The sequence below is a fragment of the Mesoplodon bidens genome (genome assembly GCF_964165515.1).
Source record: "Mesoplodon bidens genome assembly, chromosome: 13".
NCBI classification, from domain to species: domain Eukaryota; kingdom Metazoa; phylum Chordata; class Mammalia; order Artiodactyla; family Ziphiidae; genus Mesoplodon; species Mesoplodon bidens.
The window spans coordinates 42,962,593-43,106,771 of record NC_138169.1 but is presented as its reverse complement, the minus strand read 5'-3'; the positions used below and the strand labels follow the sequence as shown (position 1 = coordinate 43,106,771).

Here is a 144,179-nt window from a genome sequence, read left to right as displayed (position 1 = left end):
AAAACCCTTACAGCTTGGTGATATGGTAGCCATGGAAATATTGTAAATGAACACTCCCAAGGTAACAATGGAATTCGGAGATTTTCTCCTCTTCATGTTTTTCTCTGAAAAGGACATGTTTCAGCCTCACAGGACCACAGGCATCTTCATTTACTTCATTGCAGGAGAACTAAACGTGTCCTGCCATGAAGAACTAAACAGTTTTGAAGAATTATTTAAATCATTTTTCCGGCCAAGGCAGCGGGTGCGAGGGGGGGACCCTGTTTCTAAGTTTTTGTAATAGAAGAGATTTTTTTAAAGGATGGGTTTTAAGAATGAAGATAATTCCACTCTTAATAGATAGAAACTGAGAGCTTAAATCCTTTGTTACTGGAGTAACAAAGTAACCAGTAGTCATGGTAACTGTGTAAGTGTGTGATTTTTAGGCTCTAATGTTAAAAATAATTCATTGTCCCAGGATCTTTATTTAATTGCTTTCGATAGATAGGATGTAAGGGTAACTAGAGAACTCGTACAGCTGATTCCTGGGAACAGAGAGCATGGAGTTTCTGTCTTCTACCCTCTCCTTCTGGGTACCTTTGGAACAGTTTGCTACTTATTACAATTTCTGTAGACAGGAGACCATGGTGAAGGCAAGGGGGCAATTCTAGCATGCTGGATGGAGTTTGGGGTGCATCTGGGCTCTGCAGTTAGGTGAACCTGGAGTTCAGTCCCAGTTCAGGGCCTCTCCTTTACCAGCTGGAAGGCCTTGAGCAATATGCTTTAGTTTTCACCTTCAAGTACATTTCTTTTTTTTTTTTTTTTTTGCGGTATGCGGGCCTCTCACTGTTGTGGCCTCTCCCGTTGCGGAGTACAGGCTCCGGATGCGCAGGCTCAGCGGCCATGGCTCACGGGCCCAGCCGCTCCGCGGCATATGGGATCCTCCCGGACCGGGGCACGAACCCGTATCCCCTGCATCGGCAGGCGGACTCTCAACCACTGCACCACCAGGGAGGCCCTCAGGTACATTTCTGAAAGAAGATAAAATAAGCCTTTAAAGACATGTAAAGGAGGTTGCAAGATAATTTAGTTTTTCGAAATATTTTGATATACTTTCATCAGAACCATTGACCTTTATATTCCCCTTAGTGTGGATATCAACAGTTAGCTTTCCTGGTCTGTCAAATAAACCAGCAATGACTTGGAGTTTACCATCAGGACTGTAGGACGTGGAAAAAACATTTTTTTAATCATTAATTAGATTGTTTTCTTTTAAAATTGGTCCCTGTAAAAGCGAAAATATGGGATCTGGCCAAAATCTATTGCATACATGACAAAATGGATATAATAGATCCAGATTTCTGGAGTGAGAACTACCAAAAATGCATAAAGGCAATTTTCACTTGTTAAGGAACATAAATAGTAACTAAATAACTGAATATCTGCAGCTGCATCATGTAACCTTTTAACATTGCTCTGCAAATATCTATTCATTTTTCAGCAGGTACAAGGGTATCAGATAAGCAGAAAAGAAAGCCTGGCTGAGTTTATACTTTCTAAGAGAAACCTTGGTAAAACAAAAGGAATGCATATTTTTAAGGTATTGCTTGATCAGCTACCTTTCTAAATAGATAGGGCAATATATTATAAGCAATCATGTCATTTAGGATGTTTTGGGCTACAAATAATGAAAGACTCAAAAATGATCTAATACATTTCTAAGTAAGAAGAATGTATTGTCACTTAAGAAGGGCAGAGGTTGGGTGGTTCCAGGGTTTGCTAATTCAGCAACTCAACAACAAAAGCTTTGCCTGCTTTCAGTTCTGCCTTCTCAGATCAGCTCCCCTCATGGTCACAAGAAGGCTGCCACAGATCCGGGTATCACATGTAGAATGACTACATGAAGTGGGAAAAGGGGCTGTTTCTTCCCATGTAACTCTTTATCAGCAGGAGCGCATAACATTCCCCCAGGAAACATCTTGTCATATCTCACTGTCCAGAATTGCCTTGTGTGCCTATATCTGAACTGTCAAGAGGATGGAATCACCCTTGGGTTTAAACCAGTCAAGATTGGTCCTTTAGGGTCAGGGAAGGGCCCAACCTCCCTTGATATCTGATGGCCACCAGATATCAGAATAAAATTGGGGTTCTGTTAGCAAGAAAGAAGGGGAATGGCCAAAAGGTAGCCCATTAATAGTAACTACTAGAATGACCAAGGTATTTTGAAAGCATTGTTGCCATGTCTTTGATAACTTTATTCAAGTTTATTTAAAGTCTGAAAGACTTTATATGACTTGTTTTCCTTGAAGATTTCAGAAACCTGGTGCTAATAATATATGAATATTGATTTTTTTTAAAGAATATAATTTAAAATACCAGGACAACACTTAAGTGGCTTTTCTAGGGCTTTCCTTAATCACTTATCTCTTCAGAATTTTTTTTAATCACAATCTTTTTTTTCAGCTTTATTGAGGTATAAATGACAAATAAAATTGTTATATATTTATAGTGTGATTTAATGTGACGATTTGATATTTTGTTACACATATACATTATGAAAGAATCCCCACCATCAAGCTAATTTACACATCTATCACCTCACATATTTACCTTTTGTTTGTTTGTTTGATGAGAACGTTTTTCTCTCTTAGCAAATTTCAATTATACAATAGTGTTATCAACTATATCATCATGTTCTATATTAGATGCTCAGACCTTACTCATCTTAGAGCTGAAAGTTTGTTCTCTTTTTTTTTTGTTTTGTTTTGCTTTGTTTTTTTTTGCGGTTCACGGGCCTCTCACTGTTGTGGCCTCTCCCGTTGCGGAGCACAGGCTCCGGACGCGCAGGCTCAGCGGCCATGGCTCACAGGCCCAGCCGCTCCGCGGCATGTGGGGTCTTCCCGGACCGGGGCACGAACCCGCGTCCCCTGCATCGGCAGGCAGACTCTCAACCACTGTGCCACCAGGGAAGCCCAAGTTTGTCCTCTTTTACCAACCTCTCCCTATTTTCCCAGCACCCTGGCACCTGGCAACCACTTTTCTACTCCTTGTTTCTATGAATTTGATTTTTTTTAAGATTCCACATATAAATGATACCCTGCAGTATTTGTCATACAGTCGTCTTCTGTTGTCTTGGCTATGGCCTAACTACATTTCCAAAGCTGTGTCTCCAGCTCAGACTCTATCCTGCTCTCAGTTTTCTGACTCAGGGCACCTCCAATTAGATGTCCTATAAACACTAAAGATTATATGTTGAAAACTAAGCTCCCTGAGGGCAGAGACCATGCTCACTGCTCTGTCTCCTGTGAGGTACTTAGTGGGCGCTTCACAGATATTTGTTGAATGGATGGTTGGAGGAATGGTAGAAACAGCAGGCTCATCACCATCCTTCCTAAACAAGGACAACTCAGTGCTTAAGAACAAGGGCTCTGGGATCCCATTACTGAGTTCAAAGCATGGCTCCTTTGCTCACACCTGTGTGCCTTTGATCCAGTTATTTAATTCCTTCAAGCTTCAGTTTCTGTAAAATGTAGATGGTAATAAAACCACATGGAGGTTTTGTGAGGGTTAAACATGATCATCCTTGAAAAGTGCTTAACAGGATGCCTGGCATATAGTAAAGGTCTCAGTGCTAACTGTTATTAATCCTTCACTCTTCACAATGTCCTCACATGGCCAATTGGCTGGCTCAGGGTGCAAGACTCAAACGCTGAGCCCCAGGTCTGAGCCCCATCTCTCTGTTGCCATCCTATCCTCTCCCAGCTCCAGTCCCGCAGCCAGGGGTCTAGTCGGAGGCTTTAATTGTGATGTAGCCTCCCATAGATGTGCCTCCCTTCCAAGCCTTCCTGTCCCTGTCTATCTCCCCCCGACACGGGCTCAGGGGAGGGGAGCCTTGGACCAGACACTCAAGAGTATTTACCGGTTCTGCTGATGGTTTGCAATTCTCAATTGTGTTGAGAATATAACACACCTCCTCACCCCACCCCTTACATGCTTCAGAGGAAGGCAATCCTAGCCCACATTTCAAGTTTAAGTCCTGATTAATTTAAAACAATCAGAGTAGGGTTGTTCCCTTTGTCAGTGATTGGCTTGGGGCTTGACATGTGACTCTCTTCTGGCTAATGAGATGAGAGGGCAGGTGGGCTGGGGTTAGAAGTTCTTTCTGTATTTTTTTAAATAAATTTATTTATTTACTTTTGGCTATGGTGGGTCTTCGTTGCCGCGCACGGGCTTTCTCTAGTTGCAGTGAGATGGCGCTGCTCTTCGTTGCAGGCTTCTCACTGCAGTGGCTTCTCTTGCTGCAGACCACAGGCTCTAGGCAAGTGGGCTTCAGTAGTTGTGGTGTGCGGGCTCAGTAGTTGTGGCGCACAGACTTAGTTGCTCCGCGGCATGTGGGATCTTCCCGGACAAGGGCTCGATCCCATGTCCTCTGCCTTGGCAGGCAGATTCTTAATCACTGCGCCACCAGGGAAGTCCTGGGTTGCATGTTCTGAGAAAGCTTTCATTCAGACTCCTAAAGGGGCATTGGAAAAGACAGAATCCCTGGATTTGATGTTTCTTGGATGTGATGCCTGGAATAAGTGCATCATCTTGTGACCTGAAATGACAAGGTGGAGGGACTGAAGAACCAGAGCCCATGATGACATGATTGAGCCACTGGATTCACTAGCCTCGAAGTTACCCTACCTCCCTCCAGACTTAGCAGGTTGGAAAGCAGCTTCCTATATTGTCCCAAGCATTTTGAGTCAGGGTGGTATTTCCAGATGAAGACATCAAAACCGACCTCATCATGTAGCTGAGAAGTGGCAAACCCAGATTTCATCCCAGGTCTGGCTCCGAAGCCTGTGTTCTTTCCACTTCATTCTACTATTTTTCAGAATGTGAAATTGCTTAAAACAAGGGCTAGAAACTTCTGAGTCCTGTGGGAAACGAAACAATGGCCATTGTTCTAAACCACTCAACTGTCTACTCTAGCACATTCTTCATACATTTGACAATAGATTTAGCCACTGCACAGGTAGATGTGCAGTAAGTACAACATATGCTTAAGTATATTTTGTATTTTCTTCTGTACTGTCCCTATCTTTCCATATGAATCATAAGTTCTCTGAGGGCAGCACCCATGTCTTGTTTTTCCATAAATCTATATGTGTCAGTTTCTTTTTATTGCAAGTGATAGAAACACATAGTGAATGAACTTGAAAGGTGAAAAGTGAAGCTCTGGCTCCTGTAACCAAACCACAAGAATGGTGAAGCTGACCTCATGCATGAATGGGCCCAGGACTGGCTTGTGACTCATACACACTCAGGCCTCTCTGCAACTCACAAGGCTTTCCATTGAACTTTATGCCTTCACGTTTCCCTGCTTGGCTGGGAACATGACTGCTGGCCACTTCCAAGTCACAAACGGACAGCTCTTAACAAGTGAGAAGTGATAAGGGTTTCTTCAGCTTCTACAGAAACCTCCTGGAGAAGCCTTCTGATTGGTTGGACTTGGGTCACATGCCCATCCCCAGACTAGTCACTGTGGCAGTGTACCATGATTGGCCCATCCTGGGCTCTGTGTCTGCTCCCTTGTTCACAGGGATGGATATGTTAAAGAAAAGTATTCTGGGCAGATAAAGAAAGGGGATCCCCTCCCCTCCCCCAGGGCTTCTTTTCAAACTACTAGCTGTGTGGTGGGTAAATAGTGGTCACTCTGCAAATACTGAGAGAGCTTATGAACACAAACTAGTCTCTCATTGGTCATTAATGAACACACACACACACACACACACTGCACCCTCACTAAGCTCTTTCCCAACTCCAGAACTCCACGCAGACACCATGGGAAGAGCCCTAGCTCTTCCCATATGGATGCTGGGGCTCTTTTTTTGGCCTTAAGTCCTCATGTGTATTTTACACTTACAGCACAACTCAATCTATGCTAGCCATATTTCAAAGCTAGTGGCTACTTTATTGGACAACGTAGGTAGATCCACTCCAAGAAATTTCTGTCCTAGGATATTTCCAGGATACTGATGGCCCATTACAGCTCTCCCTCCAATCCCAATATTGCTTCAGAATCCTGGTCTGGAAGACCAGGAATGATCTCAACCTTCTGGGCTGGCACCAGACCCATCTGGCGTCTGGAAAATACAGAGAGGCCACTGTATAGGACTTGCCCTTTGATCTTTGGACTCATATCAACTCGAGGATGTAAAAAATAATCTAAGCTCAAAACTGAGGAAAGCCTGATGTTCATTTGGAGGGAAACTGGGCAGTGTGCTGTCCTGTACGGTGAGAAAGTAGATACCATTATGGGGATTATCATAATCTTCCCCCAGGATCCTTATGCGCTGATTTTGTATTTTGTTAGACTGAGAAGTCCGACAACTTTTCTTAAATGGAAAGGATATTTCTAAATTTCCTAAAACAACTGTTAAGAAAATGTCAGGTAATCAAAATAATAGCTGACGTGACTGACTGGTGACCTCACTGTATCTTTGTTGTGCCAAAGATTGAGACATAACAGGATCAGATGAAAGAAATTTTATCCATTTTAATTCAATTTATCAATGGCCAAGTGCTTGTGAATGCCTATAAGGTAAAGCAGAATGCATTAGATAGTACCCACTTGCATAGAATAAAGTCACATGGAGCCAAATTACATATTTTAGATGATATGTAAATCATATTCAGAGTATATGAATATATTCTGAATATGATTTGCATGTTTATGATTTAGTACTTGAATAAATAGAAGCCCATGCTCACTTTTGCTGTCTTATATCTTCATTATGACTTTTTTTTAAAATTTAATTTTATTTATTTTTGGCTGCATTGGGTCTTCGTTGCTGCGCGGGCTTTCTCTAGACACGGCGAGCGGGGGCTACTCTTCGTTGCTGTGTGCAAACTTCTCACCGCGGTGGCTTCTCTTGTTGTGGAGCACAGGCTCTAGGCGCGCGGGCTTCAGTAGTTGTGGCACGTGGGCTCGGTAGTTGTGGCTCGCGGGCTCTAGAGCACAGGCTCAGTAGTTGTGGCACATGGGCTTAGTTGCTCTGCAGCATGTGGGATCTTCCTGGACGAGGCTCGAACCCATGTCCTCTGCATTGGCAGGTGGATTCTTAACCACTGAGCCACCAGGGAAGTCCCATGACTTATTTTTTAAATTACTATCCACTATTACTATCTATCCACTATTAAACATTATAGAAATATATAATTCAAAAGTGAAAGTTCCCTATAATGTTAATTGTATACATTCTTTCAGATTTTCCTATGTATATTTGCTATTTTTTAAAATTAAATTCATACAATTCATATTTCAATGTTAATTACATTTATTAAATATGATATAAAAGGATCAAAATGTATGAAGTAAAAGTGAAGCTTCTTTCCTCCCTGTTCCCCAGCCAAACAGTTCCCCTTTCCAAAGGCAATCACTGTTACCACTTCTGTATTTTTCTAAAGACAGTCTACGCAAGGAACTCCATATAAATCCTTTTCTTTTCTTTTTTTTTTAAACAACTGGTATCATTCTATACATGTTCTTTATATCTTTTCCCTTAATATAACTTAGAGATCCTTCCATAACTGTACATGAAAAGCTGCCTCATTCTTTTCTAGGGCTGCCTGGTATTTTTTAGCCTGAACATTCATTTATTTCTCCTATTGATGGGTTATTTCCAATATTTGGGGATTGCAAACAATGCTGCAGTTTAAAAAAAGGTGTAATTTCATCATTTCAAATGTGACTGTTTCTACAGGATGACTTTCTAGAATTAGAGTCAATAGGTCAAAGGGGGTATGCACTTTAAGTTTTGGTTAGATATGTCAAATTGAACTCCCTAGAAAGCTTTGCCAGTTTACAATTCCACTAGTACAATGTGTCTTAATTAGCTGAGAGATAAGATGGAAATTTTTAGTTAAATTTGTTTTTCTCTTAAAAGTATCTTGATCATCGATTTGCTGTTTCCTTTTCTGGGAATTGCCTGTTAGTATTCTTCATCAACTTTTCTATTGGGTTATTGATATTCTTATGGATTTGTAGGAGTTCAATAAGGAATAGACTCTTGGTGCTTTTTTTGAGGTTTACCAGTAGTCTGTTGACTGCTCACGGTGGTCTCACTATGCAAAAAGTATATTTCTTATTTTTTAAGTTTTTACGTAGCCAAAGTTATAAATCTTTTCTTTTGTAGCTCCCTAGATATTGCATTATATTTATTCATTTATTCATTCAACAAATATTTACTGGGAGTGTTCCATGAATCAGAAGGTTCTACGTACTGAGGATACAACAGTGAACAAAACAGACCAAGGACTACTGGAGAACCCAAATGTACTGCACTCAAATTGTTTCAGTCTGTTTTACTTAACATATCACAGACATCTTCCTGTGGCAATAGATAGAGATTTATCTCATTCCTTTTCATGGTTATAGTGTTCTCTTTTTTAGCATATACCATAAACGTTATAGTCAGTTCTTTGCTGAGTCCATACTCTTAAACAGAGGTCAGCAGACTTTCTTATAGGGCCAAATCACAAAGACTTTAGGCTTGGTGATACAGTCTCATCACAATGTTCAGTTCTACTGTTGTAGCATAAAAGCAGACATGGACAATACCTAAAAAATGAGCATGGCTGTTCCAATAAAACTTTATTTATGACTGCTGAAATTTGCATTTCACATCATTTGCACATCTCACACACACACACACACACACACACACACTATATATATATATATATATATATATATTTTTTTTTTTTTTTTTTTTTTTTTTTCCAGTACGTGGGCCTCTCACTGTTGTGGCCTCTACCATTGCAGGGCACATACTCCGGATGCACAGGCTCAGCGGCCATGGCTCACAGGCCCAGCCGCTCTGTGGCATGTGGGATCTTCCCAGACTGGGGCACAAACCCGTGTCCCCTGCATCGGCAGGCGGACTCTCAACCACTGCACCACCAGGGAAGCCCACAAAATATATTTTTAAAATTTGCCCAGGTATTTAAAAATATAAAAAAACAAAACAAAAAACTTAGCCCATGGCCATATAAAACAGACATAAAAAACAGACAGTGGGCTGGATTTGGCACGTGGGCTATAGTTAGCTGATCTCTGCTCTAAGCTAACAGTGGTAAGAACAATCGTTGTAGTAATAACCATAGTAATAAATCACATCCTCAACTGCAGAAAACAAAGGCCTGTTCCCAGCCACTGTTTGTCCTGCATTGTTGGTTATCATAGTATGCCTTGTCCTTACTAAAATGTAGATCTGATTAAATGATTAAGGTGCCAGATTCATTCCGGAATCACTGCTCATTGAGACCTGTGGCCACGGGGCACCCCAGGTTCCTTCCTTTCCAGAAGCAAGTCCCACCCACCCCTAGCTGTTTCCCCTCATCTCTATCCACCAACCTTGCTTTGTTTTTGCTTGTTGCACTGAATACAATTGACACCTGACAGTACATTATATATTCACGTGTTTCTTTTTCATCTCCCCCACCAGAAAGAGGGCAGAACTCTGCCTGCCCTACTCGCTGTTGATTCCCAGAACCTAGAACAGGCTTGGCATATGGTGGGTGCTCAGTACTAATTTGTTGACTGAATGAATCACCTCTCCTCGCAAGTCACCCACTTGGCATTGGCCAGGTGGAGCCGGAACTCTCATAAACACAGAAAGTCTTGCTACAAATGGAACTTATCTGCTTCAGAGAGAATCACTGAGGACCAAGTTACTGTTGGCAGGCATCTCCAGACAGCCAGATAGAGGAGGAGAGGGAAAAATGGGGGCAGCTCACATTTTCTTTATTGTCCTACACTTCCTCCGTGACTCAAAGGATAGACAACGCTCCTCACCTTGTCCAGAGACCTAAGCACCAATGATGAAATAGTTCAGAAATGGCCAAACTAGAGCCTGAGAACAATAGGTAGGCCACTAAGTGCTTTGTTTTGACTCTTAAGCTTGAAGGAGAAAACCAAAGCAATTTCTCTGGTTGGGCCCCTGCTTAGCTTTTCTCCTTTCAGCTTAATAGTGAAAAACAAAGCAGTTAGGTGCCTACCTATTGTTCTCAGGCTCTGGTTTGGCAATTTCTGGACTACTTCATCATTACTGAATGTTTTCGTATGATAATAAAGAACGGGAATATGAAGTTTCTTTTGTCTTGCTCACCTTTTTTTAAAATTGAAGTATAGTTGATTTACAATGTTGTGTTAGTTTCAGGTGTACAGCAAAGTGATTCAGTATATATATACACACACACACATTATATTGAGTATATAATATACATATTCATTTTTCAGATTCTTTTCTATTACAGGTTATTACAAGATATTAGAGTTCCCTGTGCTATACAGTAGATCTTTATTGATTATCTATTTAATATATAGTAGTGTGTATATGTTAATCCTAAACTCCTAATTTTTCCTTCTCCCCCCTAGTCTCCTTTGGTAACCATAAGTTTGTTTTCTATGTCCATGAGTCTGTTTCTGTTTTGTAAATAAGTTCATTTGTATCATTGGGAATATGAAATTTTGATGACAGGAAATAACTTCTGGTTTTTGCATGTAATTTATGGGAAAATCTCTTTTCCGAAATATTTCTATATAATATTTATATCTTAAGTAGAACACAACCAAATTTGAAGAAGAAAATTAAGCTTCCTAGAGGAAGCAGTACAGAAAACCCTAAGTAAACTTTATGTAAATCAGGTTGGACACTCCAGACAACAGTTATTGAAGACAAATGTACAGTTTGGTTTTCTCTATAGTCATTTGCAAAACAGTAGTCCAATTTAATTAGTCCCTAAGTTCACGCCAAACAATAAAACAATTACCTATCACCAAATAGCTTGTGATTGCCAAGTGTGTAAGACATTTTTGGAGACTAACTGGGAGTAAATATAGGTGAGGTCCAGGGCAGATACAAGAGTAATGTTTGATGATGTCTTTGCCTACAGGGTGACTATAGCCAAGTGGAGATTGTAGAGCATAAACCTAGCAAAGGGGCTTTTTGGCCTTGTAGTCACATTGTCGCACTGAGCCTTATCCATACCCACTGTGAAATTTGGTGGGGGAGGAGTAGATTGTTAATCATTAAAGTAATTTCCAACTCTAGGGACTTCCCTGGTGGCACAGTGGTTAAGAATCTGCCTGCCAATGCAGAGGACACAGGTTCGAGCCCTGGTCTGGGATCCCCACATGCCGTGGAGGAACTAAGCCCGTGCCCTACAGCTACTGAGCCTCTGCTCTAGAGCCTGCGATCCACAACTACCAAGCCCGCATGCCTGGAGCCTGCGCTCCGCAACAAAGAGAAGCCACCACAATGAGAAGCCTGCACATCGCAACAAAGAGTAGCCCCCACTTGCCGCAACTAGAGAAAGCCGGCGCACAGCAACGAAGGTGCAACGCAGCCAAAAAATAAGATAAATAAATAAATTCATATTAAAGAAAAGTAATTTCCAGCTCTAAAACTTTTTATAAATTTAAATGCCACCCTAGCATATTCAGGCCTTTGGATGCTTTTTTTTTTTTTTTTTTTTTTGTGATGGCATGAAAAATCTCACACTGTAAAAATATTAACTTCCTTTCTACTATATTTCTACCATAGGTATTTAAAAAATCCAGTAGTACATTTAGAGCACCTACAGTGTGCACAGCTCGGTGCTGGAGGTACAATGGAATAAGACAAATAAGGAGTTTGTGGTCTAGTATGTTTCTTATTTCCTATTTCTTTGTCTTCCATGTGTATTCAGTATTTGGTGGAGTAAAAAACAAACAAGTAAGAACAGATCCTGTGGGAGCTATAGGGGACACATAAAATAAGCCTGGCTTTGTTGAAAAGCATTCTTATTTCCTATGCAATTGGCATGTGGTAATTATATTTGCTTTCTAATTCCTAATGAGCACTTCTTGAGTAATTGGCACCCTGTTCATGCTCCCCAGAACTAAGAATTACACTGAATAACCTCCACGGAAGTGATGTGTGTGTAATTTGATGAACTGGAAGGGTAAGGCATCCACTGTAATTGAAATCAATTTCCCTGTTGCATTTAATATTGGCATACTAAGAAGGGGAAGAGAAGTCATGTATAATTATGATTAAAAGGGAATTTGCCAGTCATTTCAAGGGCTCCTTCATACAGTGACCTAAGGAAGAAAAAGGTGAAGTCTTGCTATTTACATGGCATAGAGGCCAGAAGTCTGCAGTGGAGAATCTACTGAATCAGTTCAATTAAGTTCAACAAACGTAGTCAAACACCAAATACATGGCATGCACTTTGCTAGGTTCAAATTTTAAAAAAAAGAAGAAAATTGGGAATTCCCTGGCAGTCCAGTGGTTAGGACTTTCACTGCTGGGGCCCAGGTTCGATCTCTGGCCAGGGAACTAAGATCCCGCAAGCTGCACGGTGCAGCCCCCTCCCCCAAATTAATAAGATGCAGCTTCTGAAGTTCTTCATAGGGGTGGGAGGAGGGATAAATTAGGAAGTTGGGATTAACATATACACACTACTATATATAAAATAGATAGCCAAAAAGGACCTACTGTATAGCACAGGGAACTATACTCAATATTTTGTAATAACTTATGAGGGAAAAGAATCTGAAAAGAAATACACACACACACACACACACACACATATGTATAACTGAATCACTGTGCTGTACACCTGAAACTAACACAATAGTAAATCAACTATACTTCAATAAAAAAATAAAATAAAAAATAAAAATAAAGCAACAACCAACAAAAAAAGTTCTTTGTGATTCTTCAAAGAGTTTAGTATCTACTTGGGAAGACAGGGCATAAGAAAAACTGGTGACAATAGTTTGTGATACAAACCATTCAGTTCCTTGGTAGAGTTTTTGTTTTGTTTTGGTTTTGTTTGTTTGTTTTGTTTTTTGTTTTTTGGCTGCACTATGCCAGATCTTAGTTCCCCAACCAGGGATCTAATCTGTGCCCCATGCAGTGGAAGCCTGGAGTCCTAACCACGGGACCACCAGGGAATTCTCAATAGAGTTTTAATTTTATTGTAACTATGCTTTCATTAAAGCCAGTTCAGGTCTTTTATAAACAACATGATGCTACCAAAGTTTGTCCAAGTGATTTATGGAAGAGGAAAAATGCATCATTATTTATAGAAGAACTTTGCTGTTATTGCTTATTAGGAAGCAAAGTAGACATAAATAGGAAAAGCTGTGGTGAGTACAGTGATGACATGGAAATAATAATCTTGACTGACATCTTTCCAAATCCTTAAATTCTTTCTAACACAATTCAAATCACATACACAATTGTACTTACGGGCAATTAGAGTTAAGAGATGCTAATGAATTTATCTGAAAGAAACAATTGCATTCAAAAGAAGCAAAAGAGCCCAGTTCAAGATGGCAGGCCAAGTATTTGTCTCTGCTACCTCCCCAAGCCCCATCAAATAATAAAAAAGATATCCTAAAAAGAATTGGTTTTTAACAACTCTAACAACAAGATAGGTGTTATTAACAGACAAAAAATCTCATTTAATATCTGGATGCCAAAAGCAGAGTACAGGAGAAATGGAAACCATTAAAGCCCAGATATAAACATCATAGACCTTGACAGCAATGGTGTAGGTGAGAGAAATTTGAAGGAGTGGAGGGGGAGGAAAGTACAGATGCTCTAATATCTGCCAAGCACCAGCAGAATACCAGTACTTGCTGTCTAAGGTTCAAGCAGCAAGACAGAATTTTAAGGAGTTTATATAAGGTAATCAATATAACCACTAAAATAACTAAACACAAGGACAGAAAGAAAATCAGGAGGTGGAAGGGGGAATGAGATGGAGTGAAAGCACTAAATTCCTCAACTTTCTTATCAAGGAGTTGATAGATACTATCTAACGTTGAGAAATCAAGAAGTAATTTGGAGTTGTTGGGATAACCACCAAAAGTAGTAAAACTAAGCACAATTACAAGTGCTTGCCTCTGAGGTATGGAATGGCCAAAAGGATAAAGACAGTTTTACTTTACATTTTATGCCTTCTGAACTGTTTGACTTTTCAAGCAAGTATACTGAACATTTTTATAATGAACAAATAAGAAGATACATACCTGAACAAAGAAATATTCTGAGTTTAAAAATAAACAAGAATGAGATATTTTATATATTAGGTAGAAAAAAGCAATACAGAGAACAATACCTGAAATATAACCCTGTTGTGTTTCTTAAAATATTTTTGTTGTTATATTAAATATATGTTTATAAATGCAAAGAAAAATCTTTAACAGTGGTTTTCACTGGAGGAATGGAGTGGGATCAGTGAGAAGAGATGAAAGGAGAAGCATTTTTTCCTCTTAATATACTTCTGAATTATTTGAAATGGTTACCGGGGGCCTCTGTAACTCTTGAAAGCTCAAAAACAATTTATTAAAATGAATACATTAATCAAGAAAATGGCAAAAATACATTAAAATCTTAATACAGGTCTACACACGTATGTATTCACTCGTCCACTTAACAAATCGTATACTGAATTCCTCCCGTGGGCTATGCATTGTACTAAACACAGGTGAAAGGGCAATAAACAATACAATGTCTTGCCTTCAAGGAATTCATAGTCAAATGGCTCAAAGGACAACAAACACACAATTACAATATGGCGATAAGTGCTTTGATGTAGGCAGAATGCTCAAGAAGGGTATAAAAGGGATATCTACCCTAAAGATAGATGGGGGGGAGAGGGGGAGGGGCAGTGTTAGTAAGGCTTCCTGAAAGTGAGGATGTCCAAAGGGAGGACAGGTGTATGAGAGTCAAGGCACACATGGAGGGTGCACTTCTGTAGGTATTTTATGTGTTAGTATTTTTATGAGGTAAAAGCAAGCAAGCCATGCCAACAGCAGGGTGATTCCATATATTGCCATGGCTGACATTAGAGCCTCAACACTTGGCTCTGTTTTAGGAGCTCCAATGACCCCAAAAGAGGTGTGTTCAGTGAGGCTTTGGGGAGAGTCTAAGGGAGAGAAGATAAACTCTCAAATTTCCAAGTGTTCCAAACTCCCTGAGAAATTTGGGGCCCACGATGAGGTATGACCAGCACAGCCTAAAAAACGAAGAACAAATGTTTTCTTAATGGTTGAGTCTTCCCTTTGAAGATCCTAAAGCACTTTTGCAAATAAAGACTCTCCTCTTACAGATGGTGAGCCTGAGGCTAAAAAATCCATTTCCCCAAGTCACAACAGACAGGCACTTGGAGAAACAAAACAGACCACACCATTTCTGGCTTCCCTCTGGTGTTGAGATCAGGCCCCTCCCTCCGCCACTGAAGACACAGAGAGGAAAGTTACAAGTGGTCCTGCTCAGGGGGGTGGTCACAGAATTTGGTGTTAACAAGTGTTTCCTGAGCCCTGATCGCACGCACACCTAGTTCTTCAGGACACGGCGCGTGTGGTTTCCGAGGAAGGCAGGCCTTGGCAAAGCACTTAGTGTTTCAAGTCTGCACGCACATCCAAGTCGCCACAATCGGCAAGCCTTTTCCGGCAGGTTAGTTATGCCCTGCAGTACTTTCAGTTGGCTTTTCTGATCTTTAAAGTCACCAAGAAAGTCATTGGGCCTGGAATTCAAAGTTCTGAAATATTTGACTCTGTTGCTGAGATTTCAGTGTTCAACCCTGTTTCTTTTTGCAACAGGAGTCTCAGCGTTTAAGACAAGATAAACATGATAAGACAATGGCAGAGGAAATTGTGGGTTTATGTCTCCAGGTGGGCTAATTTCCAAATTACACTAGGGAAAATTGCTCAGGATAATTTCACAGGTTTCCTCCATGGCTCGCGGTGGCAGGATTGTTGCACCTGCAAAATTTAATTACAGGTTTATTTATTTTTTTCCACAGCAAAGATATCACTATAATTGGGAGTTGCTTGCCTTAGCCAAACTTGTTTCTTGTACGGCCCAGGAGAAACAGTTTTATCCTGGGAATGAATAAGTGATGAGGTGAGGCTATCTGGCATAATTAATCTGCAGATTTCAGGTTAGTTCATTTTATCTGCAATGAAATCACTGGAAGAATACCTGCATGAAGAGTTTTGATCTTCATCACAACCGACTCATGTTTGTCTTCACTGATTGTAAGATGATGATGTACTTGAAAGTGAATCGTACATTAAAGTTCCATCTATCTGGAGGAATTGAAGCTAGGGTGTTTTGATTAATTTAATATTGGTAGTGACTATAAATACCTTACATGGGCAAATTCTAATCATTTTCATAAATATTTATTGAGTGCTTTCTGTGTTCAAGGCTACATGGGAGGCACTATGAGAAACAAGAAAATGGAGAAGGCCTGACTTCAGGGCATTTGCATTCTTGAGAATTATGATTTTTTTTTTAAGTGAAGAGACAACAGTAAAAGTTGGTGTTAATTCAGACCCATTTTGAATTTGAGTTAATCTTCCTTAAATGACTGGAGGTACTTCAGGTCACTGCACTTGCCCAAAGGCCAGTAGTGAGGAGTCCCTTGGCAACGTGCACCAAGAATTAATTTTTAGAACCAATATCTGATATTGGCTTGTTGGTCATCTTTTATAAAAGTAGAAAGGAGAGTGTTTATTTAAGATTCTCTATTATTTGGTTTTCAGCTAATTGGGCAATGCTCTTAAAAGCCATTTTATTACTTATGATCGATAAGAGAAAAGAGAATTATGAGCTCCAAGAAGGAGGAAATCATAGTAGAATGAGAAATCTTGAGACAACATCAGTGAGAGCGTGACTGGGTCTGGGGCACAAGGGATGGTTAGCATTTGTCAGTGGCTGTCCAGAAGAGGCATGATGAAATTTGGGGGGACTTTTGGTTGTCACAATGACTGTGGGGCACTACTGGTATTTGGTGAACAGGGGTCAGGGATGGGAGATGTCCTGCAGTTCTAGGAACAGACTCAAACCACAAAGACTTATCCTGTGTCCTTCACAACCCAATATGTAAGTGAAAAATCTGCTCATAATTATCCAAGGATCCGATTTGTTTTACATATAAACACAATGTATCTTTGCATGATTCTAAATATGCTGAATTTACCCAAAATGCAATTCCCACATACATCGAGAGAAAATTGTGCTTTGTTTTGTGAACTTCCTGAGAGTCCTTCACCACTTGGTAAATGCCATCCTCAGCGTCACTGCTCTGGAAACGCACATATCAGACCGAATCTGTACCACTCACATCATGATGATTCCATGGATAGCCAGCTTCTAACCAACTCCTTATGTCTTCTAACATAGTTGTGGCCAGGCATTAACTTTTTGTTATTTGTATAATTTCAAAAAGAATTACTTTCCCTTTATTTCTCTTGTACATTACAGGTAGGTCAACATAATGATTTTTTTTAAATTGTGGTAAAAGACATTTACCATCTTAGCTACGTTTAAGTATACAGTTCAGTGATATTAAATACACTCACATTATTGTGCAACCATCACCACCATCCATCCATGAAACTCCTTTCGTTTGCAAAACTGAAACTCTGTACCCATTAAATAACTCTCCTTCCCCTCCTTCCCCTACCCCTCTGGCAACTACCATTCTACTCTCTGACTCTATGAATTTGACTACTCTAGTACTCACAGTATAATTTTTCAGAGTCTGTGTGTAGATAGGTTATAGTATCTATGACTTGTGTTGCAGCAGGACAGTAAGGAGGAGGTACAAGATATTTGTTACGGAAAGGAGGCATTGAGTCTGATAGGGTTAGAACTACCAGTATCTATGCATCAGCTAACAGTACATTTGCATGATCCGTATCTTAGAAAATCAACCTTCAACTTAGTAACATGCTTAAGATAAAATAAAATTATTTCCTCCAAAGCTAAGCCATTTTGAGGAGAGCCTTTGTTTACTTGAGCTTTTCCAGTATTGTTTCAATTCCTACACTAGCCTGATATGATCTGAAATGACAACCATCTTGAAATTGAATTTAATCAACAAAAATGGGAGCTCCTTGCCTAGACTGTGGTCTACTTTATTTAGTACCTCGGGGTTTTCCAGCATACTGAACCATTCCTGAATAAACAATTGCAGTGTGGCTGACTGAAAGACATTTTAAAGAGAAGAAAACTGGAGTGTTTGGCAGCCCTAACCCAAAAGGCTCATCAGTATCAATCCGCATCCCACTTCGCAGTTCCCGCCTTCCTTGTGTTGTGACCCCGCACACTGATCAGTTTGTTTGTTGTTGTTTTTTTTTTTTTGGCCACGCCTTGCAGCATGTGGTTCCCAGACCAGGGATCGAACCGACACCCCTTGCAATGGGAGTGCTGAGTCTTAACCACTGGACCTCCAGGGAAGTCCCCTGATCAGTTTTAACAGCACCGTACTGCCACAGTCATCCTGATATGACATCCCGTAGGCCCTCTGATAACTCTGGCTCTAATAAATTACCACCCAGAACCAATAAAAAGAACTTGGTGTAATCTGACTCATGCACTGGTTTGTACCATGCCTGTGACTTCACTCTCTTTGAATTACCTGAGATAATTTTCTCACACAGAGAGAAATCTCATTTGTCATTCTTTAATGGCACCAGCTAAGAATAAAAAACCTTACCACTAGCATGAGGTTCGATTTTTTTAAATGGTTGCAGAATTAAGTACCATCTACTATTTTGCATTCAGTGTAAACTCACTCAGTGAGTTAATTTGTTCTTCTTGGCTACTACATCAAACATTTTATGCCCTTTATTTAAAAAAAAAAGACAATATGGAACATTATATATGTAGGTACGTTTTAGCTAAGCTTACATTTGCTATCCTGTGATTTTTTCTGGGATATATTATGACTGCCTGTTAATACGCATGATCACCATAAATGATTCCACAATACCAATATATATAACGTTAACTTTTTCATTCAGATGTGGGCATTTTTTAAAACAGCAACATGGAGTGTTCTTGATTGTGTCTCCTCTTTTTGTTAAGGCTATGCCAGTTTTCCCAAAGTTTGGAATATCGGATCTCTGTCACTCATTTATTTATTCCTCCCTTCAACAACATTCATTCCTGTTACTGCACAAATGAATGGGACTCCGTCCCTGCCCACCAACCAGTGAGAGAAAGAATTTTTTTTTTCATATTCAGTGGTTACTTGAAAATTTACTGTCGAGCCCCTACATTCTATAAAGGAAAGCCAGGGAATTTTAGATGCAATGGATATTCAACAGTAAAAATAGTTTATGATTAGTAGCAATAGAAGCAAAGAATTTGGAAATTTCATCTGGCAAAAATATCCTTTGAGCCATGGTAGTGCCTGGAGCCCACTCAGAGCGTAATGGACTTATACCCAGAGTATGACTGGACATCTTCGCAGGTAATGGAATTACTCAGAGGACGATTAAGACATCCTGACAGAGGAAGGAGCTACCAATGACTGGGCCATCCCCACAGAGTAATGGAACGATATGCTCAGAGCCTACAGGGTATCCTCAGAATGTAATTGAGAGTTATAATCTTAGTAAGACTAGAACATTCTTAGACAGAATGGAGTTATACAGTCCCCTTGGTGAGAAGCTTTTTTTCGAATTTCCTCATTTCAGTCAAGTGAAGCACCATTTTCCCTGTCTGCAAGGTGTGAATCACCAGAATCATAGAATTCTTTCTTGTTAGAGAAAGAAGGCAACTTAGTCATTTTCAGATGAAGTCCAGAAAGGCTTGATTATTTGCCCGAAGTCAGAGGTCACATCATAAATAGGGAGAAGCGCTCATGCTACAGCCCAGCTCCCCTGACGAAGATGTCCTCACTGGATTCCTTCTAATCTATCGTCTGTTCTAGAAGCTGCTCCTTGCAATGTTCCTCAGATTTTGCCCTTCCTCATCTCTGCTTCTCCTAAGCATCTTTCTCCTCCAAATTTCTCTGCACATTCCTACAAAATTAATACTCCCGGAACACAGCTTTCTTTGTGTCACTCCCTAGTATGAGATCTACAATGACCTTAGCAAACACTTCCTGGAAGAGTAACACAAAGCCCTCCCCGCCTCCATGAAGCCCTTCCGGGTTATTCAAAAGTGTATTTAGTTCACCCTATTTGGAACTGAGTTGCTTTACTACCTAGCATGTGAGTACAGCCTGATTGGTATTGTGGGTCAGTGATTTTACTAATATGTCTTTTCTCAGTATTGTTGTCAAGGATCTTTGGTTTCAGAGAAGTTAAATTCTCACTACACAGGGACTTGCCTGGTGGTCCAGTGGTTAAGACTCCGCCTTCCAATGCAGGGGGTGCGGGTTCAATCCCTGGTTGGGGAGCTAAGATCCCACATGCCTTGTGGCCAAAAACCAAAACATAAAACAGAAACAATATTGTAACAAATTCAATAAGGACTTTTAAAAAATGGTCCACATCGAAAAAAATCTTGAAAAAAAAAATTCTCACTGCACATGGATTGTCTGTTCTGACTCATGGGCCCTTGGCTTCTCCCATAATTTTAACTTGCACGTGACTTTGGTTGACCTTGGTGCCAAATCTCCATGATCTTTTCCTTAATTGACTGCTAATATCTAATGAATTTAGTTTCTCAGTCAATATATTACTCAGTTATTTGTGAGTGAATAACTTTATAAGCTATGTGTCTTTCTGTCCAAAACTAAGTTCCAATAGGTGATTTCAGGTCTGAGCCAGGAGAGGGTTGAGATCCAGTTAGAGGAATTATTTCATAACCGGAGGTGAGTCGGGAATTTTCTGTTCTTTGTGAATAATCTGTGTCCTTACTTCCCCCTCAACAATGAATGCAAGTTTAGTTGCCATTGCCATGGGAATCAAGGCAAAGTGCCCTCTCCTCCCTGATTGGAGTCCCAAATGCTTTGCAAGAAGAATCTGACAGCCTAAATTGAAGAGAAGAGTGCTGTCGGGGGCGGGAGAAAGGCGAGAGGGGTAGGAAGTGTTCCTTTTCCCTGACATTTGAGCTGTGAATTGTCAAGAAGAAAGAGATCTTGAGTGGGTTTTATCACTGAGTGAAGCTCTGCTCAAAGCACTAAGCTTATTTCTCAGAGCCCACGGGATGCTGAAATTTTTTTAGGTGGTAGCTGTAGTAGTGAAGGGATACAGGATTTGGGATCGAAGTACTGGGGCCACTGCATCTTAATACCTGGGTTAAATAATTTGGGGGCAAACTATTTAAATGCTCTCTGCCTCCGTTTTCTTCTATGTCAAGTGGGGAATAACAATAGCACTCCTTGGGATTTCCCTGGCGGTCCAGTGGTTGGAACTCTGTGCTTCCACTGCAGGGAGCACAGGTTTGATCCCTGGTCCGGAAACTAAGATCCCACATGCCCCGGGGCATGGCCCCCCAAAAAACCAAAAAACTAAAAAAAAAAAAAAAACACTCCATTCTTTTTTTTTTTTTTTTTTTTTTTTTTTGCGGTACGCGGGCCTCTCACTCTTGTGGCCTCTCCCATTGCGGAGCACAGGCTCCAGGCGCGCAGGCTCAGTGGCCATGGCTCACGGGCCCAGCCACTCCACGGCATGTGGGATCTTCCCGGACCGGGGCACGAACCCGTGTCCCCTGAAGCGGCAGGCGGACTCTCAACCACTGCGCCACCAGGGAAGCCCAAAAGCATTCCATTCTTTGTTGTGAAGTTGAGATGAGAAAAAACATATGAAAGTGCTTTGTAAACTCTAACATATCAGACAAAGATCAATGACACATTATTAAAGGTGCCTCAGCTCTGTCTAGTCGGTATGATAAAATGCTGTTTATGCAACGGAGGTGGGATCAATGAACAGGCTAATTGCCTTTTTTAAATGTTAAACAGTAATTCCTCTCCCTTCCCCCCAACCCAAAGCAAATTTTTATGTCGAAAAGAAAAATAACACTGGTATTTTCACAAAGAAGATACATTTGGAATGCAACTTTTGGTTTTTCAACAGTACTAACAAAGGCCCCTTTAGCACAAGAAGATAGCAGGGCCGTTTGCTGGGCTCCCAGGGTTCAGCGTCCATTCTATTGAGCTCAGTCTCAAAAGTATATCAGTAGCAGCAAATTAGTTACAAATTAATAGGGAGCAAACCCAGTGTTGGCCTTGGTTAAACTCTCAGTGGATCCTGTTAACTACTCTATTTTTTACTTGTATTATTCTATGGTGTAATGGTTTTAGATGGAATGATTATACAAATGGACTGCCTTTACACCCTACCTACCTACCTCTTTTTTTTTTTTTTACTTTGAAGGAAAAAAAATCATTTAAAAACGCATGAGCTGGTTCATTTATATTGTTAACTTCTCTACTCTTTCCCCCTTGATAATTCTACTTATATTACTTCTGCTGTATTTGGGGTTTCATTTAGCACCACCTTTTGGAATCTGTTAATCATGCCTTATTAAGTAGAGAGGAAACAGATACAGAATGAAATTTCAAGTGGTCAGAGAAGAAAACGATCTAAAATATTCTAACTTAAAATCCTACAAATGTTTAAGAAAGTAAGGCCTTGGTTATCTTGATTTTGATTTCATAAACAATATGTTTCTGAAAAGATATCACTTCATTGTTGGTTTTCTTCTCATGGGGCCGTAACACACACACACACACAGAGACAACTGCTCTTTTACATAGATTAGATGAAATCTTAATCATCATCTTCAACGTGTGTATTCAATTCCTATTTGCTATGGATTTTTTAAAAAATTATAATTGACACACAATATTATATTAGTTTCAGGTGTACAATATACTGATTTGGTATTTTCATACATTACAGAATGATCACCATAAGAAGTCTAGTTACCATCTGTCACCATACAAAGTTATGACAACATTATTGACTCTACTCTTTATGCTATACATTACATCCCCGTGACTTATTTATTTTATAACTGGAAGTTTGTACCCCTTCCGCTATGTTGCCCGATATGATGGGTATTTTAAACGGAGAAGTACTAGATCTGTGTCTCTAAAACAACAGCAGTTCCCTCTCATCACCCCTAAGACAAGTCTTTCTTTGGCCTTATAACAATGCCTCTACCCCCTTACTCTCAAGAAAGCACGCTGGAATTGCAAATAGATTCCAGGGTTGTAGTTCTGTAACTTGTATGTAAACAAATTTCCAATTTCCACGTTTTAGAATTAGTAACTCCTTTCTTGAAACAATGAGAAATGCCTGGACATTTCTTATCCTTACATAGAGATGAGCAGAAACCATCCAATTCTAGAGACACTGATGTTTGGATACATCTTTTGTAAAAACAGTTTGTGGACTACTAGGCAACTAGTGTCAAGGGAAACCTCAACAGCATTTGAACTCCACTGGGAGGCAGTGGGTTTGCAGGAGACCCTCTGAGTCATTCCCCTTCTTCCCTGGCTCCCAGAGGGCCTCCTGCAGCAGGGAAAATGTTTCCTTGATCTTTTGCCTCAGGAAGTGGCCCTTTGTGGCACCAACCTCTAAGCTGTTGCCTGACCAGCCCGAGGACACAGGGGCACAGATTCCTGGGTGGAAAGGAACAGATGGCTTGGTCACAGCCCTACCATCTCCCCTTCAAGATATTGCTTCCAAAACAGCACTTGGGGATTATTGTCTAAGATTCTGCAAGCCACCACGGGCAATGGCAGCTGTGTGGGCTGTGACTTTGGAAGCAGACCACAGAGCCTGTAGAGTCCAGGTGAACCCCCAGGTGCCAGCCTTGTGGATCTCGGCACAGAGGCTGCTCCAGCAAAATGTTCCTGCAGACGCTCCACGAACAAGCTCCCTCCCCCAAATGCAAATTCAGACCTCCCCAGCAGATTCCTCAAGTTGGAAATCTCTACAGATACCCACTGTCACCCTCTGTAGGCAGGAGCAATTTCAGAGCTGTCTTTCTCAGTGAATTGTTAACCAACTCAGAGTGCGGCAGTGCACCGGCAGTTCACCCGCAGTGGCAAGCTTTTGTTGGTTTGTTTTAGAACAGCCAGAAGGAGCTCGGTGGAACTGGTCTGGTGCCTCTGTAGTGCAGGTGTGGACCTGGGTGGGCGGGGAGGAGGATTGGAAGTGCAGCCAGGGAGAAAACTCAGGGCAGGAGACTGGGCAGATGCAGCTGTCCTAGTGGAATCTGGCTTCCTACTTCCCTACCCAGGCCATAGATATAGCGCTGGGATCCTTGGACAGTGTATGCAAGCTTGAAAATTGGAATTTCAGGAAGAAAGATGGTTTAAAATGCCAAACTTCTGAGTTGACTTAATGGAAGAGGAAACAATATTTAATTACAGCTATTTGATCACATTTCAAAATGGCAAGTCATTCAGATTCAATTCAGTTCAACCAGTGGTTGTAGGTCCCTACTATGTGCTTGGTTTTATGTTAGGCACTGGGTAGGAAATGAAGAAACAGACTGTATCCCATAGGGTTCATACACTACTAAGATAAAAAGCTATTTTGGGTACAAAATGCAAAGAATACTTGTGAAAGAAACTTATTTTTCCTAAATAGAACTTCAGATGTCAGAAATCGGGAGAGAAAATTATTCAGTAATAAAATACTCTTTAAATGGCAAATTCCCACAATAATAACAAAAACAGCAATGACATGTATACTCAGTGCAGATCTAATTTTGCCTTTCATCTAATGATTTCAAAGGGTTTAGCCACCACTGCTGAGTTAATCCTCAGTGCTAAACCTGACTCTTCCATTTTCTTTTGGAAAAAAAAAAAAAAATTGGCACTAACACTTAACATCCCACAGGGAAGAAGTTCTGGAAACAAAGAATGCTCACCCCCACAAAAGCATCAAGCAGCGAATTAAAGATAGTCTAATTTATTCAAAAAAGTAAGCTGGGACTCAGAAGAATCAAACCAATGCCCACAAAATGAAAGTCACTGGAAAAAGGAGTGCAACTTGTTCTTGCAGATGGAAATGACCAACTTTAATGTACTTTTAGACATTCTTGTTGGGCTTTCTGTATTTCTCAGGGACCTAAGGTCCTGAGTATATTCTGAGAAGCCTTGCTCCATATTCAGAGAGGGAACTGCTTCCTCCTGTTTTAAAAACAGAATGGAAGATAAAGATTTCATTTCCATAACATAATATATAGAGGCAACCTGATTCAGCTGATGATCTCCAAGCCCTTTGATGGGTCCCCTTAGAACCATGTTCATATGAAGGGAAAGGTTATGAATGAAAGAGTTCAATTGTCTGCAGAAATAAAGTGAGAGTCTGCCAGAGATGGAGTGATCTGGAACAGATCTGATGGCTAATTACATAGTAAACTGATACTTAGCACCCTCACCTGGCAGTCTTCATCTTCAAAGGATCGGACCAAGATTAATGAATTCTTCACCTCTTTTCCTCTTATCTACTCCCCAAATAGCTACTCTTTCACGAAAATTGGTCTCACTTTTTTAGCAGATCTGACTCTCATTAGCATATCATTCTAGGATACAGTTACAAGTATCTCTTTCTCCTTTTTTTTTTTTTTTTTTTGCGCTACACGGGCCTCTCACTGTTGTGGCCTCTCCCGTTGCAGAGCACAGGCTCCGGACGCACAGGCTCCAGACGCGCAGGCTCAGCGGCCATGGCTCATGGGCCCAGCCGCTCCACGGCATGTGGGATCTGCCCAGACCGGGGCACGAACCCGTGTCCCCTGCATCAGCAGGTGGACTCTCAACCATTGCGCCACCAGGGAAGCCCTCTTTTTCCTTTTTATGTTCTGTGATGTTGCCTTTTGGCTTGTTCTGAATCGATATTATATAGTCTATGACCGTGTTAAGACTGTTCTTAAAAAATACACACACATATAGGCACACTGGAGCCTCTCTGTGGTGATATTACTCTGACAATAAAATAATATGCAAGTATCAGCATAGAACAAAGATCAGAGATGGCTTCATAAAAGCCTCTAAGACCTGAGTTGGGTCAGATAAGTACAGATCAGTGGGAACGTGTCAAGTATGAGGGAAAGGCATCCTAGGCAGAGCAGAGTTGCACAAAGGCCCAGAGCTAGGCACCGTGCACTGAGCTAGAGCCCAGGCTGTGCATGTGGGTAACGTTAATTGGAATGAGACTGGAAAAGTGAGTTGTTCAAGGTTACACAGCTCGGAAGTGACGCAGCCATGATTTAAAGTGGGCTGTCTAGCTCTGAGTCCACACTCACTCTAACCTATGCCTCACCACCCCTTCTTATTCAAAGAGTAAAATGGGTGCAAGGAGCTCACAGACTAATGGGTGATGCAGGCAAGTAAATTCATATTATATTAAATTCATTATAATACATGCAACAGACATCTATTGAATATCTTCTATGTGCCATAACTATGCCAAGCAAAGTGAGTTAAAAATAAAAGAATCAAGCTCCTTTCTTTTAATGAAGGCAAGGAGTCTGATTAAGGAGAGAATAGCAATTATAATACATGCAACTGCTAAACCACAGGTCTGCCCAAGATACCAGGAAGCGTAGGGAGTCAGAGAAGGTGCCTGGGAGGACTTGAGTTGGGACGGGAAGGCTCGCCATTCAGTAGACGGGGCCATAGGTCCTGCGTAGGGTCACCATCAACACTCACATTTATTAAGCACTTACAGTGTACCAGCCACTGTTCTGAGCACTTTGCCCATATAAACTCATGTAATTGTCACAACAACCCTCCATTCTGCAAACAAAGACACAGGCATAGAACGGTGAAGAATTTTGCCCAAGATCACATAACAGGTAAGCAGCAGAGCCAGAATCTGATCTGAGTCGTTTGGCACCAGAGCCCAAGCACTTCACACCCACACTACACTCTCTTGATACAGAGAAAGAAAACCCAAGCCTGCTGAGTCAGAGCAGGCTTCCAAGAGGGGGCAACATGTGAAATCATTCCCAAAAGATCTCTGGGAGTTCAGCCACTGGTGGAGGGGATGAAAGAGACATGAGGCCAAGGGAGGAGGAGCTAAGGTATGCGGGAGGAGACACAAGCGTGTGTTCAAAAAATTACTTCCTGGGCTTCCCTGGTGGCGCAGTGGTTGAGAGTCTGCCTGCTGATGCAGGGGACGCGGGTTCGTGCCCCGGTCCGGGAGGATCCCACATGCCGCGGAGTGGCTGGGTCTGTGAGCCATGGCCGCTGAGCCTGTGCGTCCACAGCCTGTGCTCCGCAACGGGAGAGGCCACAACAGTGAGAGGCCCGTGTACCGCAAAAAAAAAAATTACTTCCTGGTAGGTGGAGCGTGGAGGCAGGTATTGGGGAATGGGGGACCACTCACATTTGTTGGTTTTCAAGGAAGAGAAGCTTACGCAAATAAGCCAAGTTAAAGGATATAAAGGTATCCCGTGGACATCTAAGGACAAGGCACTAACCCCAGCCTAGACTCCCGTGGAGGCTGCTCCCTCTTCCGTGGTTGGCACTGCCTCAGTCTTGGCTTCTACTCTGTTCCCTAAATCACAGAACTGTGGAGGAGATGCCTGGATCAGGGTGAAGGCATTGGAACTGCAGAGCAGGGCTGAATGAGACGGATAACACGAGGGAAGAGTGACGGTGATCGCTGGGTTCGTAGCTTGGGTGCACTGCAGAGACAAGAAATATAAGGAAGAGCAGGTTTGCAAGGTATTATGGACTGAATTGTGTGCCCCCCAAAGCCATATGTTGAAGCCCTAATTCCCAGTGTGGCTGTATTTGGAGATAGGGGCTTTAAGGAGGTAATTAAGTTACATGAGGTCATAAGGGTGGAGCCCTAATCCAATAGGACTGATGTCCCTGTAAGAAGAGGGAGAGAGACACCAGAGATTTCCATCTCTCTCTCTCTCCACACATGCACAGAGAAGCAGCCAGCTGAGGACGCAGCGAGAAGGCGGCAGTCTACAAGCCTGGAGGAGAGGTCTCACCAGAAACCAACCCTGATGGCACCTTGATCTTGGACTTCTAGCCTCCAGGACTGTGAGAAAATTAATTTCTGTTGTTTAATCCACACTTGGTCTGTGGTATTTTGTTATGGCAGCCTGAACTGACTGATATAGAGGGAAAGACAGTTAATCCACACTTGGATGAAGATGGATTTAAAGCAAATGGTGACTTAGAATTAGCAGGTCTTGGTGCTTCGCCGGAAGTGGAGAGTGAGAAAGAGCACAAAGGAGGAAGAGGGGGAAGGGATGTGGTCTAGGTTGCAATCTTGGATAGAGGATGAATTGTGGTGACTTTCTGAGTCTGAGGTTTGGGAGCTGGACCTGGGCAGAGGGTGAAGGTGTAGATAGGATTTCTTGGTTGTAAGCACGAGAAATTAAGTCAGGGGTGATGAACTGTATAGGGATGTAGTGTGCTTGTAATGGAAATGGAAGTTCATTGAAACCCAAGGTCAGGATTCCAGGAGGGTGACCCTCCTGGAGTCTGGAGACAGAGCAGTTCCGGGGCTCTCAGCAGATGCTCACTCCACGGGCAGGACTGGGCTGCCTCAATGGTCTGTCTTCTCCCTGCTGGCTGACTTACTCTCATCATAATTCCTAGAGAGATAGAGAGATAGTTTGGCTCAGGAGTTTCAATGCTGGCTTCTAGGTAGCTTAGGGGTTGGTTGTACAGGGACCTATCCTTGATCCAATCTGTTAAGGCTGTTGGTCACGTGACAGAATGAATACTTGGCTTGACAAATCTGTCCCTTCATCAGAGGCTGTGAGCAAAGCAGCATCCTTTAGAAAGGTCTGGGGTATGGCAAGCAGTGTCACTGAAACATCTAGTAAGAAGATCATTATTTTGGTTTTAGGCTTGTTAGGTACATTCGTAAAATGTGCATATAACATTTTAGTTCAGTTTTTGCAACAAATGAACTCATAATTTACATTAATGTTCTTGTTTAATAAAATGTCTTGGAGATCCTTCCACTCAGCACCTACAAATCTATGTTATTCATTATATCTACAGCTAGTATTCTGTTGAATAGATGAGACATAACTTTTTTTATTCACCATCCACCTCTAGAGTTAGATTGTATCTGATGAGTCTTTTTTACAAACAATGCTTCAAGAACATCCTTGTACATTTTTCTTTGTGTGCAGCCTAGATTCCTAGAAATGAATTGCTAGGTTGAAAGGGATGTGCATTTTGCATGCTGATAGCTACTGCCAAATTGTCCTCAAAAGACACTGTACCAGTTTATACTTCTAGCAACAGAGCATGCATGTGCTTATTTCTCCACATCCATATGAATGTTTCTTCAACTATTTTGAATCATAAACCCCTTTAGATTCTGCTGAAAGCTATGAATCCTTGTTGTAGGAAAATACACAGATGTACATATACAGAACATTTTGCATACAATTCATATGAGTTCACAGACCACCTGAAGACCACCCAGGATTCCCAAGACTTCATATTAAGGGCCTCCGAATGGACATGTATGCATGGGTCTCCCAGTCTAGGTCAGTGAGTCTCAATCTTAGCATTACAATTTACATTAATGTAAATCACTTGGAAAGCTGTGAAAATTCCCCATGCCCAGACCACTTCCCAGACCAAGTCAATCAGATTCTCTAGTAAAAGATCTAGGTATTAGTAAATTTTTTTGCCAGTTTTCTAGATGATTCTAACACACGCTCAATGGCAAGAACCACCTCAGTTTAGGAGAGGCCTAAAGAAGGGTAAAAAGAAGTCATTTGAAGACAGAAAACCAGAGTCTACAAGGGGCTCAAGGGACCTCAGACCTGACTGCAGGTGTTTTTATTTTCATGGGTCAGTGCGGTGGGCAGGAGGGACGAGGACCTGGCATTGATACATATGTTTTCACTGAGAAAATGTTCCACATACACAAGAGTAGAGAACCTGAACACCCACATGACCTAAATTGAACACTTATTAGAATTTTGCACATTTGCTCTGTTCTTGGGAGGGCGGTGGTGGGTGAGGGCTGACCCTTCTCCCTCAGATAATTCAGTGGTGTTATTACTTTTTAAAAGCTGCCCCTGGTGATTCTAAGGTGTAGCCAACATTGATAATCACTGTGCATTGTGAAGCCTGCCAAAGAGAAGAAACCCCAAGAAATCAGAGTAGAAGGAAGAAAAGCTAAATGCAACCCTGAGAACTTGCGAGTCAGAGCCAACAAGCAGAGCAATACCCCTGTGGGTGGCACTGACAAAAGGGCTCAGCCAGGAGGGTCAAAAGCAGGGACAGCTGGCCTCAAGCTGCAAGGGTGAAAGAAGGCTTCCTGAGGAAGGAGGATTTGGAGGTGGCCTTAAAGAATCCAGACAATTTAGATCAGCAGAGGGGATGAGAAGAGGAGTTTCCCAGTCGGAAAGGAAGCTGGTAATTAGGGCTGGTTCAAGCCTCCTAACTGTTTCTCCCATTATAGGCTCAATCATAGGAGTCATATGAGAGGTTCCCTCCCCCCGGATCCTGCCCAGTCAGCTCAGGGATGCTCACCACGTTCCACGCCTTCAACCTCTGACCCCATCTTTCGTCCCTTCCTGCGCTGATTCTTCCCTTTAGAAATGTTGATCTACCTTCTCCTAGGACGGTGGTTCTCAAAGTGGGGTCCGGGAACCAGCGCATCTGCGCACCTGGGAGCGTGCACATTCCTGGGTCCCAGCCTTGACGTGCTCCATCAGACACACAGGAAGGATGGGGGGCGGGGTCCGACATCTGTCTTAACGAGCCGCCCGGGGGATTCGGATGCACACTCAACTTTGAGGATCAATGTCTTGAGGACTCCCAGCCACATCTCCAGCTCTGTTCTCTCTGGAGTCCTCCCCAACAGAGGGCTGGACTCACCGTAGGGAGACGTGAGGAAGAACGTTGGGAAATTAGCCTGGGGCAAGACTATGGGGCATTTGGACTTGAAACTAACGTAAGAAAGGAGCCATGAATACTTTTGACCAGGGGAGGAAAAGTACTCAGATGGTGCTGGAGACCACGCAACAGCGTTTTCAGAATGCAGGTGGTCCCCAATGCCACCCCACCCCCGGAAATGGTAGGCAGAATTCAGTGTGAATGTGCATCTTCTGAAAAAGAGGTTTCATAACTTCCATTCAATTTTCAAATGAATTATGGCCCCCAAATGATTTAGTAATCATTGCTATAGAGAGGAAATTATGTTATTGCTTGCTAAATTATATTAGCTTTTGAGGCCGTGTTTCTCAAAGCATGGTCAGATTAGTATTAGAATTACCTGAGCTGTGTGTTAAAAATATACCTTCTTGGGCTGTATCCTGGACCTACTAAATCAGAATCTCTGCAGTTGGCACCAAGAATCTGCATTTTTTAAAAAGTTCCGTAGGTGATTCTGGCTGATTCTGATGCATTCTGAGGTTCATGAACTGCTTCAGGCTTTAAATTCAAAAGCCAAATAATTCTAGGAAAGCGAAATTAATAATGAGTTTGGAAAGCATGTGAGCCATTAAAGCATGGTGCTAAGGCACAAAAAGTCTTACAATGCCCACAATCCCACAGAACTGGGAACAGTAGCCAGAGCAAAGATTTTCCTGGGCTGTTCAGTGATCATTTAAAGCTAGGTTCTATTGGGAGTTTGGGAATGACATATACACACTACTATAATTAAAATAGATAACCAACAAGGACCTACTGTATAGCAAAGGGAACTAAGCTCAATATTCTGTAGTAACCTAAAGGAAAAAAGAATTTGAAAAAGAATAGATACATGTATATGTATAACTGAATCACTTTGCTGTACACCTGAAACTAACACAACATGGTTAATCAACTATACTCCAATATAAAATAAAAAGTTAAAAACAAATAAATTTGAAATAAAAAATACATAAAAATAAAATAAAATAAAGCTAGGTTCTATGTGTATTACTATATGGATGGCAAAAAAATATCTGAAGTGAGATTCATCCTCAAATTCTGAGTCCAACTCAGCTTCCCACTGTTGGATAAAGAATAAGTTAACATGTTTTAGGGAGTTCCCTGGTGGCACAGTGGTTAAGAATCCGCCTGCCAATGCAGGGGACACGGGTTACAGCCCTGGTCCGGGAAGATCCCACATGCCGCGGAGCAACTAAGCCCGTGCACCACAACTACTGAGCCTGCGCTCTAGAACCCACGAGCCACAACTACTGAAGCCCGCATGCCTAGAGCCTGTGCTCCGCAACAAGAGAAGCCACCGCAATGAGAAGCCCACACACCACAATGAAGAGCAGCCCCCACTCGCTGCAACTAGATAAAGTCCGCACGCAGCAACGAACGAGGGCCCAACGCAGCCAAAAATGAAAGGGAAGAAAGAAAGAAGAAGTTAACGTGTTTTTTCTGTGGCAGATAGAAATAAGGCAGAAGGAAAACTCTTGACCACCGGGACCTACTGAAGGTTCACCCCTCCCTGCAGTCAGGCCAGTCATTTTCCTAGAGAATCTTCTGCTTATCCTGCCTCGTAGCATGTACTTGGCAGTTTGCCAAAAATCCACTGATTACATATTTTGAATTACAGATTTTGAAATATGTAGTACTTAAACAGAAAACCACATAAGATCAAATTCATGGAAATATTCTCAACTAAAAAGAGTGTTTTTTTCTGGGCAATGGAAAACAGAACTGAAGGACCTGTTCTGGTGGATTAAGAAAGTGTGTGTGCTCAAGTCTGACCCCCATTAGCTGTGTGATGTTGGGCAAGTTATTGAAACTCTCTGGGTTTCTACTCATCTGGAAATTGGGAACAACGCTCACACATATTCATGAGAATGACTTGAGGGTTTTAATATAAAAAACCAGACCTGCAGCGAGCACTCTCTAAACCTTAGCAAGAACGAAATAGGGTGCATATACATTTTTCCAGATTTCTAGACTTTCTGAACATGAAGACCCACTGCTTTTACAATCATGAAAGAATGATAAACCACAGTTTTGCTGTGTTGTTGTTGTTTACTTGAAAGTAACAATGAGCCATAAAGAGAGAAAGGATAGTGAAACAAACAGATGCCATCACAGTCAGAGGAGTCTGTTTTTATTTGGAGTAGTGACAACATGTAACCCCTGGGGTATCCTAATCTAAGCACAGATTGTAGGGAGAGTAAACACCAAGAATGATGAGTTCTATCCTGGTATCTCCCATGCCCTGGCTCTACAAATTTAGATCCCAAAATAGAGGGGTAAAGTCACAATGTTTCCTGCTTCCTCACCCCTCTCCAAGGCAGTCTTCTTCCATCAGGTTCAAAGCCTGGATTTCCAGCATCAAATTAAAGAACTAGAACAAACCCATCCCAGGGCTTCTTTAAATATTCAGATAAACCCATGTGCCCCTATCGGTTAAATTAAGCTTTCCTAAGAAAAAGTAAGTCAATTAGTTCAAAATGTGGGTTAGTGCTTCTGGGTATTTAAAAGGGGATTTTTTTTTTTTCCTTTTTAGTTCATTTAGAAACAGCCACGGGGCAGGTACATACCTACTCCTCAGCACGTCCTGTGAATTGCCATGACATACCTAGATACTAATTTCTGATATCTAGAGCTTTAAAATCTGGTCCTTAAACTTTCTCCAAGTCATGAAGATATTGAAATATGAGCTTTAAAAATGTATCTTGCTTTGCCCTTTTAGTTCATATACTTTATCTTCACCTTCATTACTGTTATTTGTCAAAGGGTGCTTGGCATTGCTATAGAACATGAGAAAACAAGATTCTACCCTAATTGAACTTCTTCCTTCCTTCATTCAACAAATATTCTGTTGAATATTTGTTGTTCATTCAACAAATATTCTAAATGTCTATAAACAAAGGTCAGTGCCCAAGACACAATGAAATGTAGTTCTAGAGCACACTTTATGACGTATACTGCAAAACTCATTTGTCCGAGTGGTCCAGATGCAATAAACCAAACTTTACCAAAACACAATTACATATTTCTTAAGAAGATGAATATTCCAGAAGCAATTTCTGGGTCATAGAATATGAACATTTTTGTGGCTTTTGAGAGGTTGCCTACTTGCTTTCTTAAAAGGCTATCTTAACTGATATTGACAATAAATATATATAAGAATAACATTTTTATACCAACATTTGAGGATAGAGTGATGTTTGACATTTTTGTTGTTTGTTTTGTTTTGCTTCTACTAATTTAATAGGTTACTTTTTTGACATGTAGCTAATAGTTTCAGGAATATTTCATCTTCTGAGACAACTGTAAATAGCTCTTCCATTATGTAAAATATATGTATTAGTTACATGACATTAACACATATCTTTATCTCCTTTTCCACCTTAATTAGTATTGTAATGGTATTGAAATAAATGTTATTTAATACTAGGACTAACATCCACTTCAACCCTACATGCTCTTTAAATATATATGACTAAAAGATAAAGAAAAAAATGACTATCATTATTAATTTTATGTTTGACTTAACTTTGACAGCCTTTACGTTTGACTTCTTTATTAGCCAAGAGGAGTTTCATTGTCAGAATATTATAACAAAGAGAAATAACAACACACTTTTAAGCTCTACAAAAACACGATTCTCTTATGGAAAACTGCATTCCTCTCATACATTATTCGTTTTACAAACAGCGTAGGAGACTGGTAGGTGATTATTAGGTGGAAATATCAAGAATTATAGTTACCAGGTGGCAATTAGAAACTAAAAGTTCTACTCCTGCCAATCTGTGTGGTAAGTTCACTCTGACCTGTTTTCTGACAAAACATCAAAGATAAAAATAGGTAAAGCCCTCCTTACCCCCAGGAGATTTATGCAGGACAGCCCAGGGTGTTTCAACAGAAAACACCTACTTCTAGTCTGATTGAGTTTGTGGGCGTTCCTTTTGCCTCTAAAATCTTCACCATCATTTCTTCTAAGACACAAATGGGTCTCTACTTCCAATAGCCCAGAAAAATAATCCCAGTTTTTTAGGTGCCAAATGATAAGGGTGACAGCTTCTTAGGCTATTTCTGCTGTGCTCACAGTCCAAGGACTTGGCTTGGTACTGTTCTAGCTTTCCAAGATTCCCAAATCAAATGACACAGAGAAGTATTTTAATGGTAGGAAACTGTTCCCTTGAAGATTTTTAGTTTTAGTTTTTTCATCCTTTGGCTTCTAGAAACTGAATGTGGCCCGCTAAGCTTGGGCTACAGAGCCAAACTTCCCTGCCCTAAGGAGGCCTGGGAGACCTTGGGCAAGTGGCTTAACTTTTGTGAGCCTTTCTGGACTTGGTTTTCTTGTATATAATCCAGCCTGGAAGATACTAGAGTCTTAATAACTAAGAGCTAGCAATTGAATGTTTACGATGTTCCCGACACTGTATTATGTTTATTCATATTAACCCACTTAATTCCCGCAACAACCCTGTGAGTTAGGGGTCATTATTATTATCATCCAAGACAATAAAATAATGAGGGCAGCTGGAAAGGCCAAATTAGGATTCAAACTCAAAGATGCAATTTTTAAGCACTCTGCTCCGTGACCTTTTGTGGTGGTTAGCTCTCTCCCCATACATAAATATTTGTATGTTTATTGAGTGTCTACTATGTACCTGCCACTCTGCTAAAATATGTGAAGGAACTGTACTGGAAATGAACCAGAGTTGAAGTGATAAATAAGACATAGTTTCTGCTCATATGGAGTTTTCTTCCACCTCATAGAGTTAGATTACATGGGTTCTATTTTCATCTGAGTTCAAAAAAAAATTACTCAAGACGATCTTCGATTAAATTCAACAGAATTTAGTAGTAATACTCTGAAACAGACATGTCAAAACAGCCTCAATTTGAATTCATATTTAACCTCCAAAGTTCTTTATGAATCTTTTAGTAATCAAATCAAGAAAGCATGACTTAAAAGTGACGAACTAAAAACAGTGATGAACTAAAACATGACTTAGACGATGAACTAAATGCTTTTTCTGGCCTCTGCCCTCAAGAGCCCACAAGATTTCTTGAATTTATCCATCTAAATCCTCCCCAACTCACATCTCTTGATACATAGCTACCTCCCTTCCCTGGTCCCTTGCTCTTCCAATAACTTCCTATAATGTGGTCCTCTAGAGAGGGAACTAATGGCAGGAAAATATTAAAGCAAAGCAGGCATTACATTCATTTTAACTTGTAAACATTATTGCAAACAGTAATGTTGCCTTATAGTTACTTTTCATCCTACGAAATTTTTTTAATATAGAAGTTCAGATGCATGATATTTCTGATTTTTCCCCCACATGTTTCTTCCTTAAAATAGGGGTTAACTAAACACAGATCCTGTTCATGCATTCATTCATGAAAAACAACTGGAGTGTTCACCACGTCCTCGGCACCAGCCTAAACTACACAGGTATATCGGTTTAGGAGAGGAAACATCAAAAGCAACTACATCGATTATATAACAGATGAGGTCAGAAGGCTGCCATGAAAGAGGAGGAAGAGATGAATCTGCTTCTTTATGGCGTAACCTTTCATAAAGTGTGAATTGAATGGGAGTAAATAGGGGGGTTATAAAATGAGGAAAAAACATTTGGAGTTTTTCCTTCCAAAATAACCATGTCACTACTTTCAAGTAATCTTAGAAATGGAGAAGCACGGATGGTACTTTATAATGATAATGAAAGAGACAAAAACTGTGGAGCATATTGTTGAAGTTGTAAACCTCTTAGGGTCGCTTACAGTAAAGAGTTCTGACAGTTACACCACTGCAATCAGTGTGCCATACAGTACTGGGATCATTTTTATATAAAGAAGATATGTGTTTTATATGTGCAGAAGCTATTCTACACAAGAAATAACTGTCCTTGCAAAGGAGTGAGGGACAGCTGTCAGTTTCAAGTGGTGAGCTAAAGGGACTTCATGATAGGCAAAATCAAAGTGGAGAAATCGAGGCTGGGCTGATAGGCAGAAGATAACCAATATTGCCTGTCTACCAAAATAATTAGAAGAAAGCTCTTTTGATTCTGTCAGTTTGGAATTGAGTGTGTGGAACCACAGGATGTTTTTAAGGAACCATTTATTAAAGCTGGAAATGAACTCCTGTATGAACTCAACTGTAATTCTGTGTTATTGGGTTTTGAAAATTAAGCAACATTTGGGTGGGGAGCGTTGGTGTGTGTGTGTGTTTGGGGGGGGAGGTGAACAGGTTTATAACTGCTTGGTTTCCCTGGGTGTTCTTCCTGGTAAATATTGTAGGTACTAACTTCAAGAGGTCTTTTCCAATATTTGATGAAGTATTATTACGGGAAAAGAATTCTGGTAGCGCTTCAGGAGCTGGTGCCACGAAGCAGATTCACAGTCGCCCGATAATCAGTCAAGGCGTACTTCCAAGGTGCGTTTTTTCGTATCTAGTATTAGCGGGGGTCCTGCCCGTTGTTGGCAAAATATCCAGGCAGCATCTGAAGCTGCTGTTTTTCCAACTCCGTTAAAAAGTTATTTGTGCTTGGGGTTTTTTGGTTCTGCTTTTCCCCAACCCCGCCCCCTGGCTTTTGCCAGTAGAGACCTGCCCTGAGGGGGAAGGGGGGGAGGTTTGTCCTGGGAGCACAAAACCATTTTCTTTCCTGGAAATAAGTTGACGTCAACTGGGAGCTGTTTTTGGTTGCTTTGTTTCCCGGAGCGTCCAACCCAGCACACTGCCTTCGGCAAATTGCAAGCAATTCAAAGCAGCTCGCCCAACAGGGAGGGGAACCGGGGAGGAGGGAGCGGGGGACCCCCGCCGCCTGCAGAAGTGGGGGAGACCTGGGAAGCGGCTCCGCTCCTGGACTGGAATGTGGATCCGAGTCCCCAGGCCGAGCCGGGAGCGCAGCCCCGAGCCAACGCGGCCCCTAGGTTCACTGCGTTGGCGGTGAGGGCCGCCGGGGAGCAGCCCCTGGTAGGTAACTTCCCGGGCGCCCACCTGAATTCTCAGAACAGCTGAAATGCCCCGCCGGACAGTTCCGGCGGCCCAAAAACCTGGGAACATCCCGGGACAAAGAGGCTTCCGGAAGTAGCCGGTGCTACTGGTGTGTGCCAACTCGTGTGCGCGGGGCCGCGTGTGCGACTAACTTAGCTGCCTACTGCCTTGGGCTCATTTCCGGGGGACAATGTATTTTGAACAAAGCGGGCCGCACCTCCGGGAAGATTCCCGAGGAAGGCCACCTCCGGATTCCTCGCGTCCCGAGACGGTTCTCTGCGGAGAGGAGGACGGATGAGAGCGTGTGTGTGTGTGTGTGTGTGTGTGTGTGTGTGTGTGTGTGTGTGTTTCCCCGATGAGCGGGAGAGGGCCCGCGAGGCAGGGACTTGCTCTAACTTGTTCACACCTGGCGCGGTTTCCCCAAAGCTCGGCAACGTCCAGGGCCGAGGAGGAACACGGAGGGCGAGGACTCATCCCTGGGGAGATAGTCAACTCCCTCTTAGACGCCCATGCGGCCCAGAGACCTAGTCGTCTTCCCTCCCTCCCTCCCTTCTCCCTCCCTCCCTTCCTTCCTCCCTTCCTTCTTACAAATGGACAGATGGGTTACTTTTGATGCGCAAAATTATAAACTGCCCTGAAAGCAAGACAGAGGGCCCCGGGGAGAGGGGGTCCTCGGGGGACCGGCAATGACAAGACTCTCACAGCGGAACTGCTGAGAACTCGGACTCGGAAAGAAATCCGAGGACGCTCTCGAGGAGCTGGCGAGGCAGCCTCACAGGCTGGCCGGCTTGGGCCGCGCGCTGCTGGTACCTGACTCCGTAGGTTCCCCTAGCCCGTGGGACTCGGAGTTGACTAGCGCGCCGGGGGGGAGACCCTCAGGCTGCCCGAGGAGGAGAAAGTTAGAATACGGGGCGAACTCCGTAGGTGGCCGTGCCTGTACGTCCAGAGAAATCAGTCGAGGCCTCCGAAGGCTCTGGGGGCGCTGCCCCTGGGAGACCCGGAGGCGGTGACGAGGACGTGCCCGGAGCCTGGGCGCGCCGGGGGCGGGCCTTTGGCTGGAAGTGGGACAGTGTCTCCGATGGGAAAGCGGGACCCGGACGAGCTCTTTGGCCGCCTTTCCAGTTTCGGAGGTGCCCGCCCCCGCGCGCCGAAGGCAGCGCAGCCCTGAGGGCAAACGAACGGCAGTTGGCAAACTTGGAACTAGAGCACGCTCGGGATCCCAATTGCCGGAATTGTGGCGGCGGCGGGGGCGGCCGAGACCCAAGTTCACTTTTTCCGTCCTCCTACCAGACGGATCTTAGGGACCGGCATTGCTCGCTCCAACTAGGTGGAGCGCCTCGCCGGAGGGAGTTGTGTCAGTTTGCTCCGAGGCAGGAGGGCGGTGGCCTGGGCGGGTGGGGAGGGGTCCGTGGGGCCCCCAGCGCCTCTTCCCGCGTCTCCCCTCCCACCCGCCCCTCCCAGTCTTTCTTCCTCGCTCCTTCCCCAGGCTGGCTGGACCGGCGCGGACTTGCCCCAGACCTACGGGGAGCGCCCCCGGTCTTTAATGACAGCTTAAAAGTGGCTGTTGGAAAAGTCGAAAGGGATGAGGCTGACGTGGGGCGTGTTTCGCTTCTTTGCAAGAGTCAGAAAGGGAGCTGGGAGCCTTGCGGCTGGCCGCAGGGCCCCGCGCCTCGCCCCCAGCAAGTAGGTGGGGGAGTCGCCGCTGCCGGCAGCCCCATCCCGCTCCCAAGCCTCGCCCGCTGCGCCCTGGCCGCGGGCGCAGAGAGGGTGCGGGGCCCCGCCGTGCCTCCTCCACCCTACTCATTAACCTGCCTGCTCCGCTCCGCTCCGGGCGGCCCCAGACACAGGCTTCTCGAAGTAGCATCCGCGGCCCACCGGGTGCTGCCGCCTCCCGGAACCCCCGGCTCCGGGGGGCAATGAGGGGGCGGTGGAAGGGGCACTGCTCCTCGGGCATTACTTAGAGAAGCGAGACCGCCCCTCCCTCCCGCCGGCCCTCCCTCTCTCTCTCGCCCGGGCCCGCGCGCCACTCCGCCAGAGGGTAAGTTGGGAGTGTTTCACCCCCACCGACAGCTCTCCCTCCCTTTCCTTTTTTTTCCCTTCAAAGTTTTCTTCGGAGTCGGGAGAGAGGTGGGGGAGGAAGAGGGTCCAGCCAGCCTCGGTCTTTACGCTCTCCCTGTCTAATTTACCCCCGCCTCCCTACCCCTCCATCCCCTGCGCGCCGCTGCCCCTCCGGAGCAGCGCTCCGAACTGACAATTGGAGCGCGGCTCCTTTAAGAGCCCGGCTTTGCCTCCCGGTAGCTGAAGGTCATTAAACACAAAAGCTCTCAGCGCTGCGGTCCAATATAGCGCATGCGCCCTGCCCGAGGACTGGCAGAGAGACGGCAATATGGCGAGAATGCCTGGCAGCGGGGACTGTAACACCAGCGCGGGCGGCAGCGCCAGCGCCGCCGCCGCCGCCGCCGAGAACAATGGGGAGCGGGGCGAGGGCGAGCGCGGTGCGGGGGGCCGAGGCCGCCGCCACGGCCGCCCGCACTACTGCAGCGCGGGCGAGGAGGAGGAGGAAGAGGAGGAGGAGGACGAGATCCAGGAGGTGCAGATAACGGGGGACGAGGAGGAGGACGGAGGTGGGGGGCTGGAGGAGGAGGAGGAGGAGGAGGAGGAAGAGATGGGTCTGGACTGGGACGAGCCCCTGGAGCCCGAGGACTCGGCCGGGGAGGAGCTGGAGCCGGAGCCGGTCCATATGATCAATATGGACCAGAGCGCCGCGCTGGAGCCCGAGGCGCCGCCGCGGCTGCTGGCGCCCCGGGCCCGCGGCGGTCCGCCTGGGGACGGCGCCGAGCTGGACCCCGACGTGCTGCAGCGCCCCGAGCGGGCCCGGCTGAGCGAGAACACCCGGCTGGCCACCCGCTACGCCGTGCGCATCTTCCGGGAGTACCTGAGCGAGAAGGCGCAGAGCCCGGACTTCGAGACCATGGACAAGGGGGCGCTGTGCCGCGTGCTGCGCTCCTTCTACGCCGAGGCCCGCTCCAAGAGCGGCCAGCTCTACAGCAAGTCGTCGCTCATCAGCATCCGCAGCTCCCTCAACCGCTACCTCAACGAGCCCCCGTACTGCCGCACGCTCGACCTCACCAAGGACCCGGAGCTGCGCAGCGCTAACCTGACGCTGGCCGCGGTCATCCGCAAGCTCGAGGAGCAGGGCGCCGGGCCGGTGGTGCAGAAGCAAGCCATCACGCGCGCCGACCTGCGCAAGCTCTACACCTCCAGCGTCTTCAGCACCAACACGCCCTTCGGGCTGCTGAACAAGGTCTGGTTCGAGACGTGCATGTACTTCTGCACGCGCGGCCGCGAGAACCAGCGCGAGCTGGAGGAGGACTCCTTCGGGCTGGCCATGGACGAGGACGGCCGCAAGTTCGTCTACTTCAAGTCCCTCGGGCCCTACCACAAGTCGCGCTCGTCGTCGTGGAGCAAGAAGCGCGCCGAGAGCAGCGACGAGGAGAACTTGCCGCGCATGTACGAGACGGGCACCGAGTTCTGCCCCTACGCCAGCTTCGTCAAGTACCTGTCGAAGCGCAACCCCCTCTGCAAGGCGTTCTTCCAGCGGCCCCGGGACCACTGCAGCGAGGGCGATGTGACCTGGTACGAGAACAAAGCCATCGGCAAGAACTTGCTGGGCACCAGGATGCAGATGCTGTCCAAGGCGGCCAAGCTCTCCAAGACCTACACCAACCACTGCATCGGCGCCGTCTCCATCGCCACGCTCAACAGCATCGCGGGCATCGGCACCAAACTGGGCTCGCCCGCCCCGCAGGGCTGCTACGCCGAGGCTCTGAACGGGGCGGCTCGCCACCACTCCCCCCATCCCCCCACCCATCCCTCTCACCACCACCGCCCCCAGCCGCCCTCGCTGGGGAACACCTATATCCTCCCCAGAGACAGCCAGGTCGGGCCCGACGTGAAATCGGAGGCTGCGCCCAAGCGCGCCCTGTACGAGTCCGTGTTCGGGTCGGGGGAAATCTGCGGCCCCTCTTCCCCTAAAAGACTTTGTATCCGCCCCTCCTCGGAGCCTGTGGATGCGGTGGTGGTGGTTTCCGTGAAACACGACCCCCTGCCTCTTCTTCCAGAAGCCAATGGGCACAGAAGCACCAATTCTCCCACAGTAGTTTCACCTGCTATTGTTTCCCCCACCCAGGTAACCAAACCAAACTCTATGCATGAAATGTTTCTCTGGTACCACTTCGAGACTAACTCGTGCTAACTCAGGTCTGGGTTGGGGGGAAGTTTTTCAAAGTAGCAAATATGCTGAGTCGGATTTGATTTCACCCTTAGAAACTTAACTCTTGATGCTTTTCAGGACAGTTTACACCTAACCTTAAAGGCTGTGAGAGGGCAAGCTACCTAACAATCCCTGCTGCGCAGTAACGCTGAAAACGTCAAAGTTCGCAGAACAAAAGGGTCAGCTCAACCCTCGCAGCCTCTCTCCACTGAATGCCTGAGTTTATAAGGCAAAGAGTGCAGGAATACTGTGCATATAAATGAAGCAGTTACTTAAAATATCTTTGAATAAAGTAACCATTAAAATACTATATTACATATTCGCCCTAACTTATGAAGGTAGAAAAAGTTATAAATTATTAAAAAAGAAAACATGCCAATCCTACTTACTGTAAAGGGGCGGGTTTTGGAGAGACTGGTGGTTGAGTGCCAGTTTATACCGTAAGGTGTAATTGAATGTAAAGCAACGTTTGGGATGTAGTTTTCATAAACTAGAGTCACTTGTTAAAGTTATGGAAAGGTAGTATCTCCACTGCCAGCCAGGCTCCCAACTGGAGCATGCCCCATGGTGCCCAGCAGAGTGGGCACTGAAACATTGCTGTCTTTCCTAGCACCATGGAGCTCTCTGTCTAGGGGGCAGATAAGTGGTGGGAAGATAGACTACTGGGATAACAACACAGTAGTGTGGAAAGAACACCAAAGTAAGAGTGCTAGCCCAGAAGCTGAGCCACCTTGGGCAAGTCAGTTCACCTCTCTGGACTTCAATATCCTCAACAAAGATAAGGATACTGTTTTTACACAAAAATTATTTATTTCTAAGCACTTAGAATTCTGGGTAGAGATTGGGGTTTCAATTGGATGCTTGTCTTATTATTTTTCCTGGAGGAATATATTCATATTATTAAAACTATATTCATCTTTTGGGTACTGTGCTGTAGGAGCCAGAAAGCAGAGGTCCTTGGGAACTCTGCTCTATTCTCCAGGCAGGAGTAGCCACTGGGGGTTTTACAGCTTTGCCCTCCCTGCCATCCAGCAGAAGTAGGAATTTCAGCTCTAAGTTTGGAGGTGTAGTGCAGGCCTTTCAAGGAACAGATGTCAGGTACCTCTGTGCTTTTTCCAAAGTGGAAATTCCAGTTCTGGACACACTGACCCTTTCAAACGTTTGCTTGCTAATCAGCAAGCCTCAAGGCCAACCGAGAAAGGGGCTGTGAAAGGTACTATAAACACCGAAGTTCTCTAAAATACACGAGACCGGAGGCTACGTGTCTTTCTGCACTTGTAGTGTGCACGGTAGTTTCTGACAGACCAGGAGGTGGTTGTAGGGCGTTGTAAGGATGGACAGGAGAGCTCTTTCTCCTCTTGGGAGAATTTGGGTTTGCTTTTTCTTTGAAAGCAGAAATAAACGATCGCATTCTTCTGAGAAAGTAAAAACCCTTAAAATGCCCTGGTTTCAAGTAGCACCTGATTAATTAAGAGTTAAAAGCCTAAGAGAGTTTATTAAAGTATCTATCTGCTTGAATTTAACAATGAAGCAGTTTGTCCCCTGGCATTTGTCTACTGGTTTCTTGACACCAGTGTCACATAGAATAATGACATAAGATCCACGAAAGATTAGGGGGGTTTGTTTAGTTGGCTTGGTTTTGTTCTAAGAATTGCAGTCACCGTCACAGTCTTTCATTTTAACTGAGTGAGATCAATCATTTCTGTAAACCTGAACACTGATTCTTTTATTCTTGAGTGATTGTCAGGTAACTCCCTGGTTAAATGTAGATATGAGGGTCCATATGTTGGTTATGTTATCATTATGCCTCTCAAACAGTATCTTAGCTAAGTCTCTTGCAGTTAAAACACTACAAAAAGTTGCCCTCTTTGCTTTCACTAATGTTAGGGTGAACATTTTTTTTATCAGCATTAAGAAGTTTAAGGGAACTCTTTAGTAACTCCTGTAGGACTCACTTTATGAAGTCTGAGCATTCTAAGTATGAAACAGGTGTTTAACTTAAGTACAAAGCTGATATTAAACTTTTTCCTCCTGTATTTACTAAAATCACTGTTGAGGTTCAGGGCATTTCCTGGGGATTTATGACTGGCTGGGGTTACTGGCCGGAGGCTTTGCTTTAGGTCGCTTTAGGTCGGCAACTCCTTTGGCTGGTCATTAATCCCCAGGAAATGCCCTGTGTACCTCGAACTTCGGTCATTATCACTTAATTATAAACACAGGCTGTCTAACTTTAATACAGGCTAGACCCTCATCAAGGGGAGTGGCACTGAATTCCACTAAGGACCACTTGATGCCACAGTCCCACCCTGATGTTTGATTCTTTTGTAACATTGCAAGTTTCTCAAAAAAATGAAGAGCCTGTTACTATAAATGCATTTACTGTTTTTACTTGTTGAGGGTGTTCATAAGTGTATCACTTATGGGACTGGTTGAAAACTGAATGCACTCAAGGATTAATGAAGATTATGGAATTTGTGATTGTTTTACTCATGTGAAGTGCCTGGTTTTAGTTGGTTTTGGAGTGGGTGGAGGGCTTGGTGGTTGTGTTGGTTACCTTAACTGGTTCATTCATAAATTCTCTTGAAGGTCTGTATTCAAAGTAAGGGATGGTTTTAGTTCCCGCCCCTCCCCACCCAAGGCTGTTGTGATTTAAGATGATCCAGTTACTAGTACAACATCTAGCTCCCAGGTGGAGATAACGTGGTTCTATTTAAAGGCTTAGCACGTCCCATATCCTACCTCTTCATAGCTGTTCTCTTTGCATGAAAATGCAGCGTTTTTCCTGCCTCAGTCAACGGTACTTCAGCCTAGATGGGATGATAGAGATCTGTAACTTTAGTCTTTATCATTTACAGAAAAAAGAATACTAGTAGGAGTTTAGATTCTAAATAGTATAGTTTTGTTGCTAAAGTTTTTATGGACTGTACCTTTCTCGGTACCAAACAAAAGTGTGAAAATTATCTCCCTAAAATATACTTGGCAGCATTCGTAAGCTTGTGACAAAGGTGCCTTCAGTTGGAGCTACTTGACCCTAACCCAGATCACTTCCAGAAATACTTTTAAGGAATTCTGTAAGTAGGAAATCTATTAGTGGAGAGATTCTGGGGTTGGTGGTGCACGTCCAGTGTTTCTGTTTCATCGACTTCACTAGGGGCCAGAGTCTATCCTTAGAGTCTCCAAGCTGAAAATTAGAGCAGCTTCCCTGTGAGGCACGCCCAGTGGTTCATGACCTTACCTTTGAAGAAGCCGGATACTTATAGCACTTGGGAAACCAGTCTTCATTCAGGTGCTGTCATGTGGGAAGGGAGAAGGAATATTCATTCTATCTACTTACTAGAAAAAACATGCATTTTATGTATTATTGAAATTATCACCAAAATCTTATTTTGAATTTGGAGACTAGGCGGGAGGGATACACTTTTTTTTTTTTCTTAAAGATGGAATCAAACTTCTGTAAACGTGACAGAAGAGTGTGTTTAACAGCTATGGCAATTATAGGTTATCTGGAGCAATTAGGATTAACCACCTTGTTTAAAGTGGGTATTTTCCTGATTTTTAATAATATTTTGTGGCTGTATTATTTTTTCTGATGCAGGAATGTTTGCTCTCCTTTACAGAAAGTTCAAATTGGTGAAGAAACTAAATGGCATTAACATAAGTGTGGAACTTTTTTCATTCATTCAGGAAACAATTACTGAGCACCTACTATTTTGGCTTTGGTACCAGGAATCTTTATAAACTAATCATTTTCCACTTGGCAAGTAGTCTCATTGGCAAGATTTTGGCCTCATTAAATATTAAAATGAGATTAAAATAAGGTTAAAAGGTGACGAAAGAAATCTGTAGTTTTACTCTTGCATATTCATATTGCAGTGAGTACTCAGGTGTATTATTTTAAATTGATATGAACCTACATATATGTCAGCTCACTATCTATCATATCTGATCCAGGAAATAGAAAAAGAAGTATTTGCCACCAAAGGAGAAAGTGGATGCCATTCATCTCGAACGTAAACCCTGATTTAAAATCTGGTTCCCCTAACAAATGTCACCTAAAAGGCCATCCTCTCATCATTGTAGATGGATTTCAAGCAAGAAGACCCCCTTCTTCAAATAGGACTGTGAGTTGTGTGTGAGACCTCTTAGGTTTTCACCTTGATTTAGGCCAAAGCTCCACTTCAGTGATTTAAAAAAAAGTTCACTTTCAAGTTATCTTTTGGTATCTCCACTGCCATTTCTAAAGCAGAATCGATATAGGAGTTGCTTTGTGGTTACGTATGTTGAAAATCTTAGGACCGAACATAAACTAGTAATCTAGAACTTTTATTTCTAGAACCTATTTTACTTCTCTTGATTGATCATTCACTGCATTGTACCAATTGGTCAGGATGCTATTTGAAAGACTTCTTTGGAGAATTTAGATAGGGGATAGGTAGTGGGAATTAATTGGTCCAAAAAGGGAGATTGATTGACTTCGATAAATGAAAATGAAAGAAAATGGAGCTTTAGAATTTGAAACCTTGTGCTGATAAACATTTTTATTTAACACTAGTAATATTCTAAAGAAGCTGAATTCAACTCAACCATTGTTTTTTGTTGTTGTTTTCCTTGGCCCCACTGCAGGGCATGCAGGATCTTAGTTCCCTGACCAGGGATCGAACCGTGCCCCCTGCAGTGGGAGCAAGGAGTCTTAACCACTGGACTGCCAGGGAAGTCCCTCAGCTCAACCATTGTTACCTGAACCTCTTGCTACCTGCTAAGTACTGCCAAGAGGAGCAGGATTCAGTTTTTGCCCTCGGTCAGGGTTTACAGAGGACGGGCTTCCAAGCTGAAGTGATTCTCTGCTTGATGCATGAACATCACAAGGGAAACAGATGAACTTGTAAAGTTTTAGGCTCTTTGGGTTTCCAGATTTGTGAAAGTTTCTCTTTGCCTTCTCTTTCAAGAGAGGATGGTCTCTGAATGGTATCGAGTCTTTATAACAGAGATTGAGCTTCTATATGGTCTAGAAATAAATGGACATTTAAGCCATTCAGGATATCTCACTAATAGCCGCTATGGGCTGAGATTGAACCTGCATGTGAGGGGATATTACCTAGCGCCCATGGCTGTGACCTAGACACTGGACCCCAGCGCATCCTGTCAGATTACAGGAGGCCCAACCTAATTAGACGTGTTTTAGGTTTTCAGTAATTCTGTTCAACACTTTTTTTTTTTTTACTGTCAGCCTTTCTTCCTTTCAGCTTGTGCTATAACAATCTGACAGAGCCTTTTTTTCCTTAAAAAAAGATCCATTTATGTCTGACAGCAAACTTTCCTTTGTGACTGATTTTTTTTTTATTCATATCCTATCCTAAATTTGTCCGCATCTTGGGTCACAGAATCTTCAAAACAAATGGAAGTGGGAACCATCTTCCAGTATTGGAAGGCCAGAGTGTCTGAGCTTTAATTGTAGTTTTTGTCACAGCAGTTTGCTCTTGGGCAGCTTTGCAAACCCCAGTGGGAACTTCCTTTTTCTGGGAACCCACTACTTTCTGAGATTTGTGATTTGTGTTTAGCAGTTGGAAACAGTTCAGCTCTTGTGGGCCCTCCAGGTAGTTAGTTCGGTTGTTTTTAATATGGGGGGGAGGGGAGCGAAGGGGGAAGGGAGCGGGGGTGGGGGGTGGGGAGAGCGTGCGGGGGAAGTATAGGGAAGTCCCTCAGGCGTGAAGGAGCGGGGATGGGGGGCGGTAAGGGTCTCCTACGTCTGGAACCCCGGGAAACTGCGGGAACCTGGGGAGGCCTTGGAGGGAAGCCCCGGGCACCATCCAGGGCCGCTCAGTTCTTCCCCCATCACCAGCCCCATCTCCACCTGAGTACAGACATTTGAAACTCATCTTTGTAATGCAAGCCTTTCCTGGGAGTGTCTAGACTCCCTTCACACCCTGAATTACTGCTTTCCCCTGATCACCTGGCAGTGAACCCTGGCAGATGGGCGGTTTGATCCGGTCAGTAAGGAAGGAGGCAAAAATGTGCTACCTACAAAGGGCTGACAGATTTAAGAGAGGTTAGGCTGTAGGCTTCTGGGAAGAAAGAGGAATTTGGAGAGGAATGCTGGAGAATGACAGAGATAAGTGTTGCTTCCTTTGTGATAATTGGGTTACCGAATGTCAAGACTAGTTTGGAAGCTTGTAATTATCAATTTCTAGTTTTAACTACATGTCCCCAGTCCAGGGTAACTCACCCGGTTCAGTCCACGGTCTCACCACTCAGTCCCCATCCTTCCTCTCTTAACACAAGACAAAGGGAACTGTTATTTTTAGCACCGGGTCCCATAAGGGCTCTTTCCACCACGTTTCTTAAGCTTGTGGATTAGTTTTGATACCTAAACTTGCTGTGGCTTTTGCCATGTAGTTTTTGGTTTGGGGTTTTTTTTTTTTGGCTGCGACGCGGCAGGCAAGATCTTAGTTCCCCCACCAGGGATCGAACCCGCACCCCCTGCATTGGAATCATGGTCTTAACCACCGGACTGCCAGGGAAGGCCCTGCCATGTGGTTTTTAAGGAACTTACACAGGTGAACTGTTTCACCATACTGGCTTCTTCACTGTTCTGGGTCAGGGAATGGACATTTGGACCAGATCCACACAGGAGTGAAGTGAGGGAGTGTGCGGCCCCGAGGCTTCCGTTTTACTGGGCTACAGTCCAGAGACAAACGTGATTCCCTCCTTGAAGAGTCTGATGTCAACTGTCCCAGCCTCTCTCACTGACTCTGTAGTTAGGAAGTGGAATGTCATCATGAATAATAGCCAAGATGACCAGAGGGCTTTAAAGTGGTCCCCCCACCGGCAGCCTCTGCATCACTCAGGAGCAGTGGGCTACTTGGTCTCCTTTAATCTTCACACAGTCCTTCAAGGAGTTATGGTTATTATGTCCATTTTACAAAGGAGGAGTCTGTTAATAGATGTTGACTTAATTTACTGAAGGTCCAACAACTGGTTAGTGACTATGCTGGGATTTGAGTCCAGAACTGTCAGATTTCAGAGTCTGCTTTTAAATCCATGGTCTGTTGATTCCAAAATTCTTAACTGTTCAAATAAAAGAATCCATTAAAGAGAAGATGATATAACATTAGATTCATATCACTGCCTGAGGTGCTTTCCTGGAGCAACTTAAGAAGCGCGAACTTGTTAAAATACAGCAAAAAAATTGGGAACACAGAAGAATATTTCCAGTGCTTAACATGCTTCCAATTTGCTGTGTGTGGTCCTAGCCTCTGACGAGTCTGGGGACAGTATCCACCTGTTTTGAGAAGCCCCATCATATAGAACATGTTAAGAGTAGACTCCAGGGCCTGACTGCCGGGGCCAAAGCTCAGCTCTGCCCAGAACCAACCTGGTCTTCAGTTTCCTCCTGGGTCAGATGGGGACAGGGGTCATACTCACCTCCTAGGGTCGTCAGTGTTAAATGAATTAGTGTTTAAAAAGTGCTTAAAACAGGAGTGCTCGATGAACATTTTCTATCATTTTATTATCTTAGCACAGAATGTTTGACATATGAAAAACGGCTGATCTTGCTGATAAAGTCCCAGTCTCCGTCTTCGGTGTTTCTCTTGCGAATAGGTCGTCCAGGTGCTGTGCAGGGGCCTTTCTGCCGTGTCTCCTTCTGGGGTGTCTATTGCCTTGGGCCAGTAGCACCCCCTGTGGTCTCCTAGGAGATGGGCAATCTCAAGAGGCCTCTGGCACTGTGGCTCACCCGGGCCCCCTCCCTCTCACTGTCACCTCAGACAGCCATCCAAGTGGATGCTTTACACCAAAGCTGGGTTTTCTACCCTCTACTTTTCTTTGAGACTTAGCTCCACAGCTTCTTCTAAGTTTGTTCTGCAGACCCTTCCCATTGCTAGAGGGGGTAGGAGGCACTCTCTGAGGGGCATAATTGCCGCCCAAACTCCAGGGGATTCACAAAAGTTGGCTTAGAAGGAGATTGACAGCTTTTCACAAGAGTAAATATTATTTGGAATGGTTTGGGATTAGGGGAGCAGTCATAATACTGGGGTTCTTAAAACATTATGAAGGTCGTTATGGCAATGACTCGTAAATTTTTTTGGGGGGGGTGTAATTCAGGTTGTATTGCTTATTATGTCATTCCATACAACTTTAAGTAAACAGACGTTGAGAAAATATACTGGAAGTATTAAACAAATGATGGCAGTATTGATGAGAATGTTCAAGTATTTTACATAAGGTAGTAAGAGGCACCGCTGCCACTGTCACCCCCCCCTCCGAAATTTGTACATTTCGTATAAAAAGAGTAAAAATAGTTCATTGGCATTTAACTAGCATTATTCTTTGTAATGACTTTCATAAATTTTAGTTCCAGTATTCTAGAAGTAGGGCCTGTATTTGGCTAGATCTTCTGTTATATTGTTTGCATTTCCCTAATGCATAATTGGATTATAATTTTCTAATTCTTTTTTTTTAATTTTCTAATTCTTGACTTCTGTCTTGGAGACTATATAAAATCAATAGAAGTTTTACTTGAAGTTGATGTGTACTAATATATGCTTTGAATAGGCTGCAGAATCAGGGTAATTGGTTGGTGTTCTGATGCAGCATTGCTGACCAGTTAATGACCTCTTCTGACTTGTTCTCAGTTTGACAAAGTGAGCACTCTTATAAAATAGAAACAATTGCTGCGATGATGCAGGGATCTATCACCTCTAATTTAGTTTGCTTTTCAAATAATCACAGTATTCAGCCACCATATTCCCAGTAGTATAAGTTTGTGGGTTTGAGAATTATATTAATTATATTAATTAATTGATTATTAATAGCTTTAATTAATAATTCTATTAATTTCATTAAGCCAGCTCATCTGGAATGTTGGTTTCTATTTTGTGACATTTTTTTCTGACAAAGTTATATATAAATAGATTTTAGATATTTTCTTTCCATCTTGAACAAATATCTCATTGTTTTTTACTCCAGAAAAAAAAAAAGAGACTGGCAGAAAATTTATTTTACAGTGGAAAACATGTTGCTGCAGAAACACACAGACCTAAATAAAAGTGTAACAAGAATATTAGAAAACAGATTATGCTAGCTTCATTCTCTTTTCTTCTCAACGTGGTGTTCCTTCACACGTCGAATTTTTATAATTAACAGTAGGATATTCATAGTGCTGGTGATTTCACTATTTTCAGGATTATTTTACGGGTGGGGTGGTAAAGTTCAAGGTATGTTTCTCAAGTTTATGTTTTTAAACTTATGAAGAGGATCGTGGAATCCTAGATCCTATTCATAGCATTTAACTACTGTCTCAAGTGATGTATTTTAGAACCACCTCTTGGGATGTGAGTGATGATCTGAGAACAGTCAAGATGAAGGAGACTGCTATACAGAAAAACTCTGAAAATAGGATTCATTTATTGAGCACTTACTGTGTGCAAGGGCAGGAATTTGGAGGTAAAGAATAACTTAGAAATAGTTAAGAGAAGATTCTGGAGAAACGACAGTGGGAATACCTGGGGCAAGTCAGAAGGAGGACCCAATGGAGAGGACGAGGGTCTTGTACCATCTAATGACTGTTAACAAGTAAAGCCTGGGTAGTAAACAGTGTGTATTACTTTCTAAGAAATGGGACCGAAGATGGCCCGACCAAACTGAAAGACTAAACATTTAAGCCTTAAAAGTGTGTGAAGAGACAATGTAAAAACTCAGAAGAAATAAAATCTTACCTTGTCAAAATGTAAGCCTTTTCCTTGCTGTGACATTGATCTCTCTTGGGAAGGCCTTAGTATACTATTTTAGATGTCCCAGCACGAAGTAGGCTGCCACAGCTCTCTCCATATCAGCCCCTCTAAACGTTCACCCTGTGTTAATCCACGTGTTTTAAGACTGAGTATTTATGCAATAACCCAAAGAAATTCAGAACTGGTACTGTGTCCTAGTTTACATTTCAGTTCCAGCTCTTTGAATTACTAAAGCCTGGCTCCTTTGGTACCCAGCAGTATTTCTTTCACATCTTGAGTCTGGGACCATACGATGAGTAATCAATTACTAAGGTACATGAGAATAGTGCTTAATGATTTGCAAATGGCTTTCTTGTATGTGACTTCATTCTAAGGAAGCTTTGCAGGGCCCTTTGTAGTGTCAGGTACTGCGTTAAATAGATGGTGCCGACATAGATAAATTCCTTGCCCTTGGAGGACTCAGTCTCGTGGAGGGGGCAGACAAGTAACCTGAAAGATAAACCCCGATGTGTGATAACTCCTGTGATACTCTGTACACACAGTATAAGCAAGCTGAAGGGGGAGGGGAGGAACTGTGATTATACCCATCCTACAGATGAGAAAAACTGACCCTCAGAGAGGTTAGGCAGTTTCTCAAGTTCACCTCACCACTGAGGAGTGAAGTTCCAAGTCCAGGTCCAGGCCTCTTATACAGTGCTACTTTGGGGGCCGTCATTTATAGCTGAAGTTTTGTTTTGTTGGTTTTTTTGGCTGCACTGTGTGGCTTGTGGGGTCCTAGTTCCCCGACCAGGGATTGAACTCGCACCCTCGGCAGTGAGGGCACAGAGCCCTAACCACTGGACAGCCAGGGAATTCCCTAGCTGAAGTTATAAAAGCAGTGCAGTTAGGCATTAAAGGAAGAAAGAAAAAAAAAAGGACCCTGAAGCACAAGCATGTGGACGGATGTGTCTTTTAAAACCTAAAAGAGGCTTAATGTGATTTTCATGCTTTTGGTGTTTCAGGAAAATCCAAGGGAACATTCTGGATTAGGGTGAAATAGAATGGCCCAGCACAGGTTCCAGACGTCAGTGACTGACAGCTCTAGCCAGACTGACTGGGGGATCTTTCCTTACAGTGAAGCCCAAGCTCCTGGAACCCTTTCTGCAGTGGTTGAGGGCTGACCCCCACAGGGCGCTGCACGGTTCTGTCTGATCCCTGACTGGTTGGCAGTTGAAGACCAGCTCCCCAAGGCCTTCAGTCTTTCCCACTTCAGCCAGAGCACTTAATTAAAACAAAAAGTGAACACAGCTCTGATGCAGGTATGGCTAGTAAAAAGAACCAATAAAAATGACAGTGAAGTGCCCGCCAAATGGAAGATGTTAATGACACTAAGGCGCTTCATGGGGCAAGTCTGTACCTCTTGGCACAGGTCGACAGGCTGCCCACAGAGGCTCTTCCTCGCAGCGGCCCTTGGCCGCCAGCTTCCGCCCAGACTGCACAGGCAAGCTGCCCGGGCTCTGCCAACCTGGGGCGACCCGACTTCTTCCTGCAGGAACATCGCTGGGAAGTGGCCACCACTGACATGTAGCCCTTTTCGCTGGTGACAACAGATAACACAAGGTTTCAAGGATACTTTGGTGACATGGGAGCAAAAAGGAGACAGAGAAAAGGCACAGGATCAGAAAAGTAAAGGGGAGGGAAGTAGCCAAGGTACCTCCAAGCTTACTGGACATCTGGAGCAAACTCAGCATTCTCCATCAGTTCTAATTAGACTTACCAAAGGGTAGACCAAGTTAAAGCTAAGAGAATAATAACTCTGAATTACCCTTGGGCAAGTTAACTTAGTTTCCCATCTGTTAGATGGCAAGAATGGGAATCCAGTTGTTCCTCGGTATCCTCGGAGAATTGGTTCCAGGACCCCTGCAGATGTTCAAGTCCTATATGTAAAATGGTGTAGTATTTGCATATAACCTGCACACACCCTCCCTTATACATTAAATCATTTCTGGGTTACTTATAATACATAACACCACGTAAATGCCATGTAAATAGTTGTAAATACAATGTATTATAGTTATAAACACAAATAGTATTATAAATACAATGTAAATGTTATGTAAATGCTGGTGCATGGCAAATTCAAGTTTTGCCTTTTGGAAGTTTCTGGAATGATTTTTCCAATATTTTCGATCTGCGGTTTGTTGAAACTGTGGATGTGGAACCCATGGATATGGAGGGCTGACTGCACTCCAGTTGTGAGTGGTAAAAGCCCATAGTAAGTGCTCAATAACTGACAGCTTTAAAAAATTTCAGTTGGTTAGAGATTGCTGACAGGCTAGAGGAAAAGCAGAGGGATTGTATACAATTTCCAGCTGACCCTCAATATTCTCTTTTAAAGCTAAGACAGTGGATCCAAAAAAAAAAAACCCACAAAATATTTATAAACACAGGTGAAAGAATGGAAATATGCAAAGAAACCAGCTGGAGGACCCACATCTATGGTAAGAACAAAATAATGATAACCAAAAGGCAAATAATAAAAGAGAAAAATGCGTATTAAATTCTAGGTATCCCTGTTTAAGCCAGTGTATAACTCACTGAAGTATAAAAATAAAATTAAATCTGCAATCTTTTATCCTCTCCTTTACACCATGAAGAGGATAATTTAAATATATATAAAGTGTTTAACGGATTAATTTTGGACTACCTTTTAAGTAGATCTTAGAAAGAAGTTGAAATGACTTACAAGTATTGACAATATGTCTTCAGTGTTCAATAAAACTATCCATCTCATTAAAAAATACACAATTTGATTTCTTTTAATTATAAGCAATAAATTTATAGAAATTGATCTCTTTTTATTTATAAGTTTCATTAGACTGTCATGATTCCAGTAAAGTATATTCTAAATTGATTTGAATAAACAAAATATCTTAATCGTATAGAATATGGAACTGAGATCTTTTAAACTTTTATCATTAAAAACAATGCATGTGACCAGATGATAAATTGCAGGTTTTGTTTTTTGTTTTTTTTTTAATAATAGTTTTAAAAACATTCTCATAGCCACTTTACAACCAGAAAATATTTCATCCAGATACAATAAAGAATATGAAACTTTCTGGCAATGTATTAAATAGAACAGTGGCACTCTTTGTGTCAAAGTGCTAATTTGAGAGAGATTATGTCATGCTTTTAACTTCTCTTTTCCGATGTGGCAATAAAGTACTTGCTCAACTGACATAAATCATCAAATATTTCACATTTTAGTCTTAATTTAGTTTAGACCAACAAGTTTAGAAATGAAGTCAGTAAATATTATTTGCATCATGAAGTATGAATTATAATTAGAATATTAGCCTTCAATGCATTGCCTTTACCAAAGATACACATCTCATTCCTGAAGAATTCGTCCCCATGATCCATCCAGTAGCTAACACATATGTGTGGAACTTGTTACCGTACATTCTCAGCATACATGATTCGATCCAATCGCATAACAATCTTGTACCCTAGAAAGATTAAGTAGCCTGCCCCAGGAAGTTCAGTTAGTAAATGGCAAACTCAGGGCGTATCCCAGGGCTCTCACTTGACCATTTATTCAACAAATACTAATTTTTTGTTTTTTTGACTGCGCCACGCAGCTTGTGGGATCTTAGTTCCCCGACCAGGGATTGGACCCGGGCCCTCAGCAGCGAAAGCACAGAATCCTAACCACTGGACTGCCAGGGGATTCCCATCAACAAATATTGAGTACCTACTATGTGCCAGTCACTGACGACCCAATAAAGAACAAGACAGAAGGTCTCATTTCTCATAGACTTGACATTCAAGTGGGAGAGACACATTAAAACCAACAAAACTATCATTGAAATAGGCTGAAGTGACTGGGCGGCTACTCCCTCTCCATCAGTTGGGTCCCACCCACAGAGGAGTGGGCCACACACACTGAGCACATGGGCTCTCCTAATCCCAGAGGAGGCTCTGCATGAGCCGCAGATGGACCCGTGACTGGTCTTGTTCACTCTTCCAGGTACAGGTGGGCACTTTTAAATCAGACTTATAGTTTCCCTAACTAAAATATTGGGTTGGCCAAAACGTGCGTTCGGGTTTTTCCCGAACGCACGTTTTGGCCAACCCAATGTTAGGGGAAGGATGGTAACCTGTATAGAACAGGTCTGAGTATCGTTTCTTAAGAGCTCAGGGTGGACAGCACATCTGAGCACCTCAGCTTGTTAGGCAGGGAGAGGATACGGAGGTCCAGAGAGATGGGTAGCAGAATCTGATCCAGAGTCAGGAAGTGCTCCTTATTCATAGGCTCAGAATCTCCTTCCTGGTCAACAAAGCCCCCTCTTCTCACTTGCTAGGCTATGTGTAACCCTTACGATGTGATGGTTTCAGACTTTATTCAGTTGATTCCCGTCCTGGGCAAGGTCCTCCCATGCCTTCAAAGGACTGGGGTCTTTCTCTCAGGGACACATTTCCCCACACTGCCTCACTGAGGATACCTGTCAGAAACTCTGTGCTTTTCTCCCCACTTCTATACTAGAAAGCATCTAAGGTATTATTGATGGAATCAAAAGAAAACATCCACATGGGTGGGCACTTGTTAGTCAGCACTTGATGCTGAAGGATCGTGGGATTAGCATTTGAGAGTGAGACCACCTGGCATGGTTGCTGGTTACTGCCCTCGCCTCACTGGGTGTTAGTCTAACTTACCTAAACCAATTTATGAGAAGTCCTTCTTGATGAGACAGGCATTACCGGAATACCTGCTCAGGTGATCTTGAGAATCCCTTCTGCCCTAAGAACCTAGGATTCCATCCTGGCAAAAATGTCTGCAAGTCAAAATTTTACAAATCAAGTGTTTGTAAATTAGATCGCAATTGAAAGACACTGAGTGAATTCTCTTTTGGAGCCCTCATTTGTCCTCGATGTGAATTCCGTTATGGGGTCAGGCTGTTTAAAGTTAACCATACCTTGGTACACTTTCTAGTGTCTGTTGCCATTTCTGGTTGGGATTTATGTTTCAAGGATGTATGTCTTTTTCTACAATATTCAACTTAATGTGATGTATAAGGTAGCGTATCTGATTTAATGTATCTCAACCTGTGGTTGAAATTTTCTTACTGATTTAGGGTTGTTTTCTCTTTTATTTGCTGTATGCAGAGTAGCCTCTCAAAAACTAATGGTTGAATATTTTTAAAAGTGAGAGTTAACACTTTCATGATTTTTATTCATTGGACCCTTTGCATAAGGACCATTCCTGGGACGTTGCTTCCTTTTCTCACTGCTCTATTCTCAGTGCCTGGCACAGTGGTTGGCACATTTTAGGTGCTCAAAAGTATTTCTAGAAATGAATAAAAATATTTTGTAATAACAATAAAGGTGAATTTATAATCTTTGCCCTCCTAGCCTTGAGCAGAATGGGTCTAAATATTTTACTCTCATTTGAAAAAATGAAAACTAATTCTTCAGCTGTGAAGGTTAGAAATAAAAAGCTCCTCCAATGGCACATAAGGAAAAAACGTTTCCTTAAATATGTGTGGCACACCTACTGTGTGCCTGGCACTGTGCTCTGCTCTGAAGGTCAGACGATTAAGACAGTGCCCTGAAGGTTAAATCGAGTTCTGTCCTGCATATGTTGCAGAAGCAGTTTGTTCTCTTCTGTTGATTTCTTAGCACACGACAGGGATCACATACAGCCAAATAAATCAGCAGCTAGGTTAAATGCGGTGGTGGTAGCAGTGCTGTCCTAGTAGAGGTGCAGGTCTGGTTGGTGAGTTGTGCCCTCTGGGGATGACGGTGGGGCGAGACGAAGATGGACTTGCCCCGAGGTCACCACACCTGGACTTCAGCTCCTTCTGTGCTTTAGGTCTGGACTAGTGTTCACCTCTCCACCTCAGGCCTACTCAGGTTTTCTTTTCTTTCTTTTTTTTTTCCCCCAGAGCCCTCATTTCTCCTCTGCCTTTCCCTGGCTCAACCTCCAACCCCATAACAACTGAGAGAAACCCTTTTACAAAGGAACCCGTTTGATTCCGTAGAATCATCCAATGTGTAGTATTTGCTCAAATTATAGAGTTGACGGTGCACAACTGCGAAATTCTTAGGGAGGGGACTCCAACTTTAGGGGGTCAGTGTTATAATTTGGATTTAGGGAAAAGAGTTCCTTTTGCTTGTCTGTCTGTCCGGTTGTCTACGTTAGGCTCTTGTGGTTATTCTGCCTCTTCTTGCTCTCCTATGTTAATTCTATCAATATTAGGATGTATCATATACTATATTAGGAAATATCAATGACTATTGTCACTAATACCATTTTTCTTTTTTTTAAATTTTACTTATTTTTGGCTGCGTTGGGTCTTTATTGCCGTGTGCGGGCTTCTCATTGTAGTGGCTTCTCTTGTTGCAGAGCACGGGGCTCTAGAGTGCACAGACTTCAGTAGTTGCAGCGCATGTGCTCAGTAGTTGCGGCACATGGGCCCTAGAGTGCAGGGGCTTCAGTAGTTGTGGCACGTGGGCTCAGTAGTTGTGGTGTGTCGGCTCAGTAGTTGTGGCACATGGGCCCTAGAGCGCGCAGGGGCTTCAGTAGTTGCGGCATGTGGGCTCAGTAGTTGCGGCACATGGGCCCTAGAGCACAGGGATTTCATTAGTTGTGGCGGTCGTGGGCTCAGTAATTGCGACTCGTGGGCCCTAGGGCATGCGGGCTTCAGTAGTTGTGCGTGGGCTCAATAGTTGTGGCTCGAGGGCTCTAGACTGCAGGCTCAGTAGTTGAGGCACACGGGCTTAGCTGCTCTGCGGTGTGTGGGATCTTACTGGACCGGGGATCGAACCCTAGTCCCCTGGATTGGCAGGTGGATTCTTTTTTTTTTTTTTTTTTTTTTTTTTTTTTTTGCGGTACGCGGGCCTCTCACTGTTGTGGCCTCTCCCGTTGTGGAGCACAGGCTCCGGACGCACAGGCTCAGCAGCCATGGCTCACGGACCCAGCCGCTGCGCGCCACGTGGGAGCTTCCTGGACCGGGGCACAAACCCGTGTCCCCTGCATCGGCAGGCGGACTCTCAGCCACTGTGCCACCAGGGAAGCCCTGGCAGGCAGATTCTTAACCACTGTGCCACCAGGGAAGTCCCATTTATCTTTTATGAGATTTGATCGTGGACTCCAGACGCCTTTTGATTGATCACAGGTACAGAAAATAAAATCAGTGCCCTCACAGTTATTTAATTCCGTTTGAGAACTTATATCTGTTCTGGCTTAGTCACAACCTCCTTGGGTTACGTTTTCTTTTAAACTTAAAGAATACTGTCTGAGAGGGCAAAGTACAGTTAATAAAGGGATATAAACCAAACTGCCTATTTTTCCTTCTTGGTGCTTTTTTTCAACTTACCTATTTCTCTTGGTTCTTATTCTCCTTTGGGCTTTACTCTTAGTTTTCACTTCAAGGGGGTGTAGAGAGAACAGAGAAGGGAAGAAGGAATTTGATCTGAGCGACGTGGTAGACACAGGGAGGTGTGTGAGCAAACACCCCTGATGGGAAAGAGCATGGTTCATTCCAGAATATTGCAGAACAGAAAGGAAGTCTGTGGGCTTTGTGCACAGAGTGATGGGGAAGGGGTGAAAGAGAAAGCTGAAGGGTTCGGCTCCAGCGCTGTGGCATCTAGACTGTGTTAAAGGTTTCAAACCTCATCTGTGGTCTGGGCAGTTGTGGAAGGGCTATAAGCAGTTGTGGAAGGGCTGTAAGCAGGACAGGATTCAACTTATTTGCCTTGTTTTGTTTTGTTTTGTTAACAAGTTCTCTTTGGTTGAGAGATGTGGACCTTGGATTGCAGAGGAACTAGAGCAAGGGAGAGGTGACGGTGTCCAGGGACTAAGATAGCAGTAGCGGGAGGGGGGAGAAATAGTAGATGGTTCCCAGAAATATATGGGTGGTGTACTCCACAGGACATGGAAGTCGGTGTCGGGGGGACAGGAGTTCAGGTGATGGACAGGTGAATGGTGGTGCTACATATTGAAACAGGGGCCCCTGCGGGGGGGGGGGGAGCCCTGGAGGTAGATGGTGAGTTCTGCTTGGGAGTTGTTGGATTTGAGAGGCTCTGGGACACCCGAGGGGAATGTTGGCTAAGCAGGTAGATAAACAGGTCTGGCAAAAGTCGTCTGGAGGATAATATTTGGAAGTTCACCAGTTTGTGGATGAGAATTGAAGCCACTTGGGGTGGATTATTTTGCTTTAGAAAGAAATCCTAGCTGGAGAATAAAAGAGAGCCCTAAGAAACTTGAATATTGGGTAGAAAGGTAGAGAAGGGGCTTGCTGACATAAAGCCAGGGGGGCGGGGCGGAGGGCACTGGTAGGTTGTAGTGTGTTGGGACCAGAGGGAGTAGTGGGCTTTGTTAATGTGGCTGAGATTTCCGGTAAGATGAGACCGTGGTATACATCCTCTGGCTTCTCTGCAGAGCAGTTCTGTGGTGGGCAGTGGGCAGAGGCCATATGGAGGGACCCGAGGGAGGGAAGAGAGGCGAGGAAAGGGGAACAGCTGGACTGCTTTCAGGTTTGACTGTCCAGGAGAGGGGTCAGGAGAGCGGGAGCTGGAGGGAGCTGGGGCTGGAGACAAGTTTGTGGGGGATTTTATATATTTTTAACATGGGAGACCCATGAGCATGTTTACATGCTGATGGGGATGGGGAGGAGTCGATAGCAGGAAGGAGGGGGCGGGGGGGTCCCCGAGGACAAATGAGGTGGCTGGTTTGGGGTGGTCTTGTTAATATTTTATGTACTTTTCTAAAATCACAGAAGGAAAACACTGACCCAGGTTAGACGCAGATGACACTGCTACCTCAGCTCCCCTGCCGGCCCTCAAAGCCCCTCCTCCTTCATCTGGCCCAGCGTGCTCCCCAGGGAGTCTGAGATCCTGGCTCCCACTTCAAGGGCGTTCCTCATTCAACCGGAGAACATCTTTTGTGTTTTAATTGAGTCAGTGACAAAGTGGAGGATCACATTCAAGGTAGGGGCCCATTTTATCAAAAGGAAAGCTAGATAAAATAGGAACACTCGGGCTTCCCTGGTGGCGCAGTGGTTGGGAGTCCGCCTGCCGATTCCGGGGACGCGGGTTCGTGCCCCGGTCCGGGAAGATCCCACATGCCGCGGAGCGGCTGGGCCCGTGAGCCATGGCCGCTGAGCCTGCGCGTCCGGAGCCTGTGCTCCGCAACGGGAGAGGCCGCAACAGTGAGAGGCCCGCGTACCGCAAAAAAAAAAAAAAAAAAAAAAAGGAACACTCGAACAAGTTGCACGGGAATGAACGTGCTGGGTCTCAAGTTTCATAGCATGAAGATGGGCGCTTTTTGGCATCACTTGAACTGATGTCGAGTATTGTGCCTGTGCAGAGAGACTTTCTAGATTTCAGGCTTGCATTCACTGGCTTTTTTCTAGGGGAAATATTACTGTGACTTGCAACAAGTGTAATTTTTTTAATTTGTTTTTTTTAATTGATAAACTTTATTTTTTAGAGCAGGTTTAGATGCCCAAGGAAACAGCAGAAAATTCAGAGAGTGCCCATGGATACCATGTCCCACACAGTACAGCCTGCCCCACTATTGATGGTACGTTGTTATAATTGGTAACCCTCCACTGACACCTCCTGAGCACCCAAACTCCATAGTGCACATGAGGGCTCATTCCTGGTGTTGTACATTTTATGGGTTTTGACAAATGTCCAATGACATGCATCCACCATGTAATATCATACAGAGTAGTTTCACTGCCCTAAAAATCCTCTGTGCTCTGCCTGTTCATCCCACCCTCCCCTCTATTTATTTCTATGTGTGTTTGTTGGCTTGTTTGCAACCATCTTCTTCCATGTAAGCATAGCAATTCGATTTTCAGTCTCTCCTTCTGAAGATCTTGATAGAACCTTAATAACAGCTTTGTTTGGGTTTTGAGTACTTTTGTACCTAAAAGAAAAATTCAGTCCCTGACCTGGAATTATGATTTTAAAGCAATGACTTCTAATTCCGGCTATATTCTCCTCTCTGCAAGTATTCCCTGCCCTACTTTTTAAGCTCTCTGTAGTTAACATTTCAAGGAAACTTTTTTTTCCCTGTTTATTTGCGGCGTGGCCAGGAGGGCAGAGAGATTCGCCCTTGACCCTCCCAAACCATCAGAGGGCAGCCAGCTGAGGAAGTGTTCTGAACCTCTCCTGAGTCTTGCAGAGTAGATTTCCGTTCCTAAAGGGCCAGAGGAGAAGCAGAGAAGCAGCGGCTTCTTAAAGGTACTGGCAACAGTGTTGTCAGCAGGGGCCTTAAGAGATGGAGAAAGGTAGTTTGGGGATTAAGGAGTTAAAGCATTAGCATTCGGGGCTCTAGTTTTTACTCATTGCTACTTCGTGCAGAAAATATGTTGCTTTAAAGCCTAGGGAAACTGCTCATTGTAAATTAAGCGGTTTGAAAACTGTTGGGAAAAAATCCCAAAATGTGCAGGGAGAATTGGACTGAAAATACCAATGCTTCAGAGAAGAGCCCCCTGGGCGTTAAGCTTCTTGATCCTCGCATTGTGTTTCCATTACCAAGGCTTTACCCAGGTCGCCTCAGTTTCCAACATCCCTCTGGATGCCTTGGAGGAGACGGGGTGGGGCTGTAAAGTGGGGATGGCTTCTCCGACATCGCAATGCAAGGACATCGTGACTTTTGATGTTTCTCGTTTCGCCAGTGTTCATGTTTACCTGGCATTTTCTCTGGACTATTTCACACTCATCCCAAGTGACAGTAACCACGAAATCACAGGTTTGATGTGCTATAGCTGTATATTCTAATCCTCACTAAAACACCCAGAACTATTTAGAAGCAAGAAGATGCACGGTGCCCTGCTTGGGAACACCGGTGTCGACCACAGCCTCATAGAGCTGGAAGGTCCCCCCCGGATTTCCTGAAGCCCGTGAATCGAGGCCCCCCGCATCGTGCACGTGAGGCACGGTCCCCCTTGTCCAGTCGCTCCCCGGTGCCCAGAAGTGTCAAGGAAGGGCTGCTTCCTTGCTGGTCTCTCCTCACGTTTGGCTAACCCGCAATTTTGTGCATTCTTGGATTTTTTTTCTTCCCACCCAGAGGAAAATGCTCTCAAAAGACTGGTCTCCAGCGTCCAGGATTGTGTAAACGGAGGGCCCCGCCCTGGGGGGTGGAGCTTAGAGATACCTAAATCGTTTGCATATTTCTCAACTACTCTTAAACACCTACCCGCAGGTGCTGCGTGGGCCCTGGAAAGGACAACTGTCCGTCAGACTGACAAGGACGCTGCCTCTCCTGAGCTTATATAGTCTAGGGGGTGAGACAGACAAAAAGGGGAAATAGGTAACAGCAAGAAAATGGGATATAGTAGCAATATAGTAGCATATAGTCGGATATGTTCTACAGAACATGAAACCCTGGGGGCATGACAGGTGGTTATGGGCACGTGGGCCCACTTAGACGGGGCACAAAGAGACCCATCCTGGGAAGAGTGTTTCAGGCAGAGGGAACAGCGTGTGCAAAAGTTTTGGAAAATCTTTGGGAAGTGCAGGTTAGGTTAGTTTAATTCTGGGTTGCCAAGAAGGGAATGAGGTGGACAGTAGGTTGGACCTTACTGGAGGCAGTGGGGAGATAGGGGCACTGGCTTATACAGGGTAATCACGTCCCAGAATTTAGCACGGGACGAAGCAGATTGCAAAGCGGACCAGCGCACGCGCGTTGGTGCAGTGTCTGCGGCCTGAAGCAGGTTATTGACCTCTAAACTGCACGTGATCTGTCCGGGATGCTTACTAGCAACGCTGCCTCATGCAGGGGTGTCTGTACCCCGCTTGGCACAAGGCCTGGCACCCTGAAGTACCCAGCTGCAAAGGTTTTGCTAGCTGAATCCTCCTCTTAACCCCAGAGGCCTTGTGGAAAGTCCTTATGGGTAGAAAGAGATGCATGGTGAGAAATAAGCCAAGATTTAAAAGTTGTTTGGGTAATTCTGCTCTTTGCCAGCCTCATCAAAGGAAGGCTCTGGAGAAGAGTGGCTGGTATTGGCTGGGTTTTATAGGAGAGGGATTTTTTTTTTTTAGGGAAATGAACTCTTTTGATATTCAGCATTCTTTCCAGCGGGCCTTTCTGGGCAGAGTTTATCCAGGCAGTACATATAAACAGTGAGATCAAGGCATTTTGTTTGGGGAAGAGTAAAAGTCGTGGCTCTAACAAATAAGTCTGGAAGGGCATATGTGGTTTTGTGTCTTTAGGTTCTTTTCTTAATTTAAAGAATGTTTTATAATTTAACACATGCGCATATTAAATTTTTAAATATGCCATGAAAAATGGCCTTGTCTCCTACTCCTGGAAGAGAAGGACTTCCAGTTCCCCACTTTTCTCCCTAGAGACGGCCACTGTTACATTTTCTTACAAATTCTTATGATTCAGCCATTTAATATACATATTCAAATATATTGCATGCATCCCATATGTGTTTTGAAAGGTAGTGCTTTCTTAAACGTTTGGGTGCATGGCAGCTACTCAAAGGTTTGGGGAAAAATCAGACGACATAGAAAGAAGATGGAATAATGTCATTGGGATATTGATTCCTGAGCATGAGTGAATTGGGGGTTCACATAAGTAATACAAATCATTGCTAAGGGAAAAAATTAAAATCATATGTACAGTACAATGGAGCTTATTCTATCTGTAGAGACAGATTTTTGGGGAAATAAAACAGAACCTTGAATATTCTGGTTATGTATACTCTTGGAAAATCTTTTGGAGTCTTTTCTTCTCTCTCTCACCAAAACCTGAAAGTGTTTGAGTTGTTTGTGAGTGCCTTCATCTGGGCCCCTACAGCAGGCAAATGTGGTCCACGAGAAAGTGGAGATGTGGGCCTGGGAGATGTCCTCAGGCCCCCTGCTGGAAAGCAGGCAGTTTGTGCAGGTGAGGACCAGCATCCTCATACAGGTGTTAGGGTGAGCGCCTCACCTCCTGGTAGCCCCTAGGGGATCCTCCTGAACAGGGCAGCAGCGAGATGCTCCAGCTGGTGATCTCAGGGCATTTGCATTAGAAGCCACCCCGGTAACAGCTGGGAAGCTCGTGAGTTAATACCTCCCTGACCCCCAGCATTGTGTCCAGTGCAGCTCCTGAAGCCCTCAAATCCTGTTCTGCCGAGGTGTTCCAGGACTGCCACTTCCACTCTGTTCCCTGCTTGGAACCACCCTGCTACAGCTGGGTTCCAGTGACAGTGGGCAGACCCCGGAGCCTGGGAGTGGTTCTGAATGGGGCCAGCCACAGTTCCATCACCTAAACCTTATCCTTCTTCCACAAATGGCCTTTGCCAGTCTGCTGGCAGCTTTTCTTAAATTAGCAAAGTAGAATCAGCAGTAGGTAAAGGAAGATCTCCCCACCACTTTTTTTCCAAACTCAAAAACTGGGTTAAATACATGTAAGTAAGATTTTTTCACAAAACCACTCAAGGCTTGCCTTAAGTTTATGATTTTTCAGATTTTAATGTCCTTTCATGTATATTATATAATTTGACCCCGACAACAACCCGTTGTGACCGTAAAACATTATTATCCTCCTTTGATAGATGCAAAAATCGAGTCTTGTAATAGCCAAATCCCATAGCAAGTTCGAACAGAAAGTAAGACATTGTACACAGTGGACTTTCCCCAGAGGAAATGAAGGGAAACACTGGTTCTACAATAGGTTCCTAAAAAGTAAGGTTTCCAAGTCAGGTGCGTTTGGGGGAACATTGCCATCATCTTGAAACCCTATGTAAGGAAACCTATTTAATTCAGTGTTTTCCAGATTTATTTGAATTAACTCATCATCTTCCCCCACCTGGAATAACTAGCACTACTACTTTTCATAACATTTTGGGAAACACAAGTCTACGTCATCAGGGAAAATGTAATTTTTTTGCAACTTTAAAAAAATGCATCTCTGTAAATTTATTTGTACTATTTAAAATAATTTTAACTTTAACAATTTAGAAACTGCAAAAGATACCCACATGGCTATCAGCCACCACTAGTATTTTCTGATTCAAGGAGCAGTGGACAACCTATGGGAGATGCTTGAAATCTCCTTTAGTTCTCACCCACTTACTGGCTTTGTGACTTGGCCAAATTACTTAACTTGTCTAAACCTCAGTTTCTGTCTGAAAATGGTGTTATATTAATTCTTACTTTAGGGTCATTGCAGAGATTCAATGAGTTGACTCACGTAAAGCATGTGGCACATAGTAAGTGCTCAGAAAACATTAACCTTTATTATTCCTGAGATCCACGCAGATTGCTGTTCAGCATAGTCTGATAGACTCTTGTCTGGGGGATAGATGCCATCAAGATTTGATTAAACTTGAGAAAATTACAGTTGAGTTTCCTAGGGCTGCCATAGCAAAGTACCATAAACTAAATGACTTAAACAGCAGAAATATATTATCTTACGGTTCTGGAGGCCAAAGTCCGAGATAAGGTGGGTATCGGCAGGGCTGGTTCCTTCTGAGGGCTATGGGAGAATCTGTTGCATCCTGCCTTCTGGCTTCTGGTGGTTTGCTGGCAATCTTTGGTGTTCCTTGGCTTTATAGTCACATCACCCCGATCTCTGCTTTCGTGTTCACATGGGATTCTCCCTGGGTGCTTGCCTGTGTCCAAGTTTCCCCTTTTTCTAAGGATACCAGTCATACTGGATTAGGGCCCACCCTACTGCAGTTTGATCTCATCTAAACTCATTACACCTTCAATGACCCCATTTCCAAATAAGGTCACCTTCTGAGGCACCATTTTGAAGTTAGGGCTTCAACATATGAATATTTGGGGGACACAGTTCAACCCCAACACCAACATAGTAGGTCAGTCTTGAGAACGTGCAAGAGGAAAGAGATCTGGTTAAATATTTGGTTGTGAAATTTTGTACTTGCTTTTTTTTTTTTCTTGGAACTACTTTTTTTCAATCACCTTCATTTTTTTTGTCTTTATTGAATTTGTTACAATATTTCTTCTGTTTTTTGTTTTGGTTTTTTGGCCACTGAGGCATGTGGGATCTTACCTCCCCAAACCAGGGATCGAACCTGCACCCCCTGCATTGGAAGGCGAAGTCTTAACCACTGGACCACCAGGGAAGTCCCTCAATCACCTTTATTAAGGTGGTATTACATACAACAAAATGCATCCAGTTTAAGTGTAAGTTCAGTGAGTTTTGACAAGCGTATACACCTATGTAACCACCACCCCAGTCAAGATATAGATCATTTCCAACATCCTAGAAAGTTTCCTCTGGTCCCTCCCCAGTCAGCCCCCTGCCATAGCCCAGCCCCTAGGCAATTGATCCCTGGTCTGCTTCCTGCCACTGTGGATTAGTTATAGTTGTATCTTTTCTAGTCTTTCACATAAATGAAATTTTACAGTATATATATTCTTCTGTGCTGACTTTTTTGCTTGTGTCTGCTTTTGAAGTGAACCAATAGTCCACAGGAATCTAGTGTAGAAGTTTTTAATAACTATAAATCCAGCCCTTAGAATTCTGTAGCTAGATGGAGCACAATTTTGATAGATATTTTTTAAAAAACATTATTTCTTACTATGCCTGTGGTTCTTTATTAGAGACCTTATACCCTCATTAAATCCTTAGATCAGCCTTGTGAGGTAAGTATTCCTTTCTTCATTTATAAAAGAGGCAGTTTCTTGGTGCTTTTTTTTTTTTTTTTGTCTTTGATTACTGCTACCTGGAAAATGTGTTTAGTTGAGGGAAGTTGAACGTCAGAATATTGGAATATGGCTGTCATGGCATTTTTATTTATTTATTTATTTATCTATTTATTTATTTTTTACAAGGAGAATTTTTTTTCTAATTTATTTATTTTTGGCTATGTTGGGTCTTCATTTCTGTGCGAGGGCTTTCTCTAGTTGCGGTGAGCGGGAGCCACTCTTCATCGCGGTGCGCGGGTCTCTCACTGTCGCGGCTTCTCCCGTTGCAGAGCACAGGCTCCGGACGCACAGGCTCAGCGGCCATGGCTCACCGACTTAGTTGCTCTGTGGCATGTGGGATCCTCCCAGACCAGGGCTCGAACCCGTGTCCCCTGCATTGGCAAGCAGACTCTCAACCACTGCGCTACCAGGGAAGCCCTGTCATGGCATTTTTAGTGAAATGTCACAAGGTCATTATAAAGATTAAGTAAGATAGTATGTGTCACGTGTTGGGTATAGTGCTTGGCACACGGTGAGGGCCCCCCAGTGCTCCTTGTTGCTATGGTTATTAGTGGGCTCAGGGCCTGTCACAGCCGGAGCCCCTCTATGATAATCCAGGCCCAAGCTTTTCACCCTTCAGGGCCCAGGGTGGGGTGGGTCTGGTGGACAGAAGGTGGTCCTGTGCCCCTCCCTCTCCCCCCTCCCCCAGCAGCACTGCCTTCTTCTGCTTTTCAACTGCAACTCAAGTGTAAGCTCTCTTCTGAAAAGTAAAGGTTCCACGTGAAGAAATATGGGCGCTCCCCTAAAGTTTAGCCTCCTCATTTTATGGCAGGAGCGCTTGAACTCAGCTCTCCAAACTTCCAGCCTTTAGGAAATTAAAACAGAGGCAATGCCAACCCAACACTGAGATTGTAACATTGTACCAGTTCAAAACGAGGACTGTCCTTACCCATCTCAGCATTTCCCGTGCCAGCCAGGCTGGAGTAAACGTTGATAGGCATACATATTGAAGTTACTCACCTTACAGTTTCTTGTTTGGGACGTTATTAAACATTTTAGAGCTAAAACATGGAACTGGCTGACACCATCTTTTTAGCAGTCATTTTCATTTTGTTTTTTTAGTTCTAATGTGTCATATTTTCCTCATCCCTTACCCTTCATATCACTTTTGAAATACGTGTGAATTAAGGTCAATTAGCGTGTGTGTTGACACCCACCTCCAACTCAATCTCCAAATTATCTTCATATCCATCTTGAAGAGGTGGTAATTTCAGCTTAAGTGGCAATTAAAAAGCAAAGAATTACACTTAATAACCTCCGCGGGGGTACCTGAGGTCTTCTGTTGTGGCATCTCAACATTTGCTATTGGTCGTCAATAATTTAGGCGGGATAGCCTGTGACTTCCATGTAGTTTTACAAGGTTACCAAGGGCGCCACTTCTCTCTGGGGAGATGGCAGAGAGAAAAGAGCTGTGTTGAAGCCCTGCTCACCGGATGCTTCTTAGCTGTGGGCCTGGAGCAAGTCTCCAAGTGTCCCTGAGCCTCAGTTTCCCTTTTTGGGGAAAACAATCACATACCAGCTCTTTTCCAGCCCTGAGGTCATTTGCTATTTATTATCAAAGCAGTGATGTACAAATTCTGTTTTTGAGCTGCTATCTCAAATGTGATCCCATGTTACGGGATTGACAGTAATTTAGTTGAGCGTATTGTCAGAGTTGACAGTGAGGATATAGTCATGCTAATTAGAACAGGTACAGTGAATAGGATCTTGCTGGAGCTGTCTCATTAAGACTGAATTGAATTGATTTTGATGCTTTTTTACAGATTTTTAAATTAACAGTAACAAATGACAGCAATTGGCTCCAAGTATATAGACTTTTATCTAGAACAGCCATAGTCCCTCTCCACGATGGTTATTTTTTTACATTTCAAGGATGCTAATTTCCTACCTCCTATCTCCTTTTTTATCATCCAACTAAATTTATTAGTGCAGCCGAATATAGCTTTAGAGAGAGACGTGGTAATCACTGCTTAATTTAACATTTTAATTTCCGTAGTCCAACTACATGCAACAGGATATATCAAGAACATTATAAGCAGATAAAATAATTCCACTGATGAAATTTATTTTGAGTCTTATTTTGTATAAATGGTTGAGTGAATATTAATACTGAGATCATCTTCCCCATTTATTACTAACTTCCTTTGATTACCTTTTAGTTTGGGATTTCCATTAGAAGGCCAGCACGTCTTTAAATGTAAAGATTTAGAATATTTATTTGTTTCAACATAACACTTCCCCATACAATACTGGACTGACTTACAAACAAGTAATTACTATTTTAGCATCACTCTCATACCAGACTCTCATCTTTCGCTTATTTGTCATACATACAAGCTGCAGAGGAGGCATGTTATCTATGTTTGAGGGCACTTAATTCACATGGGAATTCTTTAGGTGGTGGCTAACTAAGCCCCTCATCAGAGTGAGGAGTTTCTGAAGACATGTGAAAAGCAATCTTGTGGGATTTAAATAACATAATTGTGAAAGTCGGGCAAGTTTTCATTAACCAAGTGTCTTCGTTGAGCTAGAAGTTGTACTTAAACAGATTTGAGAAGAAAGTAATAAAAGTAATAAAGTAATGAAAAGTAAACTAAAAGCAGGAAAAAATGAATTTTTACTGCTTACTATTCTTGTCAGTTAATAATATCAGAAGTTCATCAATATACACTATGTGTATCAGTTAGAGTATATTCTCTTTTCTTAGCAGAAAAGATAATACTTGTAAAGTTTAAGTTTCTGGGTATTTGGATAGTACTGCATACTATGCAGTATAATGTAAGCTGGGACCTCACAGCAAGTTCAGAACCACTAAACAGAGGGAATGAGAAAGGTTGTATGAGCGACATATGTGTAGACAGGTATTTTGTAAGTATCTCTTAAAATAATCATTAAATCCTTTAGAAATAACATCATTTGGAAAATCTTTAAAACCATCATTAAAAATAATAGTTTACTTGTGGACTTCCCTGGCGGTCCGGTGGTCAGGACTCCACACTTCCACTGCAGGGGACACAGGTTTGAACCCTGGTCAGGGAACTAAGATCCCACAAGCTGCGAGGTGCTGCCACAAAAAGAAAAAAAAAAATAGCTTACTTTTGTTAAAGGTTATATTCCAGGCACTAGGTAAGTGCTTTTCATAACTGTCTACTCTTATACATGAATTATTGATTTTTCACAATAATCACAAAAAGCAGTATTATTACCTTGTTAAACATGGGGAAACTGAGGCAGAGAGTGGTTAAATCGCACAGCAGGCACGCGATGGAACTAGGATGGAAGCCCAGCGCTCTGGCCCTGGAGACCTCCATTCCACTCTGCCTCTGTGCACCATTGCTGATGTGTTAGTAATATTTTTCTAAATAGAATTTAGAAAGAATAGCTGTCAATTCATAAGATTATACTGTGAAATATTTTACTTCATTTGAAAATGTCATTCTATTACCGAATAAACGTTCACCTAAGTTATTCGTAACATTTCTCATAGTGTCTGTGTTTAAATAATGTGCGGCTCTATGTTGCTCTATGACGTTGCTTGAAGCGCTCTGCCTGTTCCAGCCCCAGGTTCATTTTTTGTTTCCCCTTCTGCTTCTATTCTCTATACTAAAGTGGTTTCCAGTCCCTTCAATGGTTAGCGCAGCCATGGTGCTCCCACATTTCCCAGCCCCTCCTGGAATTCAGTATTAAATTATTCATCAAATGGTTATTAGTGCCTGATAAATGCCAGGCTGTGTGCTGGAGACTGTCAACAAAACACTGTTCCGGTCCCCGCGGAACCTGTAGCCTGGTTGATTTCCAGGGGTGACTTTGAGTACATCTCATTTGTGAAACGCTTCACCCTGGACTGGGACTTGGTGGCGTTTGACTCTCTACTCTTGTCCAGCCCCACCGACCCTGAGTCTGTACGTCGGAGCTGCAGGAACCCAGAATCACCCCCACAGAGCTGGCCACCTTGTCATTTTATGTAAACCTCAGCAATACCAAGACTCCTCATGCCCTGCTTCTCCGAATGTGGACTGCTAACCCCCGAGGTCCCCCCCCGCACCCGGCGCCGGTGTTTTTATTGTGCGGTATGGCAGCATCGAGCTTCTGTCTTGGGAAGTATGCGTTTACTTTATTTCCACAGAATCCCTATCGCCTCATTAGTGTTTAATTTTTCCTTAATTGACATTTATGCCTATTAACACCATGGGATGGTGGGTTTTGTCTTTTCTTTTTTATTTGATGGATGATAGGATGGGTAAATAACAAATCCAAAAGTGTTTGGGGCCACGGCCCAAAGGGAGAAATCACTGAGGTCATTTACTGGAAGGCGAGCAGAGCCCTCAGTTATGGAGCCTTATAGACTTGCTTTATCATCATCAGTACTGTTTATTCATTTTCTACTGTGTGCAAAAATAAAAAAGCATTTCATTCAGTACTGTGGGGAGTTGGTAGGAAAAGTAACTGGGCAGTGCTTACCCCCCTCATTTCACTCTTATTGTGGCTGTAAGCTTTCATTTGATGCCTGTGATCTTCCATCCTGCGGGCTGGAGCCGTTGATCTCCAAGCTCATATATGGGGCCAGCTTTCCATCAGGGTCAAGGATCTATCTACTTGGTTCTCTAAAAATTAGCCTTCATCTCCACAATCTTCAGAAGGAAGCAATACATAGTGGGATCATTCAGACTGGTTAGGAAGGAGACCAATGCAAACCGTAGGACCTAGAGAACGCTTCAAACCCTCTCCGCAAACCTCTCTCGCTGCTCCGCACTTAGACGGATCAAGTAAGATCTGCTGTGGAATAAATAAGAGGACCTGTGGGCCAGCAGCCGGGCCTTAGAAACTGACCTCCTGAATAGAAAAGTGGACAGGTGGTTGGGAAATGAGGAGATGAAACGAGTCCGATTCACCCCACTCTCCAAACACACACACTTTGCTTCCTGTCTCTTTCTTCCTGTCTCTCCGGCATTTTCCTTTTCATCAATTTCTCTTCCCGTCTCCCTCCCACGTCACTGGCCTTTTCTCCCTTCCTGCCCCTGCTCCATCCTAGTCTCCTCATTTCGTCTTGGCCTCTGCTCTTGGGCTATTTTCTGTTCTTTTCCTGCTGCCCTAATGGCGACCGCTTTTCCCCTTAGACGACATTTCGTTACCCACCTCCTCACTCCGCCACCCCCTCCGTTGCCATGGCATTACATAGTGTCTTGTGGTTAAATAAGCATCTAATATACAAAATTCAACCGGGGCTTTTAAGACTACCAAAGGCACTCTTCTGCACGTTGCACTTCCTTAAGTGGAAATGCTCCAGTGCAGTGCTGCCTGCTGCTTGCAGGCAAACCAGAGGACAAGAAAGGATGGAAGAGGGGTAGGAAGGGAGAAAAGGCCAGTGATGTGGGAGGGAGACGGGAAGAGAGATTGATGAAAAGGGAAATGCCGGAGAGACAGGAAGAAAGAGACAGGAAGCAAAGTGTGTGTGTTCGGAGAGTGGGGTGAATCGGACTCGTTTCATCTCCTCATTTCCCAACCACCTGCGTCTGATCCAAGTCCTAGTGGGTCAGGCACTACCAGATTGCCCCAGACCGAGGCAGCACATTTGAGAGGGGAAAATGCAAGCTTAGGTCCTGGAATATTTTGCTTCTGACTTTTTAATCAACTAACTCTTTATGACCTCGGGCAACTATTGGGCCATCTGAATATTCCTGCTTCAGTTTCTCTTCTTTGCAAAAGACAGTGTCGGCCTTCCTTCCTTCCTCTCTGGACCTTTTGGAGGCTTATGGGTTGTGATTGTTCATAAGGTCTTTGGAGTTCTGGGATGTCATAAGTTAACTGCTTCATAGGCATAAGGCACTATGTAAATTCCAGGTATGGTTTCTTTTTCTAATGCATTTCCATTTTTGTACCATACTTTTCTTGCCAATCAGGTCGATCTTTAAAAAGTTAGTTTGTTTTTTTTACTCTTGTTGGTATTTATCTTAAGATACTTCTCCAAGAACACAGAAGTGTCCTTTATCGTGTGGAATAGCTTGTTGCAATAAAATCCGGAGGAGGGTGACTGCCTTGCTGCTGCCTTTAGTGCTCATTCACTTTCTTCTTAATCTGTGCTTTCGGTGCTATCTCCTCATCCATCTGCTGCTAAGCAGGAGGTTTCATCAATCAATGTCCCCTCTAAAATTTCCCAAGAAACAACTCTCATACCAGGACCAGCAGTTCAGCTGCAGGCACTGCTGTGCCTCCCAGGGTCAGTGGCCACAGCTGGCTGCTGCCAGATCCGGCTTCAACCACATCATCAGGGGCAGAGCCGGAGCAATGCATAGAGTCACCTCCACTCTTACTTCATACCAGTTCCCACTAGCAGCTCAGATGGGACTCATGGAACTAAGAATCAGGATGACCCAAACAGCCAGAATCCGTCTCCATCTTCTGAGGACAAATACTCCACCTGGCACGAGATGTCACCTGGGAGAAGCATTTTTGGCAAGCCACTCGCCCTCTGGCATGCCTGTCAACATGACACGCCACCCGTTGGTTCTAGTGTGGAAACATCGAGACTGTTACTCTCAATTGCCCAGATTTTTTTTTATTATTCAGTGTGTCTTTTTGAAAAGATGACACTGATTCTGCTTATAAGAGATTCTTACTTTATTAAAAAGCATTTGTTTTCTATCACTCAAATAAATGTTTTCTATTCTATAAGGGAATCTCAGATAAGCTGCTTTCAGACCACTCTAGTATTTTAGAACAGTATTGTTTATAAATATATAGACAATACTGCAGTAAAATATTGCACCAAGGAAAGAATATCTCTGAAGGAGGCCTTCTGCTCATTAAGCACCATATTTTATTGGCCATTTCCTCCTGTCAGTGAAGGCAAATAAAAAGCAGTAGTGATTAAAATTTAATCTTCCTAATCAGCTAGAGAAAATGCTGTGATTGTTAAGAAATCTCTCTGTGTTGGCTTCTTCTTCTTCTTTTTCTGGCCTCATAGTTTTGGAATGCCTTTCATTTCATGACCAGTTCTTCTTTCTTTCAAAAGAATTTTGAATTCCAATTCTGACCTCCTAAAATGCTAACTTTCTTAAAACATTTGCATCTCTATGGTTTATATTTTTAAACATCATAGAATTATTTTTCAAAAAATCAGGATTGGAAAAAACACTATAGACCAGCTGGTTCAACCGCATCTCTTACAAATGAGGAAACTGAAGTGAGACATGAAATAATTTGCTCAGCAGCAGCAGCACAGCTCAGACTAAAACTTGGGCCTCCACTCTGTCACATTGTCAGGAAAACCTCCCTCAGTTGAGAAACTTCAGTCGATGTCAGCACCGTTAGAAACACTGCAACTGGTTTCCTTTTTAAAAGGTAATTGGGTCGAAAATTAGGAGTATGATCCTTGTAATGTGGAATTACTAAGTAACACGCATGTTTTATTTAAAAATAATGTACTCTGGACTCATAAAACCAAGAGTGATTCATTCCTTACTGTACCAAAGTACTGTTTGCCCTCCAAATGATTCGCTTAAGTAGTTCTCGGGACATTTAAAATATAATTTGATTTTTTTTTTTTTTACATGGGGCTCTCTTGTCATCAGGAATTCCTTGTGTATATGGTTTATTCCTAAATCAGACTCTCACTCCCTGAACTGTTCACTTCCACAGTACCCTAGCCCGGCACCAAACAGATTAGTGAGCCAACATTTTCTCAGCGAATGAACAAGTGAGCAAATGAACTTTTTGAACACACCTATTATGTAAATGAGAGTAAGTCAGCATACTTACAAATTCGTGTATCTTAATTTTTTATTTTTTAATGCATAAAGGTCGAGCAGGGCTTCCTTGGTGGTCCAGTGGTTAAGACTCCGTGCTTCTAATGCAGGGGGCACGGGCTCCATCCCTGTTCAAGGAAGTTCTGCATGCTACAAGGCACAGCCAGAAAAAAAGAAAAAGTGTTTCTCATAAAGGTCAAGCAAATAGGCATCTTAAGAGGAGACTTCTAAGGACTCAGTTAAGGTTAGAAGGCACCCATTTAGCTTTTGACACTCTACCGGACAAGGAATTTTTATGACCACATCGAAGAAAACAGTAAGTCAAGCTTATTGTTTATTTAGAGGCAGATGTGTCCTGTAGGTAACATCTAGGACTAGCAGTTAGAGCAATCAATGAAATGCCAATTTTCTGTGCCTGGGAAACAGAGTCAGGGGCTGGGGGGAAGGTGTCCACTTCCTAGACCAGCTGGCTCCTGCCTTGTGCCTGACCACTAACCATCCATCCTTCAAACTCTCCAGCCAGTTGTCTTCATCCCAAAACAGACCAAGTGGAAGAATGTGGATGGAGCAACACAAATCTCTCCCTTCTCTTGTGAAAACCAGGGCATGGATCGTCTAGTAGTAGAGAGTGGTAACCTTATCCTGGTACACAATGGCTAGCATGTAAAATATCACAGTAAATTCATTACTAGATAATTATAGGCTAAGCCACTTGACCTCCGAGTCAACTTCCTTCTCTGTGAAATGGTGATAATACTTAACATTGTGCAGAGGTTTCTGGTTTCAGACTAGGCCCTCTCGGAGTGTCAGGTACTGTTTCACTGTCAACCTTTGCTGCCGTCTGCCTCTTCCTTCCAAGAAAGCAGGTGCAGAACCGACTTCTGGAAACACAGGAGGTGTGCGTGTGCGGCTTTTATCATCTTGCTGGGTTTTAGATCTAGGAATGGAGGGGACCTGGGGGAGGGCACAGATGACCAGATAGCTCCCAAGAGTGTGGAAATTATAGGCCCCTGCCCCTTTCTTTCAGGATCAAACTAAATAGGCTTGTGTCAGCTAAATATGAGCTTACCGTGACCTGAGGCCCATTTAATTTTCTGTTCCGCACATTTCCTCCCTGGCAAGAAAATAAAGGGAAAGGAAGCATTACCCCTAAGTTCTGTTCCATTTCGGTATTTCTTCATTCAGTCCTTCATTTAAAAATGTCCAAAAAATGCTGATTATGAAAGTAAGATATAACAGTGTGCCAAGAGTATGTACTAATTGATTCGATTGAGCAAAATAGTGCTGTTTTTCTCCTTTTTTAAAATAATATTTTTTTTAATTTTGAAAGTAATAAATGTTCAACACCATAAAGCACAAGAGAAAAAAACAAAATTTTCCTGTAACATCATCACCCAGTCCTGCCCCCTACTAATATTTTGGTGCATTTAATTTCAAATTTTTTCATGGTACATACACATATTTTTGCAAAAAATGGCCTTTCCTCATAGAACTGTGACAGAGCCTGCTTTCGCTTTAATGCTATGTTTTAATTTTTAAAAACCAGTAATATCCATAGTTGAGATACAATGTCTATTTTAAAATACTCTGTGATGTTTTAAGTACATTAAAAAATATCTAAGAAATCTAATTTAAAATTTAATCCAGCTATAATAAACACAGCAAAATTCTATCAAAACGTTCCCTTTTTACAAATTCGCTTTGCTTTTGGGAAAAAAAAAAAACAGAGAAATCTTGGCAAATAGTTGTTCTTTTCATGGTCCCAGCTTGATAATCTAATACAGGAACTCCTTGGATATGTACTTCATTACTGGAGGGGAAAAAAGCACATTGAGGGCACTCACTCCATATCTGGCAAAGATTGTGCATTAAAATAGATAAACAATAGTAACCCCTACTCCTGGCCCAAGGCAAGAAGAGTAACATTTTGCTTTTTCAGATTAGGAAGTAATTGCAGATTAATTTAACACAGTTGCTAGTCATTTTGAAACAACTTTGAAGTCTCCTATTTTTGATTTCTGTCTTTTTTTAAATCTGTGAAATTAATATTTGATCTGAAAAAAATATTAATACAGCTCAAGTGCCATTTCATTTATGAACCTACTGTGATGATCTCATTCTCTACTTCCTTTTATAGGCTTTGTCCAAAGCACGTAGCTCACATGTTGTTATGCTCTGTCCTATTTTGTTTTGTTTTGTGTTTTTTGCGATACGCGGGCCTCTCACTGTTGTGGCCTCTACCGTTGTGGAGCACAGTCTCCGGACGTGCAGGCTCAGCGGCCATGGCTCACGGGCCCAGCCGCTCCGCAGCATGTGGGACCTTCCCGGACCGGGACACGAACCCGCGTCCCCGGCATCGGCAGGCGGACTCTCAACCACTGCGCCACCAGGGAAGCCCCCCTATTTTGTTTTTATTTATCTATATCCCACTATGTAGTACTTTATCAGTGTAAAACGCTGTCTTTCTCACCCATGGGTCTTACCTCCCCAACTGCTTTAAAACTTCTCTGTACTTCTCACTGGATCCATAGACATCTTCTCTGTACATCGGGTGTACTGGTGTATTAGATTTCATTTTTCACATGCAGAAGGAAAGAAACTTCCTTTGTCTTTCTCTATGCCGTGCACTGTATTGTATGCCTTCACAAACATCTCACCCACTGTCAGCTTTATCTCTCTGTGGAGTGGGCAGTTTCATCCTGTCTTACAGATGAGGAAACTAGAGTTCCATAGGCTTGGTAACTTCTCCAAGATGACACAAAGGCTGAACCTGAACTCAGACCAGGTCTTCAGATTCCAAAAACCAGGGCTCTTTCTCCTGTACACTTGAGGTGTTCTGTGTAGGTGATTTTTTTTCCCCAGCTATATAAACTTTTGAAAGTTGTCTTACCTTTAAAAAAAGTTTTTCTTTATCATATTTGGGCAGAAAATTTTCTTCAGTATATTATATACTTTCCAACCTTAGTCTGGGGTTTGATCTGGGGATGACTTAATTTTGGATGATTCTTGTATAGGCTAGAAAACCAATGACCACACTTGTTATGCGTCTCTGAATTAAGAGTAAGCAGGTTCTATGAGTTTGAAGGGAGTTCCTGTGAATAAAGTGAATGGAAGATTTGATATCAAATTTGGATGTTCAGAAGACTTTTCAGCCTGATTCTCTGCTGACTTCAGAGATTGACAGAAACAATCTTCAATTTTGAAATAATGCTAGGGATTGGTTTGTTTTTTTTTTTAACCTATATGAAATTACAAGAAAAGATTTATTTTTTTCTCTCTCTCCAGGGGAATTCTGCTATTTAAAGTCAGAAGAGACCATAAAGTTTGACACATAGTAGGAGCCCAATCAATACTACTTGAATGAAGGAACAATGAGAGCCCTTACAAAATGTGTTGGCGTTATGGTTGAGAGGCTTACTACCCGATTGAGTAACTATGGTCAGTGAAGGGATGTTTCTCTCTAAAAAACCTTTACTGTGAGTCCAACAGGACTGTGTCAGCTCTAAACTAACCCTCCCAAGGTAACCACAGATTTCCATCCTAGGACTCAGGATCCTGGTCTAAGACACTTTGATTACAGGCTCATGGCCTAAATGGTTGGCCAACTATCAGAAAACAGAATCAATCAGAACACTCCATTCTCCATGCATTCCATATAATTTAGAAGCTACTTGCGTATGTGTGTGAGAGTATGTGTGATATAAATACATGTATTTTAAACCCAGGCTGAAATAGGTGGAAAAGTTATCATTTGTGTCGAATTCCTTCGCTGCTGTATTGAATGCTGTGAATTATAATATCAAATAATATAGATAAATATTTTACTATAGACATGCTTTTCTGGAAGTATCCCTAAGAAACCTGTTTCTTTTCCCAGTGATAGAGGTAATATAGTCCTACTTGTTAGTGAAACGTGACATGAGACAGGGGCATACATTCTTAACAAATAAAGTCATTAAAACTTTCAGTTTAAACTTTAGCTCATTTGTTCTAGGCGGTGCCCCTGGGGCTCCTGTTTGAACAGCACACAGCAAGGTTAGATTTCGGAGGCAAAGTTTTCATTAGCTTCTTTTGAAAGATGCCTGAAGTCAAGTCCTTGAAGGACTATCCTCCCCCAAAATCATTGCCGCTCTGTTGGAGAGGTGAGATGGATGATTAAGCTACAAGGAAGCCGCAGACTGAAAGCAGCTGGGAAATGGAAATTTTAAACATAAACTGATCAACATGCCTGGAAAATCTCTACAGGATAGAAATGAGGGAAAGAAGAATTAGAAATAGAATTTCAGGTGCTGTTTCATGTCAGGGTATTAGAGTCAGATTTGGTGAATCCTACGAGAGGGAATAATAAAATCTTTTTGGCTTTTAAAAGAAGACTATTTCACAGAAATTTAAATGAGTAACCATCTGAACAGGAAAGTGTTTTGATTGGAGGAGTTTCTTCCAAGATTATTTTTGGTTTATTTTCTTTTTAAGTATAATGTAAGAGTCCAGTGAATAGGGGACTTCCCTGGTGGTCCAGTGGTTAAGACTTCACCTTCCAATGCAGGGGGTACGGGTTCGATCCCTGGTCAGGAAGCTAAGATCCCACATGCCTCCTGACCAAAAGACCAAAAACATAAAACAGAAGCAATATTGTAGCAAACTCAATAAAGACTTTAAAAATGGTCCACATCAGGAAAAAAAAAAAGAGTCAAGTGAATAAATCTTAGGCATACATACGTGTACAACTGTTTAACCTCCCAGATTAAGATTCAGGACTTTTCTAGCTCTCCAGAAGGCTTGTTCTTATCCCCTCCTAGCCAGCTAGCCCCCGCCCCCCAGAAAAGCTGGCCAGTGATCTGAGCTTTGTCATCACAGATTCCTTTTGCTGTCTGTCACCTTGGGGGAAGGGAGTCACTCGAGATGTGCTTTTTTTTTTTTTTGCGTTACGCGGGCCCTCACTGTTGTGGCCTCTCCCGTTGCGGAGCACAGGCTCCGGACGCGCAGGCTCAGCGGCCATGGCTCACGGGCCCAGCCGCTCCGCGGCATGTGGGATCTTCCCGGACCGGGACATGAACCCGTGTCCCCTGCATCGGCAGGCAGACTCTCAACCACTGCGCCACTAGGGAAGCCCCCCGGGATGTGCTTTTATGCCTCAGGGATGGCTCTCTGAGATCCAGAGATGTGTGTGCAGCATCCCCACTGTGTGGTTACTAATCTCTTTTATTTTCATAAAATCAGTTAAAAAGGGAGAAATACTGTTAGAAGGGGAGAGGGAAATGCATGTGTTGTGGAGGGGGGGGCAGTCATAGACCATTTGTACTCACTTTAAAATATCCCTGCTTCTCCCTGAGTGATAAGTTCAAGTTTATCATGATTTGGGCGTCCATAGATTAAGAAAAATTCAAGCAGGGTTTACTCTGCTGTCCAATATGACAGCCACGAGCCACACTTGGCCTACCTACCTTAAAATTTAAATTGATTAAAATAAATTAAAATTACAAATTTAGTTCCTCAGTCGCCCTAGCCCCACTTCAGGGGCTCAAATAGCCACATGAGGTTCATGGCCACCCTACTAAATGGTGCAAATATGGAACATTGCTTCCATTCTTGCAGAAAGTTCTGTTGGACAGCGCTGTTTAGAAAGCTGGCTATGAGCTTCCTTCCTCTTCCTCTTCCCCTTTTCCCTTCATAAGGATGTTATGGTGGGTTTACTTACGTTTTCATTGTAAGTTACCATTTAATTCTGTGGTCCTCAGACCATTGTCTTACAAGCTTCTGTTTCCTGCGCTTGCCCTCCATACTTGGGAAGAAAACAAGTGGAAGAATTCTCACAGTGTACTGAAATTTTAATTTCTAGACTGTACCATGTGCTCTCCTTCCTGCATCCCAATGTGAGTTGACTTCTCATCCATCAGATCTCAGCTTAGACTCTCTCCAGGGAGCCTTCCACATCCCACCTCCCAGCCCCCAAGACTGGGGGTTATGTATCCCTGCCACAGTAAGCTGCTGGCCTTCCCCTACCTGTTCCCTGGCTTCTCTCTCCCACTGAACAGGACCAGCCTGTCCTGTTCGCTGGTGTATGTCCATCCCTAGGGACACTGCCTGGGACTGTGGAGGGAAGGAACAGTGGGCTGCACAAGGAAGGGGCAATAACCAAGTAACTTAATGTTAGAGTGGGGTTCCTTCCCCCAGCCCACCACCCGGATGAGGAGTCTGTTCCAGAAGGGGGATTATCAGAAACACATTTCTGTCTGGCCACCCTTCCGAATACACCTCAGTGCTCTGAGCTGTTTCTCCAGCAGTGATGATGGCACATCCAAGACGCTTGCACTCTCTCTGGTTAAAAGTTCATGGTTTTTGTCGCAAAAACATCTCAAAAGTGAGATGCTAAAAGACATATACAAACTGAGATGGTGCTGGGCGAGCAATTAAAAATGGGAAAGTGTAGTTAAAGAATGGTGATAATATGATAGAAAATTCTGCTGCATCTGGCAGCAGGCAGCTGTTCTTGGCATCATAGGCCAAGTCTCACCAAGCCGAATGACCTCTTGGGGAGGCGGCTGTATCCAGGAAGGGTAGGAATCAGGATCAGTAGCAGAAATCCCAACTCAGACCAGCTTTAAAGATGAACTTATTTTCCCAAGTCTCAGGAAATCAAGAGATTGGAGGCTCAGAGTTGGTTGATTTGGTGTCTCAGCAGTGCCAGGGAGGACCCAGATCAGCCATCCTGGACATTGGCTTCATCCTTAGGCTGGTAGGGAAGTGGCTTCTGTAGGCTCCGGCATCCCATCCGGGACCTCAACATCTATAGATAAAAAAGAGAAAGTCTCAGTTCCGGTCACTGGTGAGGGGAGGAGGTGGCCAGAGTTGTGTCGCTGAAGCATCTGGAGTTGATGCAATAGATCCGAGGGTCTCCTACAAGCGCCAAGACCACCCGGCCCAAATATGCTCCCCCACCCCAGCCTATGCATTCTTTCAGCCTGCATCAGTGCAGAAAATACTGAGTGGAAACCCTTAACTCCATTAGCTAATAGCAGTTAATGCTTTAGAAATGATCTAACTAACGGCAAATACAGAACACAGAAAGCTCCCAGGATGGGAAGAGAGAGCCTCGGAGAAGACATAGGAAGGCTCACCAGGGACCAATTATAACACGACATGTCTTACTAGAACCAACAAGGACCTACTGTATAGCACAGGGAACTATACTTAATAGTTTGTAATAACCTATAAGGGAAAAAAATCTGAAAAAGTGTGTGTGTGTGTGTGTGTATACATACAAATAACTGAATCACTTTGCTGTACACCTGAAACTAGCACAACATTATAAATCAACTATACTTCAATTTTACAGAAGTCTTACTAGTCTGCCCGAGCCAAGCCATTAGGAAACTTCCTCCTTGCCCTTAAGGGTTAATCCCCCCACTACCCCTCGTCCCCCAGCTGAGGAAACACTGGTTTAATTTTAAATTTAGCAATATCTATACATCCACGATTTTCAGCGTACATGGTATATATTCTGAGAAATCAGGAATCCTTCAACCGATCAGTTATGCTTTCACTTTTTCCCCCTTCTCCGTAGACCTCACAGAGTTAGAGCTGTGCTGAGTGAGGTCACAGTCTAACTACAGTATTAACCCTGCAAAACTGTTCATTTTCGCCCGAGCACCCAGAGGCAGGATCTAGAATGTGGCCAACTGAAAAACTATTACAGATGATGCAGTGCTGTGATGGACTGAATTGTAACCGAGACGGGGATGTGTGTGTGTGTGTGTGTGTGTGTGTGTTTAGCCAAGAAATCATTTTCTAAAAGGAAGTCAGGTAGTACGTAGCTCTTAAAAGTCGAGGTTATATGATTGTATTTTTAAAGGAAAAATGCATTTTCTGACACCCAAATTTTAAAATGCTACTTTGAATATTTCCCAGCCTTAACTCTTTTATATTTCCTACCAACTGTGTCCTTGTTTTTCAGTTTTTTCCCCATCCAGTACCTCTTTCACTTTTCTCTCTGTGTTACAAACATCCCTTGTGTTTTTGTTTGTTTGTTTGTTTTTGCGGTACACGGGCCTCGCACTGCTGTGGCCTCTCCCGTTGCGGAGCACAGGCTCCGGACGCGCAGGCTCAGCGGCCATGGCTCACGGGCCCAGCCGCTCCGTGGCATGTGGGATCTTCCCGGACCGGGGCACGAACCTGCGTCCCCTGCATCGGCAGGCGGACTCTCAGCCACTGTGCCACCAGGGAAGCCCCCCTTGTGTTTTTTAGTATCTATTTTGCATTGTTAAAAATATACAGGAATGTATAAAGAATAACACAGTGAACATCCACGAACCCACCACCCAATTTAAGAAATAAAACATTAGCTCTTTTTTCTATGACTGTTCCTGAGCTCTGTTTAATTCAACCTGGAGAAAAGCATCACACAGATGGTCAACATTTTGTGTAAAGGCCCAATCACCACCCCGTTCACAGTAGATGCGGAGTTTCAGAAAGCACGTGCGTTCCCAGTCTTGCCTGGACATGTGGTTAATGCTAACTAGTCTAACAGTTGTGCCCCAGGTAACTCCTAAAGCTGTTTCAGATCATAAAATCTAGGATGTTTTGCAAATTTATATTTCATCATGCTGGGCTTTATGCACAAAAACTAGATGACTTCCCGTTTGTAATCTCCATCAAAGGCATTTCTCAAAATCCCTTTATTATGCCTTATCACGGGCGCTACCACACATTGTTTGCATGTTTGCAAACAATCTCTGGCTAAATTATAAATCTACGAGTAACCTTGTGGCGTTTGCCTAGCAGAATTCAGACATAAGCGCTATTTTAGCTTATTCCTCAATCGCAGATTCTAAATATTTGACCGCCTTCATTGAGTGCCAGAGACCTGACTTGACTTGTCTGTGGTTTGGGCTCTAATTTAAAAGCAATCAACCATGTCTGAATAGTGTTTGAAATATTTATATTGTATCCATGGAAAGGATGTCATATTTTATTTTCTCAAGAGTATAGTTTCTTTAGCACGCCCTCGCTGCCGTCACGTGATGCTCCGTTTGCTCCCGTGGTACCTTTGCCTGTGGGGCGGCACATTGTACACGAACATCTGCCTCAGCCCAGCCTTGGGACCTTGATCTCTTCCAGGAACCCAGCATGCAGAAGAGCAGCTTGCTCATGGCTCCCAAGCACATACTTAATCACTGGAGGGGACATTCTTTTCAAAGTGTCCCCAGCCCCATAGTCTTATAGGGAGAGAAGCAGGAACCAGAGGGGTAGAGTGTGGGTTGATTTTTTTTTTTTTTTTCCTATCTGTTGACTGATGAACTTCTGGTGCCTATTTGCAAGGTTGCTGTGAGTTTGTGAGCTGGTGTCTAGACCAGTCATGTCCTCTTTTTCCTGATTTGGAAGATAGAAATTGAAGAAAACATTCTGCAGGACCCAAGTGCTGGAGGTCTGAATTTGTCCCGAGCCCACAGCAGTCAGGACGTTTTCCAAGAGAAGGATAAAGCATATGTATTTTATTTAGAGTGGACTGTTTTAAGTGTTATCTTTTCATTTGGAATGAATAGTAGTTCTCCACATGCCATTAACCAGTTTTAAAAGGCGAGAATTCATTAGTAAAATAAGCCATCACAGTGTGTGGGATGATATGAAATGAACATTAGCTCAGCTCCTTGATTCTGAGCATGGGAAGTTTTCCTTTTCTTTGTTACAGATTTGGGGGGCTTTTTGATATTCATTACAACAAAAGCGAGGGCTTGCTGATCTTCCAGATTTTACTGCCAAACGAATATCAACACCAGTCACTGGCTTCTTCTGTAGGATGTATGGGTTTCCTTTCTCTCCACAAAAGAAGACGTGTCTAAACTTGCTTATCTCTCTATAGGACAGTCGGCCCAATATGTCAAGACCTCTGATCACTAGATCTCCTGCATCTCCACTGAACAACCAAGGCATTCCTACTCCAGCACAACTCACAAAATCCAACGCACCCGTCCACATCGACGTGGGCGGCCACATGTACACCAGCAGCCTGGCCACCCTCACCAAATACCCCGAATCAAGGTAATTCAAAAAGCCGCAAAGTCACGCTCCAGAGTGCATGTATTTGATGATCTAACTGTTTTTCCTTCGACCAGCTTAGCAGTGCAGCCTCGCCAGGGTGGGGGATAGGACATGAAAGCATCATGTGGGCCACCTGTTATGGAGGCAGCTCTGGGACATGACCGTAAATCTCCTACGAGTCAGGGTTTGATCCAGAGCTTAGCCGAGTACGTGTGAAAGTGTCACTGAGATTGGATGGAGTTCTGTGATATTTCACTCCTCTGAGAGCTTCGCGTTTCTCAGCGTAGTAAACACAGGATGATGATTTCTACCCCTGACCTTTCTTCTGTTCTCTTCTTCTAAAACACACTTTCTTATCAAGTCTTAGAATTTTATAGTTGGCCCAACTTGTGAACTGGAGAAAAAAAAGAGAGAGACTCTTATCAGTAGGGCAGTATATTTAGAACAGTTGGCAGAAGTACAGAAAGATAGCCTTGTTTGAAAGAAAAAATGAAGAGCAGTGGACGTTATGAACGCTCAAGGCAGATAAGCAAATAGGAAAAGGGTATGAACGGGGAGAGTGGTTTCTAAATGGGCGCGTACACCACGCTGATGAGAACTCCCCTCCCACGCCCCACTCACCCATTTCTTCTTCTATTTTTAAAATTTTATTTATTTATTTGGTTGGGCTGGGTCTTAGCTGCGGCAGGTGGGCTCCTTAGTTGCGGCATATGAGCTCTCAGTTGCGACATATGAACTCTTAGTGGCGGCACGCATGTGGGATCTAGTTCCCTGACCAGGGATCGAACCCGGGCCCCCTGCACTGGAAATGTGGAGTCTTAACCACTGCGCCACCAGGGGAGTCCCACCACCCAGCCTTTTCTAAAGGAGTTTCCAAGAAGACAATTTACTTTGCGCCCCAGGACACCCCTCCTGGCTCCACCTAAATCTGGGGGCTGAGGCAGATCCTATTAGGGAATTTATCTTTGGGCCATTCGGCTGGTGGGTAGAGGAAGAGGCATGAGCTCACGTGGGCTGATGTCAGGAGAAAGGGTGTTTCTCTGCTTGTTTCTGCTCAAATGGAATGGAAACACAGCACTTGGGCTTCAGAAAAGCACTCACTGCATTTCTGAGAACGTCCTACAATATGACAGGTATCAGGTAACTTACAGCCTAAGAAGAGAGCACTGACATACAAATCACTGTCATAACTGCACAAAGACTGCTTTTTTGGTTTTTGTTAGTCTCACTTCACTATCTGATATTTTATGAAGGAATGTGAAGGTTGAGAAAAGATGAAATATTTTCCCTCTCAATTTCCAGATTTAATTTCTACAATAGACACAAAATGATTTTTAAAAAGTAGATGTTATAAATTCAGTTACCCAAAACACCTGTATATTGGGAATTCCCTGGCGTTCCAATGGTTAGGGCTCCATGCTCCCACTGCAGGGGGCATGGGTTCTATCCCTGGTCAGGGAACTAAGGTCCTGCAAGCTGTGCAGCATGGCCAAAGAAATAAAAATTTAAAAAAATGTATATTTTAAAATGAAATGATCCTATCAGTCAGTTGTTAGTATTACTGAGTCTCCGCCCTCCCTAAATGCATTGTTATTGGATGCTACAAAATTGTTACATGATGGTTATATTTCTTAAGAGTATCATTATATAAGGGGTTCTTTTTTTTAAAAAAAGTCTATTTCCATTCCTTCTAACCTTCTAATACCAACATTGACAATAGAAAATCACTGTGCCTCTTCAGATGAACGCTTAATTCTAGCGGGCACGTCACCCAACAAACATGAGTCAAAAGCAAGTTTCGACGATAGCAGAATGCACTGGTCTGATCTGGTGGCCTTTTGCTTCAGTCTGATTATTAGACTGTGATACAGGAGGGAAATTAGTCATTACACTATTTGCATGTGATGTAAATGGTAGGTTTTCTCGTGCTCATTGCATCTGGGGGGTCTCTTCCCACTGACTAAGGCCCACCAGGGTTTTGGCTTCTGTGAAGCTCACTGGTGTCACTTGGCGCATTGGCCATGGTATAAGATAGACAGTGAGGGACTCAGTGTATTCAGTTCCTCTCTCTCAAATCATTTGCCATTTCAGTCGTTTCGATGCTTGGCAGTATTTAAGACCTCTGATAGTGTCTCATTTGGAGCGCCTTCCTCAGGCCAACTTTCCATGGGTATTTCTAAGAGTCCCCTTTTTGTCCCTTATTATTTTCCCCCTGAGACGCGCATCACGTTTCATGGATCTCAGTACGGATTCAGCACTCTCGGTATCTGTACTGTCTCATATGGGAACCACTAGCCACGTGCAGCTTTGAGCACTTGGCGTGTGGCTGGTCCAAACTGAAATGTCCTTTAAGTGTAAAATATACACTGGATTCTAAAGACTTAGTGCCCCCCAGATGTGAAATATCTCAAAAATTTTATATCGATTTCATGTTGGAGTGATACTATGATAATATATTGAGTTGTATAAATAATAATAGAGTTAAATAAAATATATTAAAATTAATTTCACCTGTTTCTTTTTACTCTTTTAATGTAGCTACCAGAAAACACAAAGTTACAGATGTGTCTCACTCTTTATTGCTGTTGGACAGCACTGAACTCTATATATGCACAGATTTTTTTAAAAATCTCATTAAACCTCCCCCTCCCGAAACCTGATACTTACATGCATCATAAATTGAATTTCTCTTTCACCAACTTAATTAGAAAAGATAAAATTGTTCATCTTTCTTTCTCGATCTTTCTCTATGCTTCACTGTCACCTCTATGCTCCCAGTGTCCTGGGAGCAACATCAAAAATAATACGTGGTTCATTAGTCCCAGGTTTGAATGCTGACGCTCCCATTTAATAGTTGTTTGGCCATGGATAGGTCCAATTTCTAAGTGCCTGTCTTCTGTCTTGTAAAATAGACACAAATACGTCTTCTTCCAAGGTTATTGGGAGGATTAAATGTGATTATGGAAAGATCGACATGGCCCTGTGCCCAACACGTTGTATTGCCTTTATACTTAATCTTCTGCCAAACCCAGCAATTGTTTCTTTTCAAACTGCCTTCCAAATTCCAAATATATCCCATTCCTTCATTTCCTAGACCACAGGAACAGCCTCACTTCTGGATACTTGCCTGGATTTATAAAGGCTCAAGGGCCTCCTTGCCTGCACCTTCTGGTCCTTTATCTTTTTTTTTTTTTTTTTTTGCGGTACGCGGGCCTCTCACTGTTGTGGCTTCTCCCGCTGCGGAGCACAGGCTCTGGACGTGCAGGCTCGGAGGCCATGGCTCACGGGCCCAGCCGCTCCGCGGCATGTGGGATCTTCCCGGACCGGGGCATGAACCCGTGTCCCCTGCATCGGCAGGCGGACTCTCAACCACTGCGCCACCAGGGAAGCCCTAGTCCTTTATCTTTAATGTCCCCACCTGTCTTGGAACTGCCGAGCTATTCCAAGATCATCTTTTTTGTTAGGAGATATTTTTAAGCCTATGTCCAAACTTTTGAAAACAAGCCCTACAAGTAATTTATGTTTCTGTTGCTTACACCTAAAGCAGATGACACTGGCTGGAAAACAATGCTGTGGATGTTGAATGGACCACTGTGTGTTGCTTTGCTTCCTCTTGGATTTGGGAGGGGGCGGGGGGTGCTTGGAAAGAAATTAAATGTTCATTTCAAAGCAGCAGTCAGTTTAATGGGACCCATCCACAACTTTTAGTAGTCAAAGATATAGGGAAGAAATAGTTCTTTGTGCTTTTTCCGCAGATGTCAGATGCTCCTTCCAACTAATGGGAAAATCTCTCACATATATCAACCTTTTGGGGATAAATTGTAGGTCATTAGGTTGCCCCTGACCATAGAATTACAAATAATTCCAAGTTGAGTTCTCTAGATTCTGGGTGTCTTGAACACGTCTCACCCAACTGGACCATTCCCTGCCCCCTCTCCCTCTTAGAGCACCCTGGTTCCTCTCTCACCCACACTTTCCTTGATGTAGCCCAGTGGGGAAAAGGGCCTTTTCCTCGGTTTTCTTTTCTAGGATTTCAGGGGCAGACTTGTAGTGTAAAAGTACTAAGTTGTTTGTAACAAGTGATCCTAAAAGATGTAGTGTCCTTCTATAATTTCAAAGGTCCTGCAAAGGGCCTTTACTCCATTTTGAAATATTGTGGGTGATTTTTTATTCTATTTCTATTTCTTGTCCTCTGGGCTGAAGGCTACCTTTAGAACATTGTCCCCAGAAAGTGGGTCGTTGGACCACACAGCTAAACGTTAGAAGCACCTGCAAAGCATCAAAAGGCCATGAAAGGCCATGGCCCAGACCAGTGAAATGGGAATCTCTGCGATTTTCCTAAGAGATCCTGATTTTAACCATATGGATTTGTATGGTCCCTCCAAGTGAATATAGGCCTCTTACTTAATGAATCTCCCATGCTATATCATAATGGCCATTCCACCAAAGAAAATACATTTTGATCTTCATTTCTTTAATTAGCAAGGTTACTTGATTCCACTGTCTGTGCACCCAAATGCCCTATTTTTTTTTTTTTTGGCTTGTACACCCTGAGTACGGATTCAATATGCAAGTTGACTTTTATATTTTACAACAAGGTTAATTACTTATGTTGTTATTCATTTCCATTATTGGGTGGTTTTTATTTTTTATTTATTTTTTTATAAATTTATTATTTCATTTATTTTTTTGGCTGCGTTGGGTGTTCATTGCTGCGCGTGGGCTTTCTCTAGTTGCAGCGAGTGGGGGCTATTCTTCGTTGCAGTGCGCGGGCTTCTCATTGCGGTGGCTTCTCTTGCTGTGGAGCATGGACTCTGGGTGAGCGGGCTTCAGTAGTTGCGGCACGCGGGCTCAGTAGTTGTGGTGCATGGGCTTAGTTGCTCCACGGCACGTGGGATCTTCCCAGACCAGGGCTTGAACCCGTGTCCCCTGCCTTGGCAGGCAGATTCTTAACCACTGCGCTACCAGGGAAGCCTATTGAGTGGTTTTTAGCTAACAGGACTGGACATAAAGGCTTCAAATTAACTGAAGTACTGCATACATCCGTGGTGTGGTCTGTCTTTACCAACATTTCGTGTGAGATGCAAAACAGTTCTTTGGAAGTGTTTATGAGACAGAGGCTGATCCACACCACCTCAGTGAAAAACACTGTTCCCTTTCAGGGGAGCCTACAAGTCTCCAATTCTGGTTGCTATTTTGAATTGCAGTCACGAAGAAAAACACCCAGTTCAGATCTGCAATAATTTTACATCAAATAAGTAAAGCCAAAAAATATATATATATTTAAATAGATATACAAAGAAGATAGAACATATTTAACAATTTGTTACCCTGATTTCTAAGTTGTAAATATGTAGGCATATGGGAGGTGGACCTCACCTGTACTCTTGCCCTGAGCCCCCCAGATTTTAAGGACAGACCTGATTATATCTGACTCAGAAATCCAAGGTACCCACTAACATCATTGGTAACAAAAAATCTAGGTATCTAATTTGTCATAAGTAAGTAATATGGGTACCAAAGTACATGGCCTTTTTAAAATCTCCTGTTGTTGACAGTGAAATATCTTCTTAGCCACCCGTGTGTGTGATATTAAAGAAATGTTCTTTGCTTTAAAAGAAGACGTAAGTCTGAGCTCAAAGTTAGGGCTGTGTCATCATTTACTGTCCCCTCAAACGAAAACAATATGAACAGCAGTTATATTGATTGTTATTCAGATGTGGACTTTTTTTTTTTTTTTTTTTTTTTGTGGTACGCGGGCCTCTCACTGTTGTGGCCTCTCCCGTTGTGGAGCACAGGCTCCGGATGCGCAGGCTCAGGGGCCATGGCTCACAGGCCCAGCCGCGCCGCGGCATGTGGGATCTTCCCAGACTGGGGCACGAACCCGTGCCCCCTGCATTGGCAGGCGGACTCTCAACCACTGCGCCACCAGGGAAGCCCAGATGTGGACTTTTTAAAACCAAGAAGTGGGCAGATACTGCTGATTAACCACACCTATTGGGTGGCAGTGAGGCAGGGATCTTAGCTAAAACAGCTACTAACCTAGAGCTGAAAGACACACTCTCCTGTTACAATCCCCTGAGCCATCCGATCTGCTTGCTTGACAGAGCCTTTGTATATTTTAAACCAAGTATATGAGTTAACTCCGACATAAGGAGATTATGCTGAATTGGTCTCTCCTAAATAGCAGCAGTTACTAAGCACACTGGCGTATGTAGGTAATTGCAAAACTCAAGAGACTCAGCTTTCAACGTTGCAGTCGACACCCATGGCCACCCAAGGGGTGTGTGTATCTGGAGCTTTAGGATGGCCATGCCAGGCATGTGTGCCTTGCCAGTAGAGATCTGGTTTTGGCAGGCTTCACCCCCGATGTGCTGACCATTCCAGGGTGGTTACGTGGAGCTGCACTGGAGGGAAAGTGGGGCACTTGCAACGTTAAGGGGTTGGTCCGCACTCTCAGGACAATGGAATTCTAATGTCTGGATTTCCGAGTAACTGCTGTGCACCAGCCCCTGGAGTTTTCTGTAATCCCGTGTCAGGGCTGGGGGTTCTGTGCTCTGACTTTGACTTCACAGTTCCAGTTCACACTATGGTCCCTAGACACACATGGTGCGTCCCACGTTGTCATCACACAGGCTTGCTCTTCAGGATCTCAACAAAAATGCCCCCAAATTAATGCATCCTGTTTATTTGCCAAACAGTTCCCTGAACTTTCTTTCAGAATGATTGCGTGGCACTGAATACAAAGCTTTTTATTATGACCTGCTCTTTAGATCAGCATGATTTATAATTCAATATCTATCTCAAGTTTTAAAAAAAATCACAGAATAGGTTATTGGGGGTTTTTAGATGAGTGGGCATCAACCTGGCATATATAGTCTCAGCACAAATGGAAAAAGAACGTATCCCTGCTGCTGGGAAAACGCCTATGGAAATGCATACAATGAGGACAGTCTAATGAGCAGTTCTGACTTGTTGATCTTAAAAAAAAAAGAAAGAAAGAAAATTAGTTTACAGAGGGATTAAAAGGAGGAAAAGCACTTGGCCAATGAAAAATGGAAAGTTTCTCCAGGATCATAGGGACAAGTTTTCCTCTGCTCTGTTTCTTCTTTTCATCTTACAATAATGCTTTTCCAAAACTGTTCCTCACTTATATAAGCAAAGAGTAAATGAAACCAGCTTCAAAAGACTTTTGTTTTTTTTTTTCAAAACGATGAAACTGGATTTTCTGTTTAGTGCTGAAAATCCAGCTTCAGTAAGTTAGGCTGCACTGCTGGCAGATTCAGCAAACTTTCTTTGCCACTTGGGCACAACGTAGGCCTAGCTTTTAAAGTAATCTAGCTCATCAAGTCTTATCGTCGACAATCATTTAAAGAAAAAATGCAGCCCTATTACAGGTACTGGCCTGTAGTTTTCCCTGTCATGTTCTTTTTTTTCATTCTACAGATTTATTCTGTGTTCCTTGTCAACCAGGGCATACCCTGGCCAACAAAAGTCCTTGCTCTCTTGTCGTTTCCTTGGGGGCAGGAGAGGACAGACATTAAACAAGTAAACAATCAATTAACACTATTTGAGTTGGTAGTAAGTAAAGTAGGAAGAAAAATAAAACAGGATGAATAGCCTTGGGATGTAGTTTGCTTCCTATGTTAAGTCTAAAGATAATTTTATTCTATGGTTTGTTTCTTCAGGATTCATCTTTATTAGTTCGTCTACATTTTCAAGACAAAATCTAGTTTACATTTTAGAGTCTGTAGAAGCAGATTGTTGTTGCTTCAGTATCACAGGTCACACCTTTTCGATGACCAACAGCCTCTTCTGAGTTCTGTGATTCACCTCCTGTTACCTGATGTGTGGCAAATACATATGTTCACCCTTCACCTCAGCAGGAGGGAAGTACAGGGTGAAGTCTACTGTCTGGGCTATGGGTGTGGAACAGCTCCAGGCAAGACTATCATCTTCAGATCACCTTGCTAGTTATATTAACCATGATTTTTTTTTTATATTAACTCAGTTCAAATGTCACTTCTTTTTATTTTATTTATTTATTTGGCTGCATTGGGTCCTTGTTGCTGCGAGCAGGGGCTACTCTTCGTTGCGGTGCGTGGGCTTCTCATTGCAGTGGCTTCTCTTGTTGTGGAGCACGGGCTCTAGGCCCGCAGGCTGCAGTAGTTGCAGCATGCGGGCTCGGTAGTTGTGGCTCGCGGGCTTAGTTGTTCCGCGGCATGTGGGATCTTCCCGGACCAGGGATCGAGCCCTGTCCCCTGCATTGGCAGGTGGATTCTTAGCCATTGTGCCACCAGGGAAGTCCTAACCGTGATATTGTTTCTGGTACATTTTCTGTAATTTTGCAGTTGGTGGTGACTGAGGTTAGATTTGGTGTTGACCAAAGTAGAGAGTTAACAGATGTTAAAATAAATGTGGGCAGAAGACCCTTGGAGCTAAACAGTAACAAGGCCAGCGGATCCCTTAGCCTGATCCTTAGACCAGGAAGGTGAGGGCCGCCTTGGCCCCCGCAGATGGTGCTGGTGCCTTTGATGGCAGAGCAGTAACAGTGGGTGGGGAGTAACGCTGGGTATTCAGCGTGAAACAACTCAGGACAGGACTGTAGGTCACGTTCTCGATTCTTACTACCTTCTCACTTGCCGAGAACTCAGCCTCAGCTTAGCTAGAAACCCTCTTCCTGAAAAACTTTCTTACTTAGTTTTCATCCTTGTGTTCTTGGAAACTAGTATCCGGCCTGGCACAGGGGACATTCACAAGTTTGCTTGATATATGGATTAATTACTGGGTAAGATTCTGTACACAGAGGCCAGATCCTCAAAACAATGAAGGTCAAATAATTGAATAAAGCTATTCAAAATAGAAAGTTACGTTTAAAGCTGGGCTGGGTTCGTTACCTATATCATTCAGTGTGCCGCCATAAGCTTATAGGAGGGGCTGTTACTGACCCCAGTTAGCAGATAAGAACACGCAGCTCTACGAGGCTTAGCAACGTGTTCAGTCTTATTCGGCAAATGGGGAAGAGCCAGGATTCCAACTCCCACTCTGACTCCAGGACATTAGTTTTTTTTTGTTTTTTTTTTTTGCGGTACGCGGGCCTCTCACTGTTGCGGCCTCTCCCGTTGCAGAGCACAGGCTCCAGACGCGCAGGCTCAGCGGCCATGGCTCACAGGCCCAGCCGCTCCGCGGCATGTGGGATCTTCCCAGACCGGGGCACGAACCCGCGTCCCCTGCATCTGCAGGCGGACTCTCAACCACTGCGCCACCAGGGAAGCCCGACCTTGTTTTTTTAATTCTTTTATAGCCATGCTTCTCAACCCTGGGGGCATGTTAGAATCAACCGGGATTCAAAAAACAACCTGGTCCTTCCCACAAAGATTCTGATTTCATTGGTCTGGACCTGGGCACAGGATTTGCTAACGCTTCCCGTGTTCAGCTATGCAGTCCATCTTCCCACCTTCTGGAACTGCGTTCTAAAGGTGAGCTTTAGCCAAGGGGGCAGCTCATCTACAATATCTCAAGCTATTTTATTCTCAAGGTGGCCTTCACCTAACTCTGGGTCAGTGCTGGGGCGTGTGTGAGCCCTGCCGCTCCCGTGGTGCCGGAGCTCCCGGCCTGGTCTCCTGCCGTCCAGTGTCATACAAATACAGTGCTATCATTTTCTATGTGTGTCATGACTTTAAAAAGTCTGCAAAGCACCGCCTTAGACTGGGCAATGGGATAAGTAAATCTTGTTCTTATTTGCCTGTGGGTTTCAGGAAGCTCTTTTTTTCATGCCCCCATGTCCAGTGCACACAGTCGTCCCACAGCAAGGGACAAAGTTGGCCTTGGACCAGTGATCTTGCCACCTGCCGATGGCCACTGGGTTGACCTGTGAAGAGAAAATCATTAGCACAGCATTCAGTGACCAGCTTCGGCCCCAGCACGCTGTGCCCACGGGAAGGAGTGGTCTACCGGATGCCAGGATAGGTAGGGCTGCTAATCAGGTTAGGGACGTCTAGGTCCACTGATGTGTTAGTCACCGCCTCTCTGCTGGCCTCCTCCCTTTCCCGTTGCTACTGGAGCAGTGGCCCTGAGTGCCCCACGATGCAGCAAACTTTCTCAGGTTCACACCACTGCACAAAACACACGTGCCTGCACCAATCAGAAAAATTGTTTAAAAATTTTTTTAAATTTATTTCTAAAACATGCCCTCTAAGCTTACACTTTAAGTTTTAAAACAAATAATAGATCTACCAGTAGTCTTCAGTGCTTTGAACTGTGCCTGGCAATGCTTGATAAATATTTGTCGAATGTTGAATGAGTTTTGCTTAGTTGAGTTGAATGAGTTTTGTTCTGACCTGGAGCAGCTCAGCCATCACAGGGCTGCTTCAGTGTGAAGGTCAAACATTTTGAATCATCAGGTGCTAACAGTGATGTCAGATTGTAACGGCAAGCCCAGACCAATCTGGGCAGCAAAGATTAACATCCTTTTTCCTTCAAGGCAGAGACCAGAAAGGAATTTTCTAGGCTAATTACGCTGAAGGGAAAAGGTAAGGAGAAGGGAATAAATCAATCCAGTCACAATCCAGAGACCAATGAGCCAGATTAACAGAAGGGTGACACCTGCCTTCAGAATGTTTTCCTCCAACTGATAATCTCCTACCTGAGCCCCTCGGATCATCTCCAGATGCTTGAAAGAATGCAGATTCCTTGTCTCCGGCCGCCATCTGTATCCCAGGATGTGAGGGAAATGAGCAGTTTTCATTGGCATCCAGGAAATCCACCTGCATCTCCGAGTTTGGGCCACAGATCTGCAGAGCAGGGCAGTGAAACATCAGTGCATCCCCCTGCAGCACGGTGGGGACAGCGGTGGTGTGGCTAGAGACACAGCGTTAGAGCGAGGCTTTTCTTAGTGCTTCTGGCTTGATTCTCAGCACTTGGGACAATAATACGGACTGTGCTCATTTTGATCTGTCGTGATAAATGGTGTCATTGGGCAATGCCAGTGTTGTTTTTGCCCTGTGTTCGTTATCGTACTTTCATGTTTCCTGCCTCATCATACAAGAAATACTTTGATAATAAACTATATGTTCTATTTACTTGTTTGAAAAAGTTAATTCATAGGTATTTCGTAGAAGATTCTGGTAATTTCGTACAAGGTTAATATGTGAAAAATATGCTCCACTTTACTGTGTTCTTGAGAATAGTTCCATTAGAAGGGCTTAAAATTGACAATGGTATTTTCCACAACCCAGCTCACATATCTCCTATGACTTTGGTTCCTTAAATCCTGTAGTTTCTGTTGGTCACATAACTCTGATTCTGGTTGAGTGCTTCGTTTGAGAGCTTTTTATGGCAAATGAGAACCAACATTAATTTTAGGTGAATTTCCAAAAGACAAGCCACATTTTGGCTATGTAGAGAGCTTTGTGGGCCGAATATCACACCCCAGAGCTTGTGTCTACCATAGGGCTCTTAATTCCGTCTTCCCAGACCGCTATGGTCTACTTTATAGAGAGATGAAATCTCTCCGTATATCTCTGTGCAGGATACAGCGAGGTGTCTATGCTGTGTGTATTCTTGCCTGGAATAAAACAATGCACAAGTTATTCTCAAGTTGGGGGAGTCTTTTTTATTAAGCCAATGCAGAAAATAAACTTCCCCTCCCTTAATTTCTGAAGAGAAGCATGTATTCAAAACAAAATCACATGATGTTATAGTTTGCATGTAAACTCTGAGGACTTAAAACTCTGAAAGTCACACTGAACGATCCCTTATGGGTCCACTGAACACCCAGATGCCCTCTGCTGAAACTTGAGCTGTGGTCTTAGAAGAGTCCGTTTCACTGCATCTGCCATGTCTGGCAGTTTGTTCTATTATCAATATATAAATAGCCCATTAAAATGCCATTTCTTTTCATTAGAAATGCAGGATTTATTGACTCAAGTTGATGAATTATCAATATTATGCTTCTGAATTATTACTCTCAAGGTGCCTGGAGATAGAAAGTAGCAACAATTTGTCTCCAAAATAACAAGCTGAGGTGGGTGCATAATGCTTGACGTGTGGCTTCTGAATGTGCCCAGGGTGGTCCTGGTGGGAGGATGAGGGATGTGAGAGGTGGTGAGGGGTGAGAAGTCAGTTGTGCTCTTACAAGGCGTATGCATTTCATGTGGTCATACTCCAAAGGCAGACACCCAGAATTTCCAATTGGGTGGCAATTCCATTTGCAAAAAAAAAAGTTAAAAAAAAAACCCCAAAACTTTCTTCAGTCCCACGATTATAACAGTTTTTTGCTGGACTGTCTGGATCTAATCAAGATGCAGCGTCAGTAGAAATGACACAGTCACTTGGATAATGGCTTCCCGCTGCCACATAAACGCCATGTGTCGGTTTGCTTAGTAATGACCTTGCTGTTTATCTTTTCTGGTGGTAATGATTATTTTTACTCCTGTGCAACTTTTCTTATTGTGTTCCCCATATTCAGAAGATAAATTACAACTGTGCATAACAGCTAAACACCACTTTCAAACAGTGGCGGACCTCACCAGGCTCAGAGGGCTTCGTAACCGAGAGGTGAATCTGAACTCACCCAGACCTGTTTCCATGATTTGAGCTGAACGTGCTCCAGAACTCCCACCCAGCCTCATGAGGGCTTGGCTAGGTGCCTGCCACCCCTCCAAAAATTGATTTTTTTTTTAAACAGCTTAAAAGGTCCTGAGGGCTTCAGAGCTTACCTAAAAAGTGAAAAACCTTCTAGTCTCAAAGCGTTAATGTCAAAGAAAAAAAGAAGGATCTTTTAAGTGTATCCTGCTGATCCATAATCTTAGTGGTACTTAAGGTACTTCATCACATCACCATTTTGATGCTACGTTACAGAAGGAACAAGGTGGCGCAAAGGGTGGAACTCAGAGAAAATTGTTGGACACGTTAAAATGGGCTGGAATAAAGGTTATAACAGTGAAGCAAGCCTGGGGAGCCATGATCAGTGTGAATGAAGCTCTGGTCTCCACCCTGGCAGACATCTGTGACCATCACAAAAACCCAACGGTGACGACACAGTTTGTATTTCCAAATACACATCCTGACAGGCTCTTGAAGAACCCATTTGTAATCCTTTACGTAGATTTAAGAACTTTGAGAAAGTGGTTGTTTGTAAAAGAAGATTTGGCTTTAGTGCACTTTCACTCAGGACTTGCAAATGAAAAGTTATGTGAACAAAAGATAGGGGAAGCAAATGGTTATCAAATGACTCCTGCAGTCTGTCCCGTTCTATATATGATCACAGAAAGGAAGAAGAAACATGAGAAATTCTTGTCATTAGCTGGGATACTTTTGTTTCTTCAAATGTTTTGCAGGTCAGGGCTTGGTTCTGGTTTTTGTTGGAAGGGACAGGAAGAAACATCGATTGATGCACCTACCGCCCAGCGAGTGTATGGACCGGCTTGATGCCTTTGGGTAAATTCTTAAACTGTGATAAACCAAGCCTGAGCCCCAGAAGGGCGTGGATGGTTACACAAGACACACACCTGTGACAGCACATTGTTGACCGTGGTACAGCCAAAGGCAGGTGCTGTCAACAGCCACTTTCCTTATTTCTCAACCCCACACACCCGAGAATGTTGTCTTTGAATCATGAGCTGATACAAACTTCATATTTTTCACATGTCATTTTTGATTTGGTGACTATGTAAATAATCTTGCGCCATAAATTCGAAATCTTAAGCTTCTCAGAGTACAAAGCCAACCAGGTACATCATCCATCGTGGTTTGAAGAGGCAATTAGACGGTGTTTCCAACAAAAGGGTAGGGTGGACATTTTATATATTCTTTAAAATGTTTAGATACTTATGAAGCTCTATAAACATGACTCTTGTCCAATTAGCAGCTTTCTTTCCTTCTTCTAAGGAGGTATAACTCACAGTCCTGGGGCTAAATCTCCTCCCTTTGTCTTTGTCATCTCAAATTCAAAAGCCTAGTTTCTGAAAGTGTTTTTAAGCCTCCTAGTCACTCTGAAGTCATACAGTGACAGAATAATTGATTTTCATTCATCCAACCACCTTTCAATACTCCTGAGTATTTGAATGATACTCATAAGACTCTTGAACAGTGTCGGTAATGACGTGTGTGTGTGTGTAGCAGGATAGGGATACAAAGGAGACAGTATAGATTCACTTACTTTCTTCCATACATCTTCTGTTAGGTTTTCAAAAAGCATTTACCTCGCCTTTAAGTAAATTATATTTTTCTTGTTCTTTCTTTTTATATCAAGCACTGTGTGAAGCCTCTTTTTCACTTTTAGGTACTAAGCAAAATATGTAAATACTTCCCTGTAAACTGCTGTTTTGCTGGCTCCATTACAAGTAGGAAAAAATTGTTAAATTGAAAATAGAAACAGCTGGCTTCGCCCTAGCCCTCTCCTAGTGTCGTATAATTAATAGGATGCTTTTATTTGAAAGGACTGCTGTGACGTACTGTAAGCCAGTTCCAACAGCCTGGGATAGTAAGATACCAGAGGAAATGGGGACGGGCTCCGCTCCACATCCTGTTTTTACTGATAGCCTCAAAGTATGGTGGAGAGAGTGGGGCCACTGGGAGAGCACAGCCACACAGGGATGGGCTGAGTTCATGCCATTTTATGAGGGAGATTGAGGGCACAAATGGAAGAGTCAGGAATGTTTCATCATATAGGAAGGCACTCCTTCAACAGCTGGGGCTGCTAACATGCAGAATCCCAGGAATAAGAGCAGTCACTCAAAAATAAGTTCAATTCAACGGGAACACATGCAAAAGAGTTTGCTTATGTAACGAGAAACTGGAAACAAGAAAACTGGAGTGGAGCTGCAAGATGCAGAAAGGTTGGCGGGAGGTGTCTGAGTGGGAAAGGAGCAAGGGTTCTGGGACAGACAGACACTGAGAGTTAGAGACAGTGTGCGGTTGGGCTGGCCCTCCCTCTTCCAGGACGGGAGGCTGCATAGTTCAGCAGTGACCTGGTGGCTCTGCGCCTCAGTTTCTCCATCACTAACATCGAAGTATCACCTGTAAATACTCTACCGTTGCTGTGAGGATTAAAGCAGATAATCCATAGAGTTTTTAGCAGAGTGCCTAACACAAACTCAAAAAATGTTTTATAACATTTTTTCTCTGAATAGTAATTATTACTGTAAAATGGAAAACATATTCTAGAGTTTTAAGTCAAGAGAAAAAAGGAGTGTGTCACAAATACCTCCAAATGTAGAACAGCCCACTGGGAGCAGTGGGGGTGACCTGGGGGGCCGACTGGTGCACACGTGCGGGCTCGCCTGCCCACAGAGAAAGCAAGGGGAAGCCTAAACAGAAACCGCTGGAGCCAAAAATACCAAAGTGGGCTCCCATGGGACACCATGATGCTCTGATCCAGGACTGACCTTAAAAAGTAGCCCTTTGGGGCTTCCCTGGTGGCGCAGGGGTTGAGAGTCCGCCTGCCGATGCAGGGGACATGGGTTCGTGCCCCGGTCTGGGAGGATCCCACATGCCGCGGAGCGGCTGGGCCCCTGAGCCATGGCCGCTGAGCCTGCGCGTCTGGAGCCTGTGCTCCGCAACGGGAGAGGCCGCGACGGTGAGAGGCCCGCGTACCGCGAAAAAAAAAAAAAAGGAGCCCTTTGCCCTAGAAATCATTTTAAAACAGACACTTGCTCAAACCAAAGAGCAGGACCAGGTGATGTAAAAAGTTGTCTTCCGGGACTTCCCTGGTGGTCCAGTGGCTAAGACTCCGTGCCCCCAATGCAGGGGGCCCGGGTTCCATCCCTGGTCAGGGAACTAGATCCCACAAGCCTTAACTAAGAGTTCAAATGCCGCAAGTAAAAGATCCCGCGTGCCGCAGCGAAGATCCCACATACCACAACAAAGACTTGGCGCAGCCAAATAAGTAAATATATTAAAAAAAAAAAAAAAAAACTACAAGTTGTCTTCTGGGACTTACCTGGTGGTCCAGTGGTTAAGACTCCGTGCTTCCACCGCAGGCGGCGCAAGTTGGATCCCTGGTCTGGGAACTAAGATCTCGAATGCCCCGGGGCACAGCCAAAGAAATAAAAAGTCTTCCGATTCAAGATGCACCACAGGATTTTATATACCATCAGATTCTGTTTGGGCATTGCATGTCATCTCCAAAGGATGAAAATCTGTCAACATTTACGGAGCCCAGGCTTAACCGAGGGGCAGAGCGACCACTGGGCAGTAAGGGAGTGGCCCTGAGCTGGGCTCTGCAGTCCCACTGCCTCAGCGCGGGTGGACTGGCTGCAGTGTCTTCACCTGTAAAACGAGGGTGATGGTGTCTACCTAGCAGAGTTGTTGTGAAGGCTCAGTACTGTGCCCTGCATGTCGAGGACACTCGGTAAATGTAGGTCGTATTAGACATCCATTTATTCCTCGTAAGAATTCTTTGGACAGGGTATTATCCCATTCCTCAGATGAAGAAATCAAAACTCAAACCGATTTGGTCCTGAAGACGGTAAAGCCAGGATTCCAACCCAGGCCTGTGAGTCAGAGCTGAACATCCAGGGGCTTCCGAGATATTACTGAAGGCACCACGGCCAAGCTCTTGTGCCCTCACAGGCTCTGCTCAGGTTGACCCTTTGAGAGAGATGCTCCTCAGTCGTTGGTGTTGCCCACCTCACCCATCAGGCTCTTTCTTGCCTGAAATCCCTTCTCCAAGCCCCTGTGCCCTTCCTCTTACACCTGGTGATCCTGAAGACCCAGCACAGGGTTGCCTCCTGCAGGAAGCCTTCCCTCCCTGCCCTGGGCTGGCTAGGTCCCTGCCCTGTCCCCTGTCCTTCCATAGCACCCAGCAGGACCGCATCATGTTCATTTGAAGAGGCCTGGCAGAGCATCAGGAACATGGTAGGCATTCAATAAATGTAGGAATAAAAAGGCTACTTTTGTAAATTCTGGTATTTAAAAAAAAACCAAGTTAATTATAATACATTTTTCATCGTAAGCAGTTCATGTAATTTCTCCTAATTTAAACAACTTTCCCCATGAGTCAGGGGAGGGGCCATGAGATTCCTGGAGGATCAGCAGCCCCCCGAGTGGCTCTGGGCTCCCTCTGAGGCATCAGTATTGCCGTCCGCGATCAATTCTCCAGAACGCCGAGTTCCGCGATTGTGGGCGCTCTCATACGTCTTCTTATATGTTAAACTTGCCTTTCCTTTCTCCCCTACTTTCTCCAGCTCTATGTGTCATTAAAGAAAATGATGGCGCCACGGGGAACAGGTACTGGAAACGCTACTTCCCCATGAGTAGATATAATTTGCTCTGTTTGCTTTTACTTAGAAGGCATTTTCTTCCTTCTCTTAAATTACTTCCATCCGTTTCTATAACAAGCTCTGAATTCATTTTTATCTGTGTTCATGAGATATAGATGAAACTTCCCAAGTCTGGAAACTATAAAGAACTATTTCTAGAATTTTGTTAACAGTTATAAGTGAATTAAATGCTGTGTGATAAGTAAGGTTTCAATAACAGTAAGTTAACTGGTGATTTTTTTAAACATTATAATAATACCCAGCTTAGCAATCTCCCCCTTTTTTTAAGAAAAACTTTTTATGGTGGACATTTAAAAAATATATGCTTGGACTTCCCTTGTGGCACAGTGGTTAGGAATCCGCCTGCCAATGCAGCAGACACGGGCTCGATCCCTGGTCTGGGAAGATCCCACATGCCACGGAGCAACTAAGCCCGTGCGCCACGACTACTGAGCCTGCGCGCTGCAACTACGCGGCATGCGCCTAGAGCGTGCGCGCCTAGAGCCCGTGCTCTGCAACAAGAGAAGCTCCTGCTCGCCACAACTAGAGAAAGGCCCGTGCTCAGCAACGAAGACCCAACGCAGCCAAAACTATAAATAAGTTTAAATATATATACATGCGAAAACAGAATACGATATTGAACCCTCACATTTCAAAAAGTTTGAGATATCAACCTAGCACTTCTCTTCCTTCCACCCATTTTGTATCCTTCCTCTCCCATCTCAGCAGAAAGGAGAGAAGGGGACCCACTGGTTGCAATGCTGACTTTTCTGTCCCCATCTCCTTCCTTCCCTGCTGTTCCGAGTCCAGGTTCCACTGCAGTGACAGCTCCCCACACACCTCTCGTTTGTGTACCCACACCTACAAACACAGACACACACACACGCAACTTCACAACACAAACACACACACCTTCACCCAGCCCTCTATCTCATTCACCATCTTCCTTAGGTATAATATATTAGGACAGAAACTTGGTTGGCAATCTACTAACTTGAGTTAGTAGACATGAAAAAGTATGAAGCCACAAGTGCTTCTGAAAACCACATTATTCCATAGAAAAATACTCTGTAAATCAGATTTTTTAAAAAAGTCACATCCTACTGATTGGTGGACTCGTGGGAGGGTGTCCTCCATGGGCTTCAATGTGACCGTCTTCTGCCCGTCCCCCCAGGGGCAGCATGGAGGGTTTCCAGCCAGCTCTCTGTCTAGCCAGCTGTGCATCCTTGAGCATTACATTTCTGCATTTGTAACATGGTACGTTGATCTAGGCCGCCCTAGAGACTGTCACCTCTAAAAGTGTGGTTGGCTATTTAAGAAAAAGTGCCGTGACAGTTCAGAGTGACAGAGTGACTAACTGAGAGCATCTCAAGTCGACGACGTTGACTTGCTCCTCTTCAGTCTCTCTGCTCATCCGCCTTGGCACTGGTTCTCAACTCAGCTGTTCGTTAGACTTCCTTGGGGAGCTTTTTAAGAGATGCAGATGCTTGGGTCCCAAGCCCGACCAATAATTACATCAGAAGATGTGGCACTGGGCATCTGTATTTTTTAAAAGGTCCCCAGGTGATTCCATTGTGCAGCCAGGGTTAAGAAGCACTGCTCTATACAAATGATGCAGTCAAAAGCAAAGCAAAGGAGGCAGGACTTGGATAAGTTACAAGCTGCATCTGTGAGGAGATGTGATTTCAGATAAAGTGTTTTGATTGTCTCACTTCTAAAGGAGCTCTTTTCCTTAACATGGCTGAGAGTATAGCCTGACATCAGTCCCCGTCGCCCTCAGAACCAAATCCAAACTCCCTGACCTGGCTTACACAGCTCTTTGTGATCTGACTTTTGCTGATTTCTGCTGCCCCAGCCTCATCTCTCAGTTGGCCCCAGTGGAGAGTAATCACATGTCTGGTTTTTTCCAGCTTCAAGCCTTTGTATCTTCCCTACCCCTCTCCTTTCTTATCTAACCTTACCTCCCACCCCTGTACTTGGCCAACTTCTGCCTATCATTCAGGTTCTCCAGTGGACTTTCTTTTTCTTCCCTGTGTACTCCCATAGCCCACTCTGCATACCCACTGGCACACTCAATCACACTGCACTTGATCTGCATTCCCAGCCCCACAGACTGTTAAATTCCACAAAAGTCAAGAGTGTGGCTTATTCTCCACTGCGTCCCCTGTATTTCACATGGCCAGGTTGAGTGAATATTGGTGGAAAAAATGAATGAATAACTGAATGACTACACAATAAAAGAGGAAAGAGAAATTCTTAAGGAACTGAGTCACAGTAAATTAGAGAAACCAGGTCCTCTAAATGAATGACTACACAAGAAAAAATTCTCAATGATTGATTCACACTAAGCCAGGTAAGTCAGGTCCTATCCCTATATTCTCTCTTTTTTTTTTTTAGCGTTACGCGGGCCTCACTGTTGTGGCCTCTTCCGTTGCGGACCACAGGCTTCCGGACACGCAGGCTCAGCAGCCTCAGCACCAGGGAAGCCCCCCTATATTCTCTTTTATTTAAGACCATTCTTTAATGCCAGGGAGAGGGGGAGCCACAGTGAGGAAGCCGACTAACTTTCCACCAAAAGGAGCTTAATTTCCTTGGAGATTTGGGCTGCATCATTTCCTCCATAAACAAAAGTAGTCAACAGAGTTAATACTAAAAAGCAAAAAAGAGGAATGTATTTTAATATCTGTTAATGCAGTTTTTTAGTGAACCTTTATAATTATTTTAATTAATGAAATATTTGCAGATAAAAATGATAATATGGGGCTTCCCTGGGGGCGCAGTGGTTGAGAGTCCGCCTGCCGATGCAGGGGACACGGGTTCGTGCCCCGGTCCGGGAGGATCCCACATACTGCGGAGCGGCTGGGCCCGTGAGCCATGACCGCTGAGCCTGCGCGTCCGGAGCCTGTGCTCCACAACGGGAGAGGCCACAACAGCGAGAGGCCCGCGTACCGCAAAAAAAAAAAAAAAAAAAAAGTAGTATGTTTGCAATTTACTTAGAAACTCCAGAGGGGGAGAGGGAGGCATAGAGATACAGGTGAAACAAGACTGGACAAGAATTGATAGCTTTAGAAGCTGGGTGGACACATGGGGGTTCATTATATTATTTTCTCCGCTTTGGCATAAAGTTTGAAACTGTCCAAAGTAGAATGTTAAAAAATAAATGTCAAAAAAATAAACTTGTGGAAGGAAGTTTTTCCCTGCATTGCCACTTGGTTCAATGAGTGTTAAAAAAAAAAAAAAAAAAAAAAAAAGCAGCTGTACATCATCCGGAGCAAGCTTGGTCTTGGTCAGTTGAAAAACAGGAATGTTCTCCAAGGTTAGTAAACTGTAATCAGTTCCACATAGTTTTCAGGCACCAGAGTTTACAAGTCACTGCAGTTGATTTGTAACTCCATTCATATGTCCACAAGAAATACAGCCTGTGTCGATGTTCCCCTCTATTTGCTTAGCCAAACAATGCTTTTCCACAGCACATTCAATCTCGAAACCGACCCAGGACCCCATTTTACGATCGCTGGCACCACCCTGTCTTTCCACATTGTTTTCACAAATTCAAAACCTCCTCTTTTTAAAGTTAGCAAAAATCTGCAGCAGTGTCTCTTTTTTTTATTACTTCTAACATTTGTTGACCCAAACGCAGGGACTCTTTCTTCTCCCAGGGCCCTTTCACCGCAGCCAGGAATGTGCATCCATGTGGCCACGGACTCTTCCTTCCCGATCCCTCCGTCCTCCTCTGCTCCAGCTCCTTCCGCCCCGCGCAGAAGGCAGGAGGGTTTTCCCACTAATTTAAGGCCACGCCCTTCCCACCTTATGGTCCACAGAGCGCGCCCTCCCCGGCCTGGCTCAAGCTCGAAGCGAAGGTTCCGGGCCAACGCAGGTTCCGGGGCTTCGGTGGGTTTCTCATCTAACGCGGGGAGTCCTGTCCTTCCTCCCAGCTTCTCACCCCCTTTCGTCTTGAATGATTCCACCTACAGACTCCATTTTCCCCACTGCCTCGCCCAGAGGTCGCAGTCACCTCCCTGCCCCGCCCCGCGCCGGATGTCCTTTCAGATTTCCCTCCTCTGTCCTTTGCCTCTTTTCCTGTGTCATCCAATTCAGATCCGAAGGCGCTTCTGATTGCAACTATGCGCAATTTCCCGTGTCTTTTGGAGGTGGGTTTTGTTTGTTTTGTTTTGATGGTATCCTAAAAACCGCTTACACGACACGTTTCTCCTGTCTTGGAAAGGTCTGTATCAGTACACTTAAGCCAAGATAGTTCCTTTTACTCCTTCAGTCCTGTTGCCTACAGTGCCCGCAGGCTTCTAAGAACTGTTTTCGTAGACATAGTAGTTTCGTAGTTTTCGTTTGCTACTTTGGGGTACCTTCTTTTGCCGTGTTCTTTTTGAGCGTGCCGTGACTCTTATTGAATTTTTCATCAACCCTGAGAAAAAGGGTACTTTTATAAAAGAAATGGAGACGGAGAGAAGTTGATTCACCCAGATTACAGCTAGTAACTGGCGGAGCCTCATTCCCCTCCTCACTCAGTCACTGCTTTACCCATTCACTCCGTGAAGATTTATTTATTTAATTTAATTAATTTATTTATTTTGTGGTACGCGGGCCTCTCACCGCTGTGGCCTCTCCCGTTGAGGAGCACAGGCTCCGGACGCGCAGGCCCAGCGCCCATGGCTCACGGGCCCAGCCGCTCCGCGGCACGTGGGATCCTCCCGGACCGGGGCACGAACCCGTGTCCCCTGCATCGGCAGGCGGACTCCCAACCACTGCGCCACCAGGGAAGCCCGTGAAGATTTATTTAATCACGCATTCTGTGCTGGCGACCTTCCAAGTCTAGATTTTGAAATTGAGTATTTAAAAATTAAAAGCCTGGGATTTATTTAAGAATAAAATATTTACTTTTCATCTCATTAGTGAAGTGACTTGTAATCTTTGATATTAATTTATTTCAGGCCACAGACATAATCAGTGTACACGCTTGGATTTCATTATAAAACTCTTGCTGAACAAATGTAAGGTAGAAATGAAAACTCTAGACCAAAAGCTTTCATTCAGCAGTGGTAATTCTTTTCATTCCAGTCATTGTAGGGAGGCCCCTTTAAGATCAAACAGACTGTGCCCAAATCCCCCAATGCTACTTAACTAGTTGGGCAAGTTACTCATCATTTTGAGCCTATTTCTTCATCTTTAAAAGGAGGATAATGGATTTGTTGCATACATAAAGTGCTTAGGCGAGTGTAAGTTATCTGGAAAACACTTAATAAATATAGTTCTCTTTTCTTCTCCTGTCAACTGTAAATTTATCATTAACAGTGAAGAGTAGAATGTTTTCATAATAGGCAAACAAGTCTTATTCTTTCCCATCCTGCACCAAACTGTCCTGGAAACAGTATAAATACGTGACAAAATGTGTTTTCGTTTCACTGCCTCTTCTTTCTATAGTCTACCATTTGATTGATGTGTTTATGAGAAATGAATGACAAGGTAGCATGTGGTGGAAGAATCCCAGGATGGTTGTAACCTACACCCTGGATGATGACCCTCAATTCGTGGAACGTTGGATGAAAATAGTAGTTGAGAAAAATATATTGAGTTTTAAAAATATGATCTGACTAATTAGTTGCTTTCTTCTTTGCGCTTACTACCTTCAGGTAGGACGTGAGTTTTCTAATTATCTTTAGAAGATTTTTATTGAAACAAATTCACAAGTCTTTCTTTTTGGGGAGGGAGGGGAGCAGCTTTCCTATTTGTTGGTTGGTTTGTTGTATTCTAAGAGGGATGGAATTGTCGATTTACCATTACATCTGTCCCATTTCAACAATAAGATTAGAAAATTTCAAAATCATCTTCAAATCAAAATCATCATCAAAGCAATAAAGTGGTGTTCCAAATCAGAGAGAGACTTGTTATGAGTTCTACAAAATCTTTTCTTAAAAAATGGAACCATTTTCCTGCCTACCTGTTCATGAAAATCAAATGCACCTCTTGGCAAAGGAAGAGATTTCAAGTGTGTAAATTCTATTTTCTGATACAGGATATTTATTTGTCATTAGCCAACACTCTACCTGTTCATACTATAGATGTGACTGCTTTCTGTTAACTGAAAGTGTATATATACACTGAAAGTGTATATATAAAGTGTATAGTTTCAGCCTTCCTTAAAGAGATAAATGATAATGGATACAAAATGCTTTAACTGTAGCACACTTTTCAAATGTTAACTGTAAAGAAGAAAAACATATTATAGATTCCTCTTTTTAAAAATTACCCATAGCGGGCCTCCCTGGTGGCGCAGTGGTTGGGAGTCCGCCTGCCGATGCAGGGGATGCGGGTTCGTGCCCCGGTCTGGGAGGATCCCATATGCCGCGGAGCGGCTGGGCCCGTGAGCCATGGCCGCTGGGCCTGCGCGTCCGGAGCCTGTGCTCCGCGGCGGGAGAGGCCACGGCAGTGAGAGGCCCGCATAACGCAAAAAGAAAAAAAAAAAAAAAAAAAAAATTACCCATAGCCACTTACGTTTCAGCACTAGGTCATACTTTTTGGGTGGTCAAATGTTTATATTTTATAACGATTCCTGGCTGTTACAGATGATTTTTGCTGAGACCTAGGAAACTAGACTGCATATTGTTAATGGAAAACATATTCTCTTAGATGAGTGATATTCTCAATTATTGTTTTTTATAATGAAATGTAGATGTTAGCATATAGGCATTGCTTTATTTTTAGAAAATTTGGGATTCATGAGTAGGGAAAGCTCAGAAAACAAATTTCTTAAAAACAAAATTGCTTTTTTTGTAGAATCTGTTTAAAAGACACTTTGAAGCAATTATATATATATATATAATAATGGCAGAGAGGGTTGTTTTAAGTAACACAGAGGGAAAGACATGATCTTCCATTACAGTGACAGCACTTAGCCATAATCACCATGTCAGGACATCTTCTTTACAGGTAAAAGACATTGAATAATAGAATTTACTTGAGAAAGGCTGAGACTATTTTGAATTGTCTGGTCTTGAGATATTTATCAAGCAGGGGCCAGTATTTCTCAGAAAACCATAACTACTTAGTGGGTGATTTTCCCGGACTGCCATCTTCAAAAGTGCTAACTTTGACAGTGACACAAAACAGTAGCTCTCAGTCTTAGCAGCTGAACAATTGATTCTAATTGTCTTCACTGTTCCCTCTTTCCTATCACAGAATCGGAAGACTTTTTGATGGTACAGAGCCCATTGTTTTGGACAGTCTCAAACAGCACTATTTCATTGACAGAGATGGACAGATGTTCAGATATATCTTGAATTTTCTACGAACATCAAAACTCCTCATTCCTGATGATTTCAAGGTGAGGGATTCATATTAAATTACCAACAGCATAAATATGTGCTTTGTTTTGATATGCTCCAAAAAATATTTCCAGTTCTACGTTTTTAACATACACCAACTCTAATGGCATCAGAGGTTTCTGACATCGTTATACCGTCTTAATGAAATAGAGTATATGGTCATTAAAGTTTTACATGGCCAAAAGAGGACAGCTTTTATGTGAAGAATAGAATTACAACTCATTTTAATACATTGAAAATAAGTTGGTTAAATTCAAAGCTTATTTCTGACAAGTCTTAGGTAGAGAATAAAAGGAAACCTCCTTAGCTTAATAAAGACTTTTTCTCCCAGAAATTTAAAGGAGGAATTATACTTATCAGTAAAATTTTAGAAGTGTTCCCTTTTAAAGTTACTAACAAGTGTTAAAGTTAGTCCTACATGGTGCTGGCAACTCTAGGCAATGAAATTAGACAAGAACAAATAGAAAATGTTAATATTAGAAGGGTGTATACAAAAATGTTATCTTTGCAACTGTTAATACTTCTCTAAATAAAGGATTCTAAAGGATCAATTAAATACTATTACAACTAATAAAGAACTCATTAAGGCATCCACATTCAGAGTCAATATATTAAAATCAGTAGCTTACCAATAGAAGAGCAAAAGCCAATTATAAAATGTAATGGGAAAATGTACCACTAACAGTAACAACAAAAATTGTAACACCCAGGAATAAACTTAAGAAATATGCAAAGCTTGATTAAGAAAACTGCAAATCTCTACATACAAGTTTAAAACAAGAATTGAATAGATGAAGAGACATTCTCTGTTCCTGGTTGGGAAGCTTCAATATTGTAAAGATGTCAGCTATGCCCAAATTAACTTATACGTTCAGTGCAAACCCATTTAAGTCACAAGTTTTTTAAATGACATATGACCCATTTATAAAGTTTGTGTAGAAGAAAAGAATGCTTAAGGAGAGCTAAAAAATATTTGGTGGTGATAGTAATGGTGGGCAATAGTGGATGTGTCCTACCAGACATCACAACATACTAGCGCTACAGTGATTAGAAAGTGTGATCCTGACAGGGCTAAATTATACACATAGATCAATGGAGAAAAACAGGGTTTGGAGACAGATGTGTGTGTATGTAGGAATTTGATATATTATAAAGGTGGTATTTCAAATCGGTGGGAAAAGAAAGGAATAGTCAGTAATTGGCAGTGAGACAATTGGGACTAAGACCTTTGGAAAAAAATATAAAGCCAGAGCCCTATCTCTGTCGTAAGCTCACCAAAATTCCAGGAATAAACATAAAAGTTAAAGCTATAAAAGTACTGGAAGAAAATAAAAGGGAATTTCCAAAAGTATAATTTTCAGGCAGTGAGGGCCTACTTAAGCAAGACTTACTACCCAGAAGCCATCCTTAAAAAAAGAAAAAAATTGTTGAACTAAAGACACCATATACAGATAAAAGACAAGTGTCAGCCTAGTTGAAATATTTGCAACAAAAAATTAATATCCATTATAAAAGAGCTCCTAAAAATCTGTAGGAAACATGCAAACAACCCAATGGAAAACATTTTAAAATGTAAACAAAAGTTTCTCAAGGAAAAGAATAGAAATTGCCAATAAACATTTGAAAAGATATTCAGTCGCTCTAGTATCAAAGAAACAAAACTTAAATGAGATACCCCCTTTTATCCATCAGATTGGCAAAGATTAAAAATTGGTAATATATAGTATTGGGGAACATACAGTGTGGTTGGGAGTGAAAACTATTAAACATTTTTGGAGGACAATTTAGTGGTAGTTTTAATTTAGTTTTGATTTAGCAGTTCCATGTCTGTTAATTTATCTTCTAGAAGTAACACATAAATATACAAAAATATATGTACATAGAATGTTTATTATAATTATATTTGTAATAGTAAAAATTGGACACAATTTTAAAATGTTCAACAATGGCAGATGGTTACAAATATTACACAATATTCATACTATGGATTAGTTGATGTATGGGGAAAAAAATCACCAAGATTTTTTTCAGTGAAAGCATTAAGTTGCAGAATAGTATGTTTCTATTTATGTAAAAAATTATGAGTATGTATGTGTAAATAGAAAAAGATCTAGAAGAATAGATCCCAAATTAATAGGGGTTCGGGGGGGGCTCTCATCCATCCTCTCCTTCAGGACTTTGACCTGTAGGGTACGGGCCAAGGATGACTAGCCATATGGAAAAGAGAGTGTAGAAGGGTCATATCATGTACACATTCCTCTTACTTGAAAACAATATACATTTGGCAGAAAAATAAGAGAATAATAACTGTAATGAGTGTGTGCAGTTCCCCGCAGCCCCGGAATGAATCGGAGGAACTCTTGTGACCCTGCTGCTCCCCAGCCAGTTGGGGGTTCCCGGGGGCCTCTCAGAGCAGGCCTCTCACGGTGCTGAGCAGGATTCCAGGGTTTATAGACATTGGAAGTTGGTTTGTGCAACGTGGCTCCTAAATGCAAAAGTCGGCAGCTTTACCAAGGATGGTCTCTTCCAACTCAGAAAGGAAAACGTATTGCGAGTCTCTAATACGATGCATCTGCGAGCATCGTCCGCAGGGGCCGCAGGGGACTCTCCGGGCTCCAGCCCTCAGTCTAGAGCTGGGGACCCACCTGCTTAGACACGAGGGCAGAGCGAGCTGACGGGCCCCTCTCTGCAGGGACCCCCAGCTGCAGAGTTGACAGCCGGCCGCTTCGCACACCAGCTGCAGCGGAACGGGAGCTCGGAGGGAAGTCTTCTAGAAAGCAGGCAGAGGCCCTACGTGGAGATGCGAAGCAGGGCTGAGTCCTGCACTGGGCACAGAAGGGAAGGAAGGAGTGGGGGAGGGGGAGAGGACTGCTGCGCGTGGGCGGGGCTTCGGCAGGGACCCCAGCCCCTCTTCAGACCCGGCGCCCCGGGTGGCAGGCGTTGGCTCCTGGGTTAGGGCTGGGAGAGCAAGTCGGCGAGTAGAGAAAGGGCTGAAAGAATGGAGAGCCAAGGTTTCCTTCCTCTCTGGTGTTTTCCTAGAAGGAAGGCACTAGGAGTGGGAAAGGGGGTGGAGGAGAGAAATTTCACCTTTAGTTCTATTTGAAGGTGATTGCATTTCCAGACGCCCACTCAGAACATTGACCTGGATAGTTCACTGGCTCCTTAAACGAGCTGCCCACCCAGGAGCTGGCGGGGCCCACCGCCTCCTCCCTGCTGCCAGCACCGTGAAACCCGCTCCTCTCCCCTTGCATCCTATCCATCTCAGTGAAAATGCCAGAACCCACCGTCCTGCTCCAGACCCTACCCTCCCACACCCATCCATCGGTGGCTCTGCCTAGAGTACCCTCCGGATACTTCTCGAATCAATTCACCCCTCTCATCCCCCCTCCCTAGTCCAAGGCCCGGCAACTCTCTGGGTGCCTCAGGCTCGCTTCATAATTGGTGTCCCGTCTCCCACCCTTATCCCTTCTCGTCCACTCTCCATGTTGAAACCAGGAGACACTTTTTTCCATTAAACCTTTTTTTTTTTTTTTTTTTTTTTTTGCGGTACGCGGGCCTCTCACTGTTGTGGCCTCTCCCGTTGCGGAGCACAGGCTCCCGACACGCAGGCTCAGCAGCCATGGCTCAGGGGCCCAGCCGCTCCGCGGCATGTGGGATCTTCCCGGACCGGGGCACGAACCCGTGTCCCCTGCATCGGCAGGCGGACTCTCAACCACTGCGCCACCAGGGAAGCCTTCCATTAAACTTTTTATTTTGAGATCATGGTCGATTCTCATGCAGCTGTAAGAAATAATGGAGAGATCCTGTGTTACCCAGTTCCCCCCAGTGTAACATCTTGCAAAATTATACTACAGCCTCACAACTGGGATGTCAGCATTGTCACAGTCAAGGTACAGAACATTTCCATCATGGCCAGGATCCCTCCTGTTGCCCTTTTATAGCTATGCCCTCCTCCCTCTCCCCCTCCTCCATCTCCCACCCCATCCCTCACCAAGGGACACTTTTAAAAAACATCGTGTATAGTGACTTGCTCCTGCTTCAAACTCTGCAGGAGTTTCCCATTCCTTGTTCATGGAGCAAAGCAGCACATCCCTGTCAGAACCCACGAGGCCCCTGCCTACCTCATCCGGCTCTTAACCTACACATGTGCCACACCATCTTCTTGTTCCCGTTCAGAGCAGCCCACTCTGTCTGTCTGATGCTCTTTCCCTGGCCTTTATTTGTCACTTAGGGCTCATCATATTCATCACTAAGCCATCGAGTGCCTAGTCTAGCTTAGATTTGCCTGTATCCCCGCTTCTCCGTGGTCACACACAGTGTATTTGTAATTATTTGTCTCTGTTGTTTAGCGCTTATGTACCCAGCTGTATGTTAGCAAATGCTTTCAGCTACAAGTGTTGAAACAGCCAATCAACAGCACCTTAAACTAATGGAGATTTGTTTTTCTCACATAAGAAATCAGAGGTCCATGGCTGTTGGCAGTGGTATCTGCTCAGTGATGGTATCAAGGACAGGACTCTCTCTTTTTGTTTTGTCATCCTCAGTGTTGACGTTCTGGCCTCATGCTTGTCACCTCAGGGTCTTAAGGTGACTGCCACAGCTCCAGGCATCACATCCTCATTCAAGGCAGGAAAAGGGGACAGAAGGCTTATAACTCACAAGACTTCGTCCTTGTCAGAAGATTCCCAGGTTCTCTTTATATCTCATTGGCTAGAACTGAGCCTCCCCTAGCTGCAAAGGAGGCTGAAAAAGTGAATTTTATTCTTTTTCAACCTCTACAGTGAGAGAAATGGGCAAAGGCTAAGGGGTTGGGAATAGCTATTGGGGAAGCTAGCCAGCAGTGTCTGTCACACTAGCTCAGCCCTGCACGTAGTAACATGTAAATATCTGTGGCATAAGTGAATGAATACACGGATGGATGAGTAAATGAATGAAGTGAGTCTCACATTCAAACCAGATTGTCATTCATACCTGGTCATATACTTCCTTATATTTGAACTTTGGATATTTTGTATGTATATCCTGACTCTTTAACTACTTTGTAAGAGTCTCACAAACCGGATCATTTTTAGGTTTTTCTAGAGGACATTGTGTGCTGGACATGTAATAATTACTTAGTATTAATTAATTTAAACAGAGCCAAAAAAGGTCAAAAGAGTCATAGGAGACCAGAAGCTAACTATAAGTAGGCACTACACTTCCATTTAAAATCATATAGGACTAAATGGAAATTATAAAACATGTATGTATGTAATATCATCATCCTAAGCTACTTGTCAGGGTAATATATTAACTTATAATTTCCATGATTAAAAGAGATGCAGACTCCAGGGAATATAAAACAATTTATGGGGAATTACAGTCAGAAAATGATAATAGCCATTTGTTTTTAGTTGCAGTATGTTCCAGAAACAGAGCTAGGTGTTTTAAACACATTTAAATGTGGCAGGCATTATTTTTACTCCAAGAATATTCAGGTTAGATGCTGGGCAGAGAAAAACTGCATGGGAGATAAGCTGTGGCCCATTCCAGAGGACAGTCCCTTGAGGACTCACCCAGTCACCACCCCCAGCCCCCCACCCCTGGCTAGGATTGGGATGGGTGCTTCTCTGTACCTTTGGTGCTCCCTTGGGATTCCAGAGCTCTGAAAGACCTGCTGTTCATCAACTCTAAGCACAGAACACACCCTTTAATTGCCTAAGGTTTTAACTGTAGCCCACACTTGGGGAAAAAGACAAAAAGCATGTCAAATGAAACTCACGTATCCCAGGGCCCTGAAATGTTTCCCACAGAACCTCTGGGTGACAGACAGGCTGTAAATTACAGGGAGTCTGGAACCTGGCCGAGCAGCCGAAGAACAGGTGATGATGGAAGTGCATCCACCGCAGTCTGTGCGAATCACAAACGTGGGGGCACACAGATGGGCTCAGTCTGCCTGTCCCTGAGCAGTACTATAGTGCTTTCTTCCTTGGCAGAGCTTATCTCCTGACCTTGGAAAAGGGACAAGGCATTTGGCTTGTGGAGAGAATCTCTCTTACTGGGTTTGCAGGGAGAGCATTCCTTGATGACCTGCTCCCCTCTCCAGCTATTTAACGCTGGGTTGAGGAAATGCATGAAATCTTGAAATCACCGCATCCTACGACCCTGAAAATCTCGTTCTGCAAATGTGCTGTCTGAGCTAGATACCCATTTAACAATTTAGATAATTTCATACTTCGGAACACCACTTAAGTGGCAGCTGCTTGTGCGCTGCTCCCACTGAAAGGCATTGGAATCTGTTCTCTAGATAAGTGATTGTAGAACTTCTTTGCCGTGTTTTATTATGGATAATAATAAAACTTCCCTTCATTTCCCCTCACCCCTAATTATACTGATTTGTTCACTGTTGCTCTATTTTCTGCTCACTCCCAGGCATGCATGGGCATGTGTGGGTGCACATACCCATATACACACGCATGCACACAGTTGGAATTACCAGCACATCAGAAGTCCAGAGCTTTGGTTCCTTTTTTGATGGGGAACCACAAAATTACCCCTCTCTAGGCTTCTATTCTGAGCCCCTTTGGTAAGTGCCCGTGTGTTGCTAACATCTTTTGTGGTCTCTGGATAGATGTCTCCCCTTCTTAGATAAAGAAAAATTTGCTAGCAGACAGCCTCCAGCTTACCTCTCCCTGGCTTAAGTTCAAAAGTCTATTAGTGGGCTTCCCTGGTGGCGCAGTGGTTGAGAGTCCTACTGCCGATGCAGGGGACACGGGTTCGTGCCCCGGTCCGGGAAGATCCCACATGCCGCGGAGCAGCTGGGCCCATGAGCCATGGCTGCTGAGCCTGCACGTCCGGAGCCTGTGCTCTGCAGCGGGAGAGGCCACAACAGTGAGAGGCCCGCATACCACACACACACACACACACAAAGTCTATTAGTTATTTCTAATAACCTTTTAATATTGCAGAAGAAGTATATGTACGTTGTAGGAAACCTGGAAAAATAGACAAGCAAAAAGAAAAGTTTCAACAGTATATTCCCACCACTCAGAGATTGCCGATGTTAAAACTTTAGTGCATAGGCTTCTGGGTCTTTTGCTATGCTTATTTCAGACAATATCTCTACCTTTCCATTTTAATAAAATTTTATTTCCTCTAATACTGCAACCATATTCAGATTTCCCTGGTTGACCCCCAGAATGTCCTTTCTATGTGGGTTTTTTTTTTTTTGATCCAGGGATTCTTTATTTTTTATTTTATTTTTGGCTGCATTGGGTGTTTGTTGCTGTGTGCGGGCTTTCTCTAGTGGTGAGCGGGGGCTACTCTTCGTTGCAGTGCGCAGGCTTCTCATTGTGGTGGCTTCTCTTGTTGAGCACAGGCTCTAGGCGTGCGGGCTGCAGTAGTTGTGACACGCGGGCTCAGTAGTCGCGGCTCACAGGCTCTAGAGCACAGGCTCAGTAGTTGCGGTGCACGGGCTTAGTTGCTCTGCGGCATGGGGCTTCTTCCTGGACCAGGGATTGAACCCCTGTGCCCTGCGTTGGCAGGCAGATTCCTATCCACTGAGCCACCAGGAAAGTCCCTTCTGTGTGGTTTTTCCAAGCTGGTATCTGATCCGAGACCTCGATGAACCTAGTTATGTCCCTTCCTTTTATTATCTAGCATAGTCCCTTTTTATATGATGCTGACTTGCTGAAGAGACCGGGCCACTTGCCGTACACAATGTCCCACCATCTGGGTTTGTCTGGTTGCTTTGTCATGTGAGCTCATTACGCTAACCTCTCATTTCCTGTAAACTGCAACTTGTATCTAAAGACTTGATAGGTTTAAGTTAAATATTTTGGTGAGAATACATCTCCAGTGATGTTGGGTACTTCATATTGCGTCACATTAGCAAACACGTGTGGTTGAGTCACCACTAATGATACTAGGAGTGACCATTCATTCAGGGTACGTTCTGTGTTCCTGTAGTTGCAGCAGAAATTATTCCTGTCTAGCTCAGAGTTTCTCAGCTCACAGTATTAACATTTTGAGCCACATGATTGTTGTGGTAGGGCTGTCCCAGGCATTGTCAGATGTTGAGTAGCATCCCCGGCCTCTACCCACTACATGCCAGTAGCACCCAACCCCTCCCAGTTATGGAACCAACAGTGTCTCCAGACATTGCAAAATGCCCTGGCTTAAGGAAAAGAGGAAGGAAGGATTTATGGGAAGGATTCTTGTTTATCTCACAGAATTAGTGGGAACATTCTCTCAGGGGTGGAGACACCAGGGCAGCTCTGAGGACCTTGGTTGTGGGAGTCTGTGGGCTTCTAGAATGCTGCCCTTAACCTGGCTCTGCCCCAGCAATGCCCAGGGTCTCGCTCCCTTTTTTGGTTCCACAGAGAGACCATCTGATTGGCTCCACTTAGCTCCAATGCTGGTGCTTCAGCCAATCAGCTGTGGCAACACAGACGTGGCTTCTAGGTACTCATTCCTGAGGAACGAACTTTCTCGGAGGAGGCAGAGTGCTGAGCTGGGGAGACCTCCCCCCACAGCCGGAAGTGTCTTCTTCCCTAGCACCTGAGGGAGTGCCCACTCGGGATGTCGGCCCCGCCCACGGTCTCAGCTCTGCCACCTAGAGTTGGCGTCCCTGCTGCAGAGACTGTTGCTCCTGGTACGCCTGCCGAGGCCCACTTCTCTCCCTCTCCCCAGGACACTCCCTCTGACGCAGGGCAAGCTGCAGTAACCAGAGGTAGCAGCCAGCGCCAGCACCCTGTCAGATAGCATCCCAGCCCTGGCCACACACCAGGCTGTGGCTTCCAGGTGCTCATGGATCTGCCCTCGGCACCCTGTCACTGTCACCTGTGGACACTTTAGCTTTTCTCTGGGAGAGTCAGAGAGGTGGGGCTGGAGACAGTGGCCGGGTAGAGAAGGGACCTTGCCACCTCTCGCGTTACCTTCAGTAGCCATCAGGGCTGGGCATCCTTGGCCCAGGAAAAGGAGTGGTCGGGAGGGGCTGGAAGATGGTGTTCAGACTGTGCTGAACAGGGAAGAAGACTCCTGGCCGGAAGTACCAAGTGATAGCAGGGCAAAAGGAGTGACTGGGCCAGTCCTCCTGGGCTTTGAAGAAAAGGAAGGGGTTTGGGGTAGGGGAGAGCAGACCAGGTGGAGCACAGAGGAGTTTCAGGGCAGTGAAACTACCTTGTGTGATATTATAATGCTGGATACATGTCATCAGACAGTTGTCCAAACCCACACAGTGTTCAACAGCGAGAGTGAACCCTAACGTGAGGACTTCGGTTATGATGTGTCAGTGTAAGTTCATAGATTGTAACAAATGGACCAGTCTGGTGGAGGCTATGGGTAGCCCGGGAGGCTGTGCATGGGTGGGGGGAGGGGGCATATGGGAAACCTCTCTACCTTCTGCTCGGTTTTGCTGTGAACAAAACTGCTCTAAAAAAAGAAAATTGAAAGGAATGAAAAATGGAAGGAAGACAGGGAGGAAAGGAGGGTTACAGAGCCAGAGAAATTAAGAGCCTCAGAGGTCCCAAACCTCACACACTGAAAAAACTGTGAGGGCCCACCTCCCCCTAAAAAACAAATTTTTTTTTTCTTTTTTTTTGCGGTACGTGGGCCTCTCACTGTTGTGGCCTGTCCTGTTGCGGAGCACGGGCTCCGGACGCGCAGGCTCAGTGGCCATGGCTCATGGGCCCAGCCGCTCCGCGGCATGTGGGATCTTCCCGGACCGGGGCACGAACCCGTGTCCCCTGCATCGGCAGGTGGACTCTCAACCACTGCGCCACCAGGGAAGCCCAACAAATGTTTTTAAAGCAAAGTTTTATAAGGATCTGTTTTTGTTTATGATTACTACATGGATGCTATTGTTGAAATGTAAAATATAAAATCCTTTCATTTCTCCTCGTTTTCTTGGCGCCTCCTCTTTGCAGGTGCCCAGATACATACATACCCTGCCTTCTGGGGAACCAAGCACGGCCCGAGAGACCCGGAAGCAGGACCCCCTGTCCCGAGTGCGGGTGGGAGAAGAGCTTCTAGAGCTCCGGGGAGGAGCTGGATGCATTCCTCGTAGAAAAACCCACTTTGTGCCCATGGTACCTAGCATGGCCGCTGCACATAAACAGGTCTTAAAATGAGTGAGTGGCCGAGTTGCCTTTTGAGGGGAAGGACCTGTGAAATTTCAAGTACATTAGGCGTGAAATAAGCCTAATGTGGAACTAGAAGCCGTGTGTGGTAGGCTGAGTAATGGCTCCCAAAGGTGTCCACATCCTAATCCCCAGAACCTGTGAATGTCACCTTACGTGGCAAAAGGGACCTTGCAGATGTGATGAAGTTTAAGGATTTGGAGATGGGGAGATTATCCAGGATAACCCAGGTGGACCCAGTAGAACCACGGGAGTCCTTAGAAGTGAAAGAGGAAGGCTGGAGGGTCAGAGTCAGAGAAGGTATCAGGAAGGAAGTGGTGTGATGGTTAGCCACAAGCCAAGGAATGTGTGGGCAGCCCCTGGAAGCTGGAAAGCACGAGGAACCTGATTCTCCCCTAGAACCTCCAGAAAAAAAGGCAGCTCTGCCAATACCCCGTCTTTGTTCTGTGAGACCTGTTTCAGACTTCTGACCTCCAGAACTGCAAGAGAATAAATTTGTGCTGTTTCACAGCACCAAATTTGTGGTAATTTCTGACAGCAGCAGTAGGAAACCAATACACTGTGTATATCACTTTCCTCCCTGTATGGAAAATGTCTTCTGAATTCAAATATTTAATCAAGAAATAAGCTTTTGAAGAATGGCCCATCTGCCTTTTGGAGGCCACCCACATTTACTTTCCCGTTCCGTGTACTTCTCTCCAAGGTCTCAGGGAAGCCCAGTGTATTCACCTGTAAAATGAGATCTTGATCTTTCTGCCTCTCAGAATTATTGCAAATCTCAAAAAAATTTCTTTTTTATTTTAAAAATATGTATTCTAGGATTTTAAATTATTTAAACAGGATAATAGGTCTGTGAATAACCTATCTTTTACTGAATATGAGGCTAAGCAAGAGATATGGTTGATGCTGTCTTAACGAGAGAAGGTAAAATCAGCGTGGGAGCAGAGAAGAGTAATGGCTACTAGAACATTCTGGACTTGCTTTGCTGAAAGCAGACACGGATGCTTTGGAGTCACTTCCTTCAAAAGAAGAACTGGGGACAAACCTGCTGCAGCCCCATAAACGCCTGCCCAGTTCCACCTCGTCCCTTGGGAACAAGAGGCTGAGTCGTCTAGAGTTTGTAAAAGCCAATGAAAGGAAGGTGGGCATCGTCAGATAGGAACTGAGCCTTCAGGGAAAAAGACTTCAAAAGATTGAGATACCAGAAGAGATGAGCACAAGGCCAGAAAATCTAAAAGGAAACAGGATAAACCCTAAACAACGTGAAATGTAGACAGTAAAATTATATGATCCTGACTGAGGAAGGAAAGGAGGCTGAGGCTTCTGGAGAGAGTGGCCGTGGAGACTGAGTCTGTTCTGCAGGGAGTTCTCGGATGAGACGGGAGGCGGGCGTTAGGAAGCGGAGAAGGACGGATGTAAAGGAGCCTGCCATGAAAAGCACAGCCAGCGTGAGCTTAGCTGTGCAGAGAATGGTTACAGGGTGACCTTTCTGGTGCTCGGGCCAGTGGAGGACGATGCTGGGAGGCGAGTCAGAGTGGGCAGCCGATGGCCACGCCAAGCGCACACGCTCAGCTGTTCTCCAGCCTTCCCTCCCTAGCGCAGAGGGCGGCCCCGTCCTGCAGACCAGCTGGTGCAGCGGGAAAGGAAGAAGTGGAGCCGAGATAGTCAAGAGACAGTAAAAGAACACCTGGCAGCTTGAGGTCGTTCAAGGCTAGGCCTGTGAGATGACGTCCCGAGTGCAGGATGACCTTCGGGAGAGCCCTCTGAATCCTTCACTTTCCCGACCACTAACTAGCAGGGTCCTTGAGCCGCCCTGAGCAGGGCCAAAGGGCTGATAAGGCCAGTGTTTCCCTCATTTTCCAAGAGCGGCTAATGATCACTGTGAGCAACATGATGTAGGGAGGGACTGAGTCCATGGCGGACTTCAGAGTGGATTATTACACACTTGACTTGTGAACTCAGAGGAAAAAAGGAGGAGGGCAGAGTCAGCGTAGGGGGGACTTGTAACCCAGGCCCTGTTAGTCTCATTACTTTGGGGTTATGGTAGACAAACTGGTAGATCAGGGCGTTTGCACAGACACAGGCTCATACAGTAGCAGGGCTGGAAACAACTTGAATGCGATTGATTCCACTCGCTTGACAGGTTAAGTACACTGGAGCCCTAAACAGTTAAGGGGACTATCTGGCAATATGGCGACCCTCCCAGACCTCCAGCCTTTCCCCTGGAGTCCCACCCAAACACACAGTATTTCAACAAGAATCTAACAAATGCCACAGTTATGGGCTGGATTACAGATTGTATAACCACTTGGCAGCCAGAATCCAGAGACTTAATTTATTAGCTAACTGTCAGCCTGAACAAAGCCCTGTATGTAGCCCTGTCCTCTCAGTACTTTTAGAAATGATTCACACATAGAAACAGGACACCCAGTTCAAAATGACACAAAAACGAGAGGGAGACCGAGAACATGGGTGAAAGAATTTGAATTTTCTCAATACCTTGGAACAAACTCAGAACCTACAGTATGTAATTTAAAGAGGGATAAATAATGGAGGACTTAAAATTTTTCACAAAAGCTGAATGAGGAAGACCTAGCTCCATAGCAACTTTGTGGAAAAGGTGTAGGGATTTCACTGTAAGCCGAATAAGCAGAATGTGAATATAGTAATGGGACTGTGGGGATGCCAGGAAAGCTAATATGACCTTATGCCATGTGGTGGGCAGAATAATGCCCCCCAAAGATGTCCATGTCCTAATTCCTGAAAGCTATAACTATGTCACCTCACACAGCAAAGGGGATTTTACAGATGTGACTAGATGAAGGATCTTGAGATGGGGGGATTATCCTGGATAATCCAGGTGGACCCAACTTAGTCAAACGATCCTTACAAGTGAAAGAAGGAGGGGAAGGGGTCAGAGTAAGAGGAGGAGATGTGACAATGGTAGCAGAGCGGGGAGTGATGCAGGACCAGAAGCCAAGTGGTGCAGGCAGCCTCTGGAAGCTGGAAAAGTCAAGGAAATGGATTCTCCCCTAGAGCTTCCAGAATAAACACAGCCTTAGTGACTCATCTTGGACTTCTGATTCCCAGAACTATAGGAGAATAAGTTCATGTTGTTTTAAGCTACTAAACCTGTGATAATTATTACAGCAGCAACAGAGAACTAATACAGACTGCATTCATAGCAGTTACAGTGTCCAGCCAAGCAAAGGTGGTGCAGTGCACTCATGAGATCACATGTGAAATGTTAGGTTCCATTCTGGTTTGGGTTTTAGGCAGCATGTTGACAAATTCAAGTACAGTTGACCCATGAACAATGCAAGGATTGGGGGGCCAACCCTCCTCGCAGTTGAAAACCTGCATATGATTTAATCGGCCCTCTGTGTCTGCAGTTACACGTCCGCGGATTCAACCAACTGCAGATCATGTCACACTGTGGTACCTATTTAGTGAAAGAAGTCCACATGTAAGTGGACCCGTGTAGTTCAAGCCTGTGTTTTTCAAGGGTCAGCTGTACGTACTAGATGTTGAAGAACTTCGAAGTCATAACAAATGAAAAGGAGCTGAAACGATGGGGTATTTTCAGCCTGAATAATATTTAGACGTAACAGTTGTCTTCAAATATTTGAAGGGTTAACACGTCAAAGATTAAGATCACTGAAACCCCAGAGGGTGGAATTAAGAACAAATAAGTTGAAGTTACCGGAAATTCAGGTCATTCTAACAAAGACATTTACAACAATCACAGCTTCAAAGTAAATACTGTGCCTTGTTAGGTAGTAAGCTTCCCACCTCTGGAAGCATTCAGTCAGAGGCTGAATGATCACTACACAGTGATATTAGAAAGGAGTCCTCCTTGACTCCCAGGGTCAAGGTTGGTCCAGAAGACTGCTGTGAGCACTTTTAAGATCTGAAGACTTGATGTGATGGCATGTTTTTCACTGGAGTCCAGATTCTTTTTCATGCTAAAATTTGGAATTAAATCTCACAGGAGAATAAAAAGCAGTAGCAGAAGTTCTCACTTCTGTTGCTTGTGTAACTCTCAATACTGTTTAAATCTCCTTGAGAGCTGTCATCTTGATGAGTAAGTAAGATATTAAGGTCAGTATGTCACACTTGGTGGACTTCACAGATGGCCAGGGCACGGCAGTGGGGTCCCCAGGTTGACCAGGAGGAACCTGCCGTTCCCTCACTCCTACCCTCAGGCTGGGCTGGGCTGGGGGCTCGGTTCTGCCCTCAGAGCGACCACACCGCAGCGTGGTTCTCAACACCTCAAACCGAGCAGTACCTCCTGTGAGACAGGAGGCGAAGCAGGTGAAATGAGATGATGGGAGCAGTGGGCTGCTCCCCTGCAGGGAGCCAGGCTCCTGTAGTGATGGGGTTGCTAGGAGACGACAGAGTAAAGCAGCAGCCCCTTCTGCTGACCAGCGTCCAGGTCATGTCTCCCACCTGGCCCGAGTTGCTCAGCACCGAAGGTAGACGATCCAGCTAGGGACCCACTCACACTTTCTTGCCCCTCCACGCTGTTTTCTGTGGAAGCCTTGAATAATGCTCCAGCTGTTGATCTGCAAGGACAAGCAAAGTGCCAAATAAAGGAGCTCTCCTGAAGTCGTGCCCTCCTATGCTCCGTCCCGAGGCCTCTGGAGGCCCTCGAGCCCTGGGCTCAGGCATTGGCTCTCCTGCAGGCACCGGGCACCGCCTGCCAGCCCCAGCCCATGGAAGGAAGGCGAAATGCGTGTCAGTTGATTAACATGTTGTCAACCAGCGTGTCTGGACAAGTGTCCACGCACCTCACAGCCAGAGATGATTGTGGCCATGGCTACGTTTAGACGTAATCCTGACCTGCTTGGTAACTCTCTTCCGAAGCTGCTGCCTCCCCGCCATCCTCTCTTGTCCTCCCAGTCAGTGGCTTGTGTGTGTTTTAATAGACAGTTTTTTAAGACAAGAGAAAAAGAAACCACGCCCAAGACTGGGTGGCTACGTTTTAGAAGTGGACTAGTTTCCTTTCCTGCACATCTGCCTTTCGGGAGCCCAGGCCTGAGGTGCTCTCACTTTGTTTGCCTCTCTCACTTTGTGATGGGGGCACCGAGGGCTGGTGGAGGGCAGTGCGTCCTCCATCGGCCTCCCCCAAACCATCACCCATCCCGCAAGTTTAGGTAAAAACAGCATGCGTGCCCTCCAGGTGCCCATCCACCCGCTCTCCAGCCCCACCTCCACCACGGCCCTGCCCCTCCCCCTCCTGTGAGACGTTCTGGAGCTGCCACCGAAGGTGACAAGGAGCATAGGCTCCTGGTGAATGGTGCACAGCTATGCCTCCCTCGCCTCGACCCATATAGGCGCTCCATCCAGCGGCCATAAAGTGGATTCTCACGGACACAAACTGTAAACACCCAAAGGCATTTTTCTACAAAAAGAGAAAAGTCTTGGTGAATCCTTTCACATCCTAGTTTTCTCATCTGCAAAATGGGAGTCAAAATGGTTCCCAAGTCACTGGGCCATTATGGGGATTTCATGAAAGCACTTAGAAGGGTCCCACCTGCCCCTTAATACCTTTAGCTCCTATTATAATCACTGAATGAATGAATGAACGAATGCAAATTGAGTCTGTACGAAAGTGTCATATAAGTGAAAAATTTACCCCCAGATTTGATTATTGAAGTAACAGGGGTGAAAAATTCACCTCTCACATGTGGACATTTTTGGCACCTTATGTTTGCATTTCACACTGTGAAATACCTTTTTTTTTTTTTTTTCAGGACTACACTTTGTTATATGAAGAGGCAAAATATTTTCAGCTTCAGCCCATGTTGTTGGAGATGGAAAGATGGAAACAGGACAGAGAAACCGGTCGCTTTTCAAGGCCCTGTGAGTGCCTCGTGGTACGTGTTGCCCCAGACCTCGGAGAAAGGATCACGCTCAGCGGTGACAAATCCTTGATAGAAGAAGTGTTCCCAGAGATCGGCGACGTGATGTGTAACTCCGTCAACGCAGGCTGGAATCACGACTCAACACACGTCATCAGATTCCCACTGAATGGCTACTGTCACCTCAACTCAGTCCAGGTACAGTGTCGTCACACACTGGGTGGCCTCGAATGTTGCTCTTAATGCTGTTATCTTGCCTGCATGTGGTACCTTTCCCCCAGAGAGCTGGAGAACCCTCACGTGGTTGGGGGGCGTCAACTGTTCACCCCTCTACAGCAGTCATTCAGTCATTCCACAAACATTTGTTGAACATCTACTGTGTGCTGGGTGCTGGTATGAGCACTGGAGATACAGAAGGGAAGAAAACAGACAACAGCCCTCTTTTCGTGGAAAAGAGGGAATTATATTACGGGACTGGGGGTGGGAGGGTGCAAACAATAACCAACCTCAATGATGGGCGGGTAGTGAGAAGAGGATGCCTAGGGCAGGGTATCCTGGCGGGGGGAGCAGAGAGCGCTGAAGCCCCCAGGGTAGGAGCACGTGCTTGACATACTGAGGAGTATCAGGAAAGCCAGCGTGGCTTGAAGTGAGTAAAGGTGGGGGGGTTAGTGCAGAGCCCCCCCAGGGACAGATGGTGGAGTGCCCCACAGAGGGTGGGAAGAGCTCTGGGATTCTTTGTTTTGGTTTCTTTTGGGTTTGGTTCCCTTGCTTGTATGAGTCAAATGGAAAGCCATTTGAGGATTTTGAGCAAGAGAGTGACACGTTGTAACACGTATTTGAAAGTGAATATTCCAGCAACAGGTGGAAACCAGGGGGAGCAAGGGGACCAGTTAGAAAACTGGTCCAAGCAATAACTGAGGAGTTTCCGACTCTGAATATCTTTTTTTTTTTTTTTTTTTTTTTTGGCTGCGCTACGCGGCATGCGGGATTTTAGTTCCCCGACCAGGGAGGGATTGAACCCGTGCCCCCTGCAGTGGAAGCACGGAGTCTTAGCCACTGGACTGGCAGGGAAGTTCCAAAGTAATTTGGTTTGTTTGTTTTTTGTTTGGGAGGCACCGCACAGCTTGGGGGACCTTAGTTCCCTGTCCAGGGGTTGAACCCGGGCCCTCGGCAGTGAGAGCGCAGAGTCCTAACCACTGGACTGCCCTGAATATCTTGAATGTAGAGCTGACAAGGTTTTCTGACAATGGCTCTGGGTGGTAGGACAGAAGCAAAGATGACTAAGATTTTTGATGGAGGAACTGGGTGAATGGAATTAGTGTTTTCTGAGATAGAGAAGTTTATGGCAGATGAAGACTTAAGGGCAGAATTCAGAAGTTTGGCTGACAAGGTGTGAGGGGCCACGTGCCTTAGACGATGGTGATTGTGGTCACCGTCATAACTGACGCGTGCCAGCCCTAGGCCAAGCGTTGTCCGTGCTTGTCTTCTTACACCAACCCTAACAGGTAAGCACTGTAAATTCCCTGTCTTGCTGATGAGAAAACGGAAGCACACCTGGGTCTTGACTCCAGGTCTGTGTGATTCAAAACGATTTGAAGTCAATGGAGTGAGGGTTTGGGGGCTTTTCTCTGTCTTTTTAATTGGAACGGGTCCATGGCTTTATTCAGTATTGAGCCAACAAAACCTCTCCCCAAACTCCAAGACTAGAAGCACCCACTCTACCATTCTGCCTCTTGAGGACAGTTTCACAACTATTTATCATTTTAAAATTTTGTGACCAGGTGTCTAAGAGTAGAGTAGCAGGAAACTGGCAGACACTGAGCCCTGGGCGTGCCAGAGGAAGGCACACACCCCAGTAGGCAGCAGGTGGCGCCTGGGCTGTGCAGGCCCGGAGTCGCACCCTGGACCTGTACAGTTCCTGAGCGGGGCCTCAGAGATTTAGAAAAGCCTCTAGAGCCCTGAAAGCCTTTGCCCTCCTCCCCGCGCCCTGCCCCGCCCCCCGCCCCCAGCTCTCTCCAGACAGCATTTCATGGCTTCTCTAGGGCCCCATCCCTAGGGCCACTGAATAACTATCAGAAATTCACAAGCCTGACACGTTTCCCAGTCATTCGAGTCTGATCAGATGTGGATTTCCACCTGGATTAACGTCATCATATGACATGGCCTTGCGAGCTCCTGCCCCATCTAGAGGGCAGGCACCATCTTCTAGGCGTTCAGAGGCTTTGGGATAAGGCACAGGAGCCCTGATAGCTACCCAAGTGATTTTTTTTTTGTGTGTGTGTGGTACGCGGGCCTCTCACTGCTGTGGCCTCTCCCGTTGCGGAGCACAGGCTCCGGACGCGCAGGCTCAGCGGCCATGGCTCACGGGCCCAGCCGCTCCGCGACATGTGGGATCCTCCCGGACCGGGGCACGAACCCGTGTCCTCTGCATCGGCAGGCGGACTCTCAACCATTGCGCCACCAGGGAAGCCCCCAAGTGATTTTAATATTCCCAAATGATCAATAACTTTAAGGAACTTTGCTATTAACGAGTTGTGGCTTAAAAAGGAACGGTCAAGAAGCATGAGCTATCTGCATTACACTGGAATAAGCTTTACCATCTTCAAGGTAACATTGGATCATATTGAATAATTATCAAATGCGTATTAGACCCTCTGGGGAGGAAGCTTAGGGACTTCCTTATATTAGCAATTTAGCGACCTAACAACACTGAAAGACAAAGGATATCAGAGTTAAGTTCTTTATTCTTCAGCTTCCTCTACCTTTGTAATTTCTCTCCTGATCAAGGCAAAAAAAATCCTTTCCAAGGCAGTGGCTTGGCCAAGCAGGCTGGGGTGTTTCTTGCTGACAAGCTACATTCCTGCCTCTACTGGGGAAATCTCCTGAGAGCGAGCTGTTCACCTTTTTATTCACCTGCCACCAAAGCACATTTTAATGTGCTTGATTCTGAACTTAGAGATTGTTTTCTTCATAGTGTCGTTCTGCTGCCTGGTGTGCATATGCATTGTGAATTTATGTACAGAAGTAGACACTGCAGGGAAGAGTGTTCATTTTGTTCCCATAAGGACTTGTTTCTTTTTTTTTTTAATTTGCCACCATTTGAGGTTTTAATTTTTAGAATGCATACTCTTGCTTTCCCATCTCATCTAGTTAGCTATTTTGCAAAATAGCAGATTATATTACATGCAAAAGTAGCCAACCAAAAAATAATAATTCAAAAAAAGACATAGTAAGGATTCACTGTAATTACATTTTGAGAGTTATTTGGTAACATTTCACTTTGTTCCAAAAATTTAAAAAATTTGAGCCAGGCATTTTTTCTAAAGTTATGATTGAGTCATCTTGCCTTTAGAGTGGTGTAGATATAATTTAATTACATCCAGAATCCTGGCAGGGAACATTTGCAAGTCTAATATTTGTTGGATTCCTAAAGAAACAGAATGCTCTAGATCAGTTTCCTGTATTTCTGCATATCTGAGAGTTGCAGGAAATGTTTCCTGCATTCAAGAGTGTCAGACAAGTAGTGACAAACCCAGGGATCTTTCTGGCATTAGGTATTTGATTTCAAAGTCAGATTATATGGGTTATGTTTGTATGAGAAGTTTAGAACACCTTTACTTTTGGATGTTTTTCTAATGCAGATCATATACAACCATTGCATTTATTCTTGCCTCCCTGGATACACCCAAGGCAATAGAACTACTTCAAAAGCCACAAACTTGAAAAGCTGTATATAAACCTCGACTGTCTTTAATAGTCCATTTCTTCTGCTGTTAAAATTGCATCCGTCTTTCAAGCTGAAATATATTAACTCAGTTTCATGAAATTTGAACAATGGCCGCAGTCAAGAGTGAATGAGTTGAGGCTGAATCACCGATGGAGTAAATTCAGATACTATCACTGTCTCTCCGTAGTCTTTATCATCTCATCGAATATATGTTAGTGGTAAATGAGCTTTGAAATGTGAACCCTCTCTTTCGGTAGAGAAGGTGGAGTTGCACATTGCAAAAACCATGGGATTTGAGGCCAAAGAGACCTAAGTTGGAAATCCAATTCCATCACTTACTAGGAGTGAGCCTTACTTTTCTCATCTGTCAAATGGACTACCTCCACCCATTATGCAAGGTGGTTGTAATGAGTAAATGAACTTGGCATGTGTAAAGCTAGGGTGTAAAGGAACATTTTAGGTATTAAAAGCATTTGCTCGCTCCCTCCTGCCCTGTAATCCAGACTTTTGTTTGAAAGCAGAGAAACAGAGAGGTTTAAGGGTTGGATAAGATGAACCAGAGCTGCACATGATCCCAAACTTTGGGACAGTCTTTGGGCTGTTTATGTGGCCAAAGGACCTAGCTCACCCCTAACTGCATGCTTGTGTCGGTCCCTCGCAGGTCCTCGAGAGGTTGCAGCAAAGAGGCTTTGGAATCGTGGGCTCCTGTGGGGGAGGAGTGGACTCATCTCAGTTCAGCGAATACGTCCTGCGGCGGGAACTGAGGCGGACGCCCCGTGGACCCTCTGTCATCCGGATAAAGCAAGAGCCTCTGGACTAAGTGGACGTATTTCTTATGCAAAAAGGAGAAAACATACACAACAAATAATGCAAATAAGAAAGGGACATTTATGTGCAGTTGGGACAGCAAACCAAGTCCTGGACCTAAAATTGAATAAAAGACACATTTGTATCCAATAGAGACCACACCTGTATTCATATGGGAACAATTGGAATAGTGATATCCTCAAGGTGTAAAAAATATATAAATATATATATATATGTCAAAAGGTAGGAAATGCAAAAAAAGAAAAAAAGGTGGTAGCTACAGTTGGTGCTGTGATGGCCGTGAAGTGTCCTGGGCCTCCCAAGGCCTCTGACCAATAAACAAGCCACAAGCAGTGAGGACGCATCTCCTTACAGTTTCCATTGCCAACAGCCATCCATTCATTCTTTTTCCTTTGTCCTTCTTTTTCCTTTTTTAAAGAAACAAGAACACTTAGAATCGCATTTCTTTGCATATGGAAGTTTCATGTCTCTCTTTAGACGGGGGGGACTGGGCAGGACTTCAAAAACAACTCTCATGAGCACACTGCGTTCGAAAGACGTTAGACATGAAATTTTAAATGTAGTTTGTACAGAAGCCACACTTTTTTGTCCGCCTCACAGATGTGAACATGACTTTGTTTTTAAACCGATCAGTTTTGCAAAGGGGCCAGAATTATTACTTGTTAGAGTTGCTCCAGTTTGAGTCTGCTGCTTTCCTACAATTTTTCAAATTTTATAATGTATTAAATACAATAAACTCTGTTTAAAAAATAAGGTCTGTGTGAAACACACGTGTTGGGGTGAGGCGGTATTAAAACGAAATTTTTCTATTTTAAAATTCTCTGTGTCGAACATTAAAAAGAGGCCTAAAAGCTGAGGCCGGTGTTGAGATCCAAACCCACTAAAGGATAAGGATGTCGACCCTCCTTCTGAACAGTTCTGTTACTGCTCAGTGTTAGGTCAGGTGCTTTGTTATTCTGCATTGGTTAGCAAGATAAACCTTCCTTCCTGTGAGTTTACAAATTTCAGTTCTCTCTTTCTGCAGAGCGAACCACGCCCAAACTCAGCAGCTTATAATATTTTCTTCTCTCTCTTGATTGTGTGATCCTCCTGTGTGGATTGGCCTGCATGTGATGTCATCTGGGGCGTGACCAGGGCGCCAGTCCCCACTGGCTATGGGCCTCTTCATGTGGTTTGGGCATCTCCCAGCGTGGGAGCTAGGTTCCAAGAGGGAGGAAGGAAGCCACGGTTCCCCGGAAGGCCAGGCCTGGAGCTACTCAATGCACTTCTGCAGGACTCTGTTAGTTCAGCAGATACAGAGCCAGCCCAGATTCAAGGAGGGGCAGGGGATAAAAACGCACCTCCTGTAGGGGAGAGTGCCAAAGAAGTTGTAGCCAAATTGAATCTACCATGACACCTGTCCAAAAAAAATCCAAAAAGTAAGGCATTAATGGCTTTGGAAGAAGTAGGGAAAAATCTCAGGGCCAGAATGATCGCTTTCTTATTAGCCAGAGAGGCGAGAAACCGGAGATGTCAGTACCACTTTGGAATCAGGCCCTCAGCTTTTCCAGGGTATTAGTGATTCTGAAGACGACTCTGTCAGCGCTGCCACCACCTTTCTTCCTTACTTCTTCTTCCTCATTCCAGACGCTCAAAATAAACCTGGCATGATGATAAGATTGACAGTTAAACTATAATGTGTTTCTGAGGCAGAGATGTTCTTGTGGTGATGCCCCATTTCCATCCTGAACTTTCTTTTTCTAAATTAAAAAGTCTATGCCTGAGGACACTAGTAATAAAAATATTTGGGGCTTCTGAAACTAAAGGTAAGCTGTTAATGGCTCCAATCACCCCCCTGAAACACAGAGGCAGCCCAAACACTGAATTACTCTAATGACTGCCAGCCAGGCTTTCACGTGGTTGTTTAATTTCCCCTCATTGGCGACTAGTACACACCACTGTATCCGATGGAGACAGCCAGGGCTGCTCCCACCGGCTGCTTGGTCATCCGCGTCTGCTGAAAGGAAAACAAAATTGCTCTATGATTTTACTGGTAATCCATTCTCAGTGGGTAAAATTTCCTAAAAGCAATAAAGCAAGGGCCCCACTTTGGGACTTTCTGCTGGTTATTGTCATCAGTGAACATTTACCCAGCACTCTCTCTGGGCAGTTAGTATTGTCCCAATCAAACACTCCACAGAATTATGTGTACTTTGTTCTTTTCTGAGCTCTTATGCCCATTTATACAACTATAACCCAGTTGTGCATTCTTTCTACAGAAACTCCAATCCATTTCAACAGAGCAAACACATCAGATGTTATGTTCATGTTTTTAGGTCTTACAACGAATAGATTCCCAGACACCAAAGTACTTCAGGAAAGAGCTGGTCAATCAAAATATAATTGAGTTACAATCTTATTTTTTCCCCTACATTTAATTATCCAGTATATAGGGTTATCCATACTTCACCAGTTGTCCAAATAAGGATATTTATAGCTGTGCTTATTTTCCCCACAGAGGATGGGATCAAGGCTCAGCGCTGCATTGATTATCAATGTCTTTAGACCCTAATTTAGAAAGATTTCCCGCCTTTTTTTTTTCTTTTTCTTTCTTTTCTTCTTTTCCTGTGTTCCATGACATTGGTCTATTTGGAAAGTAAGAGTCAGTTGTTCTGGAGTTTGTTGCACAATCTAGATTTATCTGCTTGGTAGAGTCAAGTTACCTTTTTTTGCAAGAATACTGCATAGGGATGTTATTTCCTCATTACATCACATCTCAAGGGTCTGTTTGGCTCGTAATGGTGATGATAATTTTATTTATATTTTTTGTTTTTATTTTTTGTTATTGTAGATCTTATTGCATGTCAGTTGTGGTTTTTCTTTGGTGGCGGTAATTCTGACCACTCGAGGTGACAGTCACCAAATTTCTCCAATGTAAAGGCAGTTCGTCCCTTTGCAATTAATAACTAATCTATGGGATGAAATTGTGAGATTGTAAATACCCTGTACCTCAACACACTTTCACCTGATGGTTTTAACATTCATTGGTAATCTTCTCCTGAATCAGTCATTACCTTGGTGGTTATAAAAGTGTACTCTTAAAAAAGCTACTATTGCCTGAACCTTTGGTATTTGAAATGACCTTTTTTTTTTGAGCAAAATACATTTCTTTAGTCTAAGTCGCACAAACTATAATCTTTGACCTGCTCTTTACTAAGAAGTATTTTTAGAAAAAGTAGAATGAAGCAAAGCCAGTTCTTAACTGGTTTCTAAATATTAGATGAGTTTTCACATAGTAATAATAATCGCCATGCACTTGATGTTTTCTCTGCCCAAGGCACTGTGCTAAGTACTTCACCTGCACATAACTCACTGAATCCTTATGACCACACTAGAGGTTGTATTATCCCCATTTTTCAGTTAAAGAAACTATTAAGCCATCAAGTAAATGATATGATAAAGGCTAATGTTCAGTTAAGCTTTCTAAGGAGGGCCCAAAACAAAATATTTGAGAAAAAGTAAGTTTTCATGTTGTAGTAGGATGATGAAGAAAGTAGATTATTAGCTAACAGCATGTTCTCCTTAGAATGGAGATGTAGTCCTATATTTAAATATTTTGATCATCCCTCACAATATATTGGGCTCTTGGTTTTGGTGATACTCTGAGGATTGTGACATGGTTTCTGCCATGGGGTACTGGGGGAGGGGGTGTTCCCACACACCAAGCAGCAGAATTAGGGCCTGTACCCAGCTAACCACAGTACAAGGCACTATGGATGGGCATCACATTTACAAACCAACGATTATAGAAATGCCAGATGATGAGGTTCACATCTGGTTGGGGAAATTAGAAAAGCATCACAGGGGAGGTGGCACCTGAAAGATGGGTAGGCTTTCACAAGGAAGGGGTATAGAGGGAGGGCGGAGGCTCCAAGCTGGGAAAGCAGGAAGCAGGTTCAGAGAATGCTGTGGATGCAGCTGGCTTAACTGGGATGTGAAACATGGCAGAAAACGACAGTGGACTGGGGGTTATCTTGAGTGCCAGGCTGGAGGGTGGACTTGATTCAGCAGCTTTTGGAGGATCATAGGAGGTAGGCACTGTGGATATTCACCTACGGGGTCTGCGGACTGGAGTGGCTGGATCAGTGTCGGCGTGAGGGGCAGTTGAGTGGCTGTTTTTTCCAGTTTATCCATTTATGACTACTAACCAGGTTAAGAGCTGAGAATTCAAAGATATATGAGAAAATAAGACATCACCTTGGGCATCAGGGTGACAAACTCAGATACCTACAAGGGCCAGGTGAGTCTCAGAAATTAGGAAGCAGACAAGCAGGAACACGTGCGCCCCATTCAGAGGGGCAGCCCCTCCTCCACTGCAGCAGGTACTCCAGCAGAACAAGAAGCCTGTATCCTTCAACTTCTCATTTTTCTAGAAAACCTGGAAATCTAGATTTTTGTGTGAAATCTCTAGCTGTGAATGTTAGAACAAACTCATTTTTTTCCCAAGTGTACAGACCAAGCAAGACATCTGCAGAGTTTGTAGCTCTGAAAGTTATGAAAATAATAAAAACAGTTTTAGACATTCTAGAAGAATTCCATTTGGGTAGAATCATAAGCGATGGCACCAGAACTAAATTGTGTGAGAACATGACTTTTATAAAATACGGAAATTTAAGGCAAGCTTTCAGTCATATATCATTTGATCATAAAGATTTAAATCCTGGCGTATAAATGACAATAGCGATTATAAGCTACCTTCATTCCATGCTTTCCACATGCCAGTCACTGTGCTCGGGGTTTTACAGATGTTCTTCTGTCCTCATGCTAACTCAAGGAAGTCGGCATTATTATCCCAATTTTACAGAGGAGAACATTGATATGTTAAAAAGAAAAAAGTGCCAAATTCCACAAGACACTTGGAACAACACGTTCTCTCTCTCTCTCACACACACACACACACATACGTCTGATGAATACCTTGGACTCAACTCTTTCTTGTTTTCTAATTCATGCAAAAAATGATTTTTCTCTGTCATTGGCAACTTCAGTAAGTTCGTCATAAAGGCACTAGACAAAAGTGTCGCTGCAGTAACTTACTGGCTCTAGGGTAGGAATTACTAAGCCCTGAGAAGTGTTTTCTCTGACTTTGTAACCATCAAGCAACTCTTCTCAATAAAAGCTTACATTGATTATGTCCCGGCTCCCCCAACTTGCCCGCTCTTAAGACACACAAAAGGCACTTGTCAAAGTTACAGTTTCCAGTCCCTCTCCCCAGCCCCCAATCTCCCCACCAATGTCTTGAATCTCAGTCTCCAAGTGAAGAGCCCAGGAAGCTGTGTTTTAACAATGCCCATCGCAGGTGACATTTCGATCAGGCAAGGTTGGAAATTACTGGGTGATATCACTGTGTCCCTCAACCTAGACTAAGAATAGTAGATGAGAACCTTCTGCGGGTGCTTTTGTGACTTGCCTTCTTATGACTTCGTTGATGTTGGTTAAACAATAGTTGGCCCCTTCCATTGATTTGAAGGCCAGATTGAATACTTCCAGTGGAGTTAGTGGGGGTGGGGAAGTACTTAACTGAAATTTAACCTGAGGGCCCTCATCCTTTCCTAATTAGGGAGAGAACTACCTGATCCTGCAGAAATTGTCTATCAGCTACAGAATCCTTTCACCTCCTTTTAACAAGCTACCTGAGGTTTGAATGAACAGAAACCTTACAGGAGAGAATTACCACAGCATCTGCCACGTGTAAAAATAGCTAACTACAGGTGTGCAGGAATCCGACGTTTCCCGTATATTTTAATTTGTGTGAGTTTCTTTGAAATTTAAATGATGATTTTTCAACCTTCAGAATTTGAAGAAGTATGTAAATCTATAACCCTAACCAGTTTAACACAAAAGCCCTTTGCATATGCTTAAAAAATTCTAGATTCAGGGCTTCCCTGGTGGCGCAGTGGTTGAGAGTCCGCCTGCCGATGCAGGGGACACGGGTTCGTGCCCCGGTCCGGGAAGATCCCACGTGCCGCGGAGCGGCTGGGCCCATGAGCCATGGCCGCTGAGCCTGCGCGTCCGGAGCCTGTGCTCCGCAACGGGAGAGGCCACAACAGTAAGAGGCCCGTGTACGGCAAAAAAAAAAAAAAAAAAAATTGCTAGATTCAGAGAGCTCAGTGTGACTGTATTTCCCATGACTCCAAGTTCATTCTCCCTCTCCCCACCCCCTCAGCTTCCTCTTTCTCCCTCACTCTCAGGGTGAAACCCAGTGTTTCATCACTCCTCACAATCTATCAGATCGTGCTTGTCAGAATTTGGAACAGACAGTACAGGTATTAAATTATACTGTTGACTAACAGGACTAAAAAAGCCAGAGCAACGCTTGCTGTGCATTCCACTCAAACTCTGGAACTTGTCTCAGAAAGCCTGTTCTGGAAGCTGAAAACCAAATCTTTGTCACAGAAGCCTCACCTTAGTTGGAAAAGAAGCAAGATCAGTAGGGACAGTTGATTAAATCAACTGAGGAGGCCCCAAAGGATCATTTAAAGATCTGCAGCTTGAGCCATCTATTCGATGCCACTGGTTTTTTTGGCCACACCAAGTGGCTTGCGGGATCTTGGTTCCCTGACCAGTGACTGAACCCCCTGCCCTTGGCAGTGAAAGCGCAGAATCCTAACCACTGGACCGCCAGGGAATTGCCTCCACTGGTGTTGCTATTAGTCAGCGATAATGGGCAACTGGATTGGCAAGAGAAAATGATGGGAGATGGATTGCTGGGGGGCCTTAACGTTTCAGTTTTGCATCCATTATTGCTCTGTATTTGAAATGGTATTGTGTTATTTAAAATACTGTTGTCCTATAGTCTTATTCTCACATATGTGGTCTCTTAATATCTATAAATACCAGAAAATTCAGAGTTCTGTTAAGTAGGTTGCGTATTCATGAAAATAATTCAGTTATAGCTCTTACTTTAAGCAGAGTAGATGTATTTCTACAACAGAACATTGACCTATATAATCTTTTCCCTACTGGCATCCTAATTGCAAAATCAGAGTTATTTCTCATAGCTCCAGAGTCAGGGGAACTACATACACATCCCCACATCCTTCCTTCCCGTAGCTTTTTGCCTCTGTCCGGTCTGCATTAACCATCCTTCATCCCCGTGCCCACTCCTTAGATATTTTCTTCCAAGCAGAGATAGTCAAGTGATGGATCAAAATATGTCCATACAATCACTAAAAGCTTTTGTGTTAATATTTAAAATATACAAAGGAAATGACTTACCTAAACCCAAAACACTGACAAAGCAGGTGGTATTTCGTGGGGTCCATGGGAAAGCCCTATGGCAATGTGAAGCCAGGTCACTCATTTCTCAAATTCTCACTCCAAGGTGTGAACATCTTTTTCTGTGTATCACTGCTCTTCTTGGGCTCCTGTCTCTCCCTGGGTGATCTCATCCATCGATGGCTTCCCCATCACCTATGCTTCAGGCCCAACTTATTCCAGAGCTTCAGGCAGGGTAGGCAGCTGCAGGGACACAGTGACAAGTAAGCTATGGTCCTGCCATTCGACTTTAGTTAGGCAAGTGAGTGAGATGTAATCAGATCACTTCAATATATTCTGTCATAGCAATGACAGATGTAGGGTCTGTACAATGTTTCCCTTTCACTATCCAGAACTGAACTTATTTTAGCCCCAGCCCTGTCCTTTCTCCTTTTAAATTTCTTATCTCAGTTCAAGATGCTCTCTTCCATCCAAACCAGGCATCCATTTCCTGCCCTCTCCATTCTAGTTGGCCACCAAGTTCTACAGAAAGTATCTCCTAAACATTTCTCAAATCAGTCTCTTCCTCTCCATCCCTACTACCACTTCTCAGTGTCATATTATCAACTCCTCTTCTGTGGACTATTTCCATAAGATCTTAATTGGTTTTCCTGCCAGGAATTGGGTGTGTCATCCCCCAAATGCTTCTTCCACTTTGCAGCCTCTCACTCCCCTGTTAAAAGCCCAGCAATGTCTCCTCATTGCTTTCAGAATCATCTTGTTTCCTTAGTACGGCATCCAAGGCTCTCCTCGACCTAACTCTCAGCCTCATCTCCTGCATAAGTACAGGAGCTTTTAGCTCCCCCATGTGTCTTATTGTTTTAAGTCTTCCTGCTTTGAAATATATTTATCATCTTATTTGCTTAATCACCTTCCCCTCATCCTTGAAGATTCCCTTTACCTATTGCCACATTCCCATGGGCGCTTCAGCTGGGCGACCCTTCTTTATGGTCCTAAAGCATCCTATTTGTACTTTTATTATGGCACTGATCACATAATACTGAAATATTTATTTACATGTCTACATCGAATGGCCAAACTTAAGATCGTCAATGGGAGAAATCTGACTTATTTCTGTCACACCTAGTGGATGCTAAAGAAATTATTTGTTGTGACATATGAAATAAACAAATGAAGTCTATTATTCCTAGAAAAGGCAGAGTCTGTGTTTTCATGTTACTAACCCCATCACTTGGAGAGACTGTTTATCCGCATAAGCACTAGATCAAATGTAAATTATTTGTAAAGGAACAGGCATACAATAGGGAATCCATTACTAGTAATATTAAATCCCTTAAGCACTGTAGGTTTTTAAATGTGTACTTTGGATTTTGCCCAATTAAAAGTTATGGTGGGGGCTTCCCTGGTGGCGCAGTGGTTGAGAGTCCGCCTGCCGATGCAGGGGACATGGGTTCGTGCCCCGGTCCGGGAAGATCCCACATGCCACGGAGCGGCTGGCCCTGTGAGCCATGGCTGCTGAGCCTGCGCGTCCGGAGCCTGTGCTCCGCAACGGGAGAGGCCACAACAGTGAGAGGCCCGCGTACCGCAAAAAAAAAAAAAAAAAAAAAAAGTTATGGTGGACCTCCACACTTGACCAGTATGGAATAACAGATTTACTCTACCACATGAAACAACTAAAAAACTGGACCAAGTATATGAAACAGTGGTTTTCAAGACACTGGATATCAGGCAACAGAGGACAGTGATGTCTGAGAGGTGGATAACACACAGGGTGATCAGACTTCCCTGGTGGTGCAGTGGTTAAGAATCTGCCTGCCAGTGCAGAGGATGCAGGTTCGAGCCCTGGTCTGGGAGGGTCCCACATGCTGCAGAGCAACTAAGCCCGTGCGCCACACTACTGAGCCTGCACTCTAGAGCCTGTGAGCCACAACCAGCCTGCGTGCCACAACTACTGAAGCCTGCATGCCTAGACCCCGTGTTCCACAACAAGAGAAGCCACCACAATGAGAAGGCCACTCACTGCAATGAAGAGCAGCCCCTGCTTGCTGCAACTAGAGAAAGCCCACATGCAGCAATGAAGACCCAATGCAGCCAAAAATGTAAATAAATAAATAAATTAATTAATTAAAAACAAACAAACAAAAAACCCCAGGGTGATCCCTACATTTGCCCGGGCATGGTACAGGGAAAGGTAACTCAGGCAGAAGCCAGTGGTCTCCTTGAGTTGGAGAGACAGAGCTGGCAGTCCAGGGAAGCCAAGACATCTAGAGTTTATAGAACAGAGTAATGGGGAGGTGAGAACTGCACACAGAGAGGGAAGGCCAAAGAACTGAAGAGGGTCTTCCTGGAGTCTTCAGCTGAGTACTGATCAGTGCATGTGGCTGAGGAAACTGCCCAAGGTTAGGCAAAGAGCTATGTAGAAGGATTAGAAAAACTGTTGCTCACACAGGGCCAGCGATAGTTCCTATTTCCACCAGAGTGGAAAACCTCATAATTAATGGGGCATTGTCTAGAATACTCAGAATGCCTTAGTGGTAGGAAAAAATTAGCCATAAACTAAACATAGCTCTGATCTCACCTAACAAAGCTTAAAAGCAAATCCCAAAGGGGTCAAACTATTTCCAAGTAACTCAACCTCATGCTAAAACAAAGTTCAAGAATATTTATAGGAATACAAATATATCCAGCAGCCAACAATGTAAAATTCGCAATATCTGGCATCTAATAAAAAATTACCAGGTATGCAAAAGAGCAGGAAAATTCAACCCATAGTAAGAAGAAATATCAATCTATATAAATCAACCTAGAAATGATAAAGATGATAGAATCAGTGGACAAAGACATTAAAACAGCTATTAAACTATATTCCATATGTCCGAGGAGCTAAAGTGAAGAATGAACATGTTAACTGGTGACATGGGAAATATAATAAAGAACAGAGTCAAATTTCTAGAAACAAAAATTCCAGTGCCTGGAAAATACACCTGATAGAATTAATAGCAGATTATATATTAGAGAAGAAAAAAATAGTGAACTTGAAGATATAGTAATAGAAACTATCTAAAATGAACCACAGATTTCTGAAACAAAATGAACAGATCATTGCTGAGCTGTGGGGCAACTTCAGTCAGCCTAATATACATGTAATCAGAGTCTCTCTCAAGGAGTGCGCGGAAAGAAACTGAAAAGTATTTGAAGAAACAATGGTTGAATATTTTCCAAATTTGAAGATGACTATCAACCCACAGATCCAAGGAGCTCAATGAACTCTGAGGAAAAGAAATATGAGGAAAAACACACCAAGGTACATCATAACCAAATTGCTTAAAAACAGTGATAAAGAAAAAAATCTTAAAAGCAGCCATGAGGGGAGAATGAAGATACATTATAAACAGAAGGAGAAAGATAGGATGATAGCAAATTTCTTGTCAGAAACAATGCAAGCCAGAAGACATTGGAGTAACATCTTTAAAGTACTGAAAGACATAATCTGTCATCCTAGATTTCTATACCTAGTAAAACTATCTTTCAAAAACAATGGCAAACTAAAGACTTTTCCAGACATACAAAGGCTAAAAGAATTCATCACCAGCAGACCTCTCTACAAAAAATGTTGAAGGAAGTCCTTCAGGCAGAAGGGAAATGATACTAGAGGGAAACCTGCATTTATACAAAAAATGAGGAGCACTGGAAATGACAACTACCTGGGTAAACATAAAAGGCTTTATTTTTTATTGTTTAAATATTTTAAAAAGATAATCGACCATTTAAAGGAAAAATAACAACACTGCATTGAAAATTTGTAGCATATGTAGAAGTAAAATGTATGACAATAGCAAATGGAAGAGAGAAATACAAGGTTCTCATGTCACTTCACTACTTGTCAAGTGATATCATATCACATGAAGGCAGACTGTGATATCTGAAAGATGATACTATATATAAACACTAAAACAGCCACTGCATCAATGCAACAAAGAGTTACAGCTGATAAGACAACACGGATGAAATAAAATCATTAAAAACACTCACTTTATCCAAAATAAGTCAGAAAAAAGAAGAAAAGCAAACAAAGTGCAATGGAATAAGTAAAAAGGAGCACCCAACTAGAATTAAGCCATATCAAGAATCACATTAAATATAAATGGCCTAACACCTCAATTAAGAGACAAATGTTGTCAGATTGGATGAAAATACATCACCCACCTATATGATGCCTACAGGAAACCCCACTTTCAATAAGAAATAGGTTAAAAGTAAAAGGATGGGAAAAAATATACCACACTAACACCAATCAAAAGAAAGCTAGAGTTACTGTATTAATATCAGTCAAACAAGATTTCAGAGCAGAGAATATTACCAGGGATAAAAAGGTCATTTCATAATTATAAAGAGGTCAAGAGCACATACTTCTAGCCTTTTTTTTTTTTTGGCACATAATAACAGAGCATTAGAGTAGAATAGAATAGGAACTAAAAAATGATAGAATTGCTGAGAGATATAGGCAAATTATACTTACTGCAAAAAATTTCAGCACAAATCTTTTAAGAACTGATAGAGAAAGTAGACAGAATATTAATAACAATGGAGACAACTTGAACAACTCTAACAACATAAATCAAAAATGAGTTAAGTCATACTAAGGATGTTCTCTAACCATAATGGAATTAAATTAGAAATTAATAACAGAAAGATCTCTAGAAAATTCCCAAATATTTGAAAGCTAAATAATACATTTCTAAACAACCCATGAGTCAAAGAAGAAACCAAAAGGGCAATTAGAAAGTATTTGAACTGAATGAAAATGAAAATACATTTCAAAAAGTGTGGGATTCTGCTAATGCAGAATACTCAGGGGGGAAATTATATCATTAAACATCTATATGAGAAAAGAAGAAAGGTTTCCAGTGAATGACCCAAGCTTCTATCTTAAGAAACTAGAAAATGAAGAGCAAATGAAATCCAAAGTAAGCAGAAGAGCAAAAATAATAAAGATCAGAATAAAAATCAACAAAAAAAGAAAGAAAAAACAACAGAGAAAAACAATGAAATCAAAAGTTTTCTTTGAGGGCCTCCCTGGTGGCGCAGTGGTTGAGAGTCCGCCTGCCGATGCAGGGGATACGGGTTCGTGCCCCGGTCTGGGAGGATCCCATATGCCGCGGAGCGGCTGGGCCCGTGAGCCATGGCCTCTGGGCCTGCGCGTCCGGAGCCTGTGCTCCGCAACGGGAGAGGCCACAGCAGTGAGAGGCCCGCATACCGCAAAAAGAAAAAAAAAAAAAAAAAAAAAAAAAAAAAAAAAGTTTTCTTTGAGAAAATCAATAACATTGATAAACCTAGCCAGATCGATCAGGGACAAAAAGCAAGAGGACACTTATAGTCAATATCAGGGATAAGGCAAAGAGTAAATCAATGAAGGAGCCCAGATTCCAGCCAGGTCTGACCACCTGTCATGCCCAGGTTCCATGGACTCTTCAGGGTTCAGAGAGGCACACCAGATTGGCAAACAGGTTGGGCGAGGCTTGTGTAAAATTTTTTCTGGGCCCATAAAAGTATCTCTAACAAGTTTAATAACCCTCCAAATAACACATTTGCAACCCAAACACTTCACAGCAATACATTTATGTTAAAAAATTTACATTTTGTAAAACATTTTTTAAAAACATTATATTTTTGGCAATTCATCTGACTTTCAAAATTAATTTTTTAAAATAGATTCTTAATTCTGTACATCTTTCAAACTAAGGGTATTTTCCAGAAAAACAAAAATAATTATGGCTTGTATTTCAAAGACGCTTTACGTACGGCAACATGCTGGAACCCTGGCTATACTGGTTTGAGGTAGGGCTGTCTCCTCTTCTTATAAGCATCAGGAAGTAACTATAGGGTTAATCAGAGTGATGGTATAGCAGTGGAGAAAAGAGACTTAAAGAGCCTGATCCTTCCCTCTGCCTCTCCAGTCTGAATGAGCTGATAAATGAGTTCATCTACCACACAAAACAGCCTTTGTTTTATTCTGTAGTTTACTGGCTTTACACTGCTAAGAAAAGAAAAGAGGTAACATGGTTTGCCCCAACTTGCCTACTTACCACCGGAGCTTTTCGTTTTTAGGCTTACAACACAGTAAAGGTATTTCTTGAAATTTGCCTTAATTTCAATGTTAATCCACCCTTGCCTCAGCTTTCATTTGAAAATATTCAAACCTACAGAAAAGTTGAAACAATAGTAACAAATAATACCTCCTCTTAGGTTCATCAGTTGTTAACATTTTACCATGTCTGCTCTTCCCGCTGGTCTCATTGTGTATATTGTTTTTGATGAACCATTTGAAGATAAATTGCAACCATCACGACAATCTAACCCTAAGTTCTTCAGCATGTAATCTCCTAAGAAAAAGAACATACTCCTACATAACTCTCAATAAATTTAACATTGATGCGATAATATCTCATATGCACACACCCACGTGTGCAGGGTCAATATTCAAATTCCCCCAATTGTCCCAATAATTTATTTTAGAACTGTTTTGTTTGGTTTGCGATTCTGGAACCAATCAAGGCTCACACGTTACATGTAGTTGTCATATTGCCAAGCACTTGCTAACCCACACTAAGTGTGTCTGTCTGATTTGCCGCTCCCACCAATTAGGAAGTCTCAGA

General features: G+C 43.7%; 1 protein-coding gene across 5 annotated transcripts; it reads left to right on the top strand.

Annotated features, from left to right (window-relative positions):
* Window positions 1–39,517: 39,517 nt before the first annotated feature.
* On the top strand, window positions 39,518–130,395 carry KCTD1 (potassium channel tetramerization domain containing 1). 5 transcript variants are annotated; one of them, XM_081251850.1, is made up of 7 exons: window positions 39,606–39,680; window positions 60,406–60,616; window positions 61,119–61,211; window positions 84,950–85,128; window positions 109,584–109,728; window positions 125,604–125,909; window positions 130,100–130,395. In XM_081251850.1, exons 3-7 carry the CDS (start codon window positions 61,167–61,169, stop codon window positions 130,256–130,258), a joined length of 834 nt encoding a protein of 277 aa, XP_081107976.1. In that variant the 5' UTR covers window positions 39,606–39,680; window positions 60,406–60,616; window positions 61,119–61,166; the 3' UTR covers window positions 130,259–130,395. The 5 variants fall into 5 exon arrangements, with proteins under 5 accessions (XP_081107979.1, XP_081107976.1, XP_081107978.1 ...); XM_081251852.1 differs by lacking the exons at window positions 60,406–60,616; window positions 61,119–61,211 and adding an exon at window positions 78,376–78,528; XM_081251853.1 differs by lacking the exons at window positions 60,406–60,616; window positions 61,119–61,211 and having other exon boundaries at window positions 39,518–39,680.
* Window positions 130,396–144,179: the final 13,784 nt, after the last annotated feature.

Excerpts from the sequence above, each read along its gene's own strand:
- KCTD1 (XM_081251849.1), top strand. The coding sequence starts at position 40,308 with ATGGGTCTGGACTGGGACGAGCCCCTGGAGCCCGAGGACTCGGCCGGG. Across the intron at positions 41,832-84,949 it reads CTATTGTTTCCCCCACCCAG|GACAGTCGGCCCAATATGTC; the intron begins GTAACCAAACCA and ends ATCTCTCTATAG. Across the intron at positions 125,910-130,099 it reads GTCACCTCAACTCAGTCCAG|GTCCTCGAGAGGTTGCAGCA; the intron begins GTACAGTGTCGT and ends GGTCCCTCGCAG.